Source organism: Caenorhabditis remanei, chromosome IV, assembly GCF_010183535.1.
Source record: "Caenorhabditis remanei strain PX506 chromosome IV, whole genome shotgun sequence".
Classification (NCBI taxonomy): domain Eukaryota; kingdom Metazoa; phylum Nematoda; class Chromadorea; order Rhabditida; family Rhabditidae; genus Caenorhabditis; species Caenorhabditis remanei.
Genome location: NC_071331.1, coordinates 8,783,794 through 8,904,160, shown reverse-complemented (window position 1 = coordinate 8,904,160; position 120,367 = coordinate 8,783,794). Strand labels below are relative to the sequence as shown.

General features: G+C 36.8%; 20 protein-coding genes across 20 annotated transcripts; 8 read left to right on the top strand and 12 right to left on the bottom strand.

The window, feature by feature from the left end:
• Window positions 1-1,300: 1,300 nt before the first annotated feature.
• GCK72_012991 (uncharacterized protein) lies at window positions 1,301-3,096 on the bottom strand (the record flags this gene model as incomplete). Its single annotated transcript, XM_053729558.1, has 2 exons — window positions 1,301-1,789; window positions 3,085-3,096. The coding sequence occupies 2 exons, from the start codon at window positions 3,094-3,096 to the stop codon at window positions 1,301-1,303; spliced, it is 501 nt and encodes a 166-aa protein (XP_053584330.1).
• Window positions 3,097-4,796: 1,700 nt separating this feature from the next.
• GCK72_012990 (uncharacterized protein) lies at window positions 4,797-5,845 on the top strand (the record flags this gene model as incomplete). The annotated part of the gene is made up of 4 exons (XM_053729557.1): window positions 4,797-5,003; window positions 5,054-5,449; window positions 5,547-5,699; window positions 5,801-5,845. The coding sequence occupies 4 exons, from the start codon at window positions 4,797-4,799 to the stop codon at window positions 5,843-5,845; spliced, it is 801 nt and encodes a 266-aa protein (XP_053584329.1).
• A 1,585-nt stretch (window positions 5,846-7,430) lies between these two features.
• On the bottom strand, window positions 7,431-12,546 carry GCK72_012989 (uncharacterized protein; the record flags this gene model as incomplete). Its single annotated transcript, XM_053729556.1, has 8 exons — window positions 7,431-7,865; window positions 7,916-8,000; window positions 9,058-9,253; window positions 9,373-9,463; window positions 9,565-9,677; window positions 12,049-12,245; window positions 12,298-12,387; window positions 12,473-12,546. 8 exons carry the CDS (start codon window positions 12,544-12,546, stop codon window positions 7,431-7,433), a joined length of 1,281 nt encoding a protein of 426 aa, XP_053584328.1.
• Window positions 12,547-13,965: 1,419 nt separating this feature from the next.
• On the bottom strand, window positions 13,966-15,582 carry GCK72_012988 (uncharacterized protein; the record flags this gene model as incomplete). The annotated part of the gene is made up of 7 exons (XM_053729555.1): window positions 13,966-14,165; window positions 14,270-14,360; window positions 14,509-14,621; window positions 14,765-14,861; window positions 14,938-15,283; window positions 15,336-15,425; window positions 15,509-15,582. 7 exons carry the CDS (start codon window positions 15,580-15,582, stop codon window positions 13,966-13,968), a joined length of 1,011 nt encoding a protein of 336 aa, XP_053584327.1.
• A 24,771-nt stretch (window positions 15,583-40,353) lies between these two features.
• GCK72_012987 (uncharacterized protein) lies at window positions 40,354-46,732 on the top strand (the record flags this gene model as incomplete). The annotated part of the gene is made up of 8 exons (XM_003095734.2): window positions 40,354-40,592; window positions 40,673-40,827; window positions 40,919-41,050; window positions 42,082-42,464; window positions 44,352-44,719; window positions 44,953-45,513; window positions 45,606-45,861; window positions 46,595-46,732. The coding sequence occupies 8 exons, from the start codon at window positions 40,354-40,356 to the stop codon at window positions 46,730-46,732; spliced, it is 2,232 nt and encodes a 743-aa protein (XP_003095782.2).
• Window positions 46,733-56,405: 9,673 nt separating this feature from the next.
• GCK72_012986 (uncharacterized protein) lies at window positions 56,406-57,995 on the top strand (the record flags this gene model as incomplete). The annotated part of the gene is made up of 6 exons (XM_053729554.1): window positions 56,406-56,429; window positions 56,478-56,593; window positions 56,641-56,753; window positions 56,805-57,299; window positions 57,664-57,736; window positions 57,785-57,995. The coding sequence occupies 6 exons, from the start codon at window positions 56,406-56,408 to the stop codon at window positions 57,993-57,995; spliced, it is 1,032 nt and encodes a 343-aa protein (XP_053584326.1).
• A 1,354-nt stretch (window positions 57,996-59,349) lies between these two features.
• GCK72_012985 (uncharacterized protein) lies at window positions 59,350-66,438 on the bottom strand (the record flags this gene model as incomplete). The annotated part of the gene is made up of 11 exons (XM_053729553.1): window positions 59,350-59,560; window positions 59,610-59,930; window positions 59,974-60,532; window positions 60,583-60,695; window positions 60,744-60,859; window positions 62,013-62,133; window positions 62,178-62,498; window positions 62,542-63,119; window positions 64,942-65,028; window positions 65,540-65,655; window positions 66,369-66,438. 11 exons carry the CDS (start codon window positions 66,436-66,438, stop codon window positions 59,350-59,352), a joined length of 2,613 nt encoding a protein of 870 aa, XP_053584325.1.
• A 5,237-nt stretch (window positions 66,439-71,675) lies between these two features.
• Window positions 71,676-72,307, top strand: GCK72_012984 (uncharacterized protein; the record flags this gene model as incomplete). Its single annotated transcript, XM_053729552.1, has 3 exons — window positions 71,676-71,788; window positions 71,832-72,219; window positions 72,266-72,307. The coding sequence occupies 3 exons, from the start codon at window positions 71,676-71,678 to the stop codon at window positions 72,305-72,307; spliced, it is 543 nt and encodes a 180-aa protein (XP_053584324.1).
• A 3,688-nt stretch (window positions 72,308-75,995) lies between these two features.
• GCK72_012983 (uncharacterized protein) lies at window positions 75,996-76,282 on the top strand (the record flags this gene model as incomplete). Its single annotated transcript, XM_053729551.1, has 2 exons — window positions 75,996-76,112; window positions 76,160-76,282. 2 exons carry the CDS (start codon window positions 75,996-75,998, stop codon window positions 76,280-76,282), a joined length of 240 nt encoding a protein of 79 aa, XP_053584323.1.
• A 1,345-nt stretch (window positions 76,283-77,627) lies between these two features.
• GCK72_012982 (uncharacterized protein) lies at window positions 77,628-77,987 on the bottom strand (the record flags this gene model as incomplete). The annotated part of the gene is made up of 1 exon (XM_053729550.1): window positions 77,628-77,987. One exon carries the CDS (start codon window positions 77,985-77,987, stop codon window positions 77,628-77,630), a length of 360 nt encoding a protein of 119 aa, XP_053584322.1.
• A 143-nt stretch (window positions 77,988-78,130) lies between these two features.
• Window positions 78,131-78,411, bottom strand: GCK72_012981 (uncharacterized protein; the record flags this gene model as incomplete). Its single annotated transcript, XM_003089952.2, has 2 exons — window positions 78,131-78,220; window positions 78,265-78,411. The coding sequence occupies 2 exons, from the start codon at window positions 78,409-78,411 to the stop codon at window positions 78,131-78,133; spliced, it is 237 nt and encodes a 78-aa protein (XP_003090000.2).
• A 1,710-nt stretch (window positions 78,412-80,121) lies between these two features.
• On the bottom strand, window positions 80,122-81,018 carry GCK72_012980 (uncharacterized protein; the record flags this gene model as incomplete). Its single annotated transcript, XM_003089950.2, has 3 exons — window positions 80,122-80,403; window positions 80,465-80,677; window positions 80,863-81,018. 3 exons carry the CDS (start codon window positions 81,016-81,018, stop codon window positions 80,122-80,124), a joined length of 651 nt encoding a protein of 216 aa, XP_003089998.2.
• A 1,620-nt stretch (window positions 81,019-82,638) lies between these two features.
• On the bottom strand, window positions 82,639-89,930 carry GCK72_012979 (uncharacterized protein; the record flags this gene model as incomplete). The annotated part of the gene is made up of 17 exons (XM_053729549.1): window positions 82,639-82,767; window positions 82,855-83,320; window positions 83,406-83,662; window positions 83,851-84,028; window positions 84,219-84,549; window positions 84,700-84,793; window positions 85,241-85,699; window positions 85,750-86,160; window positions 86,217-86,849; window positions 87,121-87,194; window positions 87,286-87,521; window positions 87,722-87,873; window positions 88,064-88,192; window positions 89,158-89,353; window positions 89,404-89,529; window positions 89,612-89,702; window positions 89,804-89,930. The coding sequence occupies 17 exons, from the start codon at window positions 89,928-89,930 to the stop codon at window positions 82,639-82,641; spliced, it is 4,089 nt and encodes a 1,362-aa protein (XP_053584321.1).
• A 3,362-nt stretch (window positions 89,931-93,292) lies between these two features.
• Window positions 93,293-93,890, top strand: GCK72_012978 (uncharacterized protein; the record flags this gene model as incomplete). Its single annotated transcript, XM_053729548.1, has 3 exons — window positions 93,293-93,447; window positions 93,513-93,620; window positions 93,809-93,890. 3 exons carry the CDS (start codon window positions 93,293-93,295, stop codon window positions 93,888-93,890), a joined length of 345 nt encoding a protein of 114 aa, XP_053584320.1.
• Window positions 93,891-95,457: 1,567 nt separating this feature from the next.
• GCK72_012977 (uncharacterized protein) lies at window positions 95,458-100,216 on the bottom strand (the record flags this gene model as incomplete). The annotated part of the gene is made up of 6 exons (XM_053729547.1): window positions 95,458-95,582; window positions 96,538-96,708; window positions 96,757-96,849; window positions 99,772-99,954; window positions 100,003-100,113; window positions 100,174-100,216. 6 exons carry the CDS (start codon window positions 100,214-100,216, stop codon window positions 95,458-95,460), a joined length of 726 nt encoding a protein of 241 aa, XP_053584319.1.
• A 1,596-nt stretch (window positions 100,217-101,812) lies between these two features.
• On the top strand, window positions 101,813-102,731 carry GCK72_012976 (uncharacterized protein; the record flags this gene model as incomplete). Its single annotated transcript, XM_053729546.1, has 3 exons — window positions 101,813-102,066; window positions 102,109-102,508; window positions 102,552-102,731. 3 exons carry the CDS (start codon window positions 101,813-101,815, stop codon window positions 102,729-102,731), a joined length of 834 nt encoding a protein of 277 aa, XP_053584318.1.
• A 9-nt stretch (window positions 102,732-102,740) lies between these two features.
• GCK72_012975 (uncharacterized protein) lies at window positions 102,741-105,755 on the top strand (the record flags this gene model as incomplete). Its single annotated transcript, XM_053729545.1, has 5 exons — window positions 102,741-102,982; window positions 103,030-103,177; window positions 103,221-103,394; window positions 103,441-103,574; window positions 105,632-105,755. 5 exons carry the CDS (start codon window positions 102,741-102,743, stop codon window positions 105,753-105,755), a joined length of 822 nt encoding a protein of 273 aa, XP_053584317.1.
• Window positions 105,282-106,888, bottom strand: GCK72_012974 (uncharacterized protein; the record flags this gene model as incomplete). Its single annotated transcript, XM_003095747.2, has 4 exons — window positions 105,282-105,382; window positions 105,551-105,733; window positions 106,669-106,782; window positions 106,846-106,888. The coding sequence occupies 4 exons, from the start codon at window positions 106,886-106,888 to the stop codon at window positions 105,282-105,284; spliced, it is 441 nt and encodes a 146-aa protein (XP_003095795.1).
• Window positions 106,889-110,069: 3,181 nt separating this feature from the next.
• Window positions 110,070-110,886, bottom strand: GCK72_012973 (uncharacterized protein; the record flags this gene model as incomplete). Its single annotated transcript, XM_003095710.2, has 4 exons — window positions 110,070-110,104; window positions 110,493-110,631; window positions 110,677-110,766; window positions 110,815-110,886. 4 exons carry the CDS (start codon window positions 110,884-110,886, stop codon window positions 110,070-110,072), a joined length of 336 nt encoding a protein of 111 aa, XP_003095758.2.
• Window positions 110,887-111,161: 275 nt separating this feature from the next.
• Window positions 111,162-117,629, bottom strand: GCK72_012972 (uncharacterized protein; the record flags this gene model as incomplete). The annotated part of the gene is made up of 7 exons (XM_053729544.1): window positions 111,162-111,366; window positions 111,996-112,198; window positions 113,321-114,041; window positions 114,138-114,340; window positions 115,517-115,703; window positions 115,804-115,999; window positions 117,398-117,629. The coding sequence occupies 7 exons, from the start codon at window positions 117,627-117,629 to the stop codon at window positions 111,162-111,164; spliced, it is 1,947 nt and encodes a 648-aa protein (XP_053584316.1).
• Window positions 117,630-120,367: the final 2,738 nt, after the last annotated feature.

The window sequence follows — 120,367 nt, the reverse complement described above, 5'->3', positions numbered from 1 at the left end:
CAAGACTTTCAACTGGAAGTCAAAGTGAAATGACAGAACTGACCAAAACTAATTAAATGCTGTATCAAGAAAATAATTATTTTAAAACCTCTTCGCTTGAAACAGTGCGTCTAGTTTTGCGAAGGATTTCAGTCTCGTTCTTCCTAGCAGCTGTACTTTATAATTTTTTTCCCACAGGCCCAGAGCAACATATGAACAGATAGAGTTAGGCTTTCCATCCGGGCGGCGAAATGCCCGCCCGACCCGCCCTAGGGCGGGCGGCGACCCGCCCTAAGGCGGCCCTACCGCCTCTCTTTTCTTTGCGTGACACCCTACTTTCTTCACCCCCCTTTCCCCTCTTTCTCGTCAAGCGAAGGCTTGGCCTAGTGGTTAACAACCTTGTTTTTGAATCTGCTCCTCCCGAGTTCGAACTTTTTTCCTGCAAACTTTTTTGTTTTCTTTTTTTTTAATTAGGAAGACAGTGCTATAGGTTTTTTTTGACAAACTACGATTGAAACTGTGCAAAAAATAAATTAAAGACAAATTTTGTCACGCCAGTCTACCCTAGGGCGGGCTAGGGCGGGCACGGGCGGGTCGCCGCCCGGGCGGGCGAGGGCCGCCCGCAGAAACGCCCGTCCGGATGGAAAGCCTAGATAGAGTACAGGCAAATCGAGCATACAATCGTTGATTTCTGTTGTGAATGACTGTTATGTGGAGTTTGAAACAGTAAAGTAGCGGTGTATCTCAAGACTTTCAACTGGAAGTCAAAGTGAAATAAGAGAAATGCCTCACAATCAAAACAAAGCAAGTATGAATTTTTGAAAAATATAATCCCAGCTTGAAACAGTGTCCCTAGTTTTTCAACAAATGTCAGTTTCACCTTCCCACTCTCGTCTATTAGCCGAGCAAATTCGTTACAACTGCGCCCCGCCGCAAACGAGAGAGTATCGGCGAGAGACGCAGATTTTTTTTTCGCGTCAACAATTATTTTCACAGGTTTTGACCTATTTTCACTATTTTTCGAAAGTTTTTATGTAATTTGTTCTTAAAAACAGCGAAAATAGGTCAAAAATGGTAAAAATATTTGTTCGCGCGAGAAAAAATTCTGCGTCTCTCGTCGATACTCTCTCGTTTGCGGTGGGGCGCAGTTGTAAGAGGGGGGTGGGCCGCTAAAATAACTTTAGACATTGTTATTTTTGTCCTTGCACCCTGTTAGAAAATTGCAATTGGTTTATTTAAAACTTATAAAACTCTTGATACACAATCGAAACAGAAAATATTCTCAAAATTTCAACTATCAATTTTGATATTTGAATTTTTTTTACTGTCTCGTGTTCCAAACACGAGCAGCTCTCCCTCCGATTCTTCTTCTGTTATTGTAGTGATGGCTAGTTTCTGAATGTTTCTGGGGTAGATCTTCATCTGAATCCTCGGAGCTGTCTTGTTCAGAATCTTCGCTTTCATCATTTTCCTCTTTCGATTGGTTTTCGTTGCTTCCGTCATTTTTGTCTTTACCGTTAATATCGTCATCAATCCCTTCACTCTCCTCAACAGCTCCATCCAATACAGTATTCTCCTCCTCGTCTTCTTCTGAGTCCTCGGCGCTGTCTTCTTCAGAGTCTGTAGCTTCATCATTGTTTTTTTCACTAGAATGCTTCGAAATCTCGTCATACTCTCCCTCCTGATAATCATAATGTTCTGAAACTGAATTTGTATTCAAACCACGTAAAACAAGTTGAGTTTCCAATAGATATCTCTCCACTTCAGTCAGTTCGTCCCAACTTTGCCGTCCCAGTTTTTCATAGTCGACCTGGAATTCATTTTTTGATGGATTAAAAAAGCAAAAGTTATTTATTGCTAACCGTATTCAAGAGTGAGTATGCCTTCTGTTAGATAATACAGTTCAATGGGAAACCACTCCCATAACAGTCTCACCCACCTGATTTATATATCTAACCAACTCAACTTTCGAAGAAGATTCCGAATTCAATGGTTTTAGCTTGTGATTTTCTCATTTTTGACACTTTTTGTGAGTGGCTCTATTCTTATGTCGGATAGATTGAAGCCATTTTTCACATTTTTTTGATTTTTTCAAAAAACAAAGAGGCAGAGTTAAAATGTTTTGCATGCAATATTTTTCAGCTAATAAATGTATATTTTTGCCATTCTGAAAACTTCCTGAAGTATCATCATTTTGTGAGATAGTTGATGATCACAAGTGGCTCTATATTTATGTCAGGCAGTGTACTACTCACTTGCTGACAAGTCGATACCTCTCATGATTATGGCAGACGTCTGTGTGGTTGCATTTCAGACATCGTTTACGCATTTTTTTTCTGGGAACGGGGCGAAATATCAAAGGAAAAAAAGTTAAAGAAACGTCATCGAAACGTCATCGAAACGAAAAATGATCGCAAACTGAAAATGTTGAGAATCATCGAGTAATCGAGTGTCAGAAGTGAACTTTTATTATAACGGAGACAAATTTCAATGAAATCATGAGTAGATTTTGCTCAATTTTAATACTGGAACTTTGAAATAGTGCAATAAATTGGAAACCATGGCAATGTTCCAAAAGACTGAAAAATATTATGAATAGTGATCCTCTCAAAAACTGCAAATTATTAGAAAAAAATAGCTATCACACAAAGTTTGTAAACAAAAAGAGGACTATGACCCGAATTTCTTTTTCGATATTAGTTTTTCGCTTTTTGTGTGAACCGTTTCCCAGAAATTCGTCCCTTGAGAAAATGGTTAATGTTTCGAAAAGTGTATATTTGGGGGTCATTTAATTAATTCGCTAATGTGTAATCCTAGAGTTTATGACATTTTTTCAAAAATTATTTTATTGGATTTCATATTCATTCATCAGGTTAAGGAAACCGAAACATTTCCTGTGAAAAATTCAGAATTTTAAATTTAAATTTTGTTTACTGTAACAAAAATGTTCAGTTTCGGTGGTTTTGTTTATATTCGTGGATTTGAAGCTAACTCGATACAAAGTCTTGTTTCCTCGAACTCATAAATCTTTGAATGTTTCAAAAAGTTGTTTAATTTTCTTGATGATAAATTTTGATTAGTTCGTCTATCCATATTATTTCTTACCTTATTAGACATGTTTAATCTCAAATTAATTTTTTCCTCTATTCAGTATTTTGAAAGACGATTCTGAAGTTGTATGTTTCAGAAAAAATAATTTCATATTTTCAAATTCATCATCACGAATATTGTTACCTGTCTTTTCCCACCATGTTCTGTTTTTATAATTCCGTGGTTCTTCCTAGATATGAAATCTTCTTGAAAAACTTTTATTTTGTTCGAAGTGGGAGTTCTGATTTCAAAATTTATTTTAAAATTGAGTGATGTACGCTGCATTAGTAACAACTTCTCTCAAAAATGAAATCACCTATCTGAAACAGTGGTGATATGTTTCAAGTTATTTTGATCATGCGAAACCATTTGGATTTTCCGGTTTCATTGTAAAAGTTTAAAAATATAACCCAAAACTACTGAATTTTGAATTGAAAGTTAGAATACTCATACCCCAAAACAGTTATTTCATTTTTACATGTTTCCCAACCTAGATCTCACTATCTATTAGATCATATTGAAATTTTTAAAAAAAAGCTGATTGAAGCTCATGACCGAAACCGATTGTTTTATCTGTGACAATAAACCTATAACAACCATTTGTTTTTGTGTTTCATGACGTTTTCTTATTAGTCCGAGGCTTGGACAATTTCAAGTAGGATCTTTTTTTGGTTGCAGAAATATTACAGTAAAAAATGGTATATACACTGTTTTAATTAAATTCTAGTTCAACTTTCTGCTGTCTTTGAAACATTGATTTTCTTTCATAGTGGACAAACTTTTATTCATTTTTGAGCATTCTGGAAAGCATAGTGATGACAAAATTAACGAGATAAAAAGAATTGAACCCTGGTTTTGAGAAAAATTGAAAAAAAAATTGCATTTGACCTTTTTACAGTTTCATTGAGAAGATATTTACTTGACTTTTTCTATTCTCTAAAATTTAAGTTAGTGAACTTCATGTTTATGAGCTGCTCTTCTTCATTCAGCCATCACGTATCCTACTATTTCTAGTACACTCAGTCGGCTCAGGTGCTTCCAATCCCCTCCCAAAACTATCTCCAATTTACCAACAAACTTAACGGAGCGAGACCACCAACCAATTTTCTCTTTCATTTTATTCATTTCCTTTCTCTTCTTCTTTCATCATTCCCCCTTGGGAAAATTGAAAAATACCAGACCAGTAGAATGGGGTTCTGGAAGATTCAGAAATAGGAGCAACAAAAATTGAGGTTACAGAATAAAAATGGGACTCTAGAAACTGTGAATAAACGGAATTAAACATTGGACGTGCTTTGTAAACGATAATATGGAGGCTGTGAAACTGTATCTATATCAATTTCTAACAATAAAATTTCAGGCGCTCCCTTAAAAAGACCCAGATGAAAGCAATCCGGAATGGAGGATTACTGTAAACCCGGCCGCCGAACTTGTGGGGTCACCTAGGCTACGAGCACTTATCGACAGGCTGTACCATCATCAGAAGCTACTGACGGATTTTGATGCGAAGCAGGTAAAATCCAATTTTTCTGGAGAACTAGTGTCGGGTAATCTTCATGTTGTGTTATAAAGATTTTGAAACGGGTTTCAATGGATAAGTTACTAAATATAGACTGGATGTAGTAACACTTTCTTTTTCAACACACAATTATGAGTCTATGAAACATTTTTATTTTGCTCTTTCCGTACTCAAACGAGTTTTCCAGATTCTCTCCGCCCTACAATGTATGGACCCTACCGCGGAACTCCTCCTCCCTCTCCTCACTGTTCTATCAAATGCAACTGCTTATCCATCAAATCAATTACTCATGAGAGAATTCCGACTGACAAATCGAGTGGTAGATATGCTACCGGATTCAAAACATTGGCCGAGGTCTACCAGAGTAATACTGTTACAGTGCATTGCTAATATGGCAGTGTCGTCGGATAATATGGTAGTCCTTTCCTTTATATTAGCAATGACTGACACTTTTTCCGTTTCCAGGACGTCATGAAACTTGCCTTAAACCATATCGTGTCCCGTCTGACATCGGAAGATGAGATGGAAGTCGTGGTAGCCATGCAAGCCCTCACCAATCTGTCCATAAATATTCGAAAAGAACAAATCCCAAAATTTGTCCCCGTGATTCCTCATTGCTTGAACCGGCTAAGGATCCGTGGAGAAGTGAACCTGAATGCCCTTCGACTACTCGTAAATCTCTCATGCTGTCCGGATATGGTTCCGTATCTTCTTGGAAACAAATCAGTTTCTGGTCTTCTAAGGATTCTGGATACTGACAGAGAAGAAGTTCTGATTAGGGCAGTGACATGGATTCTGTGTACGACATCGGCAGTGGATGCATTGAACTTGACTTATGATCGGATAGCGGAACATAATTTGGTAAGATTTCTGACTCCTTCTTCTTATTAGTGCAAGAAAAATATAGTTGAAATATTCAATAGGGAAAACAGACATTTTTTTTCAAATTGTATTTCAGGACCCATTCCACAACCCATCTCACACTTTATTCTTCTCTATATACGGACCGAAAGGAAGAGAAGAATTGGAACTACAAGCAAGACATCTCACTAATCATTCGAATAAGGATGTGGCCAGTAAATCGGTCAGGCTACTGGAAACCCTTGCTAATGTGAGTTGGAATTTTATCGTCAATTAATAAACATAATAACCCAGCACTTGTATTATCCGCTCACTGAAATATAATTCTCCTAATCCCCTTTTATTTTCCAGGTTCCCCCATTCCCAATGGCCGGAAATCATCTAAACCGTCTCTAACTCCATTGCTCCTTTGATTCTCCATTAACTATGATCAATACGTGTTCAACGAAAAAAGAAACAAGACGAAAAAACAAGCACTTAAAAGAAACAATTCACTTCGGTGGCACCCACCGGGTACTGATTGGAAATTTGACGAATTATTATTGGATAAACGAAAATTAAATATATGAGATTCCATTAAAGATTTCTATTATGTTGTCATTAAATTAATGATAAATGTTCTGATTTTTTTGGAAAGAAAAACAATATACACAAAAATTATTATCAGTGACGGCACACTGCCGAAACAGGATAATTTGATGGAAATATCAGATGTGAACTTAAATTCTCGATTTGTCGAAGAAGATGAGGTGAAGAACAGAATGTGCATAATATTGGTACTGTTTCGTGAAACAAACATACTTCCGACTCTGTTTTGCAATTTTGGTTTTGCCTTAAATAGTATTTTCCCTTTTGCTTGTTCTCCGGGCTCTGAATCGAGTTCTTAGAGTTGGCGCATTTTGCGAAAATGCTGAAACCATACTTGTCAAGGCCCGGCCCGGGCCGGGCCGGGCCTTGTCGGCGAAATCAGGGCCGGGCTTAAGGCCCTGCCCGAAGGCCCGGGCAAATTGGCGCGAAAGTCAAATTTTCAAATTTTTTCAAATTTTTCAAATTTTTTTGATTTTTTTCGCAAAAAAGTCAAATTTTCCGACTATCAGTCAGAATTAGAAGAAATTCTGAAAAATTGTCAAAAATGGTCACATTTCCGATGAAAAATTGAAAAAATTTCGAAAAAAAATTGGGAAAAAAAGGGTCATTTTTTGAAGCCGGGCCTTCGGGCCGGGCCGGGCCTTGACAAGTATGGCTGAAACTGATTTTTTCAATGTTGGATTTTCAAAATTCACTTCATTTTGTGAAAGAATCACTATTTCAGTTAGAAAAATAGACATTCTTATGTTTTGGTTAACTCGATTTGCTTTGAAAAATGGGATTTTCATGTAAAATTTTATTATTAATAGGGATTAAGAAAACCCAAAGCGGTGACAGATTGATTAGTTCTGTTGTGACTGTTATGGTGAGTTTGAAACAATAAAGTAGCGTTGCAATCTCAAGGCTTTCAACTGAAACTCAATGTTAAATAAGAGAACTGATGTGCTAAATTCAAACAAAACAAGATAAAAAACATAATCCCAGCTTCAAACAGTGTCCTTTTTTCAACAAAATTAAGTTCCACTTTCCCACTCTCGGCTATAACTTGAGAGCGACATATGAACTAAAAGAGAACAGAATGCACCTAACAAATCGTTGATTTCTGTTGTGAATGACTGTTATGTGGAGTTTGAAACAGTAAAGTAGCGGTGCTATCTCAAGACTTTCGAGTGGAAGTCAAAGTGAAATAACAGAACTGACTCACGTTACAGACAAAACAACAAGTATGAATTAATGAAAAATATAACTTCTTCCATAATTTTCCGCAGGCAACAGATGGGCAGTTACTGGGCAGCTGATACACGAATTTTGTGAAAATAAGATTGTAATTGGTTTATTCAAAATTTGAAAATATTTGGACACACAATTGAATCAGAAGAAAATTGTTGAAAAGTCAGATATCAATTTTGCTTCTCAACTTGACATACACATTGATGAGATAATGAACAGAAAGATGGTAATACTGGTACTGTCTCGCGTTCCAAACACGGGCAGCTCTCCCACCTATTCTTCTTCTGTCATTGTAGTGATGGCTAGTTTCTGAAGGTTCTTGGAGTGTATCTTCTTCTTCTGGAAGGCTCTCATCGGTTTCTGTTGACTTGTCTTCATCTGAATCTTCGGAGCTGTCTTCATCGGAATCTGTAGCTTCATCATTTTCTTTTTCATCCGAATCATTGTTGATCTCGTCATACTTTCTTTCCTGATAATCATATTCTTTTGAAACTGAATCTGAATTAAAACCACGTAAAGCATGTTCAGTTTCCAATAGATATTTCTCCACTTCAGTCAGTTCGTCCCAACTTTTCCGTCCCAGTTTTTCGTAGTCGACCTGGAATTCCTTTTTGATGAATTACAAAGCAAACGTTACTAAAAACTTACGGATTGAATTGTGGCAGAATCGTGCCACCCATTAGTTTTCTTGACTATAACATGAATTCTACGAGCATTTGCAATTGAGAAGAATCTAAGAAACAGAATAAAAACGAGAAGTAGGGAACACATTTTGAGCAAGTCTTCTTTTCAAGTGGGAGAGTTGCTAACCGTATCCAAGAGTGCACATTTTCTGTTAGAAAAGGCAGTGCAGTGGGGAGCCCCCATAACAGTGACACCCACCTGATTTTCCCACGCTCTGAAGACCATAGCGGCGATGGGAAAGTGACATCAAAGGGCGGTCTCTTGTATCATGTCGTTGGAAAACTGAGATTGGTGTCGATGAGAATTAAAACAAAACAACAAAGTAAAACAATGCTGAGAAATTCAGAATTTCTGACTGTTTCCAATAGTAATTAAAAATGGAAATAATGTCATCTCAAATATTCCTAGCTTGTGAAATTTTAATTTTTGAAAAATATAACCTCAGCTTGAAACAGTGTCCCTAGTTTTTCAACAAATTTCAGTTTCACCTTCCCACACTCGTCTATAACTTTAGTCCGTGTTATTTTTGTCTCTGCACCTTGTTAGCAAGTTATGAAGCCATTATCTTTCCATTACCATTGATTTATTTGAAATTTGAAAAAGTTTTGGCACATAACAGAAACAGAAAAAAATTCTCAAAATTTCAAATATCAATTTTGCTCCTCAATTTAACATACACATTGATGAGCTAACGAACCGAAAGATGGTAATACTGGTACTGTCTTGTACACTGTCTTGTACCAAACACGCGCAGCTCTCCCTCCGACTCTTCTTCTGTATTGTGTATCAAACACGGGCAGCGCGCCCGCCAGCATGAAACAAGAAAAATTCAATTTCAAGACTTAGTTGAAGTCAGACAGAAACTGGGTTTTTCACTGCAATAACTAGACAAAGTGTTTTTAAACTAATTTCATTGAATCAAAAAAGGCACTAAAATCTACAATAAATACCCACCGGGTAACCTCGTAAAGCAAACCTTACTTACTAATAAAAATAAAAGAGAATTAACATTAAATCCAAAAGTGAGATCAATAAATAATTCAAAAGAAACAGGAAAAATAAAGAAATGAGCAATAAGGAACCGATTTTCAAAAAGTCAGATTTACATTGAGGGATGACTATAATTAGAGATAGAATGCGAGATTTCAGAGAAGTTTTGTTGAGGGATGAATCGATGGCAACTATCAGAGAACGATCGGTATTCTGTGAGTAGTTGATTTCCAGACTGTTGCCAATAGATCATTGCTCCGAGAATAAAGATGTGCCACCATTGATGCGAACATCCGACCACGTCGAATTTTCCTGGAAAATCAAAGTCCAAGCCGAGTATACGGAATTACTATTGAAAGTATAAGTAGATTTTGATTCTAGCGAAAGTGAAACAGAGGAAATCCGATTTTTTGAAAATTCGAATTCCATACCTGGCCAAAGTCTCTCCGGCACCATTGTGACATAGAACATGAAGGCGGCAGCTATCAATGAGTAGAGTACAATCACATTAGGGAACCATTTCTGAAAATGATTTATGGAAAATTCAAGATTTGAGAAGTGGGAAAAATGTATTTGAAAAAATGATGCTCCCATAAAGTGTAAATGTTGAAACATAAACTCACAACAACATGATCACTATCAAATCCACCATGAAGGAACACCCAATGAACTGTCGGACAGATTCCGAAAGTGATGATGATACAATAAATTATGTGAAGGAGACCGACTCGGGAGCCTGGAAAATAATTAATTTTTGTATTTTTTACTGTTTCAGAGAACTAGTAAGGAAGGAACTGTTAAGTCAAACTAGTCCAAGTGTATCTCTTGATGGACTTCTCAAAGCAAGTTCACTCGAAACTAGTATAGTTACAATGAACTTACCAACAATCTTCCTCTCAAAGAAATCTTGCCGAGTTGGCACATAAGCGGTGATGCCGAATATGCCAAGTAGAATGTAAATGTAAGATTTTAGGTGGTCCTGAAAGAATTTTTTCATAATCATCAGAGAACAAAACGATCGTTCTCCTCCCCGTCCTTACAAATATGCTCACCTGGAAACAGAAAAACGCGGTGTAAATTCCATTCAAATAAATTCCAAGTAGACCCGCCGATATTCCGAATACCGTAAAAACTGTAATATAGGCGCATGCGCCTCTACTTTTCAACCCCCTTTCGAAAGTGCGCCTCTATTACAGGGGCGCCTCTAATAGAAGCATCTATTATTCAACCTCTCCGTTTGGCTATTTTTCGAGCCCTCAAGTCATTAATTTTCAACCAAACCAAGATTTTCACTGACAAAATTACACGAATACACGATAATTTGCAGTGCTTCGAACGAAAAAAAGGTTTTATTTTGTTTTTTCTTCACGAACTTCGAAAAATTATCTTTACTAATAATATTCAACAGATCCGTCTGTCCGTTTATTTGTCGCCAATCATAACTCCCTCCGTACTGGACCGATTTTAATGAAACCTGGATAGATAGATAGGAAATTGCGCTTAGATGATGCCCGAACTTTTCTTTTTTCTAAAATATCAAATTTGACGTCATCTGGAGACGATACCGATTTCAACAGTAAAAAGCGTTAAGAAAAGTGTGTCCCGACAGGGTGGTAGAAAGTTTTTAAAAAAATCCATGTCATACTGTTGGCTCGGTTGTTTCTTGACTGCATTCTCGAAAGCGCCTCGGCCGCGCGTGTTTGGTGTAGCGGTCTACGCAGATGACTCTCACGCGTGGGGTGGTGAGTTCGTTACCGCCAGGTTGGAAATGTTTTTGGATTTTTGTTTTTATAAGAACATAGCCAGTATATGAAAGTTGTAAATATTTTGTTATAGCCGAGATTTTGTAGAACAAAAGGGTGGAGTAGCTATCTTTCTGTTGACACTGTACACACCGCTCAAACTCGGTCATAATGGATGATTGAGTTCCAACTTTGACGGTGTTTAAAAAATTACAATCCTACAAACACCGAGCCAGAAACTTGATAGTAGTTAACAATAAGCCTTCTGTCCGAAGCTTCATGGGGAAGTCATGCAGCATTGCCACCGATCGAATAAAAACTCAAAAAGTGTTATTTTAAAATAACTTTAAGAATTTTTTTGTGAAGTACTGTCATGTACGAATGAGAAGGATTGAAATCAAAATAGACTGAATAAGAAGCTTCTTTAACTTTTAAACTTAGAAATATGTAAAATAGTTTTTGTTTCGAAGTATTCCAGAGAAGAGAGGCGGCATCGCCGCCGAACAGTGATAAATTTTGAAAGCAGAACTTTTTGGATTAAACCAAACTAAAAAGAAGATTTCCGTGTATGTGAAAAAATCTTGAAAGAATTTGGGGGGAGGGAGGCGGCACCGCCGCCGATAAGTCAAAAACTTCAAAAGAATACTTTAAACGTAACTTTTGAAGATGTGAATAGGAAATTCTCTTTTGGTGAAGGGTTTCTCAGACAGGCAAAGAACACATTTACTGTATTTAGTACAATTAATTCTAGGACCCGAATGTCTCAACCAATAAATAAGCGACTAGGAATATAGAGAATGAACTAACACTTTTCAAGAATTGATGGTGAATTCTAGAATAAGGATTTGTCTAAATATGGCCTTAGTTTGCCTTCAGAGGAGGGAGGCGGCATCGCCGCCGATCAGTCAAAAGTGAAAAACTTAATATTTAGAGGATCACCTGCCTTTCGTTAAGGGGAAAATAGAGTTACCAAGTACGGGTTGCTCAGCTAATAAAGACTACTAACAACTGAAGAAAAGTTATAGGACCAGAAGAAAAAGAGAATCCTGATACCCCGATTGTTTGAACCATGTAAGAAGCGCCGCAGGCGCTGTAACACCTAGAAGGGTGGTGTTGAGAAGGAGGTTCAGTCGCCGTTAGGCGACGTGAACCGACTGGTTTAATGTATATTAAGGGGGCTTCTCTATTAGAGGGTGCGCCACTATTATTCAAAGAGCATTTCTGCGTGCGCCTCTATTAGAGGGGCGCCTCTAATAAAGGGGCGCTTCTATTACAGTTTTTACGGTATATCCATTTTCAGCCATTTCTGTCTCATCTCAATGCTTGTACACCCGAATGTATGATAACTTGCTGATAGAAGCATACACATTTGCATTCCAAATATTGATAGAGTGAACACGAAATGATCAGCTTTATGAGATCCGACTGATAGGAGAACTATGTAGTTTGTGTAGTATTGTTGATATGTGAAGTAGATGAATCCGAGTAAATGACTCCAGATATTGATAGTCTCGTTGTTTATGTGGAATGCGCTGAAATGAGGCAGGTGGAATCGAAGAAGACTAGATATTCAAAGTTTGTGAACCAGTAGAAACAGATAATTTCCCTTCTCACCTCTTTGCACACATCTTTCTTGTCATCGCTGGAGGCCTGTAGTGGTTGATGACGTAGTCATCTTGCCAGAGGGTTTTGTGAAGTTTGTGTCTAAAAATGATTAATGTTTATCAAATATTCAAAAATTCCAACATCTTGAATTTTTATTGATACAGAGAAAAAATGTACTACTCACTTGCTGACGAGTCGATACCTCTCGTCATTATGGCAGACATTTGTGTGGTTGCATTTCAGACTTCGTTTCCGCATTTTTTGGGAACTAAAAAGTAGTTTGATGAAGTTAGAAATTTTCTTGATGACAGTGCGCTACGAAATCTTGTAAGCTCATGAAACGTCATCGAAACAGAAAAAAACTAGCAAACTGACAAAAAACATCGAGAATCTTCGAGTAATTGAGTATCAGAAGTAATTGAGTAAGGTCTGTTCTGATGTTTTCATATCGTGATGTATGCGTTCCCAAGAGTGCAGTAATTGAGAGAATTGTTAAATTCAGTCCAGTACTTTCTGAGGACGAGCGGCGGTCTGTGAAATGGCCGAGAAATTCGACTTCGGTCATGTTGTTTTTTTTTTCAAATTTAAAAGTATTTTCAATCATTATTGTTGTTTTCTTTTGTTATAAGAAATTAAGTGAAAAACGACACAAGTTGATTTTAAAATCAAAAAAAAAATGGTAGAAACAACTACTGTCAGCAACTGAAAACCAAAACGACCAAAGTCAAATTTCTCGAATGTTCTCACAGACCAAACTTGTCAAAAATCAGAATTATTCCTCCTACTATATAACTTCATATTATTAGTGCTTGAACATATTTTCATTTATGAAAATTTCAAAAAATTTCGGAAAATTTTGTGAAAAAATTGTGCTCATTTTTTTACTCCGGGCCGACGGGCCGAGCCGGGCCGGGCCGATATTTTGCAAGTATGCATTTTTGGGAAAAAATTCAAAAAAATTCAAAATTTCGTTCAAAATTTTCAGCCCGGCCCGGCCCGTTGCAAGTATGCTTTATACGGATAAGTTGAATGATACAAAAGCTGAAATGGGACAAAGAACCATTTTCTAGCAATTTTTTGTCACCTAGGAAAACTTCGAGTGTTACAATGTAAATATTTCGAAGTAAATTATTTTGAAGTGATTCATTTCTGCCTGATTTTCAACAAAAATATATTGTCGTTTAACGACGCTATAATATCCTACTTTCCATATGATATCCATATGATATCCTACTTTTTTAACTTTTAAAATCTCATAATTATTTTTTGCTGTACGCAGTATTCTGGAAGATAATTCCGAAATTGTATGTTTCACTAAAAGCAGAAAAATTTTATATTTTCAAATTCTTTAGCACGACTATTGGTTCCCGTCTTTTCCCATCATTTTCGGTTTTTATGATTCCTTTGCTCCTGCATTTCTAGCAGAAAGTGACTAATCAAGTCCAGATTTTTTTCGTCAGTTCAAAAGAAGGAATAATAAATAGTTTTATTGAATCAAAAAGGCACTAAAATCTACAATAAATACCCACCGGGTAACCTCGTAAAGCAAACCTTACTTACTAATAAAAATAAAAGAGAATTAACATTAAATCCAAAAGTGAGATCAATAAATAATTCAAAAGAAACAGGAAAAATAAAGAAATGAGCAATAAGGAACCGATTTTCAAAAAGTCAGATTTACATTGAGGGATGACTATAATTAGAGATAGAATGCGAGATTTCAGAGAAGTTTTGTTGAGGGATGAATCGATGACAACTATCAGAAAACGATCGGTATTCTGTGAGTAGTTGATTTCCAGACTGTTGCCAATAGATCATTGCTCCGAGAATAAAGATGTGCCACCATTGATGCGAGCATCCGACGACGTCGAATTTTCCTGCAAAGTCAAATATGACCAAATGAGACTATAGTGGAATTAAAAATTTCTAATTTTGGAGAAAGTGAAACAGAGGATTCATGATAATTTTCTAACTTGCATACCTGGCCAAAGTCTCTCCGGCACCATTGTAACATAGAACATGAAGGCGGCAGCTATCAATGAGTAGAGTACAATGACATTGGGGAACCATTTCTGAAAATGATTTATGGAAAATGGAAGATTTGAAAAGTGGGAAAAATGTATTTGAAACATAAAATTTTGAATTATGCTCAACAGGGGAGATCGGATCCATTGAGATATGATGCTCCCATAAAGTGTAAATGTTGAAACATAAACTCACAACAACATGATCACTATCAAATCCGCCATGAAGGAACACCCAATGAACTGTCGGACAGATTCCGAAAGTGATGATGATACAATAAATTATGTGAAGGAGACCGACTCGGGAGCCTGGAAAATTAATTTTCGAGATTTTTACTGTTTTGGAGAACTGGTAATGAAAGAACTGTTAACTCAAACTAGTCCAAGTGTATCTCTTGATGGACTTCTCAAAGCAAGTTCACTCGAAACTAGTATAGTTACAATGAACTCACCAACAATCTTCCTCTCAAAGAAATCTTGCCGAGTTGGCACGTAAGCGGTGATGGCGAATATGCCAAGTAGAATGTAAATGTAAGATGTTAGGTGGTCCTGAAAGAATTTTTGTTTTATAATCATCTGAGAACAAAACGATCGTTCTCCTCCCCGTCCTTACAAATATGCTCACCTGGAAACAGAAAAACGCGGTGTAAATTCCATTCAAATACATTCCAAGTAGACCCGCCGATATTCCGAATATATCCATTTTCAGCCATTTCTGTCTCATCTCAATGCTTGTACACCCGAATGTATGATAACTTGCTGATAGAAGCATACACATTTGCATTCCAAATATTGATAGAGTGAACACGAAATGATCAGCTTTATGAGATCCGACTGATGGGAGAACTATGTAGTTTGTGTAGTATTGTTGATATGTGAAGTAGATGAATCCGAGTAAATGACTCCAGATATTGATAGTCTCGTTGTTTATGTGGAATGCGCTGAAATGAGGCAGGTGGAATCGAAGAAGACTAGATATTCAAAGTTTGTGAACCAGTAGAAACAGATAATTTCCCTTCTCACCTCTTTGCACACATCTTTCTTGTCATCGCTGGAGGCCTGTAATGGTTGATGACGTAGTCATTTTGCCAGAGGGTTTTGTGAAGTTTGTGTCTAAAAATGGTTCATGATTATCAAATTTTTAAAGATTCCTACTATCTTGAATTTTCAATGATACAGAAAAAAGTATTACTCACTTGCTGACAAGTCGATACCTCTCATGATTATGGCAGACATCCGTGTGGTTGCATTTCAGACATCGTTTCCGCATTTTTTGGGAACTGAAAAGTAGTTTGGTTTGATCAGAATTCAATCAGGCAATCCTAGAAAACGTTGAGCATCAAAGAAAAAAAATGTGACGATTAGCCTACAAAATCGTTTAAGGTCATGAAACGTCATCGAAACGGAAAAAGTTATCAAACTGACAAAAATCGTTGAGAACTTTCGAGTAATCGAGTATCAAATATAATTTTTTAACTAAAACGAAGACAAATTTTAATGAACCGATTCAGCTCAATTCCTAAATGTCTCATGACAATTTTTTTTTTCGTATCAAATTATCATTAGAAAACTCTAGGCCCCTTAATACTGGTACTTTGAAATAGTACAAAATTTTGGAAATCGTATCAATGTTCCAAAAGCGATCAGTTTACATCTCCGAAAACTGAAAACTTTGCTGACCACTATATAGTAATAGTTTGTCGGTATTAGAAAAAATACCGTGTCAGACAATCTAAAGGTTCGAAAATAAATTATAAAACTTTGAGTTTGAACTACTTTCCCTAATACTGACATTTTGAAATAGTACAAAAATACGGTCTGGCAAATGTATGTACCACCGTTCCATATTATTCTTATTTCCAATTAAAAAAAAAGAACAATGGCCATCTTCCCATCTCCGCTTCCTAATTATTCTTATTGTTGTTGCGTAAGCTTATTGCCGAATTCAATAGAAATGACGAAATCGGAGGAGGAGGATTCGATTGATAACGAAAAAAGAGAAGGTTTCGTCAGATGTCCACGTAAAACGGCTAGAGATAAGAAGGGAAAAGCGGCGAGGAACGAGTTTTAGTGGGGGAAAAAGTTGGGGAAAAGGGTATACATGGAGGCGAAAAAAGGGGGATACACACTTGCCAAGTACATCGGACTAGACTACAAACAAGGTTGGGATTTACGTATAGTTAATGAATTTACAGGGAGAAAAATGCAGGACAGGAGAGTAAAAAAGTGATCGTAATATTACAACTTCCCGAAAATATCAATTCGGTCAATAAATCAAGTAAAATATCTATTGTATAAAACAGAAAATTCAGAAAGAAGAAACATTTTCGGAATTGCTAATTTTGAACGGATTCTTAAAAATTTCGGTAAAGTTGAACATTATTTATTAAAACTCTGAAGATAAAAGAAGTTATGATAACAATGTGGACAACATATTTATTGTTCAAGATTTTTTTGATTCTAGAAAGCTGAAATAATCGTTTAGATGTTGAAATGTCTATTCGAACTAGGGTTACCAGTTACCCAATGTTTATGAACTAGAGGAAACGGTAGTTTTGTCATTACTCTGACGGCAGAGATGTCGGGAAGTAAAATTCCTTATTCGGAAGTTGGAAGCCGGAAGTCGGAGTTCTCAACAACAGAGCTTGACAGTACTATTGTTAAAGGGCAACAACCAAAAACTTGGTTTTGAAACTTAAATAAAAGCAGAAAAAAGAAAGTTTTTTGGAACAAATATCGATCAAAAACTAATGTCAATGATACGTGAAAAATAAGTATTTGCAAATTGTAGATTGAAAAACTTCACCACGTTTGCTAGAAATTTATTAACACGACGTAAAGGATCGATCGAATCACAAAAAATTGAATCAAATCTGTGAAAATTACTGTTTGAAACTGTGAAACACTTTCACTGTTTCACGTAATCCGTATAACGCCATCAGGATAGTTAGTGATAATAATTTTGGCCATATTACATTTTATTGACACAAAATTTTTCTGATGTTTCATAGTTTTCATATGATCGGATCAGGCTTTCCGCAAAACTGATAGTAGAATTTAATTTTATTTATTTATTGATTAAAAAAAAGAACCAGATCAAGCCCCCTCACAAGGCGACAGACCTGGTTGAGGTGGGAAAAAATGAATCACTCCATATTGAAAGTTTAACATTTTTTCCAAAATGCTCTACTGTTTCTCATGCCTCAAATAATTGAAATAACAATTAAATGTACGCTGTGTCCTAAGCTTGACAATTATAATTCAAAATTCTGAAATTTTCGCTAGACCCAGCTAGTTCCAACCAGTCATTGAAAAGCAACAAATTTAGAAGCCTATTTCTTGTCACTATGTCGAAACAGTAACATAATTTTCAGATTTCGGATGAATCTTGTGTTATGGTCAAATAAAATCAATTCACATTGACGAAACAACAAAAAATGGATGGATATATGAGGGAGAGATATAGAAGAAGGGGAGGGAAGACCGATTGATTTGTATGGAAAACGGCATTGAAAAGAAGCACTGGATTGGGAGAGAATGGAGACCGAGAGACATGGAAAGTCGTCAGAATCCTTTTCTTTTCCTCCCTGAATACAACACGCCACGAAACTGGTTTCCTCGGCAAGAGACAAGAGAAATGAGACAGAAGATCCTGCCGAAAGATTGAGGCAAATCTAGATACTTTCTTTACTTTTTCTCGGCTTTTCCTTCAGAAGAGAGAAGGAACAGAGAATATCCAGGACAAAATTAGAATTAAAATACTTTCTGGCAAGGAGAAAGTGAGAAAAGAAAAACGAAATGAAAATGAGGAAGAATAGAGAATAAATGATTTGTGACAAGAGGGGAAAGTAGGGTAAAAGTCAATAGTCACAGTTTTTGTGACCCACTTTTTTCTCTGGTTATTTGTTTGTAAACGGAGAGAGGACTCTCTGGAGAATTTAAGAAAATTTATGTTTCGTGGGGTTCATGTTTAGTTCAATGTGATTAATGTACAATACGTTTGACACTAGGAACCTATTCACAAGGCACAGTCTCCCAAACCCCGAAAAACAACTGCAAGCGAAAGTTCTCAGTGGAGCGCAAAGGCCGCGCGCTACAGTAGTCAAAAAATTTTTTAAATTAATTTTTCAACTGAAAATTTTGATTTTACTCAAATTACGAACAATAAAGGAATGAAAAAGTGAAAATTGTCCATAACAAATAACGAGAAAGGCAAAAGCAACATTTCGGAAAAAAGAAAACTATTTTTGGAGCAAAAATAAAGGCGCTGATACAGATCGAAGGTTTGGCCTGAAAAATCAGTTTTTTCATTATTTCTCGAAACTTATTCGGCAATAAAGTGGCCCATCCATCAGAAATAAAGACCTACTTATTGCGGATTTTTTGAGCTATAATTGAGATGGAAACGTCAAGAAATAGAGAGCTGGATACAGTTTGAAGTCGAGAATTCTGCAAAAAATTTTCAGTTGAAAATGGTGTTTTCTTTAAAAAATTATCAAATACAACACTCAAAATACATGATATCATGGTTTTTAGAAAAATATTTGTTTTTTCTTTATGTATTCATCACATTAACCTTTATTGAAGTGACTTTTTCATCTTTAGCTTTACGCTACAAATTAAAAAATTCACTTTTAGACCTGCAAATTTCTCAAATTTTTCGTTTCGTGAGGGGAGATCGAAAATTTCCTTGCAGTTGTTACTCGGACTTTGTGAGACCGTGCAAGGTGGCAAAATTTTTTTTTTATAGTAGTGGAAAAATAATTTTTTTGCTTTTTTGCTACCTCGTGAATAGGTCCATGACAACAAGAATTACAAAAAAGTAAGGTTTTTCTGCAAAAAATATGTTTCAGCTAGCCACTTACTTCAAAAAAGTAAATGTTTCACTAGTTTTCATTATCTGTGCTAAAATGATAAAAACCTGTAGCTTCAAAATTGTACTGTTGTTTTTTAGCTGGGGACAATCAAATTATTAGAACAATCTCTTGCATGTGTCAAAACGACAGTTCGTGCGTATTTTGAAACAGTTTTAATTGGTTCACAATTCTTGCGAACTTCTTCAATATCAACGACAAACTTCAAGGAAAATCTGATCAAAATGTATCAAAGAAATACATAGTTGCGACCGTTACTGGGAAAATGTTCAAACCGCTTTTCGAAATAGTGTGTTTCATGTGGTTCATGATTAGTTCAATGTGAGAAATATGCAATCGTTCTTGACCAATCATAGGAATTACAAAACAAGGAAATTTCTTTTGCAAAAAATATGTTTCAAATAGCCACTAACTTCAAAAAAGTTTGACAAGTTACCATTCGTGAAGTAGTACTGTGTTGATCAAAACCATTAGCTTCAAAAAGGCATACTCGGGTTCTTTTTTTTCGAATTTTTTTTTAATTTTAACAACCCAACAAATAATTTTCAAGTACTTTTTATCATTAATTCACTGATAAACCACTTGCAAGTGTCCGAACGACAGTTCATGCATATTTTGAAACAGTTTTTAAAGCGGAACCAATGGAAACTACCACTAGTATCACTGTTTCAAAACGTTCATAACATGAGAACAAGGGAACCCGTGTTTGATTAAATTATTTTACAATTCTTGTGCCCTTATTCAATATCAACGACAAACTGCAAGCAACATCTAATCAAAATGTATTTACGAAAGCGAGAGTTATTGTGAATACAAATTTTGAAACTTCAAACCACTTCTCGAATTAGGTTATTGCGGGAACACGAAATGGTACAAAAAAGTTAACTCTCCGGAGAAATTAAGAAAATTTTTGTTTCATGCGGTTTCTGATTAGCTCAATGTGAGAAATGTAGAATTGGTGTTGAGCAAAAATAGGAATTACAAAACATGGAAATTTCTTTTGTAAAAAAATGTGTTTCAACTAGCCACTAATTTCAAAAAAGTTTGACAACTTTTCACTATCAGAATTAAATGATCATGTGTTGATAAAAACCAATAGCTTCAAAAAGCTACTGTCGTTTTTTAAGGTATCTGTTGCAAGTGTCATAACAACAGTTCATGCCTATTTTGAAACGGGTTTTTCAAGCGGTACCAATGGAAACTGACACTGATTAACCTCAATATAACGAGTCCGTTATATTCAGAAAAAAGAAATCGCATTTTCAAAATGTTCATAATAGGAGAACAAGAGAAATCGTGTTTGATTCACATAATTTTACAATTATTGTGCACTTCTTCAATATTAACCACGAACTTCAAGCAAAATCTAATCAAAATAGACTTACAATTAGGAAAACCAGCGTTCCTGTGGAAATCGTTGTGACGTGAACTAGCATGGCCTAGCGTATTGCTCTACTAACCCTGAGGTCACACGAGGCAAGAAGATCAGCCTATATATTTCAAGAGAACTAATATCAGGCTGGTGCATAAGTTTCTTTCTTTTTTTGGATCATTTTTGTCATGAAATTTCGAGAAGGCTAATAACTCACATAATGAGAAATATAGTTAGTTAGTACCTATAACGTATTGTGATTATACCTGTGACATTACGTCTGCCATCTGCTTAATCTCAGCCGTAGACATATCAAAATACTTGAGGAACCCTTTTTTGGTACCATTCTTCGTCTCCATTTTTTTCTCAGAAAATGTTGGCGAGAATCGGTGATCTATTCAAAATAAAAACAAGCTTGAAAAATTATGCTAAAAAAATTAATAATGACATTTGAACTAAGCAACTGTAGTTTAGTGCCTGTCGCTGAAGAACGGCGAGGATCAGCAATTTACGATTTGGGAGTTTTTTTCGATTTTTCTTCAACGCTAGATAAGGAAATGGGTAGAAGTATTTATCATTAGGTAGAGTAGACATTGACGTTTCTAAATTTATTTTGTTTTAGATGATCAAGAAATTTGCCTTTTTTCACAGGAAGCGCGAACTCAACATCATCAAAATCTTTTTAAGTTTGATGAAGCGTGCTACTCGTGCTTCTGAATCAATCCACTACATAGATCTTTTGCGCATTTTTAGAGCAATGTATCTACTGTTGATTACTTGTGAGAAGATAGTTCCGACTTGCTTGAAAGCGTTGAGAAGAGACCTAGACTTTACCCAGGTCTACTACACAAAATTGCTTAAAAACACAAAAATCATAGCAAACACGCGACCCACGTTTTATCATTTAATTGAATGGTTTTCTTATTATTTTTTTCTGGAATCACTTACTCATGTTGCCTTCTAACTTTTACACATAGTTTGGCATACATGCTCTCTCAGATGTTTCTATAATATGCTTGAACGGAGCTGAACAATGATTTTTAGTTGCTCTCAATCGTCAGATCATAATTTTTTCGCCTTTAACGTTCTGACCAAAAACTAAAATGTGACAACAAGATAAAGTATTTTTCTATAACTTCCATTTAGTTCCCTATTAAGATCGTCAAATTTTGATGCCAATGTCGACTAGAATCAAAAAACTTTCCAAAATAGGCGTTTGGTTGACCACAGAAAAAACCATCGTTTTAACGAGCGGAATGTCTAGGCACCAACTTAAAACTATATTTGTTAGCCACTGAAAAGGTCATTAGAATGCAAAAAAGTTTGGGTCGATAAACAATCACAGTATCTAGAAACCGTGAGTCAAAGTTCAAGCTCAAAAAAAGAAAGAAACTTATGCACCAGCCTAATATTTAGTTTTAACGGAAATTTTCTTCTCAATTATATAATTAAGTTCATCGTATTTAAATGTCTTGCAATTACTGGAACACGAAACGGCACAAAACGTGAACTTTTCAATTAACGCTGTTTCACTTTTCCAGTTTTAGTTTGTGGTTTCATAGCACCAGAATCTTGTTCGCGTCTAGGAAAATATTTCATGATAAATGAGAATTCCACAATATAACAACCTGTGCCACTAATTACGTCTTCTGAAAAACTTTGAAGAGCAACTCAAGAAACAGGAAAAATGAAAGAAAAAGTACAAACTACACACAATTTTTTTGTTTCGTTTTCTATTTTTCAGACACCCCATTCTCTGGAGTTATATACCGAACTTTGTTTGTGATAATTCCGCGAAAACTAGTTCTAAACAAGACTAAAGTTTACACCGAAACACGAAGTTGTTATCGAAACGACTTATGGTCTTATTGAACTTATGGGTCTCGATTTTGGTTTTCGGTATGTTTTGAAACAAGACAGTTTTTTTTTTTTTAGTTTTTGGTTTCTCTGGATTAGTTCTTAGGAATAACGAGCGATATCGCAAATTCAAGTGGAATCCACGAAACCCAAAATATTACAAAAATTTCGTGATGAAATAAAAAACATACCGACTTGAAAATGAGACGTGGACTTTTTTTTGGGAAAGAAATGAGAAATGAGAGTTCGATGGAAATTTCACGTATTTTTAGCCTCTTTACTGTTTCACAAGGTTTTTATTATTGTTTCAAGGTTGTGTATGATAATTATCTGTTGTAATCATAGCAGAATATTTTTTGTAATTTTTGTTTTCTGATTGCATACAAACCTGTGCGGAAGTAAAATTTTCAAAAAAGGAAGTCGGAAGAAGGAAGAAGGATGTGAGAAAAACCCGGAAGAAGGAAGATGGGTCCAAACCCGGAAGTCGGAAATTAATTTTGTAAATGACAAATTTGAGGAAACTTTTTTGTTGTCATCTCTGAAAACGAATTTTGGCGTTGTTTTGCATACAAAATTCCATTAAAAACCACCAAAATTCCGCTGAAATTCCGTCGAAAATTTAAAAAAATTTGTGAACTTTTTATACGGAAGTCGGAAGTGGCGAACAATTTCAACGGAAGAAGGAAAAAGGAAGAAGAAAGCGAAAAAATGCCCGGAAGAAGGAAGAAGGAATTCCGCACAGCTCTGATACGAACACTTCTCACTATCAGTTATCAAAGCTTTCACATCTTTAACAAGAAAAAAATGTGTGTGAAACATGAATTATTTCGGCTTTCAATAACTTTATTATTTCCCGTCTTCCGGTTCTCCGCGATTTGCTGAAAGTTGAAAATAATCGATTTTGCAGTTTTTTCTTTTCCAAGTAAACTTCATCACTCAGAGTGTTCTCGGGAAACGAAAACTTTTGAGAATATCCTATTTGAAAATTTTCAATATTCGATGAATATCCGATTTGAATGACAGCTAACAATATGGATTTTCTGAAATGGTAGTTTCTTCTAACCTTATTAATTTGCGGTTTTGACAAGTTTTCGTGCTCGAAAAATGTATTTTTCATTTAAACTAGTAGAAAACAGAAAAAAAAACTGGAAATGGAGAACAGAAAAATTATAACATCCTTAGTCTAGTAAATTACTGCGATGAGGAGGGAGATCACACATGTCTGAAAACGTATTTATTTTTCAACGTTTCAAATCTAAGATTTTGGTTACTTGCAAAAAACACATTTAGTAGGATTTACAGAATTGATCGCTCTCATTGGCATTTTTTTCATTACAGATTTTCAAAACAATGAAGTCGTTTTTGTTGTTGTCGTTATCAGAGTTGAGCGGAATGCGGTTTTCGGAAAGGCGGAAGGCGGAATACTGCTCAACCCTGTTGCAGATGTGAGATTTGCTCTTCACACTTGAAATGATAAAATATTACAGAAGAGTTGAACTATCTGAAATTTCATTCCCTTATTTCAATACAAAAACCATCATTGTCTTCTCCCGTTAATCAATCAGATCCTCTCTGTCTCCCACGATTTCCCTTTCACACTCCTCTCTTCTCATCTCAATAAGCCTTCTTCTCCATTTCATCCCCTTCTGTGTGATCGACCTTGACTAGCACCTCCAATCCCTCGTCAAAAGAAATCCATGACCTTCAAATCTTCTGAAAATCATTTTACATATTTTCTTAACTGACACCTTCTTATCACTTTTTTTTCTCATCTTCTTTCTTCTTTTTCTTTTTTAATCCGAGCCCACTACGAACATTTGAACCGCCTGACTGATATTGAAACTTGGTCTTTCTTCCCGACGGAGTGTTTATCTTCTTATACTTATCGTGTCGTTCTTTTGTCGTTCGTCAGGGGGTCAGAATTGGTTTATAATATTATGGTAATGTTGTATACTTGTCTACGTGAAAAAAATCAGGGCTGATTGAAACCGTCAATGTTGTCCGTTCTTTGTTTTATGAGAAATAAACGTTGATGAATTTATGGGAGTTCCGAGTGAACCTATCGATGACATATGAGTTTTCAAAAGCTATAAATGCATTGTAACAGAGAAATTTTTGAGAAGCATGTAGATATGTAAACTACTATGGAAAGAATTACGCCATTAAGAAGCTGTTGTCCGATTTGGACTGCTGAATTCATACATTTTTTTCTTATAGATTTAACAGGCATACTTTGAACAAGTGCGACATCTTGATCTTACTTAAGCAATGATTCTGAAACATTATCTCTTATTTGTTATTTCTTCTAAACATGGTATCGCACGATCATTGACAACCACCAGAAATTATTTGTCTGAAAAACTTCTGGAAAGGTTTATTGTTAGGCTGGAAGGAAAGTTATATTATTTTTGCCATAGCTGATTTTCTCGGAATATTTCTTCGAATTGTGAAAGAACTTCTATGTACATAGCAGCAGTTTTTGACTCTTCGAGATTTCACAAAACTTGTAGAGCAGGGACTGACTATTGCTCGCTGTCTACTCACGTGAAAAGAAATTTGGTAGATTATTGACACAGAATAACATTTTTATACCATCTAAGAATTCACTGTTTCCTATAAGGCATAGTAGAAGAAAAGTTTTCCGATGTTTTCAATTTTATTAGTACTTGAAGAATAATCACTCACAGAGATCAAGACACTTCATATTTCCTTTGAACACATAGGGACACTGAAACTTTGATAATATCATTTCTCCCACTTTTTAGATTCCCTGTCTGAAAGAAACTTATTTTAAGCACAGTTTCTATTTGTGAAACATGCATGCCACACTCACAATTAATTCACTATTTTACTATTTCTTCAAATATCGCTTTGGATGTTTTTCAAGTAATCCGTTCTGATTTATCTCAATCGAATAATCAGTATTAGATTTCTCACAATTTCAGTTACAGTATCGTGATATCATCTAGACTTCATTTGATTTAGTTAGTCATTTCCTATTCATAGTGTCAATGCTCTAATCATACCTTTTCCGAAAACCGACACTTTCGTGTTTCAGTACGAACATATTATTTATACTGTAAATTGTACCACACTTGGCGGTTTTTCATCTCATAAACCAATCCCCCACTTCCATCATCGTGATCCAGTACTGAATAACACGCACACAAAGAATGATAATATATGGACAATCAACGTTTGTTCTAAGATGGTCTGTTTCAAAATAGAGATTTAACGATGATGTAAATCCAGTATTTAATTTTTTTACAGTATTTTGTTTTGATAACCTATGTAACAATTATTTTACAATGGGTTTGCGAAAAGTTTATATTAACACATTTTCATTGAGAGTTACCTTGATAATAAATTTATGTCTGTCAGCATCAAAATAAAACCCAGTTGAAACAGTGAACCACGTTATGGCATCCTGGGCTGGAATAAGAAGAACAATTGTAAACCAATTTTTGTTTTTTCCAAAGATCCGTTAATGACGATTGTAGAAAAAAATGCGAGCGAAAATTTATTACGTGGTATCGTATCATAACTTTTCCGAAAACCGACACTTTCGTGTTTCAGTACAAACATATCATTTATACTGTAAATTATACCACACTTGGCCGTTTTCCTATTCCATGAACCAAACTCCCACTTCCATCATCATTCCTCTAATTACACCCCTCTTCATATCTTTTCCGCCTATTTCTCTTCGAGATAACCATCAGTTTTCGAACATAAAGGAGCGATTTGAAATTACATAACATCCATCTCCTCACCCCTTTCTATTCTCCTCCGGTTGACCTACCTGTTCTTCTTGTTTTCCTCCCGATTTCGATGAATCATCCCCCCTCTTTTCCTCTTCATTCTGTTTCTATTCATTGTGTTTACATCCTTCGAAAATGGGAGAGGAGAGGGATAGCTAATCGAACAATGATTCATAATCGGCAATGGTAATTGGTCTCACTATTTTTCTTTATGAAAAGGGGTCCTGGATTTGAACGGTTAGACACATGCAAATGTATTGTATCTCTCTGTTTCAGAAATTTCATTTTCTCGAAGTTGTTGAGTTCTTTCTAATACGACGATTGTTGGAAATTCATCAAAATCAATGATTATGAAAAACGAGCTGCGCTCATTTTTAGTTTCGAGAGCTATATGTAATTCAAAAAAAATAATTTCTGTTCCTAATCTTTTTCAAGTTTTGTATATCCGATAATCGACAAATTTGATTGCCAAAATTTGTAAAAACCTCAAAATACTAAAAGTTCCTGTTTCTGCAAGGTGAAAAATCATGATTTTTTAGTTTAAAATTAATAACCAAGACAATTCATCTTCAGAAACAGCCAGAAAATTTTGAGGTTAAAACTCATTTCAAATTTGAAAACTGTCTGAAACTGCAACGTGAATTGGCATACATACATATTTCAGGATTTCCTTAAACAGTTGTTTTTCTAACAGTATGAATTTACCGTTTCTACAATTTTTCAATAACTCGAGTATTATCGTGACGAGGTTGACTTATCTTTAAACTTGACAATGTTTAGAACATTTTTATGAAACTGACAATGGAAAACAAAGAGTTCAGTAGAGTTTCAGTAGTTCACGTTCTCTGTATCAGTATATTCGGCTGTAACTGCTTATCTTATTGTAAATTTTTGGAACTGTATTGATGTTCTAATTTGTTCTAATATTCAGATCAGGTCAGTAAACAAATAGACCAACCAACATTCTGAAAGAAAGCATTTTGAAACACGCAGAAAATTGTTCAATTTATTAGGGTGTTTCATAAGTCTTTGCACTTTTTTTCAATGTACTGTGTAATGACACCTTTGAGGGACGGTGGGCCCGTGTCATACTTAGAATATGAGAGTAACAGGAAGTGGAGAAAACTAACAACTTTATTAACGTGTATAACCAATAGGGCACTTTGTCATCAACAGTCGAGACTTCTTCAGTAGATCTGCTTGTCATGGGCGGCTGGTTGTCCGTATCGGAGCTGGTTTGTCCGTATTGGAGCAGGTTTCCTCGATGGAGGTGGTTTGAGCTTAGTTGAAGCTTCCGCAGGCAGATAAGAAGATCCTCGGAGCCATTGTGCCAATGGTTCATCGGTTTCCACGGTAGAACATCAGAGAGTGAATGATTGAGAGACGACGACTTCTGACGACTTCCTCTTCCTTATATGCACGGAATGTAGAGCAGATCCTTATCGTAAGGTCAGGTTGAGTTTAGGAGGGCACGTCAAGAACAGTATTGGATTCAGTATGGTTGGTCACGGTTCACGCAGTTGTTAGTGTTCATTTATTATTCATTATTTAGAGTAAATATTATGTAAGTCTGGCAATGGACCAGGCTTAATACTCAAGGTCGTGAATTAAGACCTATTAATTCCACGACATACTGCGCTGCGACCCCATGAACTTTTTTTGACCTTTTTTTATTATTAACTAGTACTGTTACCCTCAAGAAACATTTCTGTTTGGCAAGTCCCCAGAACAGCGTACCATGGCAGAAGTACTCGTCAAAGATCGCCATGCTCTGAATTGATGTTTTCTACTAGGATATCTCCTGGAATTGAGTGCAATGGAAACTTATCGAAATATAAGCGAAACCATAGGTGAGGACATCATATCTTATAAAACAGCAACCACTTGGTTCAAAAACTTCAAAGAAGAAAACTACAATCTTGATGATAAGTCCCGTTCTGGTCGGCCTCGTTTAGATATCGACGATGATATCCCTGATGTCTTGGAGGATGAGCCAAGGTCAAGTGTACGTTAAGTATCTTCACATACTGGACCTTCGTTTGCAACAATATTCAGACATCAGAAAGAATCTGGAAGAACAGCAGAATACGGACAAGTTATTTCTCATGAACTGACAGATTCTCAGTTGAAGCTCAGTTGTACCCTGTCGCAGTCTTTGCTGAGTCGGAAGCGTAGTTTCGATTGGATTCTTGATATTGTTTCGGGAAATGAGAAATGGGGTCTCTATGTTTACCAAACAGTAAAAAGCAGGGAGTTTTGGATACTAAAGAACCTCTGACGGACCAGAAAAAGAGCGAAATAAGAAGAAAGTGATGCTATCAGTTTGGTGGCACAGCAACGGTGTCTTTTACAACGAATTTCTTTCAAATTGTGCTACAATTACCGCCGACCTTTGTTGTCAATAACTCCGAAAAAAAATCCAATTCCATCGTTCATCTCGCCCTGAAGTCTGTCATTTGGTTTTGTTGCATGACAACGCTAGTCCACCCTCTGCTACCAAGACTCGCATCTTCTTACAGGGTCAGGGAGTGGAAGTTTTACCCCATCCGCCGAATTGTTCAGACCTTCCTCTAACTGATTATCATCTTTTTAGATCATTGCAAAATTCGTTTTCTGGTCAAAAATTTGATGATCGAATGCAAGTGAAATCATACCTTGATGTCTTCTTCCGCTCGCAGTCGCCAGAGTTCTACGCGGCCGGAATAGCCCAACTACCACAATGTTGGCAAGATGTAATCAGTACTCATGGACAATATATAACTTCTTAGAACTCCTTTCTCATTGAGAAAAATTTGAGGAAAAATTGATAGAAAAAGTGCAAAGACTTATGAAACACCCTAATAGATAGTGTACTAGGCTTATAATTTTTTGAGCTTATCAGTTACGGTGAAAAAAAATACCATGGTTTTTTTGTTTTTGTATTGTTCCTTTTAATGTACACTAATGATATTTTTTGTGATTTCAGAATGAGATCTTTGTTGAATTTCCCAGTATTCAGGTTCAGCAATTTCCTCATGAAAAGTGTGCTTTTTTGTTTTCATTAAAATATTATCATGACCTTCAAATGTTTCCACCCAACTGACTATCCTCTGATCACCTTAATACTTTCTAAACTGACACCTTTTTATCATATTTCTTCTCCGTCTTCTTTCTTCTTTTTTGATCCGATCCAACCACAAACAGAGGTATCAGATGTTATAAGTAAAAACATTTGATTTTGTATAAAATAAGTTTGTCTAACAGAAAAAAATTTATACAGTTTTTATAATCTGTTTGAAATTTGACGAAAACGCTAACAGTCGCAATTATTTTTCAGCAAAAACCAAAAACGAAGCTATGGTACAGAGCAGCTCAGCTGAGCATGACAACTCGAAACAGGGAAGCGTCACATAACGTTTCTGTGATTAAACAAGTAATTTATATTATTGAAAGATGACAACGTTTATATATTACATTTTCATGAAAGGAGTATTACAACAAGATATTGAATAAGATAATAGTTTCCAGGAACTGAATTTTTAATTGAAAATAAATACAGTTATTATTCAGATTGCCTCGAGGATTTGAGAAAAGTTGGATTTGTCATTCAAATTATCCGTAATTGCTGAAAAATAAATTTATACAAATTCACTGGAACCGAAAGAATTTTCTCTGTAGATTTCAAAACACGAAACAACGTATCAAATGACCTGGATTTTTCAAAAAGTTATTTTTCTCACTGTTACATATCTTTACTAATAATATTTAACAGATCCGTCTGTCCGTTTATTTGTCGCCGATCATAACTCGGTCCGTAGTGGACCGATTTTTATGAAACCAGGATAGATAGATAGGAAATTGCGCTTAGATGATGCCCGAGCTTTTCTTTTTTCAAAAACATCAAATTTGACGTCATCTGGAGACGATACCGATTTCAACGGTAAATAGTGTTGAGAAAAGGTGTGTCCCGACAGGGTGGTAGAAAGTTCAAAAAACCAATCTTACTACTGACTCGGTGTTTCTTGATTGCATTCTCGACAGCGCCCCGGCCGCGCGTATTTGGTGTAGCGGTCTACGCAGATGATTCTAACTCATGGTGTGCTGAGTTCGTTCTCCCCCTATCAGAAAAGTTTTTTTTCGCTTTTTTGATATGGGAAAGCAATTTATTTAGGATCTATTTGATTTAAATGGAGGGAATAGCAGTGATTTTGATGAAAAATTTCTCAATAGTTCTGTTATCGTCGGAGATGTTGTCAAATTGACAGTGATGACACCCGCAGTCCGGTACCTGTGCACGGGGGTTTGTGAATAAGCAAATTTGTCGTTGCTCGGCTACCTAAAAACGAATTCTAGGATGAGGGGTTGTTCAAACACCGTCTCAGTCTGCCCTATTCCGAGGAGGAAGGCGGCATCGCCGCCGATCAGTCAAAAACTTTAGGTAGAATATTACGAATCCATTTTTTGAAGATGTGAATAGAAAAGTCTTCAAGTTCTTGAACTTCAGTAAAAACATGTGGTCTTAGTCTGCCATATCCCGAGGAGGGAGGCGGCATTGCCGCCGATCAGAAAAAAACTCATATCAGTATTTATGATCACTCGCCTTTTGGGGAGGGAAGAAAGAAGAGTTATCAAGTTCACGTTCTCCTGTAAAATTGTTTCGAAATAAGAAAAACTTAGGAAGAAAGTTCAAATTCGTAAATTCGAAAAAATCCTATTCTAAGTTCCATATTCTATCAGAATAGAAAAATTCATTGAGAAACTTTGTACAATTTGAGTCTGAAAAGGAGAGATTTTACAATTGTGCTTTGTTGGAACGGACTGCTCAGCTAAAAAGCGCCGCAGGCGCTGTGAAACTGAGAAGGATGGTGTAGGGAAGGAGGTTTAGTCGCCGTTAGGCGACGTAAACCGACTGGTCTCAAATAATAACAAAAAAATACATACTGTCCGTTTTGAAAAACGAGTGTCAAACTAAGCATCAAGCTACAGGCAAACACCCCAGAAACTGAGCGTTTGTTGGGAATGAATTGATCAAATAATCATACGAAATACTTGCTTATTTGTTCAAACGGACTTTTTGGTGACCACTGTTTCAAGTTGTTCAAAAGATGAGACTGTGCAGACTCGTTCACTCTCCGTTCTGGATTGGAAAGGCAGACTCGGTTCAGAATTGTTTTTTGTAAAAATTTTCTGTTTCTCGATGTCTGTTTCAATCTAGTTGACTGTTTGATAGTTTAACTGTATATTTCAAACACAGTCCCTACATCATGAAAACTTATCAACTCAGTTCGTGAAAACCAACACATTGAAACAAAACAGTATTGTTTGTAACTTGTGGTTTTCTTGAAAAAAATTGTCTATTTTATTGATGAAACGCCTTGGAGCTTGTGTTGGCACAAAAGAAAGTCATTCGGATTTTTTTTTGAATAAAATCGTTATTAAAATACCACATTCATCTCAAGTCACTAGTCTCATTACTGTTTTACAATGTTGATATACATAGCTTCATCTATGTGGTCTTTAATAATCAAGGTATTATTGAAATTAACAATGACCCATTACTGACAAATGTTTTGCAGTTAGAACTAATAATGAAATATAAAAAAAAACTCAGTTTCACTGTAACAACAAACATGCAAGGATAAAAAACTATTATTAGGACTATCAAATAAATTTCTTAACGTTAAATAAATTTCTTAACATCAAAGTGGTTCGATTACTCTGCTTCTGGAATGAACTTATTGATCGTTCAATATTAGAAAAGTTAAGATTTCTGATTGTTAGTCATTCCAACAATCTACTTACCGTTTCAAATAATTATTTTTAACTCAAATATCGGTCCGAAAAATATTGGACCATAGTCAATTAATACTTCATATTACTCAAGTAATCATTCTGAGAAAACTATCTTTCTAAAATCCTTAAAATTTCATTAACACTGAAAGTTAGAAACATACTAAAACACGAATTGGATTCTTTTTTCATCTATGACTAAGTGCAACTCATTTAAAGCTTATATCGGCCTCATCGGTTTTTTAGTTTTATCACACATTTTCAAAACAGTAAATTATTTTTTTGCTGTTTCAGATGTGAGATTTGTTCTTCACACTTGAAATGATAAAATATTAGAGGAAAATTTATTCCACCTTTTTCAAATAAAAAAACCATCATTGTCTTCTTCCATTAATCAATCAGATCCTCTCTGTCTCCCACGATTTCCCTTTCACACTCCTCTCTTTTCATCTCATCTAAGCCTTCTTCTCCATTTCATTCCCTTCTGTGTGATCGACCTTGACTAGCTCCCTCCTTCTTCCACCAGTTCCCCCCCGACAAAAGGAATCCATGATGACCTTCAAATGTTTCCACCCAACTGACTATCCTCTGATCACCATAATATTTTCTTAACTGACACCTTCTTATCACATTTCTTCTCCGTCTTCTTTTTGGTTGATCCGATCCAACCACAAACATTTTACTCGCTTGGCTGCACCTTGGTTTTACTGCGGTAGTTTATCTTCTTATACGTATCGTATCATTTCTCTGGGCTGGACGTGTTTTACAAGGGAACCTTTTAAGTGGGACCTAATGCCAGTGAAAACGACCTATACAGATCGAAAGAGGATGTTTGAAAACCTATAAATCAACTTTCAAAAGTTGCTTACGTGACCTGTAAGTGGCTGAAATCTCGACCTGAAAATTGACCAATTTTACCATTGATTTGCTGTATCTCCTACCACGTTTGTAAAGACTACGGCGGCAGTATAAAAACGTGTTCGAGTGGCGCAGGTGGTTAGCGTCTAGGCGGAGAAAAGTTTTGCCCTGGTTCGACACCTTCGCCATTTTTTTCTTTTTTTGTTGACTTTTTCCATTTTTTGCCATGTTTTTTTTAAAGATATCATAAAAGTTTTTTGTACCACCACCAACGTGATTCCCTTCTGAATCCATTTCAGATGATGATTAAGAGAAATTTCTGCCAGTTGACAGATGAAAGTGCTGAAATTTATGATTTATGATAGATTCCAAAAACTCATTGAAAAAAAAGTGGGAAAAATCAACCAAAAAAAAAAGAAAAAATTGTGCGGGGGTCGAACCAGGGCAAAACTTTTCTCCTCCTAGGCTCTAACCACCTGCGCCACTCGAACACGTTTTTATACTGCCGCCGTAGTCTTTACAAACGTGGTAGGAGGTACAGCAAATCAATGGTAAAATTGGTCAATTTTCAGGTCGAGATTTCAGCCACTTACAGGTCACGTAAGCAACTTTTGAAAGTTGATTTATAGGTTTTCAAACATCCTCTTTCGACCTGTATAGGTCGTTTTTGCTGGCATTAGGTCCCACTTAAAAGGTTCCCTTGTTAGTCGACTTACAACTAATATGGAATGCTTCCTGAATGATGCCCCTGTAGCACACCGAGAAATTCCGTACGAGGGTTTCTTCGAACTCATTCCAAAAATGCTTACTATTAGAGTACCATATGGGGTTTTATCAAGTGATCAGTTTTTGCTTCGCACATTCATCAATAGTTATCATGTGAATCAGTAATTCTTAGTTAGACCATTTGAACGTTATCAAACGGGTTTCCTTTTTAACGCTACAATCTCTTTAGACGTTTCGCCAACTGAAACATGTTCTGCTCTTCACTTTTCTTGTGTTTCTGAAATAGCATTAATATTTTTCTCCTGATCTCCTCTAATACCCGGGGTCATCAACTTCTTTTTTCACATATTAAAAAATTTTATTTGTAGGTCTGGTGGTATTTTTAAACCTTCAGGACATTGTTTGAAAATATATAACAGTGTGCTCAAATCAGATACACAAAAAGATTGTTTTACTGTTTCAGTGTGGTTCTAAATCACAAAAATATAGCATTTTATGATAAATCTGAGCATAGGAGAATTTACTACAATTTTTTCTTTCCCTACGTGTCTGTTTCTTGTTTTTGAGACAGCCAGTTTCTCGATATCGAATTTTTATCGTTTCACCAGTTCTATTTCATGTTGTGATCCAGTACTGAATAACACGCACACAAATAATGATAATATATTGACAACCAACGTTTGTTCTGACTATGAGATGGTCTGTTTCAAAAAAGAGATTTAACGATGATGTAAATCCATAATTAATCAGTTCTGCAAAATCAACGCATTCACTGAGACGGGAAATTTTTTTTTCGGTTTTTTTGTTTTAGTTTTCATTGTTTCTCATTTCTCTTTCAGCCCTTTGAAAATAAGATTTACCGTTTTTTTGTAATCCCTAGTAGTGCAGTTAAGGTAATCAAACGGTTTTTAGACAAGGTTAGTTCTGATAGATTTGAAGTTCACGCAGATGCGAACATGATATTGATGACTCAAAATTATTGTTTTTATTCAACTTCTATGAAACAGTATTTAATTTTTGAGAACCTATGTAGCAATTATTTTACAATGGGTTTGCGAAAAGTTTATATTAACACATTTTCATTGAGCGTTACCTTGATAATTAATAAATTTATGACTGTCAGCATTAAAATAAAACCCAGTTGAAACAGTGAACCATTGGCATCCTGGGCTGGAATAAGAAGAACAATTGTGAACCTTTTTTCCAGATATCCGTCAATTATGATTGTAGAAAAGGTGTAAGCCATCATTTGGTACACAGGTTGGTCACATTGTCACCTTCCAGTAAGAAGTTTTACAACTGAATGTGGCTGAAAACTGAGGATTTTTAAGTTTTGGAGAACTTTCTGCAAAGAACTAGTTCAACAAAGGAAGTATCGTATCATAACTTTTCCGAAACCGAAAATTTCTTGTTTCAGTACAAACATATAATTTGTACTGTAATTTATACAACACTATTTTTTCCATTCCATGAAACAATCCCTTCTACTCCCTCATCATTCCCCTAATTACGCCTCTCACTCCATATCTTTTGCGCCTATTTCTCTTCGAGATAACCATCAGTTTTCGAACATAAAGGAGCGATTTGAAATTACATAACATCCCTCTCCTCACCCCCTTCTATTCTCCTCCGGTTGACCTACCTGTTCTTCTTGTTTTCCTCCCGATTTCGATGATTCATCCCCTCTTTTCCTCTTCATTCTGTTTCTATTCATTGTGTTTACATCCTCCGAAAAGGCGAGAGGAGGGATAGCTAATCGAACAATGATTCATAATCGGCAATGGTAATTGGTCTCTTCATCATTATGAAGAGTGTTTCTGGATTTGAACGGTTAGACACAAAAAAATGTATTGTGACTCTCTGTTTCAGAAATTTCATTTTTCGCAGTTGTTGAGTTCTTTCTAATATGAAAATTCACCAATCCGATAATCGACCAATTCGATTGCCAAAATTCGTAAAAATCACAAAATCCTGAAATTAGATGTTTCTGTAAGTTGAAAAATCTTTTTTGATTATCACCTCAATCTTACTTTTACATATTTTTCTAATGAGGTTTTATTTATTCTAGTACAAAATTTGCGAACTGACTATAAATCTGAATCTATATCTTAAGATATTTCGAAAACTGTAAGTGCTACATGATATCGGAACTATAACTGTCCTAGCATGAATAGTTGGAATAATACAGCAGTATTAGCTCGCTGAAAACGGAAAAGTTTTCTTCTTTCAGTTTATAAAATAAACTTTTTTTCAGTTTCAACTAAAACGCTATGTTTCAACTACTTCACATTTTTCAGTATTCTCCATCCGTTATTCACATTTGTAATATCATAGTCAAACTATTCGAATACACTATGAATACTGATTTTTTACTGTTCAACTATCTGATGTATCAAAAAACAAAAAGTTCGAAATTATTGATTGCTCTAGACACCAAGTTATTGTAAACTTTTGGATATCAAATCAGGTTAGCATACATACAAAGAAAATGATTTCGAAACTGAGAAAAATGTTCAGTTTCAGTTACTGCTCAAATAATTTTGTGTTTTCTGTTCCTTGTTTTTTACGGCAAGAGTGTGGGAAATAGGATATAAATCGCTTCCAAAAGGCGGCACATTAAGCTGCGTATCAAAAACCCACTATGACGCCGCGAATTGAAAACGTTAAAAATTAAAATTGTCAACAAGTCTATTTAATCTTTAGTTTTCAGTGTTCATCTCCAGATATCGTGCGGTCTGGATTCCAATAAACAGTTCTCTCTAAGAAAATACTTTTACAATTTTTCATCAAAAACTCAGGCTTTCAATGAACAATCAATGTTTGATCAAGTTCACAGAGATGTTTTTGCGAAAAATATGAGCCAAACCTAATTTCAGCCCCGCTTTCTCGATTTCAAGGTTTTGAAATATTGAAAAAATAGTTCAACCTCAATACCGATTTTTCAGCAATCCATGAAATAACTATATTTTTTCTCAGCAATGATCCTGGATTTGAATGGTAACTACAAAGGGATTGAAAAATTATGTACTTTTTTAGAAAATATGTATAATAATACCACAATTTTCCTTCTCGACATTTTAATCAGATCCATATATTCAAAAACATCGGAGGATATTAAAAAAACCATACTTGTCACGGGCCGGGCCGGGCCGGGCCGGGCCGGGCCGATTTCCAAATTTTCACCGGCCCGGCCCGGCCCGGCCCGGTCAACTCGGTCGGCCCGGCCCGGCCCGGCCCGGCCCTGGCCCGGCCCGGTCGGCCCGGGTGAAGCGACTTTTTTCGAAAAACATGTTTTTTTCAGCAGTTATTTTTGAAAAAGGGGTTTTTGAGGTATTTTCTGCAAAAATTCTACTGAATTGATGATTTTTATTAGTTCTACAGTGGATTTAGTGATGAAAAAATACTTGAAAATTATTTTTGGGGTGCAAAAATTTTGAAAAATTTTCCACCCGGGCCGACCGGGCCGGGCCGGGCCGGCAAAATTTTTCCTCGGCCCGGCCCTGGCCCGGCCCGGCCCGGCCCGCGGGCCGGCCCGTCAAATGACAAGTATGAAAAAAACTACCGAAATGCTCAATACCTAATTTCAGCCCGCCTTCTCAAATTCAGGGTTTCGAAATTTGGACAAATATCATTAATGCTAATTTTTATAAACAGTTTCAGAAATACATGAAACAGTAATATTTTTTCTCAGCAATGGTCCTATTCGATCTCGTGTCAGTCATGTTTTTTACAGTTTCAATAACTCATTATCAATTTTGCGAAATTTGGGTTTACCAGTAATTGTCGTTTTAGACTTGCAATAATTAGCTACTGTCCTACTTTCCCTCAAACCCATTTCTCACCCTCCTCACTAGTGTACCTAACTTTCCACTTCATAACACTAACCTACATCTCTTTCCCTGAATTCTCCGTTCCCCTCTCTTCCATCCATTAATTTCTCATAAGAGTCCAACAAAACTTTCAACTGTCCCTCCCCTCCTGCCACGTCAAGTGGATTTCGACCCCGACGAATTCGTAACCGTTATTGTCCTCCTCTTCCCTCTGCGTCTCCTCCCCTTAATACCTATCCTCCTATGCAAATGGCCGACTTTCTCCCCTGTTTTGGGTGTCTCTGTCCCCCTCTATGTAGGCGAAAAAGGGGGGGGGGCTATTTCTCTTCTTCCTTCCCCTTCGGCTTTCCGAATTCAATTCTTCGTCAATGACCCTGAAAACGTTCACCATTCTTTCTCTCTCTCTGTCTATCCTCCTTTTCATTTTCGACTAGTCACACCATACACTTACATACCACCATTTCTGTTGGCTGGATAGGATAGGCACCAAAACGTTTAGTGTCGGTTGTTTCGTATAACAGCTGACTGGGGGAAGGGGTTTCATTTGAATTTTTTTTTTGAAAAAATCGGTTTCATGGCGTTGTGTTAGGGCATTGAAGATTATGTTGTAATGGTTCTGGAATGAAATTATCCCATGTGCTGCAAAGCGAAATTTCTAACTTTAACGATGATTTTCTACTGATTCAGAAGCTTTGTTTATCTGTAGAAGCTTAGAATTTTGACAATAAGGCGATGGAGGTGAGAGATTTTCGTTCCAAAATTCTCCGGTTTTGAAACGTCGTATAACTTTTTCCGAAGGGACGATTTTCCTTTAAATCAAACTTATAATTAAGAAGACTATTCATAGTGCTTCATTTTTCCAGACTTCCAACGGGCCGGGAGACTTTTTTCCCTTACAGTTAGCTTAATCTTGAGAATTACCGGTTTCCTAATTATCAAAAATTACTACCATCTCAGGTATTTTTTCGCACTTTGCCCACGAAATGGGCAGCATGGCCGAGAGAAAAGGGCCGCGGGGCCTGCCCTACGCCGGCACTCGTGCCGATTTTGAGGGCCACATGGCCCATTTCGTGGGCAAAGTGCCGAGATTTGGTACAACGAGCGGCATTCCTCTCCTTTCGCTCCTTACCATTTAGCACTATAATTAACCAGATTACACATTTTTGTACTTTTCTACTATTTATTCATCAAAATTAAACACAAAATAGTAATTTCAGTAATAATGGGGAGTAATAAGATAAAATAAACTAGAATTTGTCAAACTCTAAAATGGGGATTAGGAATACATGAGAAGAATATAATTTTTAGTAAAAGTTACAAATATACAAATTAAAACGAAAAATTTAAAGTAAATGCGAAAATTAACAGAGACGAGCAGTGGAGTAGCCGGAGCGCGTAGTTGATGAAGATGCTCGTATTTATTGCTGAATTTATTTCTTGTTCCGCTGAAATTTGTCAAAAATTGAAAGAAAAAAAGAAAAAAAGAAAATAGTAGCGTCTTACCTGTTTTATCGGAGGATCTGTGTAGATTGTCTCATCTTCTAATTGAAAAAAGTAGCATAAAATAGAAGAAGGAAAGAATTGAAAAAGAAACGAAATAAATTAGAAAAATCGTGGTGAAAAATCAGCGTGTGCTGTAGAGCGCGATTTCTCAACTTGTGCCCACTTCGGGCCAATGTGGTGCCCAACCGGGGCCAAACAGGTGCCTAACTCGTGCCCACATCCAACCAGCCCCTCCTTTCGGCAACCAACGCTCCAGCTTGTGCCCAACCCGCGCCAAACTAGTGCCCACTGGGCCATGTGGCCCTTTTTGTGGGCAATTTGCCTATTCAATGGCCATATGGCCCTTTTAACATTTTCACTGCCCAACCCTCGCCAAAAAATACCTGAGATATTACCAATCAAGTTGATTGAATCAACTGTAAAATGCACCGTTTTAAGTATTTGATAGAAACTGAAAAAATTTTTTGTCGAATGGTTTTTATCTGTAATAATACAACAGAACAAGTTTTGACGAACCAACTTTCTTTTATTTTATTTTTCTTTTATTTTACGTATTTCGAGTCGTTTTTCTAATGAAATGCCATCTTAATGATCTGTGCTGGAGCTCCAGTATTTTTCCGAAAAGTGAAACGGAATATATTTTTTGTAAATGATTTTTCCCAAATTCCTCTGTACCGTAGTTGTCCGGAATCCGGATTCCGGAATTCCGGGTTTTTTTGACATTCCGGTTCCGGTTCCGGATTCCGGAAAATGAAAATTTTCATTCCGGTTCTCGATTCCGGATTCCGGAAAATGAAAATTTTCATTCCGATTCCGGATTCCGGATTCCGGTTTTTTGAATTTTTTACCGGAATCCTGAAGTTTAAATTTGTAAAAAAATTTTCAATCAACTGTAAAAATGCACCGTTTTAAGTAGTCAGTAGAAACTGAAAATTTTTTGTCAAGTTTTCTTTCTGAAGTGACTGTAACGGAAAACGACAGCACACCTTCCGATTAATTTTATTTTTCTTCCATTTTACGTATTACGAGGATAATTCGGAAGTAAATCTTTTTTCTAATGATCGCCAGAAAAAAAACTATGAACGTAAGAAACTGTGCTGGTATTCCAAAATTTCTCGGAAAAGTGAAACGGGATATATTTTTCGTAAATGATTTTTCCCAAATTCTTCTGTACGCCCCACAATAAACGTTAGCACAGCAGGTTGTTCGTTCTCTCTCTATTCCTCTTTTGAAAAAAACGCGTTTTTCACTTCTTTTTTGTGTTTACACGTATTTAAAGTGTCACTGTTTGCATTATTGATTTTTTCTTTCAGTTTGAATTTTTGGTCAAAGCGGAATATTGTCGCTTGTATAAAATTTGATTTATTAGAAACTTAAAACATCATATTTTCTGAAAATTATCGGTTTCTAAACGTTCATGAATATTAACTCTCTTATAACTTTTACTATCCTGCGTTTTCCAACAAAAACCAATTTTCCAGAGCCAATGGGATGATCGATGCGGGGCCATCCTCTACAAAATGTAGTCGAAAGACTGCGTTGGCCATCCATTTCACCCTCTCACTCATAGCATTTCTTCTCTGTCTCCTAGCTTTGATCTCTCCATCATGGCAACAAGTTAACCTAGAAAATGGGAGAACGGAACATCATCATGGATTATGGTTGGACTGTAAAAGGGATTACTCATTTGATTACGGACGGACGAGAGAGTATTATGAAACTTTATATAGGTGAAGAATGGATTTGACTACTGAACGTTTAGTTCGGAAGTAAAATTGTGGATAGTCTGAAACATGAAAAAAATTTTCAGACGTGACATGCAAGGATCTCCATTCGCTGCATTCTTCCTACCTCAACTCCAATGTGTCTATAAATTCGACTACTACATCGACCAAGAAGATCTCTATGATCATAACCATGACGAGAATCGCATTCAGAATGATGCATATCAACATTTGTTTTTAGGTTAGTCACTGTTTCGAAGTCAAATTAAATTTAGAAAAACATTGAAGGCTTCAATCAGACATCGACAATGTTTTGAATGAAAATATTTCAGGTTGGAAAATCGCCGCGTTGGTTGGTGTGGGCGTTGGTGTCCTGTTCGCCGGTTGTGCAGTACTAATGGGTGTCTGTGCGTTTTGTCATCGAACTTTTATATGCGCCTGCACTGTGGTGATTACTATTGCTAGTGAGTCTTTAAAAAAGTTATGTTTCAACTAGAAAGTATAAAAACTGGAAAAATGAAAACTATGCTTAGAATATGTCAAATCCTACAACCTGTAATACATAAAAGCATCAACTAGCAAGAAGCTCGAATATCTTTAAAAATGCTAACTGGGCCACGGGCAGGGGCGTAACTTGCATGTGCTGAAAATTTCACCAAAATGTAGATTTCGGCTAGTGCTATATCAATGACCTATTACTGGCCGAATAGCAGATCATTGATGTGCCGGCCGCGGGCCGGGCTAGAATGGCTTTCTTGGTCATTTTCGCGTTTTTTTGGCAATTCTTCCCGACCCGCAACATATTAACGACTAGCCTCCCGGCTCGTAGTTGGTCTCAGATATATGTAGAACTCGCGGAGATCTACATTTTGCTATATTTTTCAGCTTATAGTATTTCATTTCAACTTTATCATAGGTCTTACGTATAGCTTTTCCGTGACTTGAAAATACCAGACTTCTCAAAAATCGGCCGGCCCGGGCCGGGCCGAGATTTTTCTTGACCGGGACGGGGGGCCGGGCCGTAATTTCTCTTGGCCCGGCCCGGCCCGGTCGGCCCGGATTCAAAAATGGGAACCCGTTTTTACCAAATTTTATTTGAAATTTTTCGAAAAAATAGAGTAAAAATGCTTAAATTATCATACATATTCACATTTTTCAAAAAATTTCAAAAAATTTCCAAAAAAAAGTCAACAACTCAAAATGTTTCAAAACGTGCCGAGCGGGCCGGGCCGGGCCGGGCCGAGATTTTTTCTGATTTCGGCCCGCCCGGCCCGGCCCGTGACAAGTCTGAAAAAAACAGTTTCGACGTGTGTATTTTTTCGCAGTCTGAAATATTGATTTTGTGTTTCAAAAAATTGGTTTAATTAGGAAAATAGGATGCTTGTGTTTTGTCCATCCGTAGAATCTTTACTTCTGAAAAAATTAATTACTGTTTTGGTTAGTTTTGAAATTCATAAAATATTAATCCGATACAATCTACATCATCAGCATTCAGCTCTACTCTCCCTTCTCGGTAGCGCGATCTTCTATTTCTGGGGCAACACGCAAGACAACAAAGTGATCAAAGAAGAAGACGAGAACGAGACCTACGAACATGTACTCGGATGGGCATTCTACTGTCATCTACTGGGAACTCTTCTCCTCGGTTTCTGTTCTGTGATGGGTTGTTGTGTAACATCGATATCGACAAGCAAAAGCACTTCTCAATTGGTGTCGATTGAATTGGTGGAGAATGGAGATGGATCTGAATTGCTTTCATCGAATGGGCAAAACTTCAAACGATCGTTTTCCGCGGTGTATCGAGTGGATTCGTCTGCTTTGAGGCAGTGGGAAAAGTCGTATTTAAAGAATGCAATGGAGAAGGGGGATGTTGAACAGGTAAGGGTGATGTCTAGGGAAAGCCCCCGAGTGACCGTAGAGTTATATGACGTGACTTATACCATTGGAAAGCTGAGAAAACGCTGATTCCAAATATATATTCAGCTTTCGTCTTTGAGGCCTTGTATTCGAGAAAACCAAAGTCAAAGTTTGGACCTTAAAAAATATCGGCAGAGTGGAAATTTTTTGCATTTTTGTTTATAATGTTCGAGGCCTAGTATGAAAATGAGACAGACCTGGTTAGAGAATCTTTAAAGTTCTCAACAAAAAATTCCGCGCTGCTGACATTTTTTAGACGTCAGTACAGTTCAAACTTGTCAGTGGTCTAATCTTTGATCTCGTTTTTCTCGAATACTTATCATCAAGAGCAAAAACTGAATAAGTATTTAGAATCAACGTTTTCTCAGCTATTCAATGATATATACACGTCCTATAACTCCACGGTCACTAGGGGGCCTTTTTTAGTACCAGTCGGTTCACGTCGCCTGACGGCGACTAAACCTCCTTCTCAACACCACCCTTCTGGGTGTTGCAGTGAATTACCCGGAAACGGAGGACACGTTCAGAATCATCTATTTTTTCTGAATCCGATGATATCAAAAAATCCTTCACGTCGTCATTTTTTAGAAAACGGCTCATAACTTTTTATGACGTGGATCAATCCGAAAACTGACGACACGTTCAGAATCATCTATTTTTTCTGAATCCGATGATATCAAAAAATCCTTCACGTGGTCATTTTTTAGAAAACGGCTCATAACTTTTTATGACGTGGATCAATCCGAAAACTGACGACACGTTCAGAATCATCTATTTTTTCTGAATCCGATGATATCAAAAAATCCTTCACGTCGTCATTTTTTAGAAAACGGCTCATAACTTTTTATGACGTGGACCAATGCGAAAACGGACGACACGTTTGGATTCCTTTAGTTTTTCTGAATCCAATAATATCAAAAAATCCTTCACGTCGTCACTTTTTAGAATACGGCTCATAACTTTTTATGACGTGGATCAATCCGAAAACTGACGATACGTTCAGAATCATCTATTTTTTCTGAATCCAATAATATCAAAAAATCCTTCACGTCGTCATTTTTTAGAAAACGGCTCATAACTTTTTATGACGTGGACCAATGCGAAAACGGACGACACGTTTGGATTCCTTTAGTTTTTCTGAATCCAATAATATCAAAAAATCCTTCACGTCGTCATTTTTTAGAAAACGGCTCATAACTTTTTATGACGTGGATCGATGCGAAAACTGACGACACGTTTGGATTCCTTTAGTTTTTCTGAATCCGATGATATCAAAAAATCCTTCACGTCGTCACTTTTTAGAAAACCGCTCATAACTTTTCATAACGTGGACCAATCCGAAAACGGACGGCACTGGCCACAAAGAGAAAAAAGTTAAAGTTACATTTTACCGGTTTTCTTTGGAGTCTGGAGTCGAACCAACTAACTGTAGTCAACGTCGCTTAACTTGCCAGATCGGACGGTCGGCGCGTTCCCTTTTATCCACGCGCCACTGAAGAGGCGCCGTTCTGTGAAGAGGAAAGCGAGCAGCCGACGTTTCACGGGTTTTGCCGACCGCCTCCCCCTTCTCTCTCTTCGAATTTGGCTTGAAAAGCAGTATTTTTGATCCAGTAGACGTGATTTTGAGAATTTTGAAAAAAGAAAAAAACGAGCATCGTTAAGAGAAAATTTCTGATCTTTTGGTCCAAATTCGAAGAAAATCGGTTCAGTAGGAAAGGCGGTAGGATCGGCGACAGACAAACAAACATACAGCCGTTTGCGTTTGTTAATAGTAAAGATATGTACCAAATAACGGATACTGAAATTCATCAAATCAAAAAATGACATAGTGAAACAGTATATTTTCAGAACTTCAAACGTACCGCCTCTGTCCCCAACTTCTCCAAACACCACCGTAAATCTCGTCGTTCCCAACGCCAATCCTCTGGCCAAGACTTCTTCTCCTCCACATCGAATATCACTGAAATCTCCCATTTCGGGTCGAACATCACCATGAATACTCAAATGACACAACAAACTCGTGACACTACCCAAACCGCACCGGCTGCTGTTCCATGTCCTGTTCCACCAAGTGCTGCTGGTAAACCACTGAAATCCGCTTTGAAGACACCGATTCAGACGAGAAGAGAAATGATTGCTCCGCCAGTGGAGCCGGTGGTTAACACCTATGAGTATTGTGACTCGACGATTGGAGTTTCAAGTTTTTTGGGATCAAGGTTAGTGGTTTTTACAGTATCGGGAGTTTAAGGTGGTTGAGGTATGCTAATCTCATAACGGTTATAAAACGAATAAAAAAGTATCCAAAATTTCTCAAAAATGATAATTTGTTTCTGTTCCTAAAATGTCTGAAAAAATTTGCTTTGTATTCAACAAGAACAATAATCCCATAAATATGATTTCTAAAATATAAATTGAAAAACAGAAAATATTCATTTTTCCTTACTTCCAGAACCCCGACTCGTCCCAACCACCCTTACGATGAGGTCTACGAAACAATCCCCGGTGAAGACTACCTGGAACCAAAAAGTGTTCGAAACAACCGTCTATCCAACTCAACTCTCTCTACAACCGACATGGAGCACACCCAGAAAATGCTTCAGAAGACACTTCCACCAGTTCATGGATCTTCTCAATCCATCCCTCTACCACAGAAAATCCCGCCGAAATCCACAATGATTGATGACGTGGCTTCTGCGCCTAGACCAGTTTCATTCAATGAAGATCCGAGGGATAGAGATATAAATATGTTTAGAATTCGAGAAAGAACGAGAATTGAAAAGGAGGAAAGAGAGAAATTTATCAAGACTGCAATGCTGCCACCACCACCTGTGTTACCAGTGAAACCTGTCAAAAGTATAAGAGATATTGGGATTGATCTGTCGAAAGAGAGTGTGGGATCTTGTAAAATTGAAGAACCAGTTGGAAGGATGGGGTCAGGAGCAATGTTACCACCGAAGCCAGTTATAGAGGATAGAGGGAATTATGCAATTCATAATCCGTGCTTTGATGAGTAGGTTTTTCATTTTTTCCGTTTCACTTACATACAAATTTTGAAACCACCTTTTCTAATTTCTCTACTACTTTCAAACTAATGTTTTTCAGCTCCGACGACTTCCCTCCACCACCATCTGAAATCGGACTGAATACCTTTGCAACCAAACAGAAGTCCATTACGAATCTCTCATTCCGAGGAATTTCAGCTGCTCAGCATATCTTCGATAGACCTGAAAGCATGGTTTCAGTCTCTTCAAGTGCCAGTAATAACAAAAATAATGAAGCGAATAGGAGGAATCCGTTGACGAGTATCTCACAGCACTCACTGGTGAACAGGAGATTGTTGAATGTGATGCCGGATGAGGTAAGTATAAAAAATGATATAACTATTGAGTTTTAGTAAAAATTATTTCCAAGTTAGATGTATTGAGAAACTGTGATAGTTTGCTGTTACAGTCAGTAAGTACATGTAGCAATTCATTTTTAAAAGCATTGATATTACCCTCACGGTGTTACGGTATCATAGATTGTCCAACAAAGTAAATTACTTATAAATCATACATAATAAAGGTAGTGCTTCTTTTTTGTAGTTGACAACTTTTTTGTACAGACACTCGCTAAAGAGTTACATATAGGCAAAGTAATTTCTCCCTCCAATCGTCCCATTTCAGTGAAAAATAGAGTAATTTTTGAGCTGTACCCGTAAAATGACCATAACTCTCTAGGTAGTGTCCGTACAAAACAGTTGACAATTACCAAAAGGAAGCTCTAACTTTGTTCTGTACGGTTTTTACATAATTTACTTTGTAGGACAATCTCTGGCAAAGTTGGTCATTTTTAACTAAAAACGGCCAAAGTTCGTATCTTTTTGCACGGTACTGTATTTTAAAAATGACTTAATCATTGAGTTTTGGTTATTGTGTCTAAGTTTAATGTGAAAAACTGTAAAAGTTTGCTGTTACAGTGAGCTAGTACATGTAGCAATTCATTTTGAAAGAATTCAGCGTTTTCAACAGTATTATATGTACTAAATATATCTTTAAAACTCTGACACGACCATTCCATCACCTCCTCCCACTCAGCTTCTCCATTTCCAGGTCGACCGATCCGTTGGTTCCTCTACAATTCTTGAAAATGAAGTACACGACTCTCCAGGTTCATATGCTCAGGATGCAGAAGTCCGTTTGAATTTGTTCATGAAAGACAAGAATAATCAAGATGAGACTACCGTCTAGGAACTAAGAGCTTCTTTTTACTGTTCCCGGTTTCTCGTATCAGTTTGGATTTTTCGAATTTCGCATTGTTTTTTTGATATATACATATTTTTCTCACTAACTATGATCTCGATTTGTTTCGTTTGCCAGAATATCAATAAATGCTAAGTATATCAAGAGTTTTTCCAGTTTTAATTGGTAATGTTTTCATTGAAAAACTCTTTATTGTTGGAAAGGCGCGTGGCCGTCCACGCTGGCAATGACGTGACGACCTTCGAATTATAGAACTAGTGAACTCTGATATTGATCATTCTTTGGTTTAACCATACATAAAACCACCGCTCATATAAACGACTGTCTATCAATTCTCGGCTATTCTTATTCGGCTTCACGATATAATATTGGCGATCAGGAAACTAAAAGTACTCAGGTATTATGGGGGAAGAAAAATTAGCATTTGCAAAAGAGCTCACTGAAACGCTGCGAATGTTCCGCGAACAAATGGTGGCGTCGGCAGAAATCCAGCAAAATCAGTTGGCTGAGAATCGGCGGCTACACGAAGAAATAGCGGCACGAGTTGCAGCTGGATCTGAGACGGAGACTCGTGAGAACATGACTGTGCAGACACCCCGAGCCAGAAACAACGCTCGGTTGATGGGTGATTTGGCAAGACGACTTCCACGTTTTGTGTTCACGCTTGACGAACCAGATTCTTTTAAGAAATGGTTTTCACGTCATGAGTTGGTGATTGTTGAAGATGGAAAAGACTTATCGTCAAGAGAGCAAGTCCGGTTACTACTGGGTGCTCTCGATGAATCAGCGTTCCATCGTTATGTCGACTCGCAGCGTGAAGCTGCCGATGTATATGACATTCCATTCAAGGATACAGTTGAGGCGTTAGGAAGAGTATTTGGTTCACATCGGAGTCTGATGATGAAACGACAAGAGTGCCTTCAAATCACGCGAGCTTCCGGAATGTTCCACGATCCACTCGAATATAGCAACAGAATCAGCGAAGCTGTCCTAGATTCGAAGTTGGCTACCATGTCAACAGATGATTGGTCCGTTTTTTTGTTCCTCCGGGGATTAGATGGACCTGGTGATGCTGCAGCCAAAGCATTCTTGATGCAGTGGGCTGAGCAGTGCGAGCGGAAGAAGGAGAAAGTCACATTGGCTTTGATTCATGATGAATGGCTCCGCTTTCTTCAACTCAAACAACAGACAAAAACGGTGGCAGCTAGTTCGCCAAAGCAACCGTTGAGTGTGAATAAGGTTGAAAAGAAACCCGTCCGCAACACCAGCAATCACAAAACCGAAACCAAAGGTCACGGTTCAGAGTCTCAGTCGAAGAAAGAGTTTACTTGCTTCAAGTGTGGCGAACAGGGTCATTGTGCACCACAATGTCCGCAAAATTCAGGAAAGAAGAAGACGGTTAAGCGTTGGGAAAGAAAGGGTGCCAAAAAAACGCAAAGCGTTAGAGTAGATAATCTTGATGGGAATCAGAGTAAGTCGGTAAAACCGTCGATGTGGGTGAATGTTGGGAGTCAGATGCTGAAGTTCCAGCTTGATACTGGAAGTGAGATAACTCTCATCAGCGAGAAGAGCTGGAAGGCTATTGGAGCTCCGGAACTAGAAGAAGTTCCCCACCGGATTGCCTGTGCGAACGGAACTGAAATGATCGTGAAAGGCCGCGTGCTAGTATCATTTGAGCTAAAAGGAGTACAGTACTCTGAATATGCGTACGTTCGACAGGAGTTCACAAATCTGATTGGCATGTCATGGTTGGCTCATTCTCCGGAAGTCATAGAAGCACTCGATGTCGTGGTAAGCTCCGTAACTACAGCAGTTGCGGAGAAGGACAGCAACCGGTTGAGAATGTCCTTACAAACAGAATTTCCAAAGGTTTTCGAAGATACCTTAGGGTTGTGCACGAAAGAGAAAGCGCTAGTTCGCACTCTTCCGAATGTAAAGCCAACATTCAAAAAATGCCGGCCTGTGCCGTATGGATCTGAAAAACCAGTAGAAGCAGAACTGAAACGACTTGAAGACATGGGAGTCATTGAGCACATCTCACATTCAGACTGGGCCTCGCCTATTGTCGTCGTCCGGAAAAAGGATTCGGGGAAGGTGCGTATATGTGCTGACTTCAAAAGTTCTGGTCTGAACACTGCCTTGCAGGATGAATACCATCCGTTACCAACCAGTGAAGATATTTTTGGGAAGTTAAAAGGGAAGATTTTCTCTCAAATCGATCTGAAAGATGCGTACTTGCAGATTGAACTTGATTCAGAAGCGCAGAAGCTCGCTGTCATCAACACCCACTTGGGACTGTTTAAGTATAAACGGATGCCTTTTGGTTTGAAGCCCGCTCCAGCTATTTTTCAGAAAGTTGTTGATAAGCTAACTAATGGGCTGCCAGGTGTCGCATCTTATCTAGACGAAATCATCGTATCCGCAGAGACGATGCATGAACATGAGCACATACTAAAGTTGTTGTTCGCTCGTTTTGAAGAGTATGGATTGAAAGTGAGTCTAGAGAAATGTGCCTTCGCCAAGTCAGAGATCAAATTCCTGGGATTTATAGTAAACGGAAACGGAAGAAAACCCGATCCACAGAAAACTGAAGTAATCCGCGGAATGGAATCTCCAAAAAACCAGAAGCAACTAGCTTCATTTCTGGGAGCGATCTGCTTCTACAGTCGCTTCGTTCCAAAGCTAAGCGATCTGAGGGGTCCGTTGGACCGTCTGATGAAACAAGACGTCGACTGGAAGTGGACCAACATTGAGCAAAATGCTTTCGATAGATTGAAGAATTCTGTGGCCGATGCGACGATGCTGTCTCATTTCAAGGAAGATTGGAAGATTGTCATCGCAGCAGATGCGAGTCAGTACGGAATTGGAGGAGTGCTCAGTCACATAAATCCAGAAGGACAAGAATTGCCCATAGCTCACTTTGCACGATCACTAACGGAGACTGAAAAACGTTATAGTCAAATCGAGAAGGAGGGCTTAGCATTGGTGTACACCGTAAAAAAATGTCACAAGTTTGTATTTGGAAGAAAGTTCTCCCTGCAAACTGATCACAAACCACTTCTAGCTATCTTTGGAGATAACAAAGATCTGCCAGTGCACTCGCAGAACCGACTTGTACGTTGGGCAATTACGTTATTGTCGTACAACTTCGACATAAGCTATGTGTCGACAGCTAAGTTCGCGAAGGCTGACTGGTTATCGCGGATGATTCAAAACTATCCACGAGATGAGAATGATGTTGTGATCGCTGAAATAAGAAATGAGGATGATTTCGAGGACGAGTTCCCAAAGGCGGAACTTTATCCGGTTACATCAGAAGACATTAAAGCAGCTTCTGAAACTGATCCAGAAGTCTCAACTATTATGAAGCTAGTTCGCCACGATTCATGGAAACCGAAACCACAGTCGGATGTGGAAAAGTATTGGCATCGATACAAAGACCGTTTGAAGATATTGCAACATTGCTTGCTATTAGATGATCGGGTAGTAGTGCCAAGAAAGTTGCAAAACGCCGTGTTATCACAGCTACATGAAGGACACTCCGGCATCATCAAGATGAAGCAGAAAGCCAGAGCTTTCGTGTTTTGGAGAGGATTGGACAGAGAAGTGGAACGTATTGTTCAACATTGCTCTAGTTGTCAAGAACAAGCAAAGATGCCTATCGTGGCGCCATTGAATCCTTGGCCGGCTCCGGAAAAGCCATGGATCAGAATTCATGTGGACTACGCGGGTCCAGTAGATGGAAATTATCTACTAGTAGTTGTGGATGGTCTATCCAAGTATGCAGAAGTCAAAATGACAAAGTCCATTTCGGCAGTTTCTACTGTTGATCTAATGGAAGAAATATTTTGTGTCCATGGATTCCCCGAATTGATTATGTCGGATAATGGTTCACAGTTTACCAGTGCCTTGTTCAAGAGCATGTGTAAAAACCATGGAATCCAACACACGACCACTGCAACTTACTACCCACGGTCCAATGGAGCTGCCGAGAGAATGGTGGACACTCTCAAAAGAGGTCTCACCAAATTGAAGGGTACTGGTTCGATCACGAAACAGTTACTATCCAGATTTCTTTTCTACTACCGTAACACGCCTCATGCGGCGCTTAATGGCAGGACACCTGCGGAGATTCACTTTAACCGTGCAATCCGAACTACCATGTCTCTGCTCCTTCCGAGGGCAGAAAATCATCAGAAGGCTGCGTTGTCAAACTATCAAGAAAAAATGAAGCATCAATACGATACGCATAACGCAGCGCGCGCAAAATTTTTTCAGGTAGATCAAAAGGTTTACGCTCGGGTTCAACGTGGTAACAAGTCCGAATGGGGCTTAGGTGTCGTTCGGCGACGTTATGGGAACGTGCTCTATGAAGTACAGATTGGTGATCGACTTCATCGTTGTCATGTGAATCAATTGAGACAGAGAGTTGGCGATAAGAGTAAGGAGGATGTGTTTGAAGAAACTATCTTTCCGTTGTTTTTCGGAAATACTCAAGGTGATAGGGTAGAGACCCAGCAATCCGGGGGCCTAAGGGGTCACAGGGTGGGGCTAAATGTTTCTGATATTCCAGATACTACTCGGTTGCCGTTTTCGTCAGATTCTGATTTTGTGTTCGGTGGAGGGACGAGAGTTGATAGCGGCAGTAGTGGACAGTCTTTGGCTCAAAGTGAAGTGAACTATGAATTGAACGTTTCGAGAGATTATGACAGAAGAGCGCAAGACTCACTACCGATTAGTACAAGTGCTACAGCTACTACTACAACAAGCACTGCCATCAGTCCGTTGCCAGACACAAGTCCACAAGCCCGACCAACTACTGACCCAAGCCATTCTTTGCGAAGAAGCCAGAGACCCAGACGAGCTCCGAACCGCTACGACCCATGCTCCGAACCACAGCATGGAATAAGGAATGCACGAGGATCCAGCCGTCCGGATCATCCAGCCGCTCGTGCCAGAGGAATCGCTCCAGCCTCTGCTCGTCGTGGTCAACACAATTCTTCTGCAAGGGGGGGAGGTGTTGGAAAGGCGCGTGGCCGTCCACGCTGGCAATGACGTGACGACCTTCGAATTATAGAACTAGTGAACTCTGATATTGATCATTCTTTGGTTTAACCATACATAAAACCACCGCTCATATAAACGACTGTCTATCAATTCTCGGCTATTCTTATTCGGCTTCACGATATAATATTTATTAAAAAATTTAAAATAAAGTGTCCATTGTCATCAAATATCTGTGAAAAACACTGTTTCTTGTTTTTTGTATGAAACTAAAAATATCATGTCAAACAATCAACTTTGGTTTCTCAAACTATAGAGATCTTACCGGGAGAACTGATTCCCGCTTATAAAAAATAGCCTCCTCACTCACTAGACGCCAAACTTTTTGCCTGGTTCACTACGTGAAGGTCCAGGCCAAAAATTAAAAAATTTAATACACATACTTAGATTAGAAACTTTCGAGAAATTTATAGAAAAGTATAATAATTTTTTGTGTCAAGTTCATCTGTATTGTGCTTGTTACAGTTTTGAACCCTTCTTGAAAAGTCTGCTGCGTTTTTTCAAAACGTTCATTTTCAACTTTACTCTAAAAATTCGAGCAATAGGATACACAGTTTCCGTTATTCACTTATCTTTCTATGAAAAGTATTGTCCCTTTTCTCATTTCGAATTTATCTGCTCACGTTCCACTAGTCACTGTTGCATTGTTAACATAACACGTTTTTTATTTTAGTAGCTACATAGAAGATATTTTGTCAAAATTATGGTTTCCAGTTAATCTTATTTTTTAATTTTCAGTTTTCAGAATGACATATTATGAATTCAAATTTTTCTGTGCAAGGAAAGTTCGCCCCAGCCCCTCACGCGGCGGGCACGCCCATTCCTATTTCAGTGTCGCGTTCAATTTTTTAAAGGCGGGGCGAGTTTTACTTGCACAGAATAATTTTAATTCATAATAAAATAGTTTGACGGTTTGTTTCACTGCCAATGAAATCAAAACTATTAACACCAGTAAAATGTTTCATGACTTTTTCAAACATTGATGTTAATTACATAATAATTGCTTTTGTCCGATTTTATACGTTTTTAAAATGAAAATTTCATAATCGAAATTATCAGTAAAGTTGACTCATTTTTTGTATTGTTACGGTACACAGTAGGAACGCTCTCTGTCGCACAACTTTTGACACGGGGCTAAAAAAGACTTGTCTGCGTGCAAGGCTGTCGATTTCACTTAAGAGACAATGTCTCGCTTAAGCCACCAGGCCATGTTACACATAAACCAAAGTGATCCGTTTCGGCTGATTTTTTGATATATTACTACCCTAGGAATTCTAAGAATTATATACCATACCAGATTAGGCTCCGCCCCCTTTGACCTACCGAAACGATCAATTGAAGTTGAAAAATGAAAATTTTTCTTTCGAAAGATAGGACCGAAATCTCTTCAGAAATGAATTGCCAGCCTCATTTTGTGCATTTTACAAGATAACAACTTTTTTCTAACTCTCCTGCATCATATAGAAAAAAGCACATTTTTGAAAAAAATGTCAATTTTTTCATGTTTTGGGATTTTTCGGGTGGTCGAAGTACTGTGGTCCGAAGTAAATTTATGATTCTAAGATACAGTCAGAGATTGTCTCTTAAAACTAATTCTCCAAAAAAAATCTCTATACATTAGGATCCTTCTACTAAGTAAAACAATTTTCTAAAACATAACATCAATATTTCAGACTGCGAAAAACATCCACACATCTACATATACTGTTTGTTTCAAAAGTATCAGAGAAGCTAAACGTAAGACCTGTAATAGAGGCGTCCGTTCTTATAGAGGTTCCCATAAACGATATGAAAAATTGGTGATCCGCAAAATATTGCTCAGTATTTATAGAATACTATTTGTGAATTTTTGAAGCTAGTCGAGCCTCTTGCTAGTAGATACAGATTTTATTTGGTTGGAAGCACAGTTTTCATCTTTCCCGTATTTATACTTCACAGCTGAAACATAACTTTCCCAAATACTCACTAACAATAGTAAGTACCTTTTTTCAACCCGATCTTCCAACTAAAGCAGTAAAAACTGAAATAACCTACCCAAAAACAAATGTTGGTATGCATCATTCTGATGCGAAATGTCGCATTTCCGAAACGCAGCGGAGCCAAAAATATACGTCAAAAAAGAAACCCATGGAACATTTAAAGTTACACAGATCGGAAAATTGTTCGGGAGGAGCAAAACACTGATCTTAAAACCTCCGCACACAGAAAGGAAAAACGTTGTGAAACAAGGAAGACAAGTTTTTCTGGTCTTTTGAACTTTAAAGAATGTAGTTTGAATCAAACAGAAGTGTAGTACACAACGCGCTCAACAAAATTTTGCGAGCATCCTTTAGAAAGTGATAAGAGTGAAAAATGATTCATTACCGGTCGTGGCAAATTGAAATCAAACAACATTGAATAAACAAAAACGGGTTTCTATAAAACGCTTCAAACGTATGACAAATTCAGTAATTTGGTTTCATGAACTCTCCCAATTTATTCGGTTTGATTCTGATTTCTTTTCTTGGAGCCGGTGCAGCTGATGTTCCAGGTAGGCGTTTATGGCAATAACTATAATCACATTCTTAGTTTTTTTCAGAATGCACAGGAACAGTCCAATTCAATCCGCCAAATAATAAGTACCAGTCGGTTGTCGCAGCCTACGGCTGCTCAACCTCCTTCCCTACACCACCCTTCTCAGTTTTTCAGCGCCTGCGGCGCTTCTTACATGATTCAAACAGTCAGGGCGTCAAAATTCCTCCTATTTCTTTCGAATTGAATGTAACTTTTAATCATTTTTTGTTTGCCGTGCAGTCCGTTCCGGCAGAGCAGAGCATACCAATGGCAACTTTCTTCTTATGTTTTCCTCACTAAAAGTAACATTCATGGTCATTCAGATATAAATTCTTAATTTATCGACTGATCGGCGGCGATGCCGCCTCCCTCCTCCAATTAATGCTAAATTAACGCAGCCCGACGGCTGCTCAACCTCATTTTCTACACGACCCGTCTGGGTTTTACAGCGCCTGCGGCGCTTTTCATTTGGTCCCTACTATCTCAGAATTCTCTTCTACTTCTAGATTGTATTTTTAACTTGATGGTTGATTTATTAGCTGAACAGTCCGTTCCGGTAAAGCACAACTGTAAAGTCTTTTCTTTTCTGATGCGATTTCGAAAAAAAAATCTCAGGGACTTTTTCTACCCTGATATAATATGGATTTTGAGCGATTTTTCACTTCACCAACTCTATTCATTTGTTCTTATTTATCTAAAGCACTACTTTAGAAGAACATGAACTTGGAAACTCTCCTTTTACTCTCCTCAAATATCAAGTGATTTTTAAATAATATTTTTAAACTTTTGACTGATCTGCGGCAATGCCGCCTCCCTCCTCTGAATATGGCAAACTAAGATCATGTTTCAACAAACCATCATCCTAGAATTTATCATTTTTTAAAGATAACCGAGCTTTGACTGAGTCCTTTATTCACAAATCACCATTGCTTCTTGAGTAGTATTCTTTCTTTCATTATACTTCTAGTAAGTTTAGGAGTTTAACAGCACCTCCGGCGTTTCTTTGATGGTGGATACTTTTGAGGTCTCAGAATTAATCGTACTGAATACAGTGCATGACTTTTTCGGTTTCAGACTGAGAAACCTTTACCGAAATCATTTTGCGGTTATTTTTTCTACTATTTTTTCTCGGTTTGAACATTTTTTACTGAAACTTAGGAATTTGGAGTCTTTCCTATTCACATCTTCAAAAAATGAGCAAAACATTCGAAGCAAAAAATCCAACTTTTGAGTTGCACTTTTTGACTATTATCATTCAAAAGAACAAATTCAAAACTATCGGGGTGCAAATTTATAGAGAATTCTCAAGGCACTCGGAAATAATGTACTTACAGTGTTTTTTAAAGTTTTTGAAAGATCGGCGGCAAAGCCGCCTCTCTCCCTCATGAAGCTGTGGACGAAAGTCTTATTGTTAACTGCCATCAGTTCCTGGCTCGGCGTTTGTGTGATTGCAATTTTAAACACGGTCAAAGATGGAACTCAAGCACTCATTATGTAGAGGTGTGGTCGTGTCAAAAAAAGTCACAACCGTTTTGCCATACGAAACCTCGACTATAACAGTTATTCACATCTTTTGTATACTGGCTGTCCATCTTCTTATCAAAACAAAAAACCATAAAAAAAAACATTGTCGACCTGGCGGGAACGAACTCACCACCCCATGCGTAAGAGTCATCTACGTAGACCGCTACACCAAATTCGCGGGGTCGGGGCGCTCTCGAAAATGCAGTCAAGAAACACCGAGTCAGTAGCTTTGAGTTTTCTACCACCCTGTCGGGACACACCTTTCTCAACGCTTTTTACTGTAGAAATCGGCATCGTCTCCAGAAGATGTCAAAATCAATTTTTTCAAAAAAAGAAAAGTTTGGGCATCAACTAAGACACATTTCCAATACATCTATCCAGGTTTCATAAAAATCGGTCCACTACGGAGGGAGTTATGGCTGCCAACAAATAAATACACAGACGGAATCTGTTGAATATTATTAGTAAAGATGATGTTATCTGGTACCCAACAAATTCTTCAGTCGCACCAACGTTTCCTATGAACTACGAATGTCTTTACCAGGTAGAACTAGCAGAAATAGTTGCATATGTACATACTGCAAAATTTCAGATCAATGTCCCTCTCGGACTAAGTGCGTACATTGAACTAAAATTTATGCCAATAACAAATACAGCTGCTAAAAAGTCAGTTGTTCAGGTTATCGATTTCAATCAGAGAGTGGAAAAGTGAGATTTATACTTGTATCTCCTGACTGCACACGTTGTATTTTCAGCATTTATCATACAGACCTTGACAAATTTTACTTCATCGCTCCAGGAGGTAGATTCAAAATCTCGACGAAAGACACATCTGCACAATTTCAGTTTTCGGTTCAATGGTTTTCCGGTATACTTGAATCTGGAATTATTATACATCGTTGAATTATTTTTTTCTCAGAAATCAACTCGGATTATTACGAATATGAAAACGCTACTCAATTAGATACGCAACCGTACATTACTGAAAATATGTTCAGGGGAATCCAAGTGACCGCTGAAACGACAGTTTCCATTATCACTATACCACCAAGTAAATCAAAAAATTTGGAATGTTATTTGAAGGGGCTGAGAAGTGTTTTGATTTTCGATGGCCCTGATGCGAATTCCACTTGTCTTGGTACAGCATTGCAACTTTTTAACAATAACCGACAGTATGTGACATCAGGAAGAGTCGTCACAGTGATTCCTCTCCAACCAATATCATATTGGAGTGACAGTCAACTGATGTTCCAAGATTTTGTACACACAAAGGCTATAACTGAATACCGTGGTGTTTCATGTCAAGGCTACTGTGATCCCATGGTAATGGATGGGTCTAAAAGCCCATCTGCGTTTTCCACGTTCTCAAGTTATGGATCTGCAAAAGTTTGCCTAATGAGTGTTAGTGGAACAGGTAACTTAGATGTTTAATATGGTGGGAAGACGGATTCGAAATCTAACTTGATTGCTTCTTACTCGTGAGTGTTCTTCAGATATCACAACATGTTTTTCTATGTTTCAGAGAAGCTAGCAATCAGTTAATGCTCCCACAACTGCTACGAGGCAACGTCGTAACTTATGTTCTCACTGGAGGCATTGCTACTGTCAACATAACTCACAATGACGATGATTCCTATGTTTGTCGATTTATAAAAAAAATCGAAAAGGTTTTATCACGTCTCCTTTTTACAAAACTGGACTCCCTTTTCTTCCGTCTGGCTTCGACACAATATGGATTCGGCCTCCTGATCTGTACAACTACACATTCAATGTTCAAGACGTCGATCTGTCGCAAAGCAACAGTCTCCAGTTAAGTGTTATCAAAAATAACTCAATAGTATATAACATTGTGTAAGTGAATTTTTTGAAACTGTGGGATATCCATCACTAGATTTCTAGATACAATGCCACCAACCTACCATCTCTGAATCAACCAATGAGTGCTGTTGGAGATCAATTGTTCATCGAATTTCTCGCTGGTGGCGATATAAAGAAAGGAGACTACTACATTAACTACGATGTGGTCAAAGTTAATTCGGCACCATCGTATCTATCTAATTTCGTAGCGGCTGTTGTATCGGTTTGGATGTTGTTGGCGGTAATTTTTTGATTCGGTTTCTGAAATTATGATCGAACGATTATATTATGGCAAGGAATAAAGTGTTTTAGCATTATATATTTTTCTCAATGCTTTTTTTTAATATTGGCGTCAGATGAGACAGAAAAATTCTGCCGAAACTATTTTTCGTAGCTTTCAAACTAATTAGAACCGCCGTCATTTCCACCGTAGTTCAGGTGATTAGCAAAAACATTCGCACTAATGGAAGACGACTAGCGGAAACAGACAATTTTTGAATTATAAAATTTTTTATTTCTCCAAAATGACAATGAAAGTGCGTTGGAAAAACATCTAGAACGGATTCTAGTACGTCATCACAGCTATCAAGACTGAAGTCAAACAAATTATTGTACTGTAAAAGTGAAACCAAAGTCTGCTACATACATATTTTGAATGGAAAACAGCAAATTTTGAAATCTCAGGTGCTGTTCAGATTGGTTTATGCCAGCAAAATAAATGAAACAATAAATGAAAATCCTTGTCCCACAACGTTTTTCCTTTTTCTGTTCTGATGTAATTGAGATTAATTCTCTGCTGTGCTTCTCCCATTTTCAACGAACAATTTTCAGATCTAGCTTTGGATGTTTCATGGATCTCTTTTTGACGTAAATTTTCAAGACCATCAGTTGGGTTCCCATAGAGTTCCTAATCATTAGTTAGTCATTTTTCGTCACGCGATTAATGACGTAAAATGATAATCAAAATATCATAATTTAAAAAACACAGTGTAATTTGACTATCGGAAATGAAAAAACAACTATCAAAACGACGTAAATGATTAATTCCAATACAAAAACAATTATTAAAACGACGTAAATGACTGAGAAAATGAGTTTGTATTTAAAAATTCTTTAAAATTCTTCTTTTTTTCTGCTCTGAATACTCACGTTTCGGCTATTTACGTTTGTACTATTTCTACTTTTTTTAAAAAGTTTTGACAAAATAGCTGAATCGACTATCGTTTTCGTCATTTCCAGAATGATTATGACTATATCGATAATCATTTCCTTTCGACTAGTTGACGTGAATAGTATAAATGACTATCAGTTTAAACTGATTTCGTCATTTATTTACACTGACTAGGAACGTTAGGTTCCCATACATAAAACAGAACCATCAAAAGAAATGTTAATTCAAGAACGATTATTTCATTCCCATACTGCCCGACGATAGTACTCCGTGCGACTTTCTTGAACCAAATAGAAAAAATTTTAACCAACGGACATAAAATACTTATTTAATACCATGATTACTAAAGCCAGCCCTGAAATGGTCACAAGAAGCCACAAAAACTGGGAATTTATTAGAAATGGTTCATTGCCTTAAGTTGTTCAAAAATTTTTATTTAAAACATCATGCACAAGAAAAACCAAACCGATACAACAGTCGCTACATAATTAGATAGATACGAGGATGCCGAATTAACTTTGACCATATCGTAGTTAATGAAGTAGCCTCCATTAATCCTATCATAGTCCCCAGAGTATTTGATATCCCATTCAGTTCCAACAGCACTCACAGATTCATTTAGAGATGGTAGGTTGGTGGCATTGTATCTAGAAATCTTGTAATGGAAATTCAATTGTTTCAAAAAATTTCACTCACAAAATGTCATATACACGTGATTTATTGTGGATAACACTTAAGCGGAGACTATTGTTTTTCGATAAGTCGACGTCTTGAATATTGAATGTGTATTTGTACGGAGTATCAGAGTAAATCCATATCGAGTCAATGCGAAAGAAAGGAAACGTGAGTCCAGTTTTGTAGAGAGGAGACGTGATAAACCCCTTTTGATTCTTTTTTATAAATCGACAAACATCGGAATTGTGAGTTATGTTGACAGTAGCGATGCCTCCAGTTAGAACATATGTTCTGACGACGCCTTGAAGCAGTTGTGGGAGCATTAACTCATTGTTAGCTTCTCTGAAACATAGAATACAGGTTTTGATAACTGAAGAACACTCACGAATAAGAAGCAATCAAGTTAGATTTTGAATCTGTCTTCCCACCATAGTAAACATCCAAATTACCGGTTCCACTAACACTCATCAGACAATCATTTCCATATCCAGAAGGTGAGAACGTGGAAAACGCAGATGGAGTTTTAGACCCATCCATTACTATGGGATCACAGTAGCCTTGACATGCAACGCCACGGTATTCAGTTATATCCTTTGTGTTCTCGAAATCTTGGAACATCAGTTGACTGTCACTCCAATATGATAGTGGTCGGAGAGGAATCACTGTGACGACTCTTCCAGATGTCACATACTGTCGGTTACTGTTCAAAAGTTGCAATGCTGTACCAAGACAAGTGGAATTCACACTAGGGCCATCGAAAATCAAAATACTTCTCAGTGCCTTTAAATGAGTTTCTAGAAGGTACGATTCACTTGGTGGTATAGTGATAATGGAAACTCTCGTTTCAGCGGTCACTTGGTTTCCCTTGTACAGATAGTTAGAAACGTATGGTTGTGTATCTAATTCCGTAACGTTTGCATAGTCATAACTGCCCGGGTTGATTTCTGAGAAAAAATAATTCAACGATGTATAATAACTCCAAAATAAAATATACCGGAAAACCATAGAACCGAAAACTGAAATTGAGCAGATGTGTCTTTCGTCGAAATTTTGATTCTTCCTCCTGGAGCGATGAAATAAAATTGGTCATAGCCAGTATAATAAATGCTGAAAATACAACGCGTGCATTCCAGGTATACAAGTGTGAAATCTAACTTTTCAACTCTCTGATTGAAATCGATAACTTGAACAACTGAGTTGTTTGCAGTTGTATTTGTAGTCGGCAAGAATTTAAGTTTAATATACGAACTCCATCCTTGAGGGACATTGATCTTAAATTTGTACCAATGAAATTATTTATGTAAGTTCTACCTGGTAAAGACATTCGTAGTTCATAGGAAACGTTGGTACGACAGAAGAATTAGTTGGGTACCAGATTAAAGTATCAAGATTCTTTGGAGGGTTGAACTGAACTGTTCCAGTACATTCTGAGAGAAAAATAACGGGATTATAGTTATTGTCATACTAGCCTACCTGGTACGTCAGCTGCGCCGGCTCCAAGAAGAATAATCAGAATCAGACAGAAAAAATTGAGAGAACTCATGATACCAAATTACTGAATTTGTCAACTATTTGAAGCGTTTTATAGTTTCCAAAACCGTCTTCGTTTATTCAAAATTGTTTGATTTTGTTTGATTTCAATTCGCAACGACCGGTGATAATGATTCATTTTTCTCTCTTATCAACTTGAAGCTTATGAAATTTTGTTGAGCGCGTTGTGTACTAAACTTTTGTTTAATTCAAACTAGAGTCTTTAAAGTTCAAAAAACCAGGAATCAGACTGAAAGTTCGACGTCAGAAGACGTCACTTTCAGTATAATTCAATTGCATCTGAGAATTGTTAAATGTTCGCATGTTTCAATGTCACTATCGGTTTGTTAGTTTTCGATGAAAAACATTTTTTCAGGTGCGGTTTAACAGAGACTTCAGAGGGGAGAATAACATTTAATCTGAAATTAACCAAAATGGTTTCAGAGTGACCCTCATCTTTTTTGAATGAAGCGTTTTCTAAAGAGATATCGAAATTGGTCTTCCCTGGGCCTTGTTCAGCTTGCCGTCTTCCTTGTCTCACAAGGTTTTTTCTTTCTCCGAACTTCCGAACTGATGTTTTAAGATTAACTCTCTACTCTGCTCAAATAAACTCTCTGCTCCAAGCTTGAAAAATAAATAGGAGTAACAGAAACTTCTATTGGTGCTTTCTGTTTTTAAATAACTTGTTTCAATCAATCCACGAGAAATGCATCTTCAATACCATGATAAATAAAGCCAAAAACGTACTGAACACTTTATTTCTTGGCATGATTTTTTTCAAAAAATCGTTCGATCACAATCTTAGAAACCGGATCAAAAAATAATCCTCAAAAGCATCCAAATCGATAAAACAGTAACTGGGAAATTAGATAAATACGAGGGTGCCGAATTAACTTTGACCACATCGTAGTTAATGAAGTAGTCTCCTGTTTTGTTACAAGCGTATATGATAGTCCAACGAGTTCCAACAGCATTTACTGATTGATTTAGAGATGGAAGGTTGATTTCATTGTATCTAGCAATCAAGGGATATTCAATTGTTTCAAAAATTCCACTCACACGATGTCATATGCTCTTGAGTTATTATTGAAAACACTTAATTGGAGACTGCTGTTTTTCGATAAGTCGACGTCTTGAATATTGAATGTGTATTTGTACGGAGTATCAGAGTAAACATTTATCGAATCATAGCCAAACCAAGGAAACGTGATTCCAGTTTTGTAGAAAGGAGACGTGATAAATCCCTTTTGATTCTTTTTTATAGATCGACAAATTTCAAGATTGTGAGTTATGTTGACAGTAGCGATGCCTCCGGTAAGAACATAAGTTCTGACGACGCCTCGAAACAGTTGTGGGAGCATTAACTCATTGCTGGCTTCTCTGAAACACAGAATACAGGTTTTGATAACTGAAGAACACTCACGAGTAAGAAGCAATCAAGTTAGATTTTGAATCCGTCTTCCCACCATAGTAGACATCCAAGTTACCGGTTCCACTAACACTCATCAGACAATCATTTGCAAATCCATAATTTGAGAACGTGGAAAACGCAGAGGGGCTTTTGGACCCATCCATTACTATCGGATCACAGTAGCCTTGACATGAAACACCACGGTATTCAGTAATATCCTTCGTGTTTTCGAAATCTTGGAACATGAGCTGGTAGTAATCCGGGTAAGTTGGTTTTTGGAGGGGAATCACTGTGACGACTCTTCCAGATGTCACGTACTGCCGGTTACTGTGCAAGAGCTGTAGAGCAGTACCAAGACAAGTGGAATTCACACTAGGGCCATCGAAAATTAGAATACTCCTGAGTTTGTTCATATAACTTCCACGGTACGAAGGATCACTAGAAGGTATTGCGATAATGGAAACTCTCGATTCAGCGGTCACTTGGATTCCTTGGAATAAGTGGTCAGTAACGTAAGGCTGGGTATCCAATCCTGTTACGTTTGCATAGTCATAACCAGCAGAAAATTCGCGGCTACGCCGCGATTTTCGCTGGATTTAGTTGGCTTGAAGGTTGTGAGTAGAAGTTGCTGGAAATCATTTTCTGAATCCAAATAAATTTTTCAGATTAATGTAATGTTCATATGATTCACTCTCTTTCTCTTTCATTTTTGCTGAGGATGCTGCCGAAAAAAATTCTCTGACTTTTTTTTCTAAACTTTAAGAAAACACCAAAAAACGATAAAAGTGTTTTCACTAAACCAAAGAACTCCTCGTGAATATATGACCCTTTTACTACGTTTATTACTTTCTCCGACAATACAGCAATGCAAAAACCGGAACTTTTCATAACATGGACATTTGAGATGGTTCCTCGGAAGTCTTATTCTTCCTTTCAACTTTGTGGACTGTTGCTTCATGATTTCTTTTTGAGTGCACCGCTTTGCCGCTTAAAACAATTTTGGGCAGTTCAGGGAAAACTGGATTACATCCATTTACCCGTAGTCAAAGCACTGAAACTAACTCGTGTAATGAAATCTCTAGAAGGTTCCAGAATAGTTGAATTCCCGCTGAAATTCAAAAGTTTCTCTAGAAGTTTCTAGAAGGTTCCAGAATGTTTGAATTCCCGCTGAAATTCAAAAGTTTCTCTAGAGGTTTCTAGAAGGTTCCAAAATATTTGAATTGCCGCCGAATTTCAAAAGTTTCTCTAGAGGTTTCTAGAAGGTTCCAAAATATTTGAATTGCCGCCGAATTTCAACAATATTTCTTGAATTTCCTGGAAGATTCCCAAATATTTGGATTCTAAAATCGGAAGTATTTCTGGAAGTTTCCGGAAGTTTCTAGAAAATTCTGGAAAAATCTTGAAACTTCCGGATCTTCTGGTATCTTCTGGAAGGTTCTGGAAAAGTCTATAATTTTTTGAACGGTTCTATTAATTTCTGAAATTTTCTAGAACTCTCTGGAAGTTTCTAGAAGTTTTTGAAAGTTTCAAGAAGTTTCTGGAACATTCTGGAAACTTTTGGGAATTTCTGGATGTTGCGGCCAAACTGGCTCAAATTTTTTGGAGTATTGTGTTAAGGTGCCCAGGGAGTCACAACCAAAGTATGGGCCTCGTATTTTCAGTTTTAACCTGCTTTTCCGATTTTTGGGTTACTGTAGCTACAGTACCCTTTCAGGGGTATGGCAGTGGAAATCCTGCAAAGTGTCTCGAGGAAAAGTACGGGACTACAGAGTTAAAAAATTTATCAACGTACTTGATCAGTGGGGATCTGAACCTTCCAAGGTATTCAGATTCGACTGTTAATCTTCAAAACTCTGTAACTACCGTAATCCTACAGTAACCGATCCAACTTTTTTTGGATGTCATGCTGAGGGGTCAAGGTTGTTACCACCCCAGTCTGGTCTCCCCTCGTTCTGTTTGGAACCCTTTTTCATTTTTTGGGTTACGGTAGCTACAGTAATCCTACAGTAATCTGACACCCAGGGTCCAAAAAATTGAAGCGCTCGGAGGTTCATGGTTATACCCCAAACATCTTTTGGAACGGTTCAGAGAGAAAAAAGTTATTCAGGGGAAAGCGTCGGACGGACAGACAGAACTATTCCATTAGTAGGAAGAAGATCCTTCGGGTTGAATTCTGAGAAAAAATCAATCAACGATGCATAATAACTCCAAAATAAAATATACCGGAAAACCATTGAACCGAAAACTGAAATTGAGCAGATGTGTCTTTTGTCGAGATTTTGATTCTTCCTCCTGGAGCGATGAAATAAAATTGGTCATAGCCAGTATAATAAATGCTGAAAATACAAGGTGTGCAGTTAGGGTATACAAGTATAAATCTCACTTTTCAGCTCTCTGATTAAAATCGATAACCTGAACAACTGAGTTGTTTGCAGTTGTATTTGTAGTCGGCAGGAATTTTAGTTCGATATACGAACTCCATCCTTGAGGGACATTGATCTTAAATTTGGCAGTAACGTTCCTAGTCAGTGTAAATAAATGACGAAATCAGTTTAAACTGATAGTCATTTATACTATTCACGTCAACTAGTCGAAAGGAAATGATTATCGATATAGTCATAATAATTTTGGAAATGACGAAAACGATAGTCGATTCAGCTATTTCGTCAAAACTTTAAAAAAATAGTCGAAATAGTATGAACGTAAATAGCCGAAACGTGAGTATTTAGAGCAGAAAAAAGGAAGAATGTCAGAAAAATTTTTAAATGAAAACTCATTTTCTCAGTCATTTACGTCGTTTTAATAGTTGTTTTTGTATCGGAATTAATCATTTACGTCGTTTCGATAGTTGTTTTTTCATTTCCGATAGTCAAATTACACTGAGATTTTAAGATTATCATTTTTTGATTATCATTTTACGTCATTAATCGCATGACGAAAAATGACTAACTAATGATTAGGAACTCTATTTGGCAGTATGTACACATGAAACTATTTATGCTAGTTCTACCTGGTAAAGACATTCGTAGTTCATAGGAAACGTTGGTGCGACAGAAGGATTAGTTGGGTACCAGATTAAAGTATCAAGATTCTTTGATGGGTTGAACTGAACTGTTCCAGTACATTCTGAGAGAAAAATAATGGGATTATAGTTATTGTTAGAGTGACGTGTCGAAAACAGTAGTCGCCGAAAATTTCGACGAGAACCTTAAGAAATGATGTCGAAAATTTCGGAAAAAAATCATGAAAAAACCGGCACGAAATGATTTTCATTTCATTTCGAAAACCGAAAAAATTTTTTTCCGAAAACCGAAAGCTTTTCTTTTCGGAAATCGTGTCATTCCGACATTTCGGTTTCCGACACGTTTCGAAAGAAAACCGACGGTTGTCATGACACGAGATGGGCGTGGCCTAGTGGCCGAGAAAACTCCGCGCGTGTATCCGCGCGTAGACGTTTTTTCACCAAAACCACCAAAAACGTTTAAAATTCCTCGAAATCAGTGTTTTCGCGCGTGAAATACACGCGCGGAGTTTTCTCGGCCACTAGGCCACGCCCATCTCGTGTCATGACAACCGTCGGTTTTCTTTCGAAACGTGTCGGAAACCGAAATGTCGGAATGACACGATTTCCGAAAAGAAAAGTTTTCGGTTTTCGGAAAAAATTTTTTTTCGGTTTTCGAAATGAAATGAAAATCATGTCAAGTCGGTTGTTTTCGGAAGACATGTGCAACTTTTTCGGTTCTCAAGACATTCGTTGTCTTTTTTTTCGCAATTTCCGGAACAAAAATTTTCGATTTCCGTGTCAACACGTCACTCTAGTTATTGTCATACAAGCCTACCTGGCACGTCAGCTGCACCGGCTCCAAGTAGAATAATCAGAATCAGATAGAAAAAATTGAGAGAACGCATGATACCAAATAACTGAATTTGTCAACCTTATGAAGCGTTTTATAGTTTTCAAAACCGTTTTTGTTAATACAAATTTGTTTGATTACGTTTGATTTCCATTCTCATCGTTGATAATGATTCATTCTTTAAAGTTCAAAAAACCAGGAATAATACTGAAAGTTCGACGTCAGAAGACGTCACTTACAGCATAATTTAATTGAATCTGAGAATTGTTCATTGTTCGCATCAGATGTTTTAATGTCACTATCGGTTTGTCAGTTTTGGATAAAAAAACATTTTCCAGGTGCGGTTTAGTAGAGACTCTAGGGGAGAAATTTAATTTGAAATTGACCAGATTGGTATCAGAGTGAGCATCATCATTCTTGAATGAAAAGTTTTCTGAAGAGAACAAACAACCTTTTAGAAATGCGTACAACCTTCTAGAAATGCGTACACCCTTCTAGCAGAAACCTGTACTGGTGTTTTGTGTTTTTAAGAGGCACTACAGTAGCGAGCATGAGTGAGGGTAAATTCATACTTTCATGTTTAACTCTGCTGAATCGTATCCGTTTTGAATAAACTTTTTTTTGACAAATAGCTGAAACATCCAGTAACAAGAAAATAAGTTTTTTGAAAAAAGTTTCATACATGATTTTTTCGATAATTAATTTTTCCTGATCGTGATTTGAAATTCCAAAAAATAACTTTTTATTTTTCTTTTGGAGTTATTGAGTTTTCTGATTTTTCGAGTGTTAAATATGTATTAAGTGTATTTTATAATGAAGCATGAAGTGATTCATTATTTTCTCTCTTATCAGTCTCTATGTAATGCTGACAAACTTTTCGGGGCGTTTTTTTGTGCTGAACTCTCATTTCATTTCAAATTGATTTTTATCATTGAATTTAAGTTCAAAAGAACAGAGACAAGACTGAAACGGTCGCGTCGGGAGACGTCATTTAAGATAATTAATTATGATTCATATTGAATTGTATTTACTGTTCCAGTGACCATTACGCTATTAGAAAAAAAAGAAATTACTTGTCGGTAGCGTAAATAGGAAACACTCTCAGTTGGAGCTGCTACTGTACATAAGTAATGTAATTTATTGAATTCAATAAGCGAATGAAATTTTCGCAGTGATTTATCAAGTTTCTGAAACAGACATTTCAATAATACTATTTTTACAGTATCCTTAAAACTAAAATCCCAAAAACAGCATAACTGAATAATGTTTATTCTATTCTGTTTCAGTAACTAGATATTTGTTTGTAAACTTTTATTTTTATATTGACCAAGGATCATGAAAAATTGAGAAAAATGACTATCTAAAAACACATTTCTCTGTTTCAGTAGTGTTTCTTTATGAAGTTTTCAAGAAGTTTTAGATTCATTATGGTTACAAAACAGACGCCAAAATCAATTATCACAGTATTTTCCAGCATCAAATTTCCAGTCAGCTGGATATAATTTCTCAAACTTCGGCTCCTGATACCATAAATCAAACTCTGCATTTCCACCACGGTACAATTTCACAATTCTTCTGATCGGACACGATGGGCGGCGGTAAAACTCTTTGAATAATATTTCATTTTTGGTCTCTTGTAAAATTGATGGGCTATTCCAAAGGTTTGTTAGTGTGTCATCAGTAAAACTCAGATGTTCGGTACAGTTCACAGCTACTTGGTACCTGCTAGCCTGAAAATTTTCTCAAGTATTAATTACCTATTCTAATAAATAAGTGAACTCACATCAAAGAAACAGTGAAATGCATCACCATACAAATTTTCTCCTGCATAACGTTTTGTATTCACAAAAATGTAACGTATTTTGAGAAACCAGTCGGTTCACGTCGCCTAACGGCGACTAAACCTCCTTTTCTACACCACCCTTCTACTTGTTACAGCGCCTGCGGCGCTTCCCCAACGGTTGAGACTATCGAGGTCTTAGAATTCTCTCCAACTTATGGATCGTAATATTTTTCTTAACTTGTTAGTAGTTTTTTAGCTGTGAGCAGACTGTTCCGGAAAAACACAATTGTCAAATCTCTACTTTTCTGATTCGATTTCGTTCCCTTAATCGTCCATTTTTTCAAATCTAGTGGTAAGAAAAAATCTTCCACATGGGACACATCCAACTAATTACAGTCAACTTTGCCTAACTTGCCAGATCGGATTCCTAAACGCATTCATCTACATCATTTGAAAATCAAAAGTAGCCGTGAAATATAGCGCCTCGCAGTATGGATTAACTTGATCTATCCTTCCCATGTAGTGAGGATCTGGTTGTGCATCAGTAGCACCTACTCGACAAACATTTCGTTGACGTGGCGACATCCAAACTCGATGTGGTCTGCCCGTCTCTTTCATTTGAGTTACAGATGCTTTGATGGTGTTGGCTCTTGTTTTTCCGCCGTCACATCTTCGGGATCTTCTGATCGTCTGAAAGCAGCCTGGGAAATCATTGAAGTCCGTCCAGGTTTCATTTGATCTTCGGACTCATTTTTCCTGCTGATTTCCATGGTGTTGGTTCCGTTATAGTTCGACTGTCGACTGCTCAGTGTCAGACTGTAGAAACCGTCGGACTGATGTATCATCTGCTATAATTTTTAATCTCAAAGGTAATGAAGATCCTGACAATCTTGGGTGCCGGAGAGCAGTGCCCGACGTCTCCTTTTTGTCGATATTTTTCAACGGTTTTTTCACCGGCTCCTATGTCATCAGCTGAGTGCCCTCGATCCCGTCAATTCCATTAAGTTCTACGCTCACATCTGAATCCGAGCTGATATCCGTACTTATATTCATCTCGTCTCTTTCTGCTGTCAGGTCAACAACATTTGCTATGGAATCCTGGCAATATCGGGTCCGGATAGTTTCACCGGATGTCTTCTTCTTGCCGTTTTTTTCCGCCCGATCTCTGTGTTGTGTCCTCTAGCCCATCAATTTCTCCGAGCTCCACTCTCCCATCTGATTCTGATCGATGGAACACACCTTCATCTATTTCTTCTTCTGTACTCATCAGACTTAGACCATTCAACCCGAAAGTCAGACTATCACGAAGCCGTGGAACAGCATCCGATGTGGAGGTGATATCGCGGGGAGCAGGAGAAGCATCACCATGAGCAGGCTTGGTCGGAGAAAATTTTTCGGAGAATCGGAGAATCGAAATTTTCTCCGAAAAAAAAACTCGGAGAATCGGATATCCGAAATTTTCTCCGACTTTTTTTCTCGAAGAATCGGAGAATTTCGGAGAATCCAAAAATGCCCCCAAAAATGCTTCTAAAAGGGATTTTCTGTTGAGTTTTTCAGAATTCACCTTTCTAAAACATGTTTAATCAGCATTCAAAGCTTTTGCCAGTGAAAATACAACAAAAACAGGTTTTGAGTGTCGTCGTCTCCGGTATTCTCCGAAATTCTCCGACTTTTTTTTCGGAGAATCGGAGAATTTCGGATAATTTCTCCAAAAAAAAAAAGTCGGAGAATTATCCGTCGGAGAAATTCTCCGAAAAAAGTCGGAGAATCGGAGAATCGGATTATCCGATTCTACGACTCCGACCAAGCCTGACCATGAGCATCCAGTGAATTGTCGACGGGAACAGTTAGTAGTTGGAAAGAAAATGATAGTTATCAGCAGTTGGAAAAAACGGATTTTATGTGGCCCATATAAGGACTTCACGCGACTTCCGCTCGCACGGCCTCCTGCAGAGGCCCTCTCAAAGTACTGTGCGCAGTGCATTGAGAGGGCCTTCGCTGGAGGCCGTGCGCTCGTCAATATATTTTAAAAATGGGAGGAGCAAAAACTGTGATGAGAAGAAGGGAAATGTTGCCCAAAATGGATATCAATACTTTTTTTAATGTGGACCCATATGGATCAATTACCCGTATCTTGAAAATTGCCCGTATCTATTTGTGATACCTATCAATCTGGAAGGAGACAAAACGTTTTTAGTCCTCAATTTTTTCGGAATCCGATGATAACAAAAAATGCTTGTCGTCGTTCCTTTTTTAGGAAACGGTCCGCATACGTTCGTGACGTAGATCTCACTGGAAACAAACGGCATGTTCAGAAACTTCTATTTTTTTGAATCTACATATCAACAAAAAAAAGAACTTTTCGTCGCCTCGGGATCGATCGAAAAACTAACTATAGTCAACGACGCTTAACTTGCCAGATCGGATGCGTCGACACGCCACCCTTAACCACGCGGCCCACGGAAAATGCATGCCGAAGAAAGGAAAGAAATGACGGCGCTTAGGCCGACAGTTTCACGCCACTTTTTCCGTTTTTAATTCCCCTATGCTTTATGAGTGTTTTTGGCTCAGAAGGCGTCATTTTGAGAATTTTGAAAAAAGAAAAAGACGGGCATCATTAAGAGAAAATTTCTGATATTTTGGTCCAAATTTGAAGAAAATCGGTTCAGTAGGGAGGGCGGTAGGATCGGCGACACACAAACAAACATACAGAATCTGGTGTTTGTTAATAGTAAAGATGACACTGTAAATTGTCACCCAAGCATGTTGATGTTGAACACTACTCAGTAGCTGAGGAACACTTTGGCGGAAATGGAAAGAGGCTTCCTTGAGTATGGTAAACTGACAACAGAAATTCACGTCATTTCATTCCATTATCTCCATTTGTTTTCTTTTCTATGAGGAATAGATGAGGAAGAGAGAGAGAGAGACAAATAGAGACAGAGAGTGTGTGCGTTCTGTATGAAAAGAATAGAGCAGAAGTGTACAAAAATTGAGGGAGTTGAAGAGGTGATAAGGAATGAGAGAATTGTCTGATAACACCAAGGAAAAACAAGAAAATCGATTAAGAGTGAGCAAGAACATTGCACCACTCTGTGGGAAGTAGACATTCCTCCTTTTCCCTTCACGTCCGAGCTAGCATTTCAGTCTAGGACCAATTCGAATAATTTCTGCTCGTTCAGTACTAAACCTTTCCTGTAGTAGTGCTAACAGCGGGGTCTCTTTTTTCGTGAATTCTTCTACTTTACATAACCAAATTTTAACGGCATATAGTCCTTTCAATTTCTAATATTTCGAACCCAGTTCAGCAACAATGGTCCGGAGGGTGTCCAGTTTAACTTTTTTGCTCTTACCGTACCGCTCTCCACCTTTGCACATAATACCTCTTCCCAATGTCACTTTTTCCTATCTTTCTTCTTCTCCAGTTCATTTTTACTACATCCTCAATTCACAGAATTTTCTTAAGTTTCACTAAAAAACAACTCATTTTCTCCTTTCAGAGAGTTGCCATGACGACTACTGGAAAATGCTTCGTTCTAAAACACGTCTTCAAGAATGTCTCAAATATGAAAGAAGATGAAAATCAGTATTCCGAAGCGGAAGAATATTATGGTGTTGAATGGTACATATCAGAAACATTATTTATTAAAACGTATTATTTTCAGGAGAATGAGTGTCGGTCGAATAAAAGAACATTTACAGTTCTATCTGAAATGCGTTAAACCGGTGGAAGTTGGAAAATGGACAATTGAAGCTCAGAGGGAACAAGTATTGCTTTCGAAAAGCACAGAGAGTCGATTTAAAGAAGGTAGGGCAACATTTGGCACTACCGACACATTCCATAGCATTTGGGGATACCGAGCATTTATTGGATGGGCGGAATTGGAAAAAGACTTTATTGAGGATGACCAACTGAAAGCTGAAATTCATGTGAAAATCAAGAAAACAATTGGTATTTACAAAGATAATATGAGAGATTTCGACGAGACAATGGAAGAATTCTCAGATGTTGTACTGGCTGCGAACGATGAGAAATTTTACGTTTCAAAATTGGTCTGTTTCAAATGTTTTCAAATATGTTTTTATGATTCAATTTCAGTATTTGGCTGCTCACTCTTCATATAAGACAGGCCAAATTTGAAAATTTCATCTTCTGAGCAGAAGTAGCAGTTAATCTCGTTAATGATGGGAAATTATCACAGATTTTCTTAGCATTTCAAATTTTTTTGGAAAAATGTAGTTTATTGCTGAATTTCCACATGTTTTGAAGATTTTTGAGAAACAATGAATTTTTTGGGAACCAGACAATACAATCGAATTATTCCTGAAACTCTAGAAACAGTCATCCTTTAAACAAAACGTGAAAATCACAAAATCAGTTTATTCGCGTGAAAAAAAGTTCGATCACAAAATCCCAGATTCGTTTCATGAAACGAATCTGGGGAAATATAAAAAAAACAAAAGTTTGAGACTTAAATACAATAAAACCGTGAACTAATCGTGGATACCCATTCTGGATGCGAGCATCCGGGATGGGGAAACATGAGAAAAACTAGAAAAAGTTATAGGCGTGAACTATGAAATGTGGATTCCCATTCTGATTTCACGAAATGGATATGGGGAAATTTGGAGAAAACCAAGTAGAACGACGCTGGGAAACAGAGAGCTTTCACAGAAATACTCTTGTAAACCTCTGAATATACTTCCGTCTAGCCAACATTGAATTTTCCATCGTAAGACTTCTGAAATAGAACATTTAGTTATGACGAAGATTTTCTAACAACTAACCTTTTGCGAAAAAGCATTTATCTCAGCAGTGCTTAAACTTCAAAAACTGTCAAATATCCATAAATTCACGATTAAATCTGAAAACGTATTCAGAAGATTATACATTTTACCTGCTTTTTGAATAATCTCGGTTATAGAGCCGACAATAATGTATCCAGATAAAAATATTGAGAAGAATAGGCTAGCAACACACGACGATGTGGAAAATTAGTAAAATGATTAAAATACAACAACAGGGGAAGGTCACGAATAATAATCTATATACCTAAATCTTTTTGCAGTAAAAAACCACGTGACCTTCCTTTGTTGTAATCATTTTACTAATTTTCCACATCGTCGTGTGTTGCTAGCCTATTCTTCTCAATATTTTTATCTGGATACATTATTGTCGGCTCTATAACCGAGATTATTCAAAAAGCAGGTAACATGTATAATCTTCTGAATACGTTTTCAGATTTAATCGTGAATTTATGGATATTTGACAGTTTTTGAAGTTTAAGCACTGCTGAGATAAATGCTTTTTCGCAAAAGGTTAGTTGTTAGAAAATCTTCGTCATAACTAAATGTTCTATTTCAGAAGTCTTACGATGAAAACTTCAAGCTAGATGGAAATATATTCAGAGGTCTACAAGAGTATTTCTGTGAAGCTAGATGGAAATATATTCAGAGGTCTACAAGAGTATTTCTGTAAAAGCTCTCTGTTTCCCAGCGTCGTTCTACTTGGTTTTCTCCAAATTTCCCCATATCCATTTCGTGAAATCAGAATGGGAATCCACATTTCATAGTTCACGCCTATAACTTTTTCTAGTTTTTCTCATGTTTCCCCATCCCGGATGCTCGCATCCAGAATGGGTATCCACGATTAGTTCACGGTTTTATTGTATTTAAGTCTCAAACTTTTGTTTTTTTATATTTCCCCAGATTCGTTTCATGAAACGAATCTGGGATTTTGTGATTGAACTTTTTTTCACGCGAATAAACTGATTTTGTGATTTTCACGTTTTGTTTAAAGAATGACTGTTTCTAGAGTTTCAGGAATAATCCGATTGTATTGTCTGGTTCCCAAAAAATTCATTGTTTCTCAAAAATCTTCAAAACATGTGGAAATTCAGCAATAATTCCCATACAGTGCGTAACACAAGTATAAGGCCACCCATGAAATTGAGTTTATTGGCTCAGCGGAACATTTCTGGTTAAAACTAATAACGGATTCGGATTCCTCATCCAAAAATACCCCTAGGAGAAGATTTTTGTGACATGACCTCCAAAACTAGGACGGTGACGTGGCCAAATGTGAAATGAGCGCACTTTCAAGCGTAACATAAGTATAAGGCCACCCCGGAGTTGAGCAAAAAGAGTCGAAAAACAGCAAAGTTGCACTCTAGAATTGTATTTTAGGATTGTACAAATTACATTCAAGTAGAAGACATCAAAACCATTTAGTCCTGGCCCTACTGGTCTGCTGGGAACCTGGATTCAAGTCTCTCTCCATTTTTTCTCTTTCAGGCGCTAAATCTGGGCTCTAAAAGCGGCGTAAGTGGGTAAATTCTTTGAGAAACCATGTCTCCAAATGCTCATTAGTTGATTTCAAAAGTTTAGAAACATATCTTGTACGTTTCTGGGAAGAAATTTGAGGTTGGACTCTACGCACAGTCTGCACTGCTGTCAACATTAGAGGGATTTGAGTCGCTAGCTCGTCGAGATCTTGATAATGAGAGCTGGAAATGTTCTGTAATAATGCAGATAGATACTTAGTACCTGCTGGATACAAATACCGTTCAAATTTGTGAATATCTGATGGATTATCTTGAGTCCAACTGCCGATATATTATAATTATGAAAAGAGGACGTGTCGTGGGTGCTCAAGGTCTTACTCCGATCGATATACAGAGTTGTATCATGCATTTTTAAGTTTTATTATGTTAGTAACATAATTTTTTAAAGTGGAAAAGTGCCAACAAAGGTTTTTTCGTGAGCAGTCTAGCTACATCATTAGTAACAGTACTGCCCTGGCTTTAGTAACTCAGATGGGGTTTCGGAAAATTGACTACATCATTTGAACTGAACGGTATTTGTATCCAGCAGGTACTAAGTATCTATCTGCATTATTACAAAACATTTCCAGCTCTCATTATCAAGATCTCGACGAGCTAGCGACTCAAATCCCTCTAATGTTGACAGCAGTGCAGACTGTGCGTAGAGTCCAACCTCAAATTTCTTCCCAGAAACGTACAAGATATGTTTCTAAACATTTGAAATCAACTAATGAGCTGGAGACATGGTTTCTCAAAGAATTTACCCACTTACGCCGCTTTTAGAGCCCAGATTTAGCGTCTGAAAGAGAAAAAATGGTGAGAGACTTGAATCCAGGTTCCCAGCAGACCAGTAGGGCCAGGACTAAATGGTTTTGATGTCTTCTACTTGAATGTAATTTGTACAATCCTAAAATACAATTCTAGAGTGCAACTTTGCTGTTTTTCGACTCTTTTTGCTCAACTCCGGGGTGGCCTTATACTTATGTTACGCTTGGAAGTGCGCTCTTTTCACATTTGGCCACGTCACCATCCTAGATTTGGAGGTCATATCACAAAAATCTTTTCCTAGGGGTATTTTCGGATGAGGAATCCGATTCCGTTATCGGTTTTAACCAGAAATGCTCCGCTGAGTCAATAAACTCAGTTTCAGGGGTGGCCTTATACTTGTGTTACGCACTGTATTTATTGAATTTCAATGACCACTTTGAAAAGGTTGGGAACCCACAGATAAATTTAAAAAAACGGGAGGTCTTTATCAAAAGATGAAATTTTCAAATTTGGCCTGTCTTATATTTCAAAACTTTGTTTTTGGGGAAATTCGATGAATCAAAAAAATCTGAAATCAAATTGACTGGAACTGATGCAGATGACTTTCAGAAGTATCTCGAAGTGCTTTATGGAGAAAATGCAATTGATGGTAACAATTGATTTTTTGTTGTTATTGTTGCTTCAAAACAACATAATTTTTCAGAATTCACAGTGGAAGGAGTTCTCCTCCTTGCTGATATGTATGATACTACACTAGTCGTTCGAAAATGCGAAGAGTTTCTACTGGAAAAATCAAAGAAATCATTAAAGAAAAAGTTGCAAATGTCCATGAAATACCATCTTGAAGATTTAAAGGTATGTTTCTCTTTGTAAATGCATCAGATTACAAACCTTGTGTTCAGAAACAATGCCGCAATAAGATCAAATCGGTTGCTGACATAAAATCAGTTCTGTCAGGAGACATTCATGATTTGGATCCATCAATTACGACGCAGTTTTTGGAAATTGCCCTCTCTATCCAATAAGTTGTTTGATTTTATACGATTTCATTCTTTTTTCGATTTAATAACCATGTGCGTCACTTTTTGGTTGTTTTCGCTTAATTTTTATCAATCTTTGAGTAAAAAGATCAATCAAAAAATTGTTATAGATGGTCAGAAGTTGTCTTGTTATCATCTTTCACATTATATTTTAACTTGGAAACGTGCTTTGAATAATAGAAATTTTAGTAGAATGACAGAAACAAACAATAAATGATCGCCGTCATTCAAGTGTCTCAAGATTGCAGAGAATAATCAGAATTTCCTGAACAATATCAGGGTAGTGTTCAGTAGAAAAAGCATTGGGAATCAGAAAAATGAATAAAATATTTTAGAATAGCTTTTTTTTGAAAGATATATAGACGAATAATTGTGGCTTTTATAGAAGATTTTATTTATGAGTCAAGTGAAACAATAATAAAAACATTCGTACATCACTTTTGAACATACTCGTCAAATCACGGGCCGGCCCGCGGGCCGGGCCGGGCCGGGCCCTCTGAAAATTTCAGGGCCCGGGCCGGCCCGCAGGGCCCGCAGCAAGCTTTTTTTTCAATATTTTGACGGGCCGGGCCGGAAGATTTTTTTAGCGGGCCCGGCCCGGCCCGTGACAAGTATGCTTTTGAAAAATACAAATAAAAGTGCTGTACCTGTCTCTTGAATATTTGATCTTTGGCGTGACACAGTAATAGTAATAATGTAATATCTCAAAGAGCTCATACTTGTCAAGTTCATGTGTAAACCCGATTTACTACTGCAGAACTATTTTGTATGTTTACTATTATCGAGATCTGTACGAAAGGAAGACCTGGCCTAGAATCCGACAACTCCGCGACCGCGATATTTCGCCACGAAAATGGACACAGTCGGAGCACGAGTGCTACCGTAATATTTTGCGCGGCAAAAATTAATTAATTTTTTTACTTAATTTTCAAGCTATTTTTATCGATTTTCAACGATTTTCTTTCAATTTTCTTGTTTTTTTAAATGTTTTTGCCGCGCAAAATATTACGGTAACACTTGTGCTCCGACTGTGTCCATTTTCGTGGCGAAATATCGCGGTCGCGGAGTTGTCGGATTCTAGGCTAGGACTTCCTTTCTTACAGATGTTGATAATCTTATTATTCTTTCACAAGTTCCTTAACTTTTTTCGAATATCTGAAACAGGAGTCATATAGAACACTCTGACACAAACAACTGTTTCAAAATTGATGCTTGTCTATCCGTTTTTATATTAAGGTTTCATATTTTTTCTCAAGTTCACATTACGAAATTTCGACTCGTTTAGAAGGAAAACAATTTTATTACCCAAAAATGTTTCCCACAACAAAATTCAATTATCACAATACTTATCAGCGTTGAACTTCAAATCCAGTGGTGGACCAGTGTACACACCAGACTGACTGAATCCAGGGTAGAATCTTGATGCCTGGAGCATCCAATCAATTCCAGCATTTCCAGCATGATACAGGCTAACAATTCTTCCGATTGAGCATGCAGGATTACCGTAGAGTTCGGTGGCAACACACTCGAACATTTTGTTTCTGGAAAATTCGAAGGTAGTTGGGTCCTCCCAAAGCATTTCAAGTTTTTCTTTTCCAGAGTACAATAGCTTATCGGAGCAGCTCTCAGCGATTTCGACTGCGGATGTCTGAAATTTCGTTTTTGGAAATATTAGTGTCCGATCTGCCATTTACTATTGAACTCACATTAAGGAAACAGTAGAATGCATCACCATAAATTTTTTCTGCAGCATAGATAGAGGTGTTCAAGGAGAAGACTAGGAATCGTGGCAAGTCGCATTTCAAATCGTGACCCAAACAGTCGGATACATTCTTACCAATTTGAAGAATTTTCCTCATCACACCAATATTGTAAAGAACGTTTTCGCCACGAGATTTGTTTATTGATGTAGTCATAGAAAGACTGAAACTTTGTGAATACAGTAACCCCGATGTTTACCAACTCACCGCATGAGGATACACACATTCGGCCAACTTCTGATGCTCCTCGATGCAAGTGATGTTGTCAGCTACTGGAAGGTTCATGATGATATCCATAAGACCTGCATTGACCGGGAAGAGCAGGAAGACTGAGAGAATAAGAAATCTCAACATTGTGGATTGAGTGAAGAATTGGGAATTGATGGGGGCTTTTATAGAAGAAAAAGCAGCGAAAAGAGGAGTTCATAGAGATTGAGTACAAAAGGAACTATGAGTCAATCGAAGCAGAAATAAAAAATAAAAACATTCGTATACAATTCTTCGAAAAAGAAAGTAAACATACTATTTCAGTTTTAGACAAGCATCTAGAGCTGGAAACGAGATTCGATGCAATTTACCTCAAAGTAAGAGTAAAATAAATTGCGGTTTTACAACGGCGATTTAGAATTTAGGGTTCTCAGAAATATATTTATTTTCTGGATATTTTGAGTTGAACTAATTGTAAAACAATTACGGAGAACATGAATGGTCATGTGTTACATTAAAGTAATATATAAATTCTGTTTCTGAACAATAATTATAAAACCCGAAAATACTAATTGTTAGTTTACCAGGTGAAAAAAATTCCACGATCATCAAACAGATTCGAATCGAAATACATTGTTACAGTTTCTAATGAATTTCTGAATTTTTTTGAAACATTTGGGACCAATATGAATAGAGATTTTTTCCCAAAAATGTATATTTGTCTGCCAACTTTTGAAAGATATTATTTCAATTTGGAAAAGCTTCAATTGCATTGATTTATTTGAATTAAAGACACTCAAAAAAGTTACTGTTACAGAAAACATGTTTCATTCTATTCTTGAATATAATTTACTAGTGTTCTCAGTCCTCTTTATTCAGATTGGATGTTCAAGGTACTGGCAAGAAGTATAAGGTCCACCGGTTATTTCAAATTTTCTTTGCATTTATCACAATAATTGGCTCACACGGAAACTTCAGGAGTATTCTGTATTTCTATCACAATCAGTAACAGTTCGAACTGTTCATTCTCCTTTGTCGCATTCAATTTATGTTCTGGTTTGTTCAATTGCCAAATGACTTATCAATAAATAAACTTGTTCATTCGGCTAACCTGCGACACTTGGTGAACAGATTTTTCACCTGATTCCGAGGAAGGATTTTTTGTTTTAATGTAAGCTGTAAGTTATATCACAGTCTAGTATTTTAGTGTGTTTATGATACTAGAGCCACCCATGAGATCGATTAACTGATCCACTAGTACATATAACTTTTCTAATAAAAATACTGTAACAACGACCACATTTTTAATATGTATTTCTCAATCAATACTTACATCAGTTTTTGAGACAATTATGTATAAATATTACTTCTTTTTCTCGAAGGGCTTCAGTAAAATTTAATGAAGTCATGATTCGAGATTGTGAGCAATTTCTGGATTAGATGTCATACTTATGAGAAGTACGTGAAACATGAAAATAGAGAAGCGGACATAAATCTGTTTCAAGTTATTGATTTGTAGTGAAGTTTTTGATTGGTAGTAATTTCCATGGTTTGTGTGCTCGATCTGAATTTATTATATCAACTATGTCTTTCAAAAACATGTTCAAATGCCTGTTTTAACACAACAATGCTTTCAGTATTTTTCGAACTTCTTGAAACAAATTCATGATTCAAAACTTCCGGTACTAGACAAGTTGTTTGGGGAAAAATAAAAGCTGATCCGCTATTGTATTACACTCCTAATTACAATACTGTAAAAGTAACCCCACTTCTCAAATCTCTAATAGTAAGTACCGTTTCCATAGACTTTTTTTCAATACAATCTTTTATTTTAATACTCCATCCACAATGGTAAAATTAATAATCACAATACTTATCACCATTGAAAATCGATCCAGTTGGTTCTCCAGCGTCAAACTGAGATGCCTCAAACATCCAATCAATTCCAGCAGTACCAGCTTGATACAGGCTAACAATTCTTCCGATTGAACATGAAGGAACACCGTAAAGCTTTTTGGCAACACACTCGGTTAATTCGTTTTTGGAAGTTTGGAATTTTGAGGAGTCAAGCCAAAAGATTGAACTGGGTCCCCTGGAGACACTTTTGACGCAGTTCTCAGTGATTTCGAGTCCTTGGGCCTAAAAGTTTGAAAAAATTGTATCCACTGAAGTAGACAATCATTTCCACTATTAAACTCACATTAATGAAGCAGTGGAATGCATCACCGTACAACTTCTCTCCAGCATAGATAGCGGTGTCCAATGAAAAAACAACGAATTTCGGAACGGGACATTGAATCTCATGACCCAAGCATTCGGAAACATTCTTTGAGATTTGGAGTGCCTTTCTCATAAAACCAATGTTGTAGACATCAGTTTCTTTGAATGTTGACATGACATAGTTGATGAGAGTCTGAAGAAACGATGATGAAAATGGTAGTATGCTTAGTTTTTAATCAGTGTATTCTAAAATTATGGAAACCGTAAAGTTACGAGGAAGAAAATACTGAAATCTTTCTAAGCTGCCCGTTTCATTAGGCCATTAAACTTTTAGTAATTTTCTTGCAGTCTGATGTTGTTAATATTTGATTAACTCACTGCATGTGGTTTAACACATTCGGCCAGACGTTGATGTTCCTGAATACAAGTAGTGTTATCAGGTACTCTCAGATCTTGAATATCAGTCATGATATCGAAAACTTCAGCAGAGCCTGCAAGAACTAGCAGAAAAGGAAGAATAAGATGTCTCGACATGGTTTCTTGAGTGACGAATAGGGGAGAATCATGCTCTTTTTATAGGAGAAAGAAAAAATAGACAAGACAGTTCAGTGTGATCAAATAAAATATAACTATGAGTCAAGTGAAACAGAAACAAAAAACATTCGTACATCATACTTTTGAAAAGAAAACATACTATTTCTGTTTTAGATAGACATGAAGTGCGTTGAAATATTCTCAACACATTTTCAAGATAATACCCAAAACTAAATTTGAAAGCTGTATTTGCACGTTCTCTGAGATTGCAACCAAGAATGTGCGGAATGGAAATCGGAAATTCCAAAATTTTGACTTTTTCGGAACTGATTTCCGTCGGGAAATTTCAGATTTCCGAGAAATATTGTCGGAAAAAAGCTGTTCTGCTGCATATTTATTGATTTTGACCTTTTTTTAAATTTGAATAACCGAGTTTCCGAAATTTCCGATATTTTTAGTACCGCACATCCCTGATTGCAACTCACCAAAAAGATGTTTCTATACTTTTAAATTCAAATTTTTATTGAAGCGAATTACTTTTATAATTAATACATAGTAAGAAAAAAGGTGTGACATACATATCTCCTACAAAGGAAACTGTAAATGTATGATTTTTTTTGAGTACTTTCGGAATACTATATGTAGGATAAATTTGCTAGAATGTTTCAAGCGCGAAATAACATCACCTAATTTCTAGAGTTTTTTAAATCTTCTGAAACAGGAAAAAAAGTGAAAGAAGACAATTACAATTTAATTACAAGTAATTTACAGTTTCAATGAATTGATGTTTGATAGCGAGCACAATCAGCGTAATACATCATTAAAGAGGGCCTCTCAAAAATTTATACTTTCTTTCCTCAAAACGCCTTGCTCGGATATCTGTGATCAGTTGAACTCCCCTCAGTTCCGGTTTTCAAACAATTTGATAAGCCTTATAGAAGTCTCTGACTGAACGGTGAATGTGTGAATGTTAAACTCACAGTAATGAAACAGTAGATCGCATAATTATACAGTAGCTACTATTCGTCAATAACAGTGATACAGGAACAATATCAGCTTGATTTGACACTGGAATTGAAGATCGAGGAATCTTAGACTTCGATCTTCAAACTGCATTGTAGAAAATCAAAATAAATATCTGTTAATTCTTAGCTCAGAACGATGAGCTAAAAATCGTAATAACTCGTGTTTCAATAACGTTAGATGAAGATTTGTTGATAATCCGTTTCAATATGGAAATGGGATATGCGTAAATTAAATTCAAATATGTCAAATAATAACACACAGCGATGGTTTATATGAAATCTAGAAAAAAGATTTGGCAAATTCTGAAAATAAGGAATTATTCAGAAATTATAGACCTTTACATTTAAAACCTTTTCTCGAAAAGTCCAATCAGTAATTACATAAATCAAAGTTAATTGAGTTCAGTTTGAAACAGAATCCAACAGAAATCCAAATGAGGTACAAAGTTTAAAACTACATTTTTAAAGTCGACCTACTGAAAACAAATTCCTATAATTATTTTAGAAATTATTTTTTGCTTCAATTCATAGATACAACACCGGAAAAATTGTACCGTAATCAAAAATTTATATAAATGAAATATAAGAAACATGATTAAACAGAAGCGGTCCATGGAGTATACGTGCCTTCCTCAGGGAGTGATGGTAAATGAGAAGTGACAAAGTCTTCACAAGCCATACGGATTCTTTCGGGAGTTGCTGGGGAGTGGAACACAAAGTAGTCCTGCAAATTGTTACGATAAATTATTACAGTTTCTCATACATTAGTTATGTCAACATCAAACTTCGCTGTAGTATTTTGTTAACTCACCTCATTTCCATTCTGAATTCGGTATGCTCTAACAGCTTCTCGAATCGCAAAGAATGCACAACTTCCGAGGAAAAGTGGTGGTTCTCCGATAGCTTTCGACGAGAAGATTCCCATTTTATTGCTACTATTTCCCAGAAGAGAGACATTAAAGTGTTTCGGAGCATCATCAGCAGATGGGATCTTATAGTTTCCAGGTCCACGTGTCAATCGAATTCCATCCGGTCGAATCTTGATTTCTTCCATTGTGAATAGCCCATATCCCTGGATGAATGCTCCCTCAATTTGACCAATATCGATTGCTGGATTCAGTGACTCCCCGACATCCATAACAATGTCAGTACGGAGTAGATGATGATCTCCTGTGAGACAATCTATTTCAACTTCACAACAAGCTGTTCCATAGACGGAGTAACCGAATAGTTCAGCTCCTTTTCCATTGAAGAAGTCGACTGGTTCGTGGTGGATTCTGAAATCCAGTAGTGCCGGAGAACTAATTTAAAAAGAAACAGTAATAATAAAGACACCAATTTGAAACAGCAAAAATTACTAACATTCCAAATCCTGACGCCGCCAAAGAGACCCTCTCCACGTATGCCGACTTGACCCAATCTTCCCATCTTCCATCTGGATTCAACTTCTTGAATGGAGCCAATCTCTCCATAATCTGTCTACAAGCATCTTGAACCGCTAATCCATTCATATCACTTCCAACAGATGCAGCTGTTGCCGATGCATTTGGTACTTTGTCGGTGGAGGTGTCATGGATATGAACTTTTTCGATTGGGATTTCCAGGCAGCGAGCGGCGATCTGAAAATTTTGAGAAAATAGAAAGAGAATTCAAAACGAGCAAATATTTTCAAGCAATGGACATAAAACATTTCGGAAACCGTAAAAAATGTGATTCAAAACTTCAAAAAATCCCTGTTCCCCACTGCTCTGATAATTTGTTACTACATTTCCGTGTACTAAACGTTCTACATTCTATACTATCGCACCTGCAAGATCTTGGTATGCAATCCCTGCCCCATTTCCATTCCTCCATGAGATACAAGTACACTTCCATCGGTATAAACCAATACAAGAGCACCCGCTTGATTCAGTTGTTTCAGTCCGAAACCGATTCCGAATCGAGTTGGAGTCAAGTAGATTCCACGTTTACGGAACTTGTTGTTTCTGGAAATGGGAAATTATATTAATTGTAACGGAGATTGTGGAATTATTAAAACAGGTTTAGTTTGAGAACATTTATGAATTTGGATGAACAGAAAAAGTTCAGTTTCAATTTTTCCACTTCATACCAGTCTTCATGTTTCATATTAGTCAAGACATGCCATTAGTTTTAAAAATTGTGATAAAAACTCACTGATTGAACGTGTTCACTTCCTCCAATCTCCTATCATAATCACTATTCACTCGACATTCATCCCAAGTTCTCTTCACATTACACTGATTCAAATGCATTCCAAATGGAGTACAATCTCCTTCTTCATAGAAATTCTTCTCTCTTATTTCATCGTGATTCCATCCGAACTTCTCTGCCACGTGTTTCACCATTATCTCAGTTCCAAACATTCCTTGTGGACCACCAAATCCGCGGAATGCTGTGTTGGATGCCAGGTTGGTTTTACACATTTTTCCGGTGATGTCAGCGTTGGCGAACTTGTACACGTTGTCGGCGTGTACCATGGCGCGTTCTGGAAATGAATTAATTACCTATCATCTTCATTTTAACAGTTTGCTAGTGAAAGAAAGCATGAAGGAACTTAAGTTTGTAGGTAAGCAAATAAAAATTTAAAAAGCTGAAACAGTAAGTTTTACGGGAAAAAAACCTCATGAAAACTCACGCATGACTCCCATAGACAAATCGAGAGTGTGTCCACAGTTAGACATGGCTGTGTAGTCCAAATCGATGAATTTTCCATTTTCGTCGACGGCTAGCTGAAAATATTTGTCTGTTAACAATTAGTTAGGTTATGAGAAAAGCTTATTTGAGACCTAGATGAAACCGGTTTCCCAGTTTGCTGTTATGAGTAAGATTCAAGGTTTTCTGTTTCATAACATCGATATCACTTTAAAAATTAATATCGCAGACATTGACTGAGATATATCGATATGACTGATTAAAAGCAAACTTGCAACGAGTCGGCCCGATCTGCCCGGAAATTCAGTACTGAAAGAAATTCAAAATTTTTTCGAAAATTTGCAGCTTTTTTCAGGTAATCATTAACTTTGCTATGAGTATCAGTATATTTGAGACGTAGCTGAAACCGTTTCTTCCCAGTAGCTCAGAATAAGTCAATGTTACAGTTTTCTGTTTCATAACATTGATGTATTTGTCAATGAATTTTGTCCTCACTCAGCTTACTGATTTTGTCTTCAACTCACTTTATATTGCAGCGTAAATGGATGTCTCGTTCCCGTGATCGCCATATCATCGAATCTCTCAAACTTAATCTTCATCGGTTTCCCGTATTTCTTCGCTGCCAAACTAGCCGGCACCGCAAGAATCGACCCCGTACTTTCTTTTCCACCGAATCCTCCTCCGATTCGTTTCACTTTTGTCTGAATCTTATGCTGAGCCATTCCAAGACACTTGGCCACTTCAATTTGAACATCATTCACACATTGGTTACTGGTTATAATCTCCAGTTCATCATCTTCATGTGGAATGACAACACATTGTTGGGTTTCCAAATAAAAGTGCTCCTGTCCACCCATATCTATCTCTCCTTCAACGACTCGCTCGTATTTTGACCAGTCGGTTTTAACGACTTGTTCGTTGTTGTTAAGAGAGGAATGAATGACAAGATGTTTGAAGATGAAGGACTCGGCTGCCAGCGCTTGCTGAAAATATTACGGAATGTCTGCATACATGTAGTCCGGGATTTTCTCACCTTAATAGTAACAATCGGTTTCTCCACCGAGTAATCCAACTTCACCAAACTCGCCGCTTTCCTCGCAATCTCATGATCTGTCGCCACAATCGCTGCAATCGGTTGTCCATGGAATGTAATCTTCTCCTTAACAAAAACAGGAGTGTCATTATGATGTCCCATCTTGGCACCAGTCGTCACATCAGAAGCATCCAGGTATCCAATGACTCCATCCACTTCTAATGCAGCTGTGTAGTCAATCGAGTTGAGGGTTCCATGAGCAATTGGGGAGAGAACGAATGCGATATGTTGGCAGTCAGCCACATTGATATCATCTACATAGACTGCTTCTCCAGTAGTGTGTTTATCTCCAGACACGTGTTTGATCGGGCGGCCGAGAGGATCATGGGCGGGTTGGTTGGCGTTCACTTCCTGAAAAGTTATGAGTTTTATGATGTTTTTTAGACTAGTCAAGTCTTCCCACTCACCTGATAAAGTTGTGTTGCATACAAGGTCTCTGGTACATCCTGCCCTATCTTCACATCGGCGTCCACATGTTCAATCTCTGTCAGATTCAATTTCTTTGACACCTCCAGGAAGAACTTGAAGAAGAATGACAATGCCAATGACAATCTGTATTGAGACATTCCTCCGGGTACCCCAGCAGGCAGCTTCAACTCCTCACTGAGCAGTGCCAAGGCTTGATTCAAAAACTCTTGTGACCACTTCTGTCCCTTCAACTTCTCCATTGTCTTTAACGCGAGAATAGTGGTCGGAGCCATTCCTCCATAAGATATTCTGATATTCTCAACAATCAATCCCTCAGGATCCAACTTCACCAAGAATGCTCCAGTGACAATTGCGATGTCGTCTTCTCGTCGTTGTGCTTGTTTATAAGCAGCGAAATGCTCATTTCCATGAGTCAATGGAACAACGACTGCCTTTATAATCTCATCAGGTTGGATAACTGTCTTACGGTATACCAGGAAGAACTTCTCGTCGATGTGCACTCTTTTCTCTCCTCGGGCATCTGAATCCAGAATGACTTCAGCGTTAGAGGCCATCCAAATTGGGTTGAGGTCAGAGATTGGGGACGCTGTGGCGATGTTACCGGCGACGGACTGAAACAATTAACATGAAAACAGATACGTTAACACACTTGTGATAGGTTTTGGGAAATGAAGAACATATGAAACATGAAAAACTTGGGTTTTCCTAGTTTAGAAGACCAAATGGAATTTAGACAACCAGGGTGAAATTGGAGGACCCAAAAACACTAGTTTTCCTCTAATCTGCTCTACAAACACCTTCAAAATGTTCTTCTCTTTTAAGTTCTATTAAGGTCCCCTAAGTGTTTCAATCTCTAAACTATAAGAGAGCCGAAAATCTTACCGCAACATTTCTGACGTGGATTCCAGCGAACCAATGGAGCATCTCATGAACATGTTTTAGGACACCGGTTTGTTCTGAAATGAAAATTGACGAGATTATAATAAAAAGAGAAAATTTTCCGATATTTATAAATCGTCTAAAACAGAAAAAAAGGCAATGACCTACCTTCCGGCAACTCCTTCATCAACTGCACAGAATAATTGTCCATATCAGTCAGAGACATGCCAGTTCCCATATAAACACCGTGTCCATCCAAATGTCTTGCGTGGAGTTCTTTGACTTGACGTGGATTTATCACAGCTGGTAGATCAATGAACCGGAATTTCAGTTCGATAGCGAGCTCGGAGTTTCCAGACATGAGACGAGCATGGGGAAGTTCTCGTTTCAGGCAGAGGAGGTCGCTGGAACGAAAATCGTTGGATTGATTATAAACTACTTTCACAAGAATAAATTCTCTCTGATCGAAACAGACAAAAAAATTTCAGATTGTTATAAAACAGAACAACCTAATACAATACTCATAAACCCCCGTTTCAGACTCGTCATAATATTATTGAGAAAAAACTTTTCTGATTTTGTGTGGTCTGCATCATCAACTCACTTATAACTAACTGGCTGATACCACTTCGTGTGATGATGATTATAGGCAAACGACATGGATTCATATCCATGGAGTTTCAGCTCTGGCGGGAAGATGAGTTCCTGTGTTGGGTCATAAGGTTTGCTGCCTGACAAGTCACTCAGTTGGATTTTCTGGAAAAGGACACATTACAGAATATCATTATGATATTAGCTCAGCACAGTTCGTACAACTGCGCTCCACCGAAATCGCCTCCAGAATTGTCTCTTTTTTGCTGAGTCTCTCAATTCCGCACGCAATTTGCATTGGTTTCGATAGAGCGCGGTTGTAAGACGCGTGTCATGCTAATAGAAGTGTACTCACTCTTTTCCTCTCTCCTCCTGTATATCCAGGAGTGGCCTCGTTCGATCCACAAGTCCCGTTTGTGGTCCCGTTTTGCTTTTTGACTTTGCAACAGTTCTCGCCCATACCGCAACCATTTTCTTCGGAAACCTGAATTTCAGTTAAATTCTATTGCGTTGAAGTTACTCGGCTACTTTCCGCTACAGTTGTGCAGCACTAATGCAGCAGTTATTCGTAGAGTTTACTCCTGCTGCGTCAGAGGCGCGCAAGTGTTGCATGAATGCTGCACAGTTGTTGCATCAGTGCTGCCGGCGTGCTGCATGCGCTCATTACTTCTCGTTTCTAATCAGTATAGTTAATTTGTGAACAGAATTAATAACAGAAATAACTATTAATATTTATTTTAAGAATATAAAATAAAAATAAAATAAAAGCAAAAACAAAAAACTTAGAAACGTCATTGAAATTCCATGTTGACCGACAGTCGGTGAAGTTTCCAAGTGCCTTATATCTGTAGACGTCCGGTGCCCCAAGCTCATCGACTCTAGAACTGAAAAAGAATATTTCAATGAAATTCGGTTAGGAAACAACTCACATTTTTAGATCATGTCTTACTGAAAACGCATCAAAAGTCCAAATTTTTTATCGAATAGGCGAATTATGTTGATCAGCTGCTCTCTCTGACTCGTTTCTGCCATCCAGACACATTCTTCTTCTGAAAAATAATATTTTCAAAAAATAGAGTAAAAATAAGTCGGAAAATGAGAAAAGTTGTCAAATAGACAATAAATAATCATTGGAAAAAATGGAAAAATGCAGCCAAAGTCCAATTTGCATTGGAGCGAATATACAGTTGCTGCGCGACTGTTGTGAGATTGTTGCACAATTGGGGCATGCCCCAAAAACAAGGGAACCATCAGTCGCAGCGACGTGAAAGCTGTGTAACTGTTGCATATGTTCTGATTTTTCCTAATTGCTGTAGAACTGTTGCAATCTTGTCGCGTAACTGTTGCAAAAGCTGTGAATGCTGCGTAACTGTTGCGGGAAGTAGCCGAGTAGCACGACAAACTATGAAGCGGTTCTTTCATTTTGTGGTTGTAACCGAAAAATCTTACCTTCAAAGTTCCGCTCTCATCAACTGCAAAACTGTAAAACGCTTCAAGAATCGGTCGGTAACCAGTACAACGACACAGATTTCCCTGAAGACCCAAGTTAATATCAGAGATCGTGGGGTTTGGGTTATTTCGTAATAGAGCATACATTGCCATGACGAATCCAGGGGTACAGAATCCACATTGGGAGCCGTGGGCTCTAAAAATTTTTATTTTGCCAAATTCTTAGCGTTTCTAACTTGTACTAACTTAGCAAGTCTCTCTTGAACTGGATGGAGTCGATTCTTGGCCACACTACCGATCCCTTCTACAGTAGTCACGGCTTTTCCAAATACACCACAAATTGGCATGAGACAGGAATTGGCGGAGAAGTGTCTGGAAGGTAAAATTCTCGCGTAAATCCAAAAAAAGCCTCCATCTAAAGAGTGAAATTATATGAATACTATCTGAAACATACCTAATTTGTCCATCCTCAATATGACTAATCATAACCGTACAGGCTCCACATCCTCCTTCGTTACACCCAATTTTTGTTCCGGTTAGTTTTACTGTAATGTTACTACGTTCAATGGTACAATGTAAGCAGCAAGTTTAAAGCTGGCAAAAGTTCTGTCGAGCTTGAAACGGTATTTTCAGGGTAAAAACTCACAAACATCTCTCAAATATGCGGCCAACGTCATTTTAGGATCCACATCTTTCTCCTCAACACGTTTTCCGTTGACATAAAAAACCAAGTTTGTGGCGTCGTAAGATGATATTTCAGTTACTTCTTTCATTTTTCTGGAAATTTCAGAATAGGTCAAATTCAAATTGAAATATCAATAATATTAATAATATGATTTAAGAACTCATAGAAACGGAACATTGCAAGTAATTATAATGTGCAAGTATCAGAAAAACAATATTCAGCTGAGGATTTAGCATTTTATTGAAACTGATTTTTTTGATAATACATAATGATATTAAAAAAAGGAAGAAATGAAAAGTATAGAATTTTTGTTAATTATGAAGAAGTGATAACCAGGGTCACAAACCAGAGTCACAATAATTTTGCAAAAATGAATGTAGAAGAAAGCTTTTTTCTGAAATTATTTTTTTCATGATTTGATCATGGTTATAAGCGCGGCACGGTTCTTCCAACTGCGCCCTAACGAAATTCTAGAAGTTTGAAAGATACAAAGAAAAAAAGACACTTCGTAAGGGGATTTCGGCGGAGAGCAGTTGTAAAAACTGTATTTAGCTTATACTTTTGATGACAGTAGGATCCGGCGACGATAATATTACCAGTTAAGGGATAAAAAGCTGGAACTCAGCGGTTCACAGAAACGGTAAACATTTTCACGGCGATAGTCAAAGACCCTAGGTGACTTCAGAGGCAGCAAAAATGTTGTGTTTCAGTGAATTTAAATAAACACTGCTGACTTATTCTGTACTTCTTCCAGATTATTATTTTGTATAACAATCAGTGATTAACTTGGTACCAATGAACTAATCTATAGACACTGGTACGTGATCTACACAGTAGAAATCTATAATCGAAATAAACGGTGATGCCAAAAGCTTGTAATTTTAATTGCAGGACTGATAGAAATTATTTCACTGAAACTGTAAATTTTGACAAAACTTTGTCACTGACTTTCTCACAAACAAAAACTTTTTAATTCCCACCATTGACTCATAATAATCTCATAGACACATAAACCCGTACTCAATTTTTTCGCAGCCACAAATTAGAAAAAAAGTTTACAAAATCAATCAAAATGAAATCTACACAGTGGAAAAAAAAAGAAAAAGAATAATCATTCATGCGTGTCAAAACGGTAGACTGACCACGTGATGGAAATAGAAATTGAGGGTAATATGTATGTGGGCAGAGAAATATCAAAAATCAAAAAATGATACTGTTTCTGTTTCAAGTGGCATGTTTTGAAAAACCGATTGAAGGGAACAGGTGATATTTTAACGTATCATATTTCGAAAATGATGACAAAAGAGTCCGCTAAAAAAACGTCAACAAAAAATTAAAATTCTAGAACTTTCCAAAATAATACTGTTAAAACCTGGAATAATGATCACTCCACTATCAACTATTCTTCTCTTTCTCTTTTTCATTATTATCTTGAAATCAAGTCACGTTGCGTCTCTGCGTCTCTCCTCCACCAACACTTTCTCTCATCTCTAAACCCCTTCTTATCTTATCTAGTACTTATTTTCTTATCATGGGAAAGGTAAGCTCCGTGTGCTGAAGAAAGGAGAAGAGTCAAATCGGGAAAAAAGAGAACATTTGATTTTTGTCGATTCGGCAGTTTTTGGTTTTTGGCGAGTGGAATATGGAAATGAAGAGAAAAACTGTGATGAGGAAGTGGAGAGTGTGAAGGGATTATGGAAATTGAATCGGAGATTGGTGGCAAGTACATTTTGTTGCAGAAATTTTATATGAATGATACAAGGAAACACTCAACTTTTGGACTGATTCATAAAAAATTTGAAATGTAGAAATCCTGGACGTATGTAATTTACTTCCTGAATGGTATCATACAAATGTGAAAAAAGGAAATCTCGTTTAAACACTCAAAATCATACTTGTCAAAAATCGGGCCGGGCCGAAATTTCTCTTGGCCCGGCCCGGCCCGGCGGCCCGGATTCAAAAATGGGTACCCATTTTTACCAATTTTTTTTTTTGAAATTTTTCGAAAAAAAACAGTAAAAATGCTTAAACTATCATTACATATTCACATTTTGATTCAATTTTAAATGTTTATTCGAAAACTATACTTTTTTCAAAAAATTTCAAAAAATTTCCAAAAAAAGTTCAAAAACTCAAAATATTTTGAAAAAATGTTTCAAAACGGGCCGAGCGGGCCGGGCCGGGCCGAGATTTTTCCTGGTTTCGGCTCGGCCCGGCCCGGCCCGGCCCGTGACAAGTATGCTCAAAATAAACTGCGGTTTGACAGCGAAATAGCATTTCGTGTACTTTGATTAATCAAAAAAGGAGAATAAGGCATAATTGTTACGAAGGATCATAAAAACAGAAATAATCAATTTCCAGAAAAATATCGCCTATTTTAAGAAACAATGGCGTCCATAGGAGCCAAACCCAGACTGAACGTTGAGGTCAATTTTCTCGATTCTTGGATGCGTTTTTCAAAAGTAGAAAATAGTTTAGGAAATCCCAGCCGAATTCCTTTCTAACCATACAGGTCTCACCCCGTAACTAGTCATGAATACGTGTTTTCGAGTTTTGGATACCTATCAAATTTTTAAAATTTCTTCCTATAAATAAATTCTTAGAAACTGAAGAAAAATTCTTTTCAGGGTATGAATTTCCTTTGAGTTTCCTTCTTTTAATGTTCATCAACTAATCTTATTCCCAGTCTCTACCATATCTGAAATTGATTCAGTTTTACATTTATTACTAGACTGTACGCTGACAGCTGAATACATTTACAGAAAATTGAAAAGTCATATTTTTATTAAAACGTTTGAAAAAGCAGATTGGTCAAGAGTGGTGCACTTTATGTTATGTGTGAAAACGGACCACTACTTGAAGAAAATGTTAGTTTTTAATAAGGACGATGTGAAACCTGAAAAAAGTTTCCAGACACTTCTCTGATAATACCTTTCCTAATTTAAATTTGACGCGTGTTCCTAAAAACCACTACTATAGAAATTATTGAACGAATCACAATGCAGTTGTGAAAGAACTATAACTGCCAAAATCATGTGATGATACAACTGCAAAAATATGTTTCATGAATGATCTGTTTCAAACACTGTATCTATAAATGTAATTCAAGATATGATTGGTTCTTGGTTGATGTTTGTCTTTACTTTTAACAATCGGGCGTAATTATCAAACGAAGGTTTCTATGAATTGTGAAGTGTCAAGCTTTGAAATTATTTTTTGATTCAGAATACTTAATTTTTTTAGCTGTCTAAAAAAACTCGAAATGTCAACTTAGAACGCATCAAACTGGGTATTTTATGTCAATGAGAAACGGCAGGAAAATTAAGATCCGAAGTTGGTCTCGGCAGTTTTTTGGTATCTAGAAAAATGTTCTGAGCGACCGAGAGGAACCGGTTTCAGCTACATATGTCTCAAACTTAAGTGTCTATTATTTTATTTCCAGAACGAGCCATGGTCCACGCGGATAACGTGTACAAGTTCGCCAACGCTGACATCACCGGAAAAATATGTAAAACCAACCTGGCATCCAACACAGCATTCCGTGGATTCGGTGGCCCACAAGGAATGTTTGGAACTGAGATAATGGTGAAACACGTGGCAGAGAAGTTCGGATGGAATCATGATGAGATAAGAGAGAATAATTTAATTTCTATGAAGAAGTAGATTGTAGTCCATTTGGAATGCATTTGAATCAGTGTAATGTGAAGAGAACTTGGGATGAATGTCGAATGAATAGTGATTATGATAGGAGACTGGAGGAAGTGAACACCTTCAATCAGTGAGTTTTTATCAGGATTCTTAAAAGCGATGACTGTTCATGATTATTATGAAAAAATGAAGACTGGTATGAAGTAGAAAAGTTGAAACTGAACTTTTTCTGTTTATCCGAATCCATAAATGTTCTCAAACCAAACCAATATCAATAATCCGATACTTTTTAGGATTAGTATGGCTTCCCATTTCCAGAAACAACAAATTCCGTAAACGTGGAATCTACTTAACTCCAACTCGATTCGGTATCGGTTTCGGACTGAAACAACTGAATTAAGCTGGTGCTCTTGTATTGGTTTATACCGATGGAAGTGTGCTTGTATCTAAGGCTTTCATTCGGTCCAGTCGGGTTCGGTCCGACCGCCGACCGACCGCCGACCCGACCGACTGCCGACCGACTGAGCCGACCGAGATCCGCATTTTTGCGTGAAGTGTTTGCGTATTTATCGGCGGAAGTTTGAATTTAGTTTATTTTTTTCATAATTTTCAAAATTCTAATTGTGAAAAGTGCGCTGAAAATTATGTCAAAACATGATTCACTTTGAAAAATTTGACGAATTTCGAGTGATTTTTGCAAATCGGAATAATAAACCTGTGGCCATTAAAAATTGCACTATGACCGAAAATTGGTATTAAAAATTGTTCGAAGTACTAATTTTGTTCAAATTATTCCGTTTTTTTCCTTTTGGTCGTTCCACTGACGGAAAAATGTCAGTTTTCAGCCGATTTCTTTTTTCAAAAATTGCCGTCGAATATGGCGCATGCAGACAGAAATAATTGCGTAGGTCGGCGATCGGTCGGTCGGGGGTCGGCCGGGTCGGTCAAAAATTGGACCAAATGGAAGCCTTAATGACAGCTAATTATTAGTATTAAAAAATTAAGACTGATATGAAGTTTAAAAGTTGAAACTGAACTTTTTCTGTTCATCCGAATTCATAAATGTTCTCAAACTAAACCTGTTTTAATGATTCGACAATCTCCCTTACAATTAGTATGACTTCCCATGAAGTGTACTTGTATCTCATGGAGGAATGGAAATGGGACAGGGATTGCATACCAAGATTTTGCAGGTGAGCTAACAGAGAATGAAGAGTACACGGAAATGTAGTAACAAATTATCAGAGCAGTGGGGAACAGGGATTTTTTGAAGTGTTGAATTACATTTTTCACGGTTTCGGAAACGTTTTATGTCCATTGCTTGAAAATGTTTGGAATTTGCTTTCTATTTTCTCAAAGTTTTCAGATCGCCGCTCGCTGCCTCGAATTCCTATTCGAAAAAGTTCATATTCATGACATGTCCACTGACAAAGTACCGAAATTGATGCACAGAATGTTTTAATGGGACAGGGATTGCATACCAAGATTTTGCAGGTGAGATAGTATACAATGCAGACCAAAGAGTATACGGAAATGTAGTAACAAATGATAAAAGAAATGGGAAACAGAACTTTTTTTTTCGTTGGTTATAATTCGAAGCTGAACAAACTAGGTGAAGAAGAAAAAGTATTGCAACTGAAACATTGCTGTTTCTAAGTGTTGAAATATTTAAAAGAAATGGAACGCTGATAATACGTTGCAGTTATTGTCTATGAAGGTTTATTTTGTGATCCACTCGTTATCAACTCCTTGAAAAGTCCGGAAATATTGTGAAAGCTTAACCTACTCCTCATGTTCGACCACTTCGTGAGATTCTTAAAAAACAAATCACAACTTTTCCAATACGACTGAAACACAAATTTTCCAACCGTTTATATTTTTGTCCGTTTCAATATCTTGATATTTTTTCTATCAATATTGTTCAACTAATTTTTAACGTACAAAATAACTGAATTTTGATATTATGGTTAAACGAACTTGGTGGTTCTAACGTGAACCATGTTGAGGAGAGAGATACCTAGTTCGGGATAAGGAATATCAGTCCAGTTGGGATTGGTCGACTGTCGATCGATCGAGCCGACCAATGGAATACCTGCGAATAATAGTCTTGAAAATATCGACGGTAGTTTAAAATTATTTACTAATTTCACAAATTTCAGAAATGTGGAACTGTTCATTTTTTAACAGTGATCATCCTCTGAAATAAAAGAGACGCAAAAGAACTGTTTCAAACTTAACTAATCTTCCATTGTTTTATATCGCGACGCTCCGAAGCAAGGTGAAAGTTTTTGAAACTTTATATTTACTGGGTTATCCAGATTCCAATACATTGAAGATTTCCGGCCATCTATGTGTTTCGCATGTTTGGTATAGTTTCACAATAGATGTGAGCAGAGAAATCAAATCAAGAGACTTTTTTTAAAAACTTTTGGATTTGAACTTTTTTAGTAAATAAGCTAATGACGTGATTCCTTTCCAGATTTTCTCATATGTATCATCTCAATAATTTGAAATCAAAATGACATTGCAATTTATATTCAACGATCTACTAACTTATCGTTGGTACTATACCGGTTTCATGTTGTTAATTTTACTGATAAGTGCGTAACAGTAATCAATAACTTGGATAATCTATTTTGAAAAATCTAATCGATTTTTTGGTGTTGGGATAACTTGTCAGCATGAAACGGCTACATACATTTCGCTCTCTCTTTCTCTCGGACAGATTCTATTTGGTTCAAACTTTCTTTTTCAGTTTGAAAATGTTTCATGAATTTTCTTTTCATAAAACTTCAAATATCTATGTGATCGAATAATGAAAAAAATTGCAACTTGAATCAATTTATGCCGAAAACTCACAAAAATATTCTTAAAATAGCGGGAAGAGCAATTATATGAATTCCAAAATAGGAATTTGCAGTAGAAGATCCAAATGGCCATAGAAATGACCACCACGAGATTTCTTCAGGTTCCATGGTTGTGAGACAACCATGGCCTATTATTTAAAAAAATAGAAACTAATTAAATTATTTTGAGAGAAAACTTACGGGAACCATCTTCTTCTTTGAGTATTTTGATTCTACCATTCTCAATTTGATCAAGTTCAACGTTATACGGATATACAATTTCACGGTTACAGTAATCATCTTGGCAATCTTTGCAAAATGAGGATGGGTTGAGCGTAATAGCTTCACAATGTCCACATCCTTTATCAGTGACTGAAATCAGAACTGACTAGAATCATCTCATGGGGAAAATTCACTTACCAAAAAATAATTTTTTCACTGTGTAGCACTTCGTCGTTTCTGGACATTCTTCATCGAAAAATTCTTTACATTTGATTACTTTTGAAGTGGAAACTAAAATTTTCTTAACAAATTTGATAGTGACGCGAAGTAATGTGTCTGATAAGAAAACTTGCCAGTAATAGTGATAAAAAATTGTGAGGAAGAGAATTTAGTAAGTCATTTTTCTGTTTCCCCTGGTTTATTAAAAAAAAACCGTACAAGTCAAAATGTTTTAAGTTTTGCTCTGTATCGAAGTTTCAGTAAAAAAGGTATGTAGAAATTTCAAAAACACTTCCGGTTACTAAAAAAGTCACGGTAACATTAAAAATACCTTTTTTTCAGCTAACAAAAAATCACCAATACAAAAAACTTCTAGCGATTCATTCCATGAGTATTAACCTTGTCACTTTTTTGCTTCAATCAAACCGTAAGTACTGACAAATTTCATTGCAAAATCCACAAACAGAGAGCTTTGTTGAAAGTCTGCAGAGAGCTCGATTTCCAATTGACGTAACGAGAATTGCTTTTTATTGGCTAAACAAAGAAAACAAACACGTTTCAAAATGTGGTGAAACATGAAACATCTGGGAAACTAATATTTCCACTATCAACAAGTTCCGGACCGCTACATTTTCTTGTGTATATGTTTCAGTGAGGAAATCTTCATTTCAAAATTTTCGAAAATAGCAGAAGATACATAGCGAAACTATCACTATCTCCCTAATTTTTGAAACTCCAAAAGTAAGTAGAACTGCAATGTGGAATTAACAGGAAAACATCAGTAACTATATACTGGTTTCCAAAATCAAAGCTTTAAAAATGCGTGGATCTCTAGAGTCATTGTTCAAAGCCCAAAGTTGGTTCTGATTTGCAGTTATGGAAATTAAATAGAAGATTAGTGACAAGTACATTTTGTTGCAGAAATTTTATGTGAATAATAATAGGAAAAACGCAAAATGAGCGAGAAGTATACGGAAATGTTGTATCAAATGATAAGAGCAATGGGGAACAGAGCATTTTTTATTTTGAATTACAGTTTTCACGGTTTCCGAAATGTTTTATCCCAATTTCTTGAAAGTTTATGCTTGTTTCTGTATTCTCAGATCGCTTCTCGCTGTCTCGAATTCCCAATCGAAAAAGTTCATATACATGACATGTCCACTGACAAAGTACCGAAATTGATGCACAGAATGTTTTAATGGGACAGGGATTGCATACCAAGAATTTGCAGGTGAGATAGTATACAATGCAGACCAAAGAGTATACGGAAATGTAGTAACAAAGGATAAAAGAAATGGGAAACAGGAAATTTTTTTCGTTGGTTATAATTCGGGAAGGTGAACTAATTTAAACTAAGTGAAGAAGAAAAAGTATTGGAACTGAAACATTGATGTTTCTAAGTGTTGAAATATTTAAAAGAAACGGAACGCTGATAATTCGTTGCGGTTATTGCCTATGAAGGTTTATTTTGTGATCCACTCGTTATCAACTCCTTGAAAAGTCCGGTGTATCATTTCAAATCAGTTGACATAGTAAATTGACTATTTTGTCATTTGTGTCGTCTGTTGACTAGAGTTTTAATGTATCATAACTTTTATAATACGACTGAAACACATATTTTCCAACCATTTTTCTTCCTTGTCTGTTTCACTATCTAGACAGTTTTTCTTCTTCCTTGGAAAATTATCTTCGCCTCTCATCGATTATGATATTCATGTTTTTAACTATTATAAAGCGAACGAAGTAACTGAATTTTGATATTATGGTGAAACGAACTTGGTGGTTCTAACGTGAACTGTGTTGAGGTAAGAGAGACGTAGTTCGGAATAAGGAATATCAGTCATGCCGGTTTTGGTCCGACCCCCGACTGTCGACCAATCGAGCCGACTAATGGAAATACCTGCGAAATCAAAAAGACATGTGAAATCAACCTGTTTTTATTGAATAATCTGATGAAGTGATTCCTATCTAGATAGTCTCAATAATTTGAAATCAAGCTGACTTTGAAATTTATATTCAATGATCTACTAACTTATCGTTGGTACTATACCGGTTTCTTGTTCGTTATTGTAATTGATACTATTTAGTTTGATAATTACTGTTACCCTTTTTCCAAAATTCCAAAACAGCTTATGAATTCCATAAAAGTTCAGTGAGTTCTTAACACCGAAAAGCCAAATCGGTTTCATGGGGTTTAGATAACTTTGCAGCATGCGACGGCTACAATCATTTCGGTCTCTCTCTAGAAAGTTTTCGTATTCTATTTTGTTCAAACCTTCTGCTTCAGTTCGAAAATGATCCATCCATTTTCCTTTCATTAAGTTTCAAACATCCATGTGATCGAATAATAAAAAAATCGATTTAAGAAAAATTGCAACTTGAATAAATGTATGACAAAAACTCACAAAAGTATTCTTAAAACAACGGGAAAAGCAATTATATGAATCCCAAATAAGGAATTTGCAGTAGAAGATCCAAATGGCCATAGAAATGACCACCACGAGGTTTCTTCAGGTTCCATTGTGGTGAGGAAACCGTGCCCCATTACTTTTTCTAAAAAAACTGAAACTTATCAAGGCTGTCGCACGGCCGGCCGCGAGAAGAAAAAAAATTAAAAAGCCGCGGCTTTTTTTAAAGTTGCAAAACTTTGTCGTTTTTGAAAAAAGTTTTGCTGGTTTTTTGTTTTCTGGTACCAATCTAACAACCGGGGTTCGATCCCCACTCGTGCCAAATTTTTTTTGATACCGGAGGGGTCGAATCCTGGTGATCAGATTGTTACCAAAAAGTCAAAAACAAAAAACAAAAAAGTTTTGCCACGAGGTTGGGTCGAACCCTGGTTGTCAGATTTGTACCAAAAAGTCAAAAGCATATCAAGTCATGTTTTCAGTTGATATGCTAGAAAGCCGCGGCTTTTTGAGATTTTAAAGTTAGATTTTAAAGCCGCGATTTTCAACAGCCTTGAACTTATGAAATAATTTAAACAGAAAAACTCACGAGAACCTTCTCCTTCTTTGAGTGTTTTGATTTCACCATTCTCATTTTGATGATGTTCAATGTCGACGTTATGCGGTAATACATTTTCACGGTTACAGTAATCACTATGGCAATCTTGGCAAATTGCTGATGACCTCAAGTTAATAACATGTTCACATGAATGAGCGCATCCTCTGTCGGTGACTGGAATCAGATTTCACTAAAGGCATCTCTTTTGGATTATTCACTTACCAACGCCGCGTTTTTTCACTGTGTAGCACTTTGTTCCTGGAGGGCATTCTACATCGAACGAATTTTTACATTTCTCATTACTGTCACAGAAAAGACAGTGAAGAGAGATGGCTGACAAATAAACAATAATAATCCACTGTTCTTTAAATATGGTATTTCTTAAAAGCTCACCTGTTCCCAGGAAACAGAATAAAATAATCAATATTCTCAACATTGCAAAGGTAGAAACAGAAAATAAATAAATAAAAGTTTGTTCAAACTTTTGAAGTGGAAACTGAAATTCTCTCATCAAATTTGATAGTGACGCGACGTTATGTGTCTGATAAGAAAACTAGCCAATAATAGTGAGCAAAAATGGTGAGGAAGAGAATAGGTTATTTTAGTTAGTCCTTTTTCTGTTTCCGCTGGTTTATTTTAGAAAAAACTTTGAAGTGTTTTGTATTATTCGTGTTTCAAATTAAGATTACTCCCTCCGTTTTGAAGTTCAAATTAAAAAAGAATATAGGAACTTTAAAAACACTTCCGAATACCAAAAAGATGTCACGCGATTTGTCAGCGAAAATAAGTTTTTTACATTAAAAAAAAGACAATCGTTTCAGAATGTGGTCCAATACAGAACATAGAGTAAATCAGCGTTCCAGACCTAGACAAATAAAGTCTGAAACTTCAGAAAGTTCCGGAGCGTTTCATATCGCATTTTCATGCATCCCAACACTCGAATCTAAACTTTGCCACTTTTTTGTTTCAGTGAAACCGTAGTTGCTAAAAATTGATACCTATAATATTCTTTACACATTCCAAAAACGGAAAGCTTCGTTGAAAGTTTGCAAAGAGCTCAATTTCCAATTGATTGAACAGAAACGAGAATTTCTTTGTATTGGCTAAACAAAGAAAACAAACACGTTTCAGAATGTGGTGAAACATGAAACATCTGAAATATCTTTAATCCGTCGAGTAAATAAAATACATAGCCAAACTATAACTGTATTCTTTTCAAAGTTTCGAACTATCTAAAGTTTTTTCAGTGAGGAAATTTTCATTTGAAAAAATTTTCAAAAATAGCAAAGGATACACAGCGAAACTTTCCACAAATTCCGATTATGGTCCAATAAAAAAAAAGAAAACGGTAGAAGACTGGAATAACCATATCTATTCCATTTCAGAAAAGATTCAGAAAGTGAATAGAAGTTGTGTTCAATGTGGTATGGCTCAGTGTTGTTGGGAATTCCGACTTCCGACTTCCGACTTCCGACTTCCGGGTTTTTTTTTCACTTCCGACTTCCGACTTCCGACTTCCGGATAAGAAATTTCACTTCCGACTTCCGACTTCCGACTTCCGGATAAGGAATTTTACTTCCGACTTCTGGATATATGTTTTTTTTAAATTTTGCAAATTTGAACTCCCTCCGATTTGAAGCAAACGATGCTCCGGAATTACGGACTGCGCGTATTGTTTAACAATTGTTTTTTTTTATTTAATTTATTTTTTATTGGCTTATTCTTACATTTTTTTTTACAGATTTCGCCCAATTAATACTTATAATTGATTGGAAAATGTCGCTTCGTCGAAAAACGCACTCAAAGTATGACGATTACTTTGAAAGGACAAAGGAATGCGCAAAATGTCTGAAGTGTAATAAAGTAATTAAGCTCTCTCCCCACTCTGGATCAAATAATTTGAAGTATCACTTGGAGAAGGAACACATGGATTTGTTCAATGAGGTACGAGAAATTTATGAACAATTTGGTGTTAAAATTAATTTTAATTTCAGATTCGTGAGAACGATGTTCTAGTCAAAAAAAAAGAGAAATGTCGATTGCTGAATCTAGAACTCAATCAACTATTCCTTTTTTGCCGGTTTCTCGTGTATCAGTCAAAATGGCTCCAAGTAAATCAGGAGGCGACGTTCTGAATAATTGGTCTCAATGGCAGAAAAATGGCTCAAGATCTGCGGAAGTTGAAGTCAGTTTAATGGAAATGATCGCTCATGACGTTTTACCGCTTCGTACAATTGAGAAACCCGGATTTCTGAATTTTCTAAAGATTTTAGCCCCTAAATTGAGGTGAGTTTGAACAAAAATACCACATAAACAATTTTTTTACAGAATCCATAAACGCTATCACTTCACAAACACATTATTGCCTAATTTGGTAAATCGACTCGAAAATGATATTAAAGGAGCGCTTAAGAATATGGTTTATGTTGGAATAACATGTGATGGATGGAATTCGACTGATGGAAAGCATAGTCTTCTGAGCGTGACTGGTCATTGGCTAGATAGTAGAACTTTTGAGCCTAAATATGCCATTCTTGGAAGTTGTGCTGTTCGAGGAAGGCATACAAGTGAAAACTTTTGCAATATAGTAGAAGCTTCCCTGGACAAGTTTGAAATTTCGAAACACTCAGTAGTATCAGTTGTGAGAGATGGTGGCAGTAATGTGGAAGCGATGTGCAATAAACTGGAGTTAAAAAGTATTCATTGCTACGCACATTTAATCCAGCTGGTAAGTTAAGCAGTTTATTATATGGCAAACTGCTGATTTTCAGTGCGTAAAAGACACGCTGGATTTGATACTGGAAGTCGAACCGATCGTTTTGAAAGTAAAAAAATACTGTCGAAAAGTTCACAAGTCAACTGTATGCCGAGAAATATTTCAATCGCTTCAGATTCAAGAAAATTTGCCGGAAAGAATGTTGAAAAAAAGCTGTGAAGTCCGTTGGTCATAACTGTATTTAATGCTTTCGTCCTTTTTGGAAAATAGAAGAGCCATCGCATTACTTCAAATCGACAACCCGAAACTGAATCTCCCAATAATTGACTCGAGAGAATGGGATGTGATCGATTTACTATGTGAAGTTCTAAAGCCACTAGCTGAAACTACGAAAGCTGTTCAAAGTCGTTTTGAAGCCACAGCTTCTGTTGTAATTCCTTCGTTAAAACTTCTTGAATTTAAACTGAATCGAATGAAACGAGAAGAGTAAGTGTATCTGGCGTTTAAATGTCGAAAATTTCTTTTTTCTTTAGATCTATTGATGAAAGAAGAGAATGTATTGCAAAATTGAACAGTACATTGGCATTGAGAACTCAACATCTTCATTCTGACAGCTTTTTGAGAACGTGCACGTTTCTGGACCCAAGGTTCAAAGATTCTTTTTTTTCCTTTTCGCATAAGGTAAATCAACAGTTTTGAGTTCAATTAATCTTGAATTTTCCAGGATTACATCATCCAAAAGTCAAAAACGGCCACTAATACAACATCAGAAAACACGGATGGATGCAGTGATGTTGTTGTCTGCACGGAAGAGTCTCCGCTTACTCTCTATCAATCCTTTTTGAAAGAAAATTCGCCCGAGCCAACAGATCCTATTGAAAAAGATAGTATCGCAAAGGTAAGCGATTGTGCTTGAACTGGGTTAATGATTGTAAATATTACAGGAAATCGACGAATACCTGCAACATCCACCTTCCCAAGAAACAGACCCATATGCGTATTGGAACAACGCGGAGAATTTGCCACATTTGAAAAAAATGGCTCTTGAATTTCTGTGCGTTCCTGCTACATCATCAGAGTCGGAGAGACTTTTTAGTCTATCCGGACTAATTTGTTCTCCTAGAAGAACAAATCTGACCCCCGAGAGACTTGATCAACTCACGTTTTGTTCCCAAAATATTAAAATCTTTGGTTTCTCCTCTTAATTTGTTTTTATTACCCATTATCTAGAATAGTTTGTTTCTTGTTTATTTTTTTAATTGATTTCTTTTAATAAAGTTAATTTTTTCAATCGAAAAAATTTGTATGAGTTTCCGACTTCCGACTTCCGACTTCCGACTTCCGACTTCCGGGTGTTTTTCTACTTCCGACTTCCGACTTCCGACTTCCGGATAAGAAATTTTACTTCCGACTTCCGACTTCCGACTTCCGGATAAGAAAAATCACTTCCAACTTCCGACTTCCGACTTCCGGATAAGAAAATTTTCACTTCCCAACATCTCTGGTATGGCTCTAATAAACTGAGAATTATTGTTTTTGCAATCACTCCGGCCCGTTTTCTCTTGTTGTAGGCACAGTAAATATTATATTTTGAAAACAAGAGTTATTTAAAAATAAATTTTATGTTTCAGGTGTTGCAGTAATGTTTTATTATTAAATTATTGTTAATGATCTGTCCGAAATGATGTTTTGCTTCGAATTTTTTTTAAATTTGTTGATGACGGAAATAGTCTGTCGAATTCAAATAATTGATTAAAAAAGATTTCGAAGAGTAACATCACAAAATAATGAACTCATCGAGACCAACCAAACCGGAAAAAGTAACCGTCTTAGAAGTGATACATAAAAACTGTAGTTGACATTAATCAGTTAGCAAAGGATTACTGATAAGAAATCAAAATGAAACAGTACTTGACTAGAGAAATCTAGAAAAAAGAGCTTTTCCAGGAAACTCAAACGCTAACACTCGAATCAAAAATTAATCCTATTTTTTGTTTCAGTGAAACCGTAAGTACTGAACGATTTCAACTGAAACGATCATAAATTGGTAGAGAACTGCATCACCAATTGTCCTGTTAAACTGGAATGCATTTTTTTATATGGGTTCAACAAAGAACAAATATCATGTTTCAGAATGTAGATAAATGAGTAATGTTTCAAATGATTTCGTTTACAGTGCACAAAAAAAACTAAAAGCTTTTAATTTTGCAGTTTTGTTTTTTTTTCAAACTACCCATAACTTTCAGAAACGATAATTTTTTAATAGGTAGTCTGTTTCCACAAGGTCATAGAGTGTCCATATGAAGCAACTGCGCTCCAAAACAAATTAGCGTAAAATTAACGTAAAATTAGCGCAAAATTCAAAAAAATTATCTTTAAAATTTTTTTTGTGTATTAAAAATTTGTATTTTTCTCTTTTTTGATGAATTCGATATTTTTTGTGCGAAGTTTTCTCGAAAATAGCGAGAAAAATGGAAGAAAAGTTAGCTTCATTCGAAAAATTTCACTCCTTATCATTCGTCTTACTGTGTCCGCGTTATAAGTCCCGTATGCAGGCCGCATTATGCTGATCGGCGACTCATTGGCAATCTGCAAAGTCGTGTGCAAACGCGCTTCACTGAGCTTCCGGTTTCGTGGGAAAATTATTTGAATTCATATGGACAAAATTTGACCCTGTGTGTTTCAAGAACTAAAAATGTTCATTTAAAAATTTAGAAAAAAAACCCATCGCAAATGATAGAAAACTTCTTACAATCTCAAAGCGCAATCAAACTCAAAAAAAGAATCACAAAAGAAAACGGCGGAATACTGGAAGAGCCATGAGCATTCCGAATGAGGCTTGAGTGGCAGAACGTGGACGGACACCGTGTCCGATGTGGTATCCTCCTGCAAAAATCTCATTTTGTGCATTTTCTTAAACTTCACATTGATTGTTTTTTCGAAGTTTATTTTCACAAAGAGTTCAATGTTTCAGAGTCTTAATTTAAATGAATTCATAGATTTTTTCCAATTATAGTACACAAAATTTTTCCATAAATTTTCTTCTCAACTCACCATTATTATCATTATTGTATGGTTGAACACCACCTCCGATCTCTGGTGGCTGTCTCATGACGGCTCCTTGTCCGATTCCAGGTTGGAAGTCATTGCAGAAGTCTCCGTGATGACAAATCTGGCAGTGAGATCCATCCAAAAAGGAGATCGCTTCGCAGGAATGGGCACATCCCTTGGCGAGAACTGGAATAGAAAAAAGTTGTGAAAGAAAAAACAACCGGTGATTTAAAATCGTGAACACTGTTTCACTAACTTTTTGAAACTGAAAAAATAAGTAGAATTGCAATGCTGTGTGCGCATGAAAATCTCAATAGCTATAAACTGATTTCCAAAATCAATGATTTAAGAATTCATGGGTTCTAGCAGACTTGCAACCGACCGGGCCGAAAAAATCGCCCGGCTCGGCCCGGTAGTTCCGCACTGAAACTGAAAAACTCACTTTTTTCGAAAGTTTTCCGATTTTTTTTGAGGAAAAGCATTCTTGATTGATTTTTTGTAGGGTTTAAAGATTTTTGAGGAACATACTTGAGAAAAAATGGAAAATTTTCAGAAAAAAATTGTAGTGAAAAAACTTCGAAAATTCAAATCCGGGCAGAAAGGGCCAGGCCGGCCCGGTTTTTAAAAATTATTTCAAGTCTGCTGTAAACTGTTTTCCAAAATCAAAGCTTTGAAAATGCATGGATTCTAGAGTCATTATTTAATGAGCTCGGTGAAAACACGCAGCATTACCATTAATATGAAATTTTAATGGTGCGTCCAAAGTTACTACTACGACATATCTGAACCTTCCCTAGTTGATTTGTAGATTTGCTAATTTGCTGTAAGACGGCATCGGTCATCTTCCATTTTTCAACTGCAAAATCTGCAAAATAAGCAAATATACAAATAGACTTCGGACACCCTATTTATAAAGAATACGAAGCCGAAAAATCGGAAAAATCTGTTATTTTTGTCAGTCCGCTTTTATAATATTTCAGATTCTTTAATTTTGTTTTAGGAGTTCTCGAATTATAATGAAAATGTTCTATTTCAATTCATCAACTTGATGAAACTGGAAACTTTCAAAATAATATGTAGGGCCCTTTTATTTCTTCAATCGTTTTTTTTTTTTGCCTTACTTTCATTCCCATTCCTTGTCAGAGTATAGCATTTCGAGTGAGGTGGGCAATCGACTGGAAACGGGCGGGTACAGCTCACAAAGCTGTCGCAAGAGTTGCATCGAAGTGAGGTGGCTGGAATTATCAATTTTAAAATATAACCCTATCCAAAGCAGCAAACGAAAAAAAGTTACTCACCAACTCCAACCAACGCGAGAATTGTCACAAGACACCTGATCATTATCGTTCTCTAAAATGAAATAGATCAGAAATTCAACAATATTTACAGTGACAACAGCAGTGGCAGCAGTAATCAAAAATTATCGATGAGTGAAGTCATGATAACATGAAGAAGAGAAGAAATAGTACTAGATTGAAGTAGGAATAAGAAATAAGCACATTTTATGAGGAGGGGGAGGAGGAAAGAGGAGCCAAATCGAATTGGCTGAATGGGAGGGTAGAGACTTTTTTTTGTTGCTTTTCGACCTAGTAGTCGTTCCCTGGAGAGAGAAGAATGAGAGAATAACAAGAAGAGATAAGGGATGGGATGTTCAAAGAGTGGGAATAAAGAAATAATAGTCGGACGACTTTGTAGATGTTTACCACGCCTTTCTGAACAATAATCAACTTTTTTTGTGGAAATATATAAATTAAATGAAACAGCTGAATATAATACGAAAAGTTTCCAAAGCAACTGCCAGTAGATATTCATTGAAAACGTATGAGTCGTCTGGTCTACTCACAAAAGTACGTTACTGAATCAGAAAAATAAATAAAATGGCAGACTGAAGAAAATGGTAAATTAGAACTTCATTGATTTTGCAAACTTCAGAAGATTTTGGAACGGTGGAAAATTTTGAAAACTTGAAAAAACAGTTAGGCGTTTTAGAATTGAAACGTTCAAACTTTGCACAAAGAATGAAAGTTTCTAGAAACATGAAATTTTTGGTTTCGACAAAAAATTTGATAGTCTGGACAGAACCTGGAACCATTCTTTCCCAAATTTGCCACTGTTTCAAACAGTTGAAAAATGTTGCTTTTTTCAGAAAATTGTTATTTTATTGAGATCCAAGAGAAAAAAAACTCTCAAAAATCGGCTCAAGGAGGTTCCAAAACAAGACGTTCTAAAACCAGACGTTTGGCAAACGACGTTTGGTAGACATTTCGACACTAGACATTTTAAAACAAGACGTTTCAAAAGAAACGCCTTACTTTCCGGAAATTAATCATATCCAAATTGTCTCTTTGTTTTGTCTAAATATTCCTGAATGCGTAGAAACAGTTAGGATGGAGATTGGAACTGAAAGATGTAACTCTTTGTGAATTTCAGAATTTTAAGAAACAGCATAATTGTTTTAATTACACGGGACGATTATAAAAAACAAGACAGCGACATTATCACATTGACATTCAGAAATTGATTAAAAATTTTATGTGAAACCGAAACGGCTTATTATTTTTTTAACGTTTTCAATGGACTTTGAGAAATGTCTCATCGGTAACACAGTTTCATGATGGGCTTCAATTTCTACTAATTATGAAAACGGAAAAATATTCACTGCTCGAACACATGGTTTAGTAAACTTGCTATGAAGTCTCTTCTCTTCAAAAAAGTTAATTGAAAAACAGAAAAAAAAATAGAAAAAGTATAAGCAATTTAAAATTCATCACTTTCTACTGCTCACTAGACTCAACAATTATCTATACTATAGGCGCGAGGGAAACATAAACATCGTTTTTCCCTCTCTCGCTCAACTATTTTTATAGTTTCTTATCGACCGCTCTTCCCTCTTTCCGGTCGTTAATTTTAAGGGATGACTCATTTCTTGACATGGATACGGTTGATTGAAATTCAATTGAAGTTTGAGGAAGGGAAAAATGAATTGAAAAACGAAAAAGAGTGCCAAGTCATCGATTTATTTCAGTATTGAAAAGGGAAAGAAGTTTAATTTCGTTTTCCAATCACTCCTCTTTTTCAGGTTCTTTCTCATCGGTTTTCGAAGCGCCATCTGCAAAATGTCGTTCTAAAACTGACCATTACTGACAGTCGAAGTTTTCAACAGTGTTTTCTTCGGATTACTGTTTTGAGTCTTTGTTTTTTGACGGTGTTTTTTCGAGCAGCAATTATTTTATTTTAAACTTTCTGAAAATTCTGATAAAGTGGTTTAAGATTCAGAAGAAGACTCCTGAATCATTTCATGAATAATTTCTCTATCGGTTTGTACTCTTGCAAGCATTCTTGTGGAAATGAGTGTTGGAATAGATACCTGGGAGAGATAAGGGATCAAGCTTGAATAAAAAACGACGTGAACTGTGTCAGAAATGAAGATTTTGAAACAGGAAAAGAAATTTTTTTTTGAAAAAATTGATGTTACTCCCAATGAGACCACAACACTGTGAGGCGTAAGGTCGCGGAAACGCGCTCCGTTGCACAACGGTGGGCACAGTGCCAGTGAGTACCAAATTCAAATTTAACTTTATTTGTCGTATTTTTCAATAAAAACCGCGACGCACACGCAACGTAATTTTGAAAAAAACCCAATTTTTTTTGCGGACCTCACGCCTCGATCCCCCCGTGAGTCACCCATATTAGAACTTCCTGAATTGGAACTAACAAATGTAGACCTCTTTGCTCTATAGTAACAATTCCTCATTTCTTAATCGAATCTGTTTCTTACCGGTTAAATAATTGTGGTGGTTCTTATACGGACAGTTCTCCTCAGGTGCAGCACAAAAATTTTGCCGATTCAACATCATCATAACCGGTCCCGTTCTTCTCGTAATTTTAGTCCGTGTTCGAATTTTGGTCCAGATTGAACCAAAAGATACAACTAAAGCGGAGACGTTTTGAAGCACCTTGCTTGAATTGGCTCTGCGATATTTCGCAACTATTTGATGGGCAAAGTTCTTACCAGAGTTGCATGGAATTCCGACTTCCGACTTCCGGGCATTTTTTCCATTCCGACTTCCGACTTCCAACTTCCAACATCCGGATAAGGAATGTTTCTTCCGACTTCCGACTTCCGACTTCCAGTTAAGGAATTTTACTTCCGACTTCCGTCATTCCATAACTCGCAGATGGAAAAATGGTCTAAAAGGACAGAAAATAGGCTGTTCTTCAGCCAAAAACTAATTTTTCACTGATTTTCGCGAATTTCATGATTTTTCTCTTGGAGTTTTTAAAAGTTTGAGAAAAAATCTAATTCCGACTTCCGACTTCCAACTTCCGGCGTGCGGTGCTTATATATCATTTCGAAAGTACATATTCTACTGTCACTTCAAATATTTGCCGACTCACAGAATCTTTTGATTATTCATAGTTGCGAAATCACATAGTTTCGAAACGTCTCGGTTACAATATTTATTTTTCCAATCAATTTATTCATCACATCAAGTTCACAGTTCACTATGACTGCCATCTATCACTCTTCCTTCTCCGCTCCCTTCTCATCGGGTTCTGCAATAAAATATTGTGCATCTTTAAAAAATTGAATCAATAAAATTCATACTAACGAAATCTGAAGACTCAGGACGATTTTTTTTTGAAATTTTTTCGAAATTTTCATCAAAAACAGATAGAAATCCTATGGACACTTGTCTTTAATCGAAATTTTAAAAGATAGTTGAAAATTCGACTTTTTTTTTTTGAAAAAATTCAATAAAGTTTCAAACAATTTCAAAAAATTGTCGGACCGGTGAAAACTTTCAAATCGGCCAGTCCCATCGCAAATATGAAAAACGAGTTTCAAAATATGCTGTTCCATGTAAATCATGAGTACAAATACTGCCATCATGCTACAATACACGCCCCATTGAAATTTTTTGAATTTTTTTGAATTTCTTACCATTACTAGCCGAATCAATTTTCGAGTTCTTCGATGGTGTCTTCTTCGGAGCATTTCCTGGATTAGCAGAAGCGTTCTTCAACTTATTCTTCTCCTCCAGCTTGTACTTGCGACGATTTTTCATAAAACGTTTTGATTTCTGAAAAAATTTCAATTACCGTAAGCCACTTCCTATCAGACCCACATCCTGCTCAATTGCATTCACTCTGTCAGACAATTGCCTGTATAATTCACGATCGTTGGCTCGCAGTTTAATGATATCCTTGTAAATGACCTAAGAATTCGGATGACGTCAAGAATTGAGATTCTGAATAAAACTAACTCGGATTTCTCCAATTAGGTCTTTGACTGCTTCCCGATCGTCCTTTTTTGGTGGCGGTGGTGGCACCGACATTTTTTAAGAGAATGAATGAAAAATTATTTTATTTCGTTTGAAAAATCAAAAAAAATCACAAGAAATGAAGAGGGCGAACTACGTGGCCTGATATACATATAATGTTACCAAGTGGAAATTAGAAATTTGAATTTTTTAAAAATGGGAAAACTAGTAGAGAAAAAGGGAAAAGTTTTGAACCGTATCGCTTATAACAAGAAACAAAAATACTGATTTTTAGTGGCGGGAGTTTTTGTAATGAAAAAAAATGAAAAAAAAAACAACAAGAAAAGAATTTAAAGGTACATAGGATCATCGAATGCGGATACAGTAATCGATACGCTACCAATGATTGTGCCACGTGGATCTGTTAACTCGAGTGTTGTATCACGATTCTCGTTATCGATTAGAGCAATTATGACGGATTGAGCCATGAGATGGTCGCGAGCCATTTTTCGATCCTCCCAGATTTCCAGTTTGTATTGTTGACGGTCTTTTGATCTGAAAATTGAATTTATTCCACTATTGGAAAAATCTATTGTTCTAAAAAAATATTTTCGAAAATATTAAAACAACGAAACAGAAATTGCTGAAAAAAAAATTTTCTTGAATTTTTTTCAAAATACTTTTAAAACCTGAAATTTTCACATTTCTTCATATTAAAAATTGTTTTTCTACACTCGAAACTTCTAAAACGATGAAAAACCTATTGATTTGTACCTCTAACCATCCGTGGCCTAACTTTCTCCTCTGGTGGCCTAGGAATCCATTCTAGACCGCCAAACGTGATACAGTCAGAATCAACCTTTCAAGAGCTTTCAGAAAAGTATAATCATGCCTATGTTCAGACCTTTTTGGGTCTCGACACGATTTACGGCGGGTTACTTTTTTTTCGCGGTGAGACTCGAATTGTTCGGAATCTAGGCTTGTGAGTACTTTTTTGAGAGCTCTCAACGAGCTGAGGCGATTTTGCTGATAATTTTGGTGTCTTTGAATAATTCTTTAAAAAGTAAAGTAAAAATATTATAACTACAAAACAGAAATTTCTACAATCTAAACACTTTTTCAATTATTGCTGAAAAGCCAACTGGAATCACTAGTCTTTAATTGGTCCCTTCGTTTTCACTCACTTATGAAAAAGGAATTCCTCTTCCCACTCGATCGACTTCACTCCACTCAAACTTTTCGTCCGAAAAGACTTATTCGAGTCCTTCAATATCGCATAAACATGATGAGTTCCAGTGGATTGTGAGTTGAAATTCACTCCGTGGATCGTCAGACGTGTCACACTGTGAGCGGATTTACATCCGAACAGCCCGAGTTTCGGGGCGTGCTGAAAAAGTTGATTTAGGAAGTGGGATAATATTTTTGAAATATGTGTACTACTCAAATGTTGAATGTAAAACTGTAAATATTTGTGTTTCTTCAAGTTTTTAAATAAGGAGAGATAACATTTGTTACATTATGACTTTTAACATGAATCGTCAAGGGTTTTTCTGTGACGTGATCCGGGTTTAAAAAGTTGAAATTTTTCGTAACAATTTTCATCAGTTTTTTTTAAACTTAATTTTCCTGGTCTGATCGAAAAATACGGTTCACCATTACTGTAGCAAATTTCAAGTAGTTTTTGAAGAAAATGTGAAACATGAAAAACACAGTTTTTCTGGCTCCGAAAAGAGTGAACGGACACCCTCAAAAGAAAATTGTATAGCCCAAAATTCAACATGAATGGAAGCAGCAACATTTTTTGAAAAATGTGTACTACCCAAGTGTTAAATGTAAAACTGTAAATTTTAGTTTTCCGCCAAGTTTTTGTATACGGAGAGAAAACATTTGCTACATTATGAAAGTTTGATCTAATCCAATTTCAACTTTTCTGAATGAGTACATATATTTTTTACACTTTCATTGTTATCTAATAAGTTGTTTTGTTTTAAGAAATGTTGATTAGTACGAAAAGTATAATACCCAAAGATTTTAAACTTCGACGCTGCGTTCAGATTATAATACTGCTTTCGGGAATGGGGGTGACCACGTAAGGGGGCGTGGCGAACACTTTTGCACAGATAATTTTGAATTGGTAATACCAAATTTGTCAAATTTCGGTCCGGGCCGGGCAGAGATATTGCTCCGCGCGGCCCGGCCCGGACTTCAAAAAAGGTACCTAGTTTTTTACCGAATTGTTTGAATAAAAATTCAACTTTTTGATGCTATACTAGCTTTTGATTAAATTGTTAACTATAGTCAAAAGCTCGACATTTTTGGAAAACCTAAAATTTAAAAAAATTTCATCAAAAACATTTTTGAATATCAAACATACGGCCGTGACAAGCTTGGATAATGCTAATATACCAAAACTTACTTGGGATCGAAAATACTGTCACGGTTTCAACTACTTGACAACTATTTATACTTCAAAATTATTATATTCGTTCTAATAACAACAACCACGCACCTTGGTTAACGGCGAGAAATGAATGTGTTCATCTGAATAGATTCTCAACATGAACAACGCCTGCTCCTTCGGCGCAAACGTTGTCGGCACCAACAGATATCTTCCACGTGGCAAACTTTGCAGATGCAAATAGACAGACCGCCCGGATGCATAATCCGACGTGGCTATTGGATGCATCGCCTGGTGTACACGGTACTGTCGATTATTTTCAACTTTCATCACGTGCATTCCAATCGTTACGAACGGTTCCCTCTTCTTGAGTCCTTCACTCGGATCGTTTTGTGTCAATGCGAACATTACAGAACAGTTGGGTGATGGAATATCAAAAATATATTGGGGATTGTTACAGAATGTCGCCTGGAAGTTCAGACATCCACCGGCTCGATCATCCGGTGCTCCACTCTTCTTTCCATTTGTTGTCCATTCAGAAAATACAATTTGTTCGTCATAACTTTTTGTGAATGAGAAGACACTTGTGTTGAATAATTGACATAACGAGATATCGGTGAAGTATTGGACAAATGATTCCCATGGCATCCAGAAGTCTCCGTCATTGTTATCAGAATTGCCACGTTCCACACCCATTGCTGATAGCTGACTATCCGACACATTCTGCCATTCGGAGCTATCATCTGACCACGCACCGTTCCACTCTTTTTCTCCCCACGGATTCTGGAGGCGGATCAGGTTTTGCTTCTGTTTCGAGCCGAGCAGATATGATCTGAAAATTAGTTTTGCTTATTGCACCATTGGTATACAGACTAGAATCATCAACTTTTTTCAACGCTATTTGATTTTTTCCAATAAAAAAACTCACGTCAAACTTCGCTGCGTCGGATTACTGACATCAATTGTGCACACCGCACTAACTGCATATGCATGTCCTTTGACTAGTCCACAATCCAGTGACTCCTCAATTTCTTCTTTTGTTCTCGCGGCAATCGCAGCAACTATCAGAGCTCCTTTGTCAAAAGCAGTTTTCAAATCGTTGAATAGTTTCAGATCGTGGTCGGTTGGGTCCTGAAAGTATATCGTAGAGTGGGGGAATTCGACTAAGTAGGAAGGTACTTACACGAACATTTAAAAAAATCAAAAAGAAACAGTAAAACATATGCTCCGGTTTCATGATCGTTTTAAAGTTTCCCAACAATTTCCGCTACTTGCTACGTGTATCGGCGGTAAGCGTTCCATTCGGTTTATTCGAAATCGGTCGTACCCCTACCCCGACCGCGCCGACCACATTTGCCCGTAAAGTACTCGGTTTTATGTTCAGATAGAAATCAGTTTTCAGCCAATATCTTTTTCAAAATTTTTGTCAATTATGGAAAATGTATCCGTGATAGGGTGAATTTGAGAACTACGAAGGAATTTACACGAACATTTAAAAACTAAGAGAAACAGTGAATTTATTGGTTCCGGTTTCATGAACGTTTTAAAATTTCTAATCAATTTCTGTTACTTGTTACGCGCATGTCATTAAGGATTTCGAGTTGGGTTTGACCGCATCGACCGCATTTTCCCGTGAAGTGTTTTATGTTCAGACTGAAGTCAGTTTTCGGCCAATTTTTAAAAAAAAATTGTCGTTAAATATGGTCGACGATCGATTGGACCGAATGGAAGCTTTAATGGGGATCACACGGGATCTGGGGCTGAGTACTGAAATTAAACGCGCTCCACTAGACTTGGAGGGAAATTCGAATTTTACTTTTTTTAATTCGGTGTTTTATTGTCGCAGTTTGATGCGCAGCTTGATGCGCAGCTTGATCGACCACTTTTGAGCCAATTTACCTCGGTTTTCCAGCATTTTTGATCAGTTTTTCGACGGTCGCGCATCTTTTTAAGAGCTATTTTCGAATATCGCTCTAAAATGTTTGCTAATTTCAGCGGAGCACGGTTGATTTTAGCACTGATTCCCAGACCCCATGGTACCACTGTACAAGAGATCACAAACAAATTTACCCGATAAAAGGCGAATAATAATAACAATATGAACTAATAAAATATATCACACCTCCCCGAAAATAACTCCGCCCACGATCCCCTGCCGGACTTGCGTTTCAGCCCGAAAAACTTTTTTGAAAATCCTTGTCGGAGATTTATGTTCTTCACAATATAAGACGCTATATTACTCTAATCAGCTTAATGCTAAACTAATAAAACATATCACTCCTCCCCGAAACAGTACAAAAAACTTACATCTTTCAAGAACTTCCTAACATGTAACGTCTCTGCAACACCACCGGAAACATCTTGAAGTGCATCTGAAAGGTGTCCGCCGACCAGATTCTCATAGCATCCGTATAACTTGGCAAACGCTTTTTCGAGTAGAGCAGACCAGAATTCGTTGGGAGTTTTCGATCGGGCGAACAGAAGTTTGCCGTCTCTGGAAATATTTATTTTATTTGTATCTAGTAATGTCTTCAACTCATAGTCAGAAATATCTTAAAAGTCTGAAACCGATTCGTATTCAAAAAAATTCTCACCTCGTTGGCAACAAGTCATCGATAACCACTTCAACCCATTTTCCAAATCTCCAGAATCTGAATCTGAAGATTCCAGCGTAGGCGTGTTTCGGAGACCACTCCTGATCATCTGCATTCGGAATGACTTGAGCAAGAAGTTTGAGATTATGTGTGAGTGCAGAGCAGGCTGACACAAACCAACAGTTTCCGAGGATTCCTGAAAAGGGGTGCGTATACAGTACCGATTCAAAGGATGTTGATTTTAACTATTACTAGAGTGTATTTTGGTATCAATTCTTATCTCATATCGCCAATTTCGGTAAGAATTGGAGATAAAATCTTTTGCTTCATTTTTGTAGTGTATAACTGTTTTGTACAAGGCCTCACTAAAAATGTACAGTCTCTTCACCTCTCGTCGAAAATAAGTTTATGTTTCGAATATGTTTCAATAGAAAGACAATTTTTTATTCTTGATGGGTCTGTAGAATCCCGGTTTGTGAGATATTCTATATTTTCTGTAAGTTTTAAGTAGCAGTCTTCCAATCAAACTTGGATGGTCAGTATTCGAACTGCTTTTGAAAATTGTGAATTCCAAATATTTCCTGATTCATCGGTTCATCAAGAATTTTTTCATATTTTGTTAATCGGTCCTCTTCTTATCAGCTCCTTACTACGGTACCGGGTGGACTTGCATGCTTGCAACGGGCCGGGACGATTTGAGAACTTTAACCGGCCCGGCCTGGCCCGGGTCACAGTACAAAAATTCGAAAATTTGAATTTTTTTGAAAATTGTTTCGATTTTTTGCAAAAAAAGTTGATTCTTCGACAATATTTTTACATTACGATAAAATACAAGTTTACATAGGATTTTTGACTATTTTTGATGAAAATTTTATGTAAAAATCGTACACATTTTCCGGGCCGGGCCGATATTTTGCAATTCTGGTACCGTGCAGTAACTTATACAACTTAGGCTATCTCAAACCAATTTTAAGAGGGTGTTACGGTACCACTGATTGTCCCACAAAGTAAATTATGCATAAACCTTACAGAACGAAGGTAGAGCTTTATTTTTGTAGTTGACAACTTTTTTGTACGAAGCCTCACAGAAAAGTTACAGTCCATCAAACAATACAGGTCGAAAATCTTACTATTTTGCCCCGGGTTCGGGCAAATCCAAGAAAAAATCTCTTTGCCGGTCTGCAACTTTTCAGAGAGGGCTCATACAAAAAAGTTGTCAACTACAAAATTGAAGCTCTAGACTTGATCTATAATTGATACAAAATTTGATTATATAAGACAAGAAGTGAGACCAAAATACATTTTCAAAGTAGGATGTTTTCCACTTTTCCCTTTTAACCGGCATTGTATTACCCATTCGCCGGTGGCTCACCGCACGAAGTGTGGGTCTTGTTGCGACTACCGTACTTTAAAAATTTTTATGGGAAAAATACGGTAAAGAGCCGCCGTAAAGCGAAATTCCGCACTGAGACCCAATGCTCGTTCCCGGACCGAATAATTTTGAGAGGTCAGCCACCGGCATCACAGATGCTATTAACATTTTAAATTATTTTTGTATACATAAAAACATATTGAAACCGAGAAAAAAACTAACCTTGCGTCACATCATTTGGCGAGGCGCCTTCCACAAAGAGATGCGGATCCGGATGTAGCTCAGCAGGTCGCTTCCAGACGATATCCGAACTTCTTCCTTGTTCCAAAAAGAGGGATTGATTGGTTGGTGGGAAGAGAGTGTCGACGAACGGTTGTTTCTTCTTCACACAGATCTTTTGGAGTTTCTCGTAGTTTTGGCTGCCAAAGTAGCGGATTTTATCTGATTTTGTCATTGGGCGCAGTTGTTGATTATTATGGGAACAGAGGAGGAATTACTGAAAAAAAAGAGTTGAAAAGAATTAATAGAATGGAAGAAACAGTGGTAAATGAGTAATGAGAATAAAACAACTTTTTGAAAGAGTAGATTTTTTGGACAAATACTAGTGGAAAAGACCAGAATAACTTTTTGAACAGATACCATGCTATAGAACCTTACTGAAGCAGTGGATTATTTATGTATGACAATGAGAGTTTTGCACAAAATCTAATGCGAATGACGCGATAAAAAAAGAAAAATAACTTTGAAACTTTAAAAAAAAATAAAACAGTGAATGGGAGACAGGAAAAAAAATTAAAGTTATGTTTAGAGTTAGTGTGCATTATGACTTGATGGTGTTCACGGACTAGGCATCATAATTTACGACAGTCGTTCCAATCATTACAGTAATCATCTACACGTAACGAAGGCATTTTAGGAAAGTTCCTCTTTTCGTTTTCTAATGCTGCGTGCTGAGTTATTTAAGGCCAATTTTGTTTAGCCGAACCAGAATCAGGCTGGTTTCGTCTTTTTGTTGGGTCATGTCCTTAAACAAATCGGAAAATGGAATTCAAAAATTGTTATCAAGTCCGGCCGCATTGAGATTTTCACAATCGAACTAAATGTTTCGAAAACGCTAGATTAACATAAAGCAAATTTTTGAAAAAGAATATTAGAAAAGAATTTGAATGTAACGAAGTAACGGAGAGACCAACATTGCAGGAATATCAGAACTCTGTGAAACAGGAAAAATAAAAACCCGAAATGTTAATGAATTAAGATGGTTAATAAAAAAACTCCAAAAACATAATTTACAATAACAATTGCCTCCAAATACATTTCAATTAAAAAGAAATATGGTAATACACCAGAAAACGTTGAAGACTATGTTTTAAAACAGTAAATTTCTATTGTTTCACATTTCACTATTTTTTTTCACTAGTTTGCATTATTTCATTAGTTTGGTACAGTAAATGAAGTCTCATCACTAATCATAACATAACTACTGGAACTGAAATAGATATCTTGACACTGAGAATATTTTCAGAATAGCCAAATCGTTAGCAACTGCCAAGAAAAATCTGATAAAACTAACACAAAATGGAAAGACACGACTAACTGAAATTCTCTAAAATTCTCCGAAATATTGTCTTAAAACAATGAAAAATACGCAATTCGAAAAAAATCCGCATTCGAAACAAACCAACAAAGTATGAATCATCGCAATTCTTGATCAACTTATGAATCAGGAAATGTGTTGAATGTATGATACTATTTTCAAATAAAGTTCGAATACTAACCACCCAGTTGCTACTCAAAACGTAAATAAATGTGGAATTTTCAAAACATTTTTTACTTTTTTTACTGTCCTAAAAAGTTCGATTGAGCAAAAAAATCATAAAAATGAAACTGAAACATTTCTAGAAAATACTTCGTGAATTCCTTATTGTAAGAAGAACAAAATATTCGTTGCCGCTAAATACATTTCAATATGAGAGAGGTGGAACTTTCAAAACAATAGATTACAAAAAAAATGGCAATACGCCAGAAAACGTTCAGGAACTATTCAGATGTTTTGAAACAGTCAATCTCTATTGTTTCACTTTTGCATTTTTTTCATTAGTCTGACTAAAAGCACTGACAGATTACTAATCGTAACAGAACTTCTGGAACTGAAACGGATATCTTGAAACTGAAAATGTTTCCAGAACACCTTAATCCTTATCAACTTTTAGAAAAATTTAAAGTTTATGTGATTGGAAAATAGCTACTCACAACGTATAAAACGGAGATAACATCAATATCAGAACGAAACAGGAAAAATCAAAATTTCTTATGTAAATAGGTTTTAAACTCGCTAAAATGGCAAATATAAACACTACAAAACGTATTTTACTTTTAGTAAAATTAAGTTATACATGGAGCTTCATTTTTTCGAATTATTTTCATCAGTCTAATACATATACTAACTGAAGTACCACTGATCGTAACAAAACTACTGAAACTGAAATGGATGGCTTGAAACTGAAAATATTTTCAGAAAAAGCTAATCGTTAGCAACTCTTAAGAACAATTTGATACAACTACTTCACTTTGAAAAAACCTGGATTACAAATTCCCAACATACTGTCTTGAAGTAATGAAAAATACGAAATTCGAACAAAAAATCAAAGAAAAATTTACCAAGCAACAAAATATGAATCATCGGGATTCTTGACAAACCCACGAAACAGGAAATATTTTGAATTTACTATTCTCAAATAAAGTTCGAATACTAATAACCCAAGTTTGTATGATTGGAAAATCTGTAAAAGAAAACCTCAAAACGTAAATAACGGAGATTGCCGTCTATAACACTTTCTCTCTGAAATGAATATTTGGAAACTGAAAATCTTTTTAGAAAAATCTAATCGTTAGCATCTGCTAAGAAAAATTGGAAAATCTAACATCGCATTGAGAAAAAACTGGATTAACTGAAATTCTCTAAAATTCTCCAAAATACTGTCTTGAAACCGTGAAAAATATGAAATTTGAAAGAAAAGCACATCAAAAACTGTGAAACCACAAAGTATGAATCATCGGAATTCTTAATGCAACCATGAAACAGGAAATATTTTTAATTTACTATGCTGAAATGCAGTTCGATTAAAATAGCCACTCATAACATGAATAACGGAGATTGCAGCAATATCAGGACTTTGTGAAACAGAAAGG